At 44.7% G+C, this 139,293-nt stretch overlaps 3 protein-coding genes across 3 annotated transcripts; 2 read left to right on the top strand and 1 right to left on the bottom strand.

The window, feature by feature from the left end:
- Nucleotides 1-17,781: 17,781 nt before the first annotated feature.
- LOC146057712 (double-strand break repair protein MRE11-like) lies at nt 17,782-98,796 on the bottom strand. The gene is made up of 20 exons (XM_083169305.1): nt 98,593-98,796; nt 92,384-92,437; nt 85,954-86,086; nt 80,605-80,765; nt 76,055-76,142; nt 74,430-74,571; nt 71,328-71,442; nt 69,044-69,229; nt 67,523-67,694; nt 64,884-64,964; nt 60,500-60,626; nt 56,218-56,324; nt 54,210-54,383; nt 53,855-53,917; nt 51,294-51,510; nt 48,254-48,328; nt 43,680-43,756; nt 41,484-41,554; nt 23,057-23,147; nt 17,782-19,132 (listed from the first exon to the last, which is right to left on the bottom strand). The coding sequence occupies exons 2-20, from the start codon at nt 92,404-92,406 to the stop codon at nt 19,079-19,081; spliced, it is 2,157 nt and encodes a 718-aa protein (XP_083025431.1). The 5' UTR covers nt 92,407-92,437; nt 98,593-98,796; the 3' UTR covers nt 17,782-19,078.
- Nucleotides 98,797-99,026: 230 nt separating this feature from the next.
- On the top strand, nt 99,027-105,300 carry LOC146057713 (ankyrin repeat domain-containing protein 49-like). The gene is made up of 3 exons (XM_083169306.1): nt 99,027-99,173; nt 103,054-103,365; nt 104,698-105,300. Exons 2-3 carry the CDS (start codon nt 103,054-103,056, stop codon nt 105,139-105,141), a joined length of 756 nt encoding a protein of 251 aa, XP_083025432.1. The 5' UTR covers nt 99,027-99,173; the 3' UTR covers nt 105,142-105,300.
- A 29,416-nt stretch (nt 105,301-134,716) lies between these two features.
- On the top strand, nt 134,717-136,289 carry LOC146059102 (uncharacterized). The gene is made up of 2 exons (XM_083171224.1): nt 134,717-135,043; nt 135,868-136,289. Exons 1-2 carry the CDS (start codon nt 134,763-134,765, stop codon nt 135,935-135,937), a joined length of 351 nt encoding a protein of 116 aa, XP_083027350.1. The 5' UTR covers nt 134,717-134,762; the 3' UTR covers nt 135,938-136,289.
- Nucleotides 136,290-139,293: the final 3,004 nt, after the last annotated feature.

Genomic DNA, 139,293 nt, shown 5'->3' with positions numbered 1-139,293 from the left:
AAAATGTGTTATTTTATGGGGGCATATGTGTTATCTGGCACTGTGGGGGCATGTGTGTTATCTGGCACTGTGGGGGCATGTGTGTTATCTGGCACTGTGGGGGCATGTGTGTTATCTGGCACTGTGGGGGCATATGTGTTGTCTGGCACTGTGGGGGCATATGTGTTATCTGGCACTGTGGGGGCATGTGTGTTATCTGGCAATGTGGGGGCAAATGTGTTATCTTATGGGGGCATATGTGTTATCTGACACTGTGGGGGCATATGTGTTATGTGTGTTATCTGGCACTGTGGGGGCATATATGTTATCTGGCACTGTGGGGGCATATATGTTATCTGGCACTGTGGGGGCATATATGTTATCTGGCACTGTGGGGGCATGTGTGTTATCTGGCACTGTGGGGGCATGTGTGTTATCTGGCACTGTGGGGGCATATATGTTATCTGGCACTGTGGGGGCATGTGTGTTATCTGGCACTGTGGGGGCATATATGTTATCTGGCACTGTGGGGGCATGTGTGTTATCTGGCACTGTGGAGGCATATATGTTATCTGGCACTGTGGGGGCATATATGTTATCTGGCACTGTGGGGGCATATATGTTATCTGGCACTGTGGGGGCATGTGTGTTATCTGGCACTGTGGGGGCATATATGTTATCTGGCACTGTGGGGGCATGTGTGTTATCTGGCACTGTGGGGGCATATGTGTTGTCTGGCACTGTGGGGGCATATGTGTTATCTGGCACTGTGGGGGCATGTGTGTTATCTGGCAATGTGGGGGCAAATGTGTTATCTTATGGGGGCATATGTGTTATCTGACACTGTGGGGGCATATGTGTTATGTGTGTTATCTGGCACTGTGGGGGCATATATGTTATCTGGCACTGTGGGGGCATATATGTTATCTGGCACTGTGGGGGCATGTGTGTTATCTGGCACTGTGGGGGCATGTGTGTTATCTGGCACTGTGGGGGCATGTGTGTTATCTGGCACTGTGGGGGCATATATGTTATCTGGCACTGTGGGGGCATGTGTGTTATCTGGCACTGTGGGGGCATATATGTTATCTGGCACTGTGGGGGCATGTGTGTTATCTGGCACTGTGGGGGCATATATGTTATCTGGCACTGTGGGGGCATGTGTGTTATCTGGCACTGTGGGGGCATATATGTTATCTGGCACTGTGGGGGCATGTGTGTTATCTGGCACTGTGGGGGCATATATGTTATCTGGCACTGTGGGGGCATATATGTTATCTGGCACTGTGGGGGCATGTGTGTTATCTGGCACTGTGGGGGCATGTGTGTTATCTGGCACTGTGGGGGCATGTGTGTTATCTGGCACCGTGGGGGAAAATGTGTTATTTTATGGGGGCATATGTGTTATCTGGCACTGTGGGGGCATGTGGGTTATCTGGCACTTTTGGGGCATATATGTTATCTGGCAACTATCTATATTTCAATAATAGTTTTATATTGTATGTTCCAGCATTACTAGAATGTATTATGAACACTACATGATATATTTTTTTAATAACTCTGTTAAATACTGTTTTTATTGTAAACCCAATTGATCACTTTTTATTTAATTTAATTTATATATATATAATCATAACTATTGTCAATAATTAGCGCTCCACCTTTTTTGCTTTTTTTTTTATTTATCTATTGACCGGGAACTGACCTTCCCCTTGTGTGAGCTGCTGGCCTAGTGCCCCATTTGCAGGCAACCACCTTCCCCCATTTTGAGGGGAAGAAACATCTTTTTTCTAAGTCATGTCTTTATTTTGATTGTGTGGTTGGTTTTGTGTAGTTGTCTGTGTTACATATCATGAAAAAAAAGATGTGGCCTATAGCAACCAATCATAGTCTGTCTCTCATTTCTCTATTGCATCCTAGAAAATAATAGACAGAATCTGATTGGTCACTATGCACAACATCACCTCTTTTCATTTTTAGAAGCTTTAGTAAATGTACCCCATAATCTTGTTAAGTAGATTTTACTGTGATTTTAAAAAGCACATTTTAACTGATTTAAAGCAATACTGTCTTAATGCTGTGCAGAGTCACCTGGACCTGCCACAGACAAATCTACAGAAAATTGCCTACAGAGCAGATTATAATACATTTATAGATCTCGTTCACTGGATGTTTCATAATTACATCAAAACACAAATTTAATTCGTTAATTGATGGTAGAGGGAGTGAAATGGGTGGTCTAGGGCAGGGGTCCTCACACTATTTTGCTCTGGTACCCCATCAGACAATAAAAATAATGACAGGACCCCAGCAAGTGACTGCAGAAGGTCATCATGTTACATGTGTAGTCAGCAGACAGCACATACATGGCAGCATTGTGGAGGCACAGAGTGATGGGAGGAGCCTGAAGTAACCAACAATTCAACAGATTATTCAGACTCCTTGAATCACTGACTGAGGTTAGAGAAGTCATCAGCCTGATGGTCAGCAACATGGTGTCATGACACCATGCTGAGGAGGTCAAGACCCACAATTTGAAAACCGCTGGTCTAGGGGTACATTTTGAGATTTATTTTTAAGCTTCCGACCTAGACAGACTGCTCTTGTACTAATGAGACCCTTAAACATTCCCCAAAAATCCCAAATAACCTTCCCAACTGGCTTGTATTCCATATTAGTGTGGACATATGCTTCATATGAAGTAGTGCACTTGTCTTTCCCAGATACATTTCCTTTAAAATATTGTAACCTTATTTGTATGATTGTTTCTTTAGGAATTGCTTACAACTGAGTTGGAAAACTATATATTACCTAAATATTTGCTACAATCCTTACCTGGTGCAGGAGAGCTTTTTCCCGTAAGAGTGACACACATACAAACTCCAAACATTGTAAGTACATACCTCTTAGTATCTTCCATAATGTACCATCAGCTGAAGTTGTGATGAACTATTTTAGATGATATTTGCCCATTCACTTAACAATGTTTGGAATTCACTGTAAGTTTTCATATTACTTTATTGCTAAGCAGCTTGGAATATGCTTTTCTGCTATCTACCAAATAGCGGGAGTCGCTGTGGATAGACTCATACACGGTATATACTACTACTACACACTTGTCAGTTTTCCACAGTTCTTGGGTCCTTTTATGGCCTATCAACCACAGTGAGCCCAATATAACTGACTACCTGGTTGTTCATGGATGGGATGAAAAATGAATCAGACAGCTGTGGTGGAACACTAGTCCTAGCCTTAGGAGGCTGCAACTACCACTCTCTTCCACCAGGGTACTCCCATGCAGTGCACCCAAGATGATCAGATAAAAACCAGAAGAAGTTAGAAAATCAGGCGCAGACTTTAGTCCAGTTATTATATTGCTAAACCTGCACCTATGTCATCTTATGTAGCCACGGATGGTACCTAATCATACCTAATTGCACCTGATTAGTACAGCTTCTTGTATTGGCTATTGGTCCTTTAAATATTGACAGGGAGGTACTGAAAGGATTTATGCACCATTTTGTATGCTGTTCTCCATCTTGTCTCAAATGCCTTATAGTGAGTGGAAAATTACAAGTTTCTATTCTGCTTTGTGACAGTCTGCTGCTGCTCAAGGCTGCGTTGCTCAAGGTTATTTCCTGTAAGATGTATTTCACATGTTTTCTACAAAAACTGTCTGTTCTCCCATGTCCTTGTATAATAATAACATATATCCCCTAGACAGTAACTGGAACTCCTCCCTGCTACACCCCTGTATCATCCAATCATCTCTTGTCGAGCCCATGCATGCTATACTGTATAAATATGCTGTATGTGTAAACAATAAACCAGTGTTGTACCTTGCATACATGATGGTCTTCTTTTCTGATCAGCATATACAGGGTTAACACTCACGGAGCTCTAAGGGGGGCCACCAAATTGAGGAAGAAGGGATAAAGGAAGATTGGTTAAAGTCCAACTCCCTATCCAGAGGTAGGTTAGAGTCCACCTCAGGAGGTAGGTTAAAGTAACCACTCCTAACAGCTGGGGGCTCGTCCGGGATTTCGATCTTCGTTCCCGTTGAACTGTTGACACCCATACGTGGTCTGTTGCCTGTTCTCGGATCACGGACATATCGAATCCTGAATCCGTATAGACCTTTACTTCAAAAGTAGTAAAGTTTCAGCTGGTTGTTTTATAGTGTGCACACGCAGATCAGTGATCTGGTAATATATAAAGAGTGACCTAAGGGGTCCGCTCATTAGTCACCTCAATTTGATCACCCTTTTTTCTATATGGCCATTTCTTACTATCCCTTTTTTACAGTATAAGTTGTATTACGTGTAATATCCTTGTGTGGTTGGTAAGTGAACACACATGCGATATATGTATTTAACTTGTACATCTTGTGCCGTTGGTAAGTTGACGCACACTAACTCTTTCTCTCTCTTGTCTCATTGATTACTGTATGCCAATAGACTTGCGGACTATATGCTCCCCTCTCTTTGGGGTAACGCAACGTGAGGCTTCATATGCAGTTTTCAGGATAAAACCACTTGACTCTATCCACTGTCACGTAGACAGTCTGTGGTTATAACTAACCAATCATAAACATTAATTTTTATGAGATGTATAAAGTGAATACATAATTCACACAGTATTCAGATAAAGACCAACCCTTTCAGTCTGCTGCTGTAGGTACACTCCTGCCTTACTGAAACGGCGCCCCTGGTCTGGATACTAAGAATTTTTCACGCTCTCATATTTCATCCATTCTCATACTTCATCTACGTCTATGTCACACCCCAGACATCCATACATAGGTACTTGTTTAAATTGTAAATGTAGTATCGTCCTCTGGTACCATAACCCCGACAGAGACGATTATTGGCCCAAATTGACATCTGTCATTAGAGAACCCACAAGATTTAAACTCACAACAAAGACATCATCTAATGGCACCGTTTTAGAATCCGTTATTATATTGGGTTGTCATTTGGATACAGGACTTATTGAAAAATACATTGATCAGACATACCCATTTTTCTTAACAGATATACCAATTAACCTTTTCACATATCCTATTATCTGTCCTGAAACTTTAGACCAGATCCACAAGTTACCTGAAGGTAGTCAACTACTCTATTTCCTTGACTTTAGTCAAAACCCTGAACATCAGGAACAAATTAAAAGGTGGAGAAAGTTCTCACACAAACATAAAAGGACATAAACTAAACATGGGTTCAAAAAATTAGTAAAAATAAAATAATTTCCTATCCACCACCCTTACCCAATGAAACTTGTAAGGAATATGCAGCCCAGCCAACCCAGACCTAGAGACAACCCCAGATTTCAGATTGACTGGCAGGGACAGACCTTAAAGGGCCATGACATAGGAAAGGAAATCGATGTTTCATCACCCCACTTGCTCATGACTGATAGTTCTGACTCAAACACAGAATTAGAGGTACATGTGAGTTATCCGGACGCCCGATTTGAAAATCGGGTCGGATCGGGCACATCGCATCGCATCGCATGCGACCATCGGATGCGATGCGATGCGATGCGATGCGATGACCCGATTTTTCCATAGGAATCAATGTTAAAATGGACTGAGTCCATTTTAACATGGAATTCAATGGGAAAAAGGGGTCCTTTTCATACCCCTACTATCCAAGTGGGCATGGAGTTGGATATAAACCTGTGGCGAGCGTAGCGAGCCACCGAGCCCGAAGCGTGGCGAGCGTAGCGAGCCCCGCGAGGGGACACGGAATACCGTTCGCTCGCCACGCTTCGGGCTCGGTGGCTCGCTACGCTCGCCACAGGTTTATATCCAACTCCATGCCCACTTGGATAGTAGGGGTATGAAAAGGACCCCTTTTTCCCATTGAATTCCATGTTAAAATGGACTCAGTCCATTTTAACATTGATTCCTATGGAAAAATCGGGTCATCGCATCCGATATCGCATGCGATGCGATGCGATGCGATGCGATATCGCATCGCATCGCATCTGATTGTATGCCTTAACTTAAGGCATACAATCAAAAAATCGGGCGTCCAGATAACTCACAAGTACCGAATTAGACACTGTAAATCCTCAGACATGGTCAACAGGACCTCAGAGCAATAAACCAATTAATTGTTCCCATTGCACCCACTGTACCTGATATAAACTCACTCATCTCAGCCATCCCTGTAGATGCCGCCTACTTCTCAGTAACCGATTTGAAAAAATGTATTTTTTAGCATATCTGTGGACACCCAGACACAACTGTTATTTGCATTTTCTTTTGAGGCCAGCATTTAACATGATGCAGACTGCCACAGGAGTATATTGACTCCCCTGTTGTGTACAGCATCGTGCTCCAAGCCATATTAACCCCCTGGCACCCCCCCTATGGTTCAGTCCTGCTACAGTATGCAGATGATCTGCTTATCTGTAGTTCAACAAAGGAGGCATGCCGAGAGGATGGTATATCACTGTTAAACTGGCTCTGTGAATGTGGGCACAAAGTGTCAAAAAGCAAAAATGCAATGGTGCAAAAAGAATGTTGATTATTTAGGTTTTGTCTTGAAAAAGGGAGAGAGGAAAGTCAGCCCACAACGCATACAGTCTGTACTGGGTCTGGTCCGCCCAAACACTATTATTGCAGACAGTGGATTTCTGACTGTTCCTACTATGATAACATTTTGAGACAAGCCACACTCAATGACAAACCTAAACAGATACAATGGTCACAAGAAATGTTAAATGCATATATGAAAGCCTTAAATGTATGTTGATAAAAAAGTCCGGCATTGACCCTCCGAAACTATGTACAACCATTTCATTTATATGCAAGGGACAAAATGTAAAACCATGGCGGGTGTGCTGACACAAGAACATGGAGGTAAGCTGCGCCCAGTGGCATTCTTTTCCAAAGTGATGCCGGTGTCGGTCCAAGGTATGCCTGCCTGTCTTCAGGCACTGGCGGCCTGTGCAATGATAGCTGAGATGGCAACCACACTCACCCTAGGCTCACCCACTGTTCTCCATACCACACATAATGTTGTAGCATTACTTAAAGGGCTACACACACAACATGTCAGCCCAGCGTCTTAGTGGAGATGAGGACCTGTTGCTAGGAAGCCCCTCACTCACCATTAAGTATGCAAACGCATCCTCAGGCCCCGCGCCCATACTTAATGCCCTTTTAGGCTTAAAAGGACCTGATGACGAAGCACCTCCCCCACATGACTGTTCTCTGACAATCGACTCAGAAACTTCACCCAGAAGTGACATGTCGGCTGTACCCATACCCGACGCCGACATAATTTTTGTCGACGGCTCCTGCAGTCGACCAAATGACAAAACATACCAGACAGGCTACGCAGTAGTTAAACTTCCTCAAACTGTCCTTGAAGCAAAAGCTTGAAGCAATCAGCACAGGCTGCTGAGCTAATCGCTCTCACCAGAGCTTGTCACTTGTACACAGGAAAACCTGTCAACATTTACACAGACTCCAAATTTGCTTATGGCGTTGTTCACGACCACGGCATGATTTGGCAGCGCCGAGGTTTCACAGGCGCTGATGGAAAAGGCATCTCACATGCCCAACTTATTGCTGACTTATTGCACGCAATCACATTGCCCTCACACATGGCCATTCTCCATTGCAAAGCACATACTGGTGGAAAAGATGATATCTCACGGGGCAATGCCCTCGCTGACACTGCTGCAAAACAAGCTGCTGCCACATCCACATACAACCTCACACTTACCATAATGTCACCACCGTCACTAGAAGACACATACTTACTTACAGAATTACAGGCAACTGCCTCTAACTCTGATTTATCAGATTGGACATACCCAATTCTGCAGAAGAATCCACGGACTGGATTAATCTGCAAAGAGGGGAAACCCTGTATCCCCCAAACAAGTGCCTCACTGTTCATAGCACACTATCACGGAGTAGGTCACCACAGCAAAGTCACGACAACACTGCTCCTCACCAATGATTTTTACATCACAAATGCAAAAGAACTTGTCACCCAATATGTTAGTAGATGTATTGTGTGTCTTAGAAACAACCCTAACAATCCCAATAAAGCAAAACACCAACATCTTGAATACCCCACCACTCCGTTTACTCACCTGCAGATTGATTTTACCCATATACCATATACGCCCCTTCCCCACCCCCTGGGCAAGGAAACCACTAGTCACACAAGCAGGAGATTTAGAAGTAATCAGAGAAGAATATGTAAGGACTTTAATACACAGACTAGACGAAATTGAACATGAAGTTGTACTTAAAAATCCTTGTCATCCACAGAAACCTACACATCCATTCCAAGTCGGAGACAAAGTTGTGGTTAAAGTCCTTCCACGCAACAAGAATCCAGGTGATTTCTCCTACGGTCCTGAGACAGAGGTGGTCGCTGTGACAAGAACTGCTGTGCTCACCGATGACAACCCAACGTGGATCCACGCATCCAGAGTGAAGAAAATCCCTACTCCAACTACTTTCGACACAGAGGTCGACACCGATCCTGAGATTGACACAGACCGGACCAGTGAGGTACTAACGGGAGTTAATAACTCTGACCTCCTACGAGGAGAAGAATTGCCGGTAGGGGATCCAGACATCGAGGAAAACGGAATTCCTACTGAGGCCGAGAGGACCCTTGAAGGAAATGATTCCCCCTATCTTAGCTCTGCTGACTTTACTCGCTCTTGTTCTTTATAATTTCTGTACCGCAGAAGTGGATATTACCAGTCAGGATGATGTGCTTACCCTTTGGTACAATTCATCTACCACTCGCGTGGCCACTTACCGAATAAACTATGATACGGTCATACCTAGTAACATGTGGTCCATGCCATCCAAATCAGCTCTCAGCCAGACTAAAAATGTATATATTTGTGTCACAGATGATTATTATTGGGGAAATAACTGCAATTATTGGGGAGCAGTGGGGTGGAATTCAGGTATCGACTGGGCATACAAACCCACCTTGGCTATTGATCGAAAGGACAAGTATGGTAAGCCATTACTTTCTAGGATGACTATCACTAAGGATGACGGTAGATATGACTATTATTGCACTATAAATATTGAAAATCCCAGCCCCAGTGATGCTGGAATGTATGTTCTAGGGGTATGGTGGGGAGGTGGATATGCCAGTGATAGACAACAATTCTATCTCAAAGATATGTTTAACAATCAGGAATACCTTTCCCTCCGTAAGCCACCATCCCCCGCCAGGCCCCAGCCATTATCCCCATTCAAACCACACATAAGTACCTTTAAAGATATGGTTGCTATCAGTAATCCCACATATGAGGACACCATGTCCATAGAGACAGGTTTAGCTGATGTGAATTTTTGGTTAGAATGGATGAAATACAATGCACGACAGACTAACCGAACTGACTGTTATGTATGTGCTAAGTCCAGACCCCACCTTGGTACCGTCCCCCTTAACATACCAGAATCAGAGGATGAATGTTTTTTTACCTTATACACTGGCAATAAAACTAAAGATAATGAATGTGAGTTATGGAAGAAGAACTACCCCATCTTAGGAAAAAACACCAATCCAGGTAACACAATCACCATATATCCAGGCAACTATACTTGTTACTGTTCTAATGTCACTAAGGGGGTAGATCTGAAAACATTCCCGGATGGTTACTGTGCCATCCGCAGGTATGTAACCTTACCCATCATGAAGAAATCCCTTGGTGACATTTATTTCATTTGTGGGGACATGAAAATTAGAGCAAAGCTTGACAGTGTATGGAGAGGCGAATGTGCTCTCTCAAAAATCATTATGCCTATCCATATTTTGCCAACAGCCATTGAAACACCTTCACCCCTACCTGACCCACACCCTAGACAAAAGAGAAGTACCCCACTGGAAAGCTTTGACCCACACGTATACATTGATACTATTGGTGTACCCCGGGGTGTCCCAGACGAGTTCAAGGCCCGAGATGAAGTAGCTGCTGGCTTTGAATCTCTGCTGCCCCAGGTTACAATCAATAAGAATGTTGCATGGATAAACTATATGTATTATAATCAACAGAGATTTGTTAATGATACAAAGGATGCCTTGAAAGGTATTGCAGAACAACTGGAGGCCACATCACAGATGACATTCCAGAATCGCATGGCCCTGGATATGATCTTGGCCGAGAAAGGTGGTACATGTGTATACATAAACACAGTTGCAGGATGTTGCACCTTCATTCCTGACAATACAGGTCCCAATGGCAAAGTCACACTAGCCATTAAAAAATTAGAAGACTTATCCCGAGAGCTCAAGGAAAACTCAGGTGTCACTGACCCCTGGGCTGCTTGGTTCGGCTGGATGAGCAACTGGAAACATGCCTTAACTCAACTAGGTATCATTACACTTACTGTACTTCTGTTCATCATAATCGTTGCTTACTGTATTTTTCCACTAGGCAGGAGAATAGTTTCCAAATATCTAGGTACCACAACACCTGTAGCTATTATGTATATTGATCTTTCCTCTGAAACCCCTACACCCGATGACTATGCTACATATGTGAGGGAACAGCGTATTAAAAGGAAAAGCACACGTGAGAATCAAATAATTTAAATAAATTATGATTCTAAGAGGGGATTGAAAGGATTTATGCACCATTTTGTATGCTGTTCTCCATCTTGTCTCAAATGCCTTATAGTGAGTGGAAAATTACAAGTTTCTATTCTGCTTTGTGACAGTCTGCTGCTGCTCAAGGCTGCGTTGCTCAAGGTTATTTCCTGTAAGATGTATTTCACATGTTTTCTACAAAAACTGTCTGTTCTCCCATGTCCTTGTATAATAATAACATATATCCCCTAGACAGTAACTGGAACTCCTCCCTGCTACACCCCTGTATCATCCAATCATCTCTTGTCGAGCCCATGCATGCTATACTGTATAAATATGCTGTATGTGTAAACAATAAACCAGTGTTGTACCTTGCATACATGATGGTCTTCTTTTCTGATCAGCATATACAGGGTTAACACTCACGGAGCTCTAAGGGGGGCCACCAAATTGAGGAAGAAGGGATAAAGGAAGATTGGTTAAAGTCCAACTCCCTATCCAGAGGTAGGTTAGAGTCCACCTCAGGAGGTAGGTTAAAGTAACCACTCCTAACAGCGGTACTCACATGCTAACCTTCTAAAGAAACCACCTAATAAGATAGCGGAGAAACACATCAAGGGAATCCCTGCACCCGGTTAATCGCCCTGCCAGCTTGCTTCCACAATTCATATATTGCCGGCGCCCTCCTTACACACAGCGGCTATGGGATAGAGCTATTCAGCCACTTGCCACTGCTCAGATCGGCGGCTACAGCTGGTACATTTGACACGTGACCTTTGAAGCCAGCACAACACCTGTTATGTTGTATGTTACATCGTCGCTTCCGGGGCACCTCCAGAGTGTGAGCTGAGTATGCTCAGGTAAATACAGGCTTACCATTCTACTTGTCTTCAGCTGCATATGGATAAAATCGGCTTTGTCTGACCCATATGGGACTATTATCCACTACAGTTACCATTCGGTGTAAGGCTTTTCAGCACCCTAGGCAAAACTTCAACAACCTACTCCCCCCCCCGCCCCCCGAAATAAAGAATCAAGTCACCTGCTTTCCTCGGAGGCCCTCTGAACCCTCCCCTTTGCCACCCGCAACAGAGTACAAGGAGGAGGGGGCAACAATGTAGTGAAGTATTTCTCAACAGAAAGTATGGAGGTGAGGTCTTAGATTTTTTGATTTGCAGACTTGGCGGCACCCAGATCCCTGCGCCCTAGGCAGATGCCTAAAGCTGCCTAATGGTAGAGCCAGCCCTGGGGATACACACACTAGGTTTGTGGTCACCAACCGCTTCGCAAGTTAGCTTCCTCAGGGTCCTGAGTAGGGAGGCCAATCCCGGAATTTAGGCCTAAAATCGGCGGGCTTTCAATCCCGGGATTTCGGGATTAGTATCCCAGTGCTAAATGTACTTTTTTTTTTCAAAACCGGGCAGCGCTGAGCACTTTAGAATGGCTCAGATGCTGCCCGGCTGCGTACCCCCTGGTGGCTGATTGGTCCGCTCTCCGCTGTCAGTGTCACTGTGCGCAGGTGCTCTGTGATGACAGGCATGACGGCGCCCAGGCTGCGCAGTGTGACCCCTGACATCACGCCACGCTGCACAGCCCGTCCGCCGCCATGCCTGTCAGTGCACTTCAGCACAAGGCGCTCACACAGTCGCACAGCCGCCCGCCCCCGCCCCTCCGCTGGATGGATGGACGGACATCGCTCCTGCTGCTGCCTGTCACCACTACCTCTGTAAGTGACAGTGCAGGGCAGGGGGATGGAGAAGAGTGGCGGGCGGGCAGGCGGGGCGAAGTAAGAGGGCATTTATATTGATATTTGGGGGGCGGGTCATTTTTTTTTTTTATTAGGGAGGCCAATCCCGGGATTGAGCATTTTTCAATCCCGGGATTGAAAAAATGCCCCAGGATTGGCCTCCCTAGTCCTGAGGAAGCTAACTTGTGAAGCGGTCTCTGACCACACACCTAGTGTGTGTACCCCACTACCCTTTCCCAACATACTATTGTATTTAGATCGGTGTTCAATTGTGGCGTATATTCGGGAGCCGTTACAGACAGACTCCCGCATTTGAGTGACGTGGTCTCTGGCGCCAGACTCCACGTCCTCCCTGCCTCTACTAACCCGATTGAGCGAGGTGGCACATACCGGCACACCTCACGCTCTGTACTACGGGTATTACGCAGTGAGACCTGTATATGATCTCAGCAGATATCGGCAGTATTGAAGCGGGCTGTACGCTCGAGTGCTGTGCACGTTGTTACTACAAATGATGCCTCTGACAACCTGAGTTTGAAATATTTAAGTGCATTTCATAAAGCCCGATTAAGCGAGGTAGTGCTGATTGACAATATCTCAATTGCTGCTAATATGGACAGCACACAGCCTGGCGAACTAGTGGTCACAGCACACTACAGCAGCACTAAAACGGGAATTAAACCCGAGTGCAGCGCATGCTGTTTCTGCATATAAGACCCCCAGGGATTTATCTCACAGCAGAGAAAGTATCCAATATGTTGCTACTTTGATACAATAGGACTGTGAATACTGTGAAAGCGCACACATACAAACAATCTTATCTATTATCTTGTAATAAATAGTTTTTGCCACATCATACCAATTTAATACCAAGGGATACTAGGGAGTGGGGTCCCACAAGGTGACGATTTTAACTCACTAAATGTTGTCACTTGTCTGTCTTGTTTAGTTTTATTTCGCAAATATTTTATAAAAATTGATTAAAAGTCATGTTTTATTAGTCCTATTTCTTCTAAGGTGCACCAGCAAAAGACACTCTTTTCTGTCCGGTACGTCTATACTTTACAGAGTACAGTTGAACATTCACATCAGTCCCTGCCCCAGTGCTAGCTTACAATCTATATTCCCTGCCACATGTACACGCACACACAGACATTCTAGGGTTAATTTTTTGGGAGCCAATTAGCCTACCTGTATATTTTTGGATTGTGGGAGGAAACCGGAGTACCTGGAGGAAAGCCACGCAAACATGGGGAGAATATACAAACTCCGCACAGTTAGGACCATGGTGGGAATCGAACCCCTGACCTCAGCGCTGTGAGGCAGTAATGCTTACCATTACACCATCTGTTGGCAGCAAGTGAAACTACATCTACTAGCTTTCGAAGCATTTGCTTTGAGTGGGCTTACTAGTAGGCAAATAGGAATGTGTGTGGGGAGGGGGGTTTCAAGCTGCCTAGATACGCCAACAAGATCGATCGTATGCCTCACAAAAACCTTACAATTGTCTTAAAATTGGAGCTACATAGTGGACTGGCCTTACTAGGGGGTTTATAAATCAGGCGCCATTTTAGCTCTATGCACTTGTGTCTGCTCTGTGACTAGTGAGACTTGGTTTTTACCCTGCTGATTGTTCCACCATGCTAGTTATTGTGCACTGGTTTGGTTTGCCTTTATACTGCTTACTATCGGGAGTTGTATACTGTTATCTGTAGCGATGGAACCCTATCGATAGAGCTCTGATGTCCTATGCTGTGGTCAAGCTGAATGGGCAGAGGGAGATTGGCTGCTGGAGAGGGAGTCCATCCCTTGCTGATGGAGATTTTTGAGAACAATCCTCAAGACTACTGCAACTCATCAGGCACCATCAGTCAGGATACCAAGTTCCGGAGGACCATCGCGGATTGGTGGCTACACTGCGGTACACCAAGAGGGAGAATAGCCGCTGCCCGTGTGTTGGGATTCCGACACCGAGGTAATGGCTACACTGAGGTACGTAGATACAGGAAGGTCCATAGAAGACCTGAAGTTTGGGACCCGTATCTCGGCTCAAACTTTGGGGTGTATCATCCCTGAGACTTGCAAGGCTACCGTGAAGGTGCTGCAGTGGGTGCCGGAGGAGACCCCGGCAGTCGGGATTCCGACAATCATTACCCCGATGTCGAAATCTTGACTGCTAAAAGCTTGACACACAGGCAGTGGCTATTCTCCCTCGTGGTGGTCCATGACCCCCATAGAGGGAAAATAAAATAGGTGGTGAGCGTAGTGAGCCACTATGCCCACAGCGTGGCAGGCGTGAGCCCACAAGGGGCTTCTTTGCGCTCCCCCACTATCTGAGTCCCCGCAGTCGGGATTCCGACGTCGGGCTGTTGGCTGTCGGAATCCTGAATGTCAGAGTGTTATACCACACCCGCTGCAGTACCAGTATTGCAAGGTATAATAAGAAAATTACACCACACTTGTATCTGAATTAGGGCCAGATGCACTAAGCTTCAGAAGTGATAAAGTGAACCAATCAGCTCCTGCCTGACATTTTTCAAACACAGTCTGTGACATGGCTGGTAGAAGCTGATTGGCTGGTGGTTTATCACTCTCCATTTATCAATTTTGAAGGTTAGTACATCTGGCTTTTAAACAGGAAATTTTTATTAAACTTTTCTTTTTCTTTTTAAATGAGAAGCTTTGTGCAGCACAGGCCATGCTTTATTATGCAGTGCCTCACTATCAGACATGTACTGTATAAGGAACATATTCTGAAATGGGCACATTGGCGGTTACGTCCAGCATAGCCTTAAGTTGCCCTGATGCTCCCTCACTGAACCGGGCCTATGTATCTCATTACAACCAACAGTAGTTACAGCTCAGCCTCTTCAGGTATAAGTGTCTGTGTCAGAGTTTGGTTACGTGAAGTGTGACACACAAGTTTCACAAATAGCTGCACATTCAATGGCTGGCAATGGCACCCCAATGAAGCTGATCTCGCACCCTCCGCTGGGACGATTTTGCCTAAAATTGCTTGCAGCCCTATGGAGGTGCGAGTGCTTTCAGGCTAATTCTGTCAGCCATAAAGTGCGCCCGATGCCATGATGATCTGCACCTAATAGAATCGACCCCTAAAAGTATTGGCCCCATAGAGCTTCTGTAGAGATTCCATTCAGATGCAGGTTTAATTTTAATAAAATGCAATTACAATATGGCTGTACAACAGGGGCCAGCAAGTAGGCAGGGGGAACACACATGCGTGATATAGGGAAGCGTGCAGTCAGGCTGGATGCTGGGGAAACAGGAGGCAGGGGTAGCACATTGACAGGCAAATGCCGGGGAGAGCATGGAGATAGGCCACATGGGGAGCAGCAGGCAGGCCTTAGGGGGAGAATGCTGGCAGGCAAGACGCAGAGATGCATGCTGGCAAAGCAGCAGGTGGGGGACACAAGGGGAGCACGTTGGCAGGCAAAATGCAGGAGCAGGTAGGCATGCCGCAGGAGGAGGAGCAGCTGGCAGGGAGAGCAGGCTGGCACGCAGGATGCAGGGGAAGCAGCAGGCAGGCCACATGGGGAGCAGGCTAACAGACAGGATGCAGGGGGAGCATGCTGGTGTGCAGGAGGCTGGGGGAACAAATTGGCAGGCCAAAGACAGGGGGAGCAGACTTTTAGGCAGGATGCAGGGGGAGAAGGACAGCAGGTTGTACTTAGGCTCGCTGGCAGACAGGCTGCAGGTGGAGCAAGCTAGCAGGTAGCCACAGGCAGACAGGATGCAGGAGAAGTAACAGGCTGCAGGGGGAGCAGGCAGGACTTAGAAGGGAGGGCAGGCACGACTCAAGTTGAGCAAGCTGGCAGGCAGGTCGTATGGGGAACAGAATGGCAGGCAGGACAAAGCAGGCTGGCAGACAGGGTGCAGGACAAAGCAGGCTGGCAGACATGGTGCAGGCTGGCAGGCAGGATGCAGGGGAAGCAGGCTGGCAGGCAGGGTGCAGGGGAAGCAGGCTGGCAGGCAGGGTGCAGGGGAAGCAGGCTGGCAGGCAGGATGAAGGGGGAGCAGGCTGGCAGGATGTAGAGGGAGCAGGCTGGCAGGCAGGACTTAGAAGGAGGGCAGGCAGGGTGCAGAGGAAGCAGGCAGGGTGAGCAGGCTGGCAGACAGGAAGTAGGGGGAGCAGACAGGAAGCAGGGGGAGCAGGCTGGCAGACAGGAAGCAGGGGGAGCAGGCTGGCAGACAGGAAGCAGGGGGAGCAGGCAGGGTGCAGGGGAAGCAGGCTGGCAGGAAGGATGAAGGGGGAGCAGGCTGGCATGCAGGGTGCATGGGGAGCAGGCTGGCAGGCAGGGCTTAGAAGGGAGGGCAGGCAGGACTCAAGTTGAGCAAGCTGGCAGGGAGGACGTATGGGGAACAGAATGGCAGGCAAGACAAAGCAGGCTGGCAGACAGGGTGCAGGACAAAGCAGGCTGGCAGACATGGTGCAGGCTGGCAGGCAGGATGCAGGGGAAGCAGGCTGGCAGGCAGGATGCAGGGGAAGCAAGCTGGCAGGCAGGGAGCAGGCAGGATGTAGTGGGAGCAGGCTGGCAGTCAGGGTGCAGGGGGGAGCAGGCTGGCAGGCAGGATGTAGTGGGAGCAGGCAGGCAGTCAGGGCGCAGGGGAAAAAGGCTGGCAGGCAGGGGGAGCAGGCTGGCAGGCAGGGCGCAGGGGGAGCAGGCTGGCAGGCAGGGTGCAGGGGAAGCAGGCTGGCAGGCAGGACTTAGGCTAGCAGACAGGCTGCAGGTGGAGCAAGCTAGCAGGTAGCCGCAGGCAGACAGGATGCAGAAGAAGTAACAGGCTGCAGGGGGAGCAGGCTAGAAGGTAGGACAGGGAGGGCAGGCAGGACTCAAGTTGAGCAAGCTGGCAGGCAGGACGTATGGTGAACAGAATGGCAGGACAAAGCAGGCTGGCAGACAGGGTGCAGGGGGGAGTAAGCCGGCAAGCAGGATGCAGTGGGAGCAGGCTAGCAGGCTGGCAGGCATTATGAAGGGGGAGCAGGCTGGCAGAATGTAGAGGGAGCAGGCTGGCATGCAGGGTGCAGGGGAAGCAGGCTGGCAGGCAGGACTTAGAAGGGAGGCCAGGCAGGACTCAAGTTGAGCAAGCTGGCAGGCAGGACATATGGGGAACAGAATGGCAGGCAGGACAAAGCAGGCTGGCAGACAGGGTGCAGGCCGGCAGGGTGTAGAGGAAGCAGGCTGGCAGGCAGGGTGCAGGGGGAGCAGGCTGGCAGGCAGGGTGCAGGGGAAGCAAACTGGCAGGCAGGGTGCAGGGGAAGCAAGCTGGCAGGCAGGGTGCAGGGGAAGCAAGCTGGCAGGCAGGGTGCAGGGGGAGCAGGCAGAACAGGCTGGCAGGCAGGGCATGCATGCTGGCAGGCCTCCGGTTGAGCCCCAGGCCTGTAATATGAAACATCCACTACAATTTATATTTCATAAAGAAAGAAAATACAAATAATGCAAAATGTGTGATACAAACTTTTATTATGAAAAATGCATTAAACCAGCAACAATGTGGAAGAAAATCACCTCCTTTGATTCCTCATTATATAAATAAATCCTCTATTCCTCAGAATAAGTCCCGCTGGGTACAGAGCAGCAGTGGGTCAAAATAAAGACTGATTACAAGACAATGCAAGACCAATGAACAACACATAACTGCAGTTACATAACCCATTCATTGTACCAGAATGAGCCGCATACAATTATAAGGAACATTTCATAGAGTAGAGCTGTGGAGAAAATACACTGTATGCTTAGCAATTACTCTGGAAATAATTATATGTAACTTGCATAGTTTGTCTAGAAAAAGTAAACATGCTTGTGGCATACAGTGCAATGGATGGCGTATTCTCACAGGAATATTCTGTACCAGTATATGCTGCGAATAAACTCACACCTGTGTACAGAATGGCGGCCATTTTGAGAACCAGCGTCCAGTCGGCTCCTGTGCCTATGTTGCAGCCTCATGTATATCAGTTCAGCCCACAAAATGGCCGCTTCCATGTTTGCTTTCTATGTAAAACGTGGAAAATGTAATTCCTACCAAGCATTGCTTATTGTAAAAGCATCTATGATATAGTTTTCATTTGATATCATTTTAGCATTCTTAAGGCTCAATAAAATCTAAAAAATTAAACAGATAAAAGATTAAACCAGTATTACAAGTTTATATGTTATAATGGATACATGGGTGCGCCCAGACCAGTATGCATGCAGCAGGACCCCCCCCACACACACACACACACACCATCCCCCCAACTTTTGCAGGAGACACCACTGTTTGGAATGATGGTGCGGGTGGTAGTAAACAGCCTGGCATTGTGCCAGAGCCTTTTCTATCTTTTGCACTGCAGAAGAAATCACAGATGTTGCTTCCATTAAAAAGCAGGTGGGGTGGGTCCTACTGCGTGAGGGGGGTACTGCACTTGGGCTCCACAGGTGGAAATGATAAGACCTGTAGTTCTACAATAATGGAGAACAAGATGCTTAGCTCAGGGCACTGTCAGGCAAAATAACAAAACATTTGTACATTGCTACAGCTAGGAGTGGAGTTGCAAGAATAAGATGAATTCCTATGGAGCTGACATGTATTATTTCTATCCGCTGGTACAGTATATGCTCTCCTGGTAATAGTTCCTTCTGAAGTAAAGGCACAGACATTATCTAACTAGAAGACTACACGGAGAATAGCGCAGCGCTCTCAGGCCATCTTCTTGCCATAGCTGTGACAATGCGATGACAGTCTTGAGGGCTAATCAGATCTATCGGCGGCTTCTCCTGGATGGCGCATTGCTCTTAAAGGGGTCAAACTCATCCTGCAGTGAAAAAGATATTGTTTTATTACATTTACATTGCATTAGGCAGCTATACACTTAAACTCCACAGGCTTAGCCTTGACGGGCCGTTTCGGTGTCAAATCACCTTCCTCAAAGGCAATGCCCTTTGAGGAAGGTGATTTGACACCGAAACGGCCCGTCAGGGCTAAGCCTGTGGAGTTTAAGTGTATAGCTGCCTAATGCTACTGCCACGGATATGCTGAGTATAATGAATTCTTATACCTTGCTTCATTAAACCGTTTTTATTGCATGTTACATGCTATGGTGTGCTGGACCTGTCTGTCCCAGGATTGGATTTATCTGTCTGGGGACTGATATGCTATATATATATATATATATAAAATCAGATCGACGTGTCACAGCACCTCTGCAATGATCTTGGATGTTATGACAACTCTAAGAAAAAAAATTAGTGTAATGCTGCGATCCAGGCGTGTGTTGTGGGCTTAAATAGCATCTATTACATCGCATTGCATGCCTTGTGCATGCAATGCGATGCGTTGAAAAGCAAGTACAAAAAGTATGTGCAGCACAAACTTTTTGTACTGTGCAATGAGGTGCCGCGGGAGCGCGCACCTCAAAGCACACATCGCACCGCCGGGAATCGCAATGTGTATGGGCGGCAAAAGAAATATATTTACTTCTCATTCAAAAAAATAACTTTCTTATATTTGTAGGAACATTTCCAGTGTAAGAAATGTCCTGTACAACATGCATTCCCCTCCAGAATATGTGCAGCAGGTGCCTCTTTCCAGCAACTCCATATGGGATTGCTGCCACCTATTGGGTCTGTCTGGCGCCTATGTGTCCGTCATGACTGACACCAATATATTTAGTCCCACTTGGCGCCTACTGTATGTCTTCCATCACTTATGGATCCTATGTGTCCCGTCATGCTTGGTGCCTATATATCCTGTCACACCTGGCTCCTATATGCCCTGTCATATCTGTTGCCTACGTGTCCCATCATGCCTGCCCTTGATGTGTCCTGTCACACCTGGTGCCTATGTGTTCCATCATGTCTGATGCGTATGTGTTCTACCTCACCTGGCTCCTATGTGTCCTGTCATGCCAGGTGCTTATGTGTGCCATAATATTATTACATCTGTTGCCTATATATTTTGTTACACCTGGAGCCTACTGTATGTGTTCCATCGCACCTGGAGCCTATGCGTTCCATCGCACCTGGCGCCTATGTGTTCCATCGCACCTGGAGCCTATGCGTTCCATCGCACCTGGAGCCTATGCGTTCCATCGCACCTGGAGCCTATGCGTTCCATCGCACCTGGAGCCTATGCGTTCCATCGCACCTGGAGCCTATGCGTTCCATCGCACCTGGAGCCTATGCGTTCCATCGCACCTGGAGCCTATGCGTTCCATCGCACCTGGAGCCTATGCGTTCCATCGCACCTGGACCCTATGTTTACATTGCATCTGGAGCCTGTGTGTTCCATCGCACCTGGAGCCTATGTGTTCCGTCGCTCGTAACGCAATGCGTTCCATCGCACCTGGAGCCTATGCGTTCCATCGCACCTGGAGCCTATGCGTTCCATCGCACCTGGAGCCTATGCGTTCCATCGCACCTGGAGCCTATGCGTTCCATCGCACCTGGAGCCTATGCGTTCCATCGCACCTGGAGCCTATGCGTTCCATCGCACCTGGACCCTATGTTTACATTGCACCTGGAGCCTGTGTGTTCCGTCGCACCTGGAGCCTGTGTGTTCCGTCGCACCTGGAGCCTATGCGTTCCATCGCACCTGGAGCCTATGCGTTCCATCGCACCTGGAGCCTATGCGTTCCATCGCACCTGGAGCCTATGCGTTCCATCGCACCTGGAGCCTATGCGTTCCATCGCACCTGGAGCCTATGCGTTCCATCGCACCTGGAGCCTATGCGTTCCATCGCACCTGGAGCCTATGCATTCCATCGCACCTGGAGTGTATGCATTCCATCGCGCCTGGACCCTCTGTTTACATTGCATCTGGAGCCTATGTTTTCATTGCACCTGGAGCCTGTGTGTTCCATCGCACCTGGAGCCTATGTGTTCCGTCGCTCGTAACGCAATGTGTTCCATCCCGCCTGGAGCCTCCACAACTCTGCAATGTCCCCTATAAATGTTTCAGATTAATGGTCACAAAACATTGCTGAAATGGAATGGGTTTGTGAAATGGCTGCATCTGATTGGCTTTTCTGGGGCCCTCATTTGTCAATGTGTCATCCTGGTAGAGGACAAAGCATCTCCTACAACAGCGGTTACACGAAGGTTTGCTTCATAGTGGACATATCTGTAAAATCATTCTCTGTTCTATAAACCATATAAATACTGAATGCAAACAACGGCAGCCATTGCCTGTTATTTCACTATTGGATTTGTTTTGCCGTAGATAGATTGATTGCTAACCGTTATATCTTGTTTTGCAGCTTGATGTCCTGACCGACAAATACGAGAAAACAGAAACAAACACAAATAATGCATACAAACTCCAGAAGATAGGGTCCAAGCTGAAAATAAACCCGGGGCTCCAAAGCTGACCAATGTGTCACAATGTTCAAGGGAGAGATCCAAGGGTGTGCTTCTGCAAAAGCCGCTCAGCCATGGAACACTAAGTTTGGACTCCGGTGTATACCATACCTTTATACAGGGACGCTCATGCATTACACAGGTTCTGTGGCTTGAAGTCAGCCAGGCACAGCCGAAGTGATAAAGGGGCATTTTTTAAGCAATGTAGTGAGATCACTTAGAAAATGCCCCCACATCGCTACGTGTGTACGGCCCATTATTCACTGCCTCTGGTACAAAAATTATGATTGCCAAAGCAAAAACATTGCGTGATAATTTATGATGTTAGAATGCGCTTCTCTCTCGCCTTAGGCCTAATCCGCTATCGCTATAGATAAGATATATGGGTCGGCATTATCATGCTAGATGCACAGCACAAAAGGTTTCAGCTGTGGAGATGAATATAGAGAACAAGGCCTGAACAATGACCACTGATACTACAGCAATGTTTATTCAATAATTCTTAAGGCCCATAAACACTAGACGATGGGGGAAATTTACTAAGAATATGATTTTTCGTATTCGTTTTCTTAATACAAATGAATACAAATGCATACGGCTGCTTTAGCCGTATGCAAATTCGTGTTCCGGAGGGTAATTTACAAAGCAGTCAAATACGACTACTTTGTAAACCCCGATGGCGTATTCATTTGTATTAGCGGCCGTATATATGGCCACTAATACGAATTAGTATAGGCAGTCTGCACGGATCAGTCAGATCCGTGCAGGCTGCAGTGTGTAAAAAAAAAAATAGAAAAATAAATAAATTAATTTAAAAAACGGCGTCGGGTCCCCCCCACTGCCGTAACCAGCACCAGGCTCAAAGAGCCGGGGCTGGTGTTAAAAAATCAGGGACAAAAATGCATTAAAAAAAGGCACGCCCTTGCTTGAGTAGATGTAAATTGCACCAGGTGCCCTTAAGCTGTAATGCTGGGTACACAGCAGAACCATTTGAGCTCAATTCCCCCAATTTCGATGCAATTTCGACTGATTGTATGTAAAACAAGCAGAATTGGGCATGTTTTTCAATTCGATGCTCATCCCCGCTGGTCGTTTGGTCGCTTTGGAGATTTTACCTGCTGCACTACAGATTTGTCAAACTACACTATATTGGGTACAGATCGTGAGCAGATCACGTGCTCCAACAAATCGTATGATTTCAATCGCCCGATTATGATTTCATCGCCCGATTATGGTCACTCTGGTGTGTACCCTACATAAGTACACTGTGTGGCTAAGACTTGTACAACTGTCTGTATATATAAGCTGCCAATCAGGTGCCTGCAGTTGTCCTATGTCACCACTGATTGGTTCTGTGCATTATAGTTAGCAGAGTTTCTCACCTCATCCTCGTCATCGTCCATGAAGAAGGCCCCTCTGGATGACTGACTCTGGGAACTTTTCTTGCTGTAACTGGATGACGTACTGGAAGCTCTGTATACAGAATAACAAGGGGAGCCGGTGTTATATAATGTTACAGCATTTCTTCATTATTGGACTTTGTGGTGAACATAATTACATCACTGGTGTAAATCACTGTGAATGAGAAGTATGCCGGACTTCTAAATGGAAGAAAAAAAGAGATTTCTCCTTACATAATTGTTGTATGTAGGGGATACACACTGCGCTGTCATTCAGGACAATAGTTCATATAGATAAATGTGATATATAACATGCTGAGCTCAATGAGGAGGACACGCTGTGATTGGATATAAAAAGATTTTTATATAGACATAAATTATATATTAAAGATCAAGGTGGGTAATAAACTAAAATTGGGGTATAATTAGCACAAATACATACACATATACATAAAATATAACACTTAAATCTGGACCAGTATACACTTTAAGTTAAAAGGCAGACTTGATATATTTCTTGTGACGAGTGGTAATATGGTATCAATAAATGGTGGTAGTCCCCTCAGAGAAAAGCCGATAGTTATACACGAGGTTCAGGAGCCTTATAGCAGCAAGTAGATTAGTAAACCAAGGTGAACCTGGATTAGCTGACAGCTTGAAAAAGTCTCCAGTCGTTTGGGAGACGAAACGCGTTGCCCCACTTCCGCCAGTGCTAACCGCAGACTTGCTACAGACTTCCGCCCTTACCCCCAGAGACCCTTGCCGTCTGTAAATCCGGCTGGATTTAAGTGTTATATTTTATGTATATGTGTATGTATTTATGCTAATTATACCCCAATTTTAGTTTATTATAATTTATGTCTATATAAAAATCTTTTTATATCCAATCACAGCGTGTCCTCCTCATTGTGCTCAGCATGTTATATATCACATTTATCTATATGAACTACTGTCCTGAATGACAGCGCAGTGTGTATCCCCTACATACACAACTATATGAAATGAATAATACAGTACACACTGCTCCGGTGATAATCCTGGCTCCATGCAGTATATACTCTGCTGAACACAGGGGCCACAGTTGTTCTGCTATATAGGGGGGATTCATCAGAACACTAGAGAGATAAAGAACCAACCAATCAGCTTCTGTCATTTTTAAAACACAGCCTGTAAAATAAGGTTCTGGATTAAAAGGTCAACAGTGTCTAATGAGACAGTCAATAGGTCGACATGAAAAAGTTCGACATCATGCACAAGGTCGACAGTGACAAAAGTTAGACATGAATAAGGTTGACACTCACAAAAAGTCGACAAGCAAACGGTCGACATGGAAAAGGTTGACACGTGGAAAGATGGGATGCAGCTAAAATCCCGGCGGTCGGGATCCCGGCGTTCAGAATCCCGACGCCGGAATCCTGACCGCCGAAATCCCGACACTTTCTCCCTCCGTGGGTGTCCACGATACCCCTGGAGGGAGAATAAATTAGCGTAGCGAGGCATGGGGCCCGCTGCATGGCAAGCGCAGCGAGCCCGCAAGGGGGGGCGATCCACGTCCCCCCCTTGTCGGGATTTCGGCGTCGGGATTTTGAACGCCGGGATTTCATACTGAATCCGTAAAGATCGACATGTGTTTTTCAGGGTTTTTTGGTGCCAATGTCAACACCTGAGCATGTGTCCCCCAATTAGTATAGCGCTGTCCTCACCCTGCTCCACTACCCCTGCGCTTAGCACACTTTGCCGTATAAAGAATGAAAAAGTCCTAAAAAATGAAGAAAAAAAACCCATGAAAAATTCATGCCGGCTTTTTTCATGTGTCGACCATTGTCAATGTGGACCTATTGACTGTCTATATAGACACTCTCGACCTATCAATCGGGTGAAATGAGAATTAGTAGCTGACTTGCTAATACTTTAACTTTAAGTGTAGACAGAATGTGATAATATACACTGACCAATTAGGCTATTGCTGATCAGGATGATCTCATATCATATAGTTTGCGAGCACAATCCAGCCAGCGATTGATGGGGATCACTCCAATGTTAGTACAAGACTGTGCCGGCTTAAGTATAGAACAGGTAACTGTGGTCACATGATGTCAGTACAAGACTGTGCCGGTTTAAGTATAGAACAGGTAACTGTGGTCACATGATGTCAGTACAAGATTGTGCTGATGTAAGTATAGAACAGGTAACTGTGGTCACATGATGTCAGTACAAGATTGTGCTGATGTAAGTATAGAACAGGTAACCGTGGTCACATGATGTCAGTACAAGACTGTGCCGGTTTAAGTATAGAACAGGTAACTGTGGTCACATGATGTCAGAAAAAGATTGTGCTGATGTAAGTATAGAACAGGTAACCGTGGTCACATGATGTCAGTACAAGATTGTGCTGATGTAAGTATAGAACAGGTAACTGTGGTCACATGATGTCAATCTGTGACAGTATGTGTGATAAAGATTAAACAGTGCTTATGATGTCCTGACAATGTGGACTGAGCAACACACTGCAGAACTATTAAGAAAACTGCAGCTTAGAACGTACAGTAAATTACTTGAAATGTAACTACTATTACATTGTGACTGAATAAAAAATAATACAAAAATGAATATACAGTTGTTATTTTGTAGGCTTGTAGTACTGACGCAGTCTGTGTGTATGTGTCTGCAATTTTCCCTAAGTAATGCCAACTTACATTAACTATTTAATGGCCCAGACTTGCAGGTGTAAGGCACAAGAATGACAGGACGATACCAGATATCTGCCAGCTAAGAGTTGGTACAAGCGTCAAGTAGTGTTGCAGAGTGGGCACGGCTGTATGTTCTGCTACTCAGCAGGGTACACCAGTAATAGTGCCATCTCCTTCTTCGTTTATCCTACTCGCATCCCTTGTTACCTACAATGGATTCTATAGAAAAAATGGTTTTAGGTGATACTATCTGTGCACTATTTAAGATGAGAGATCACCTAGCTGCCCTCTGCTGGCCAAAGAGGAGAGTAACACCCACTCTTTAAATATTCACAGAAATAAGGCACTAGGTCTGCAGAGATGGCGCATGGGACTCTCAACTGATATGTGAAAAAATCTGGACCCGTTAGGGAATATATTAACCAGTTAGGAAGCTTTATTTGAAAATTTGCACCTGCACTTTTAAATATTGTTTGTCAATTATATATGTAACAAAGCTTCCTATCTGGTTAATATATTCCCTAACGGGTCAAGATTTTTTCACTTTTCAGCTGAGAGTCCCATGCGCCATCTCTGCAGACCTAGTGCCATATTTCTGTGAATACCTACAAGGGATGCCCGTCGCTCGGCCTAGCTGCACCCATGAGTAACTGCCGGTTGCTCTGCATAAGCTGTCGCCTCACACCACAGACTATTGACATGTATGAAAGCGATGTGCCCGGCACTAGCGAGGAGGATTCCACAATGCACTTTGGACATTTTGCTCTTCAGAAATAAGACCCTGCCTCCATTTTAAAATGCATAATAATAATAATAACAACAATATTATTATATATATTGATATTATCCATAGTTGGAGAGAAGCCATATAAGGACCTGCTGCATGTGTGGTAAGACTGACATGTATGAATAGTACCAGACGATGCAGCCATGTTGGGTGCACTACAAAGGTTACACTGCGGGAGAGAAGCCATATAAGGACCTATTGGGCAACTAAAATGGTGCATGGCCTACATCACAAAACTTACCAGGAAAGACTAAAAGATCTTAATATGTATAGTTTAGAGCAGAGAAGGGAAGAGGGAGACATGATATAAACTTTCAAATATATCAAAGGTTAAACAAGGTACAGGTGGGAGACATTCTTCACAGGAAGAGGAGCAGCAGAACACGAGGACATGCACTGACACTAGAGGGAGGAAGATTCAGGGGAAATCTGAGGTAAAATGACTTCACAGAAAGGGTAGTAGATAAGTGAAATAGCCTCCCATCAGAGGCGGAAGAGGCAAATACAGTAGAGCAATTTAAACATGCTTGGGATAGGCATATTGATATCCTTACACAAAAATAAGGATCAAATATGGTTTGAGGTAACAGGTTTAAAAAAGGTGCAGACTAGATGGGCCAAGTGGTTCTGATCTGCCATCACATTCTATATTTCTATTGCATATGTGGAAATACTGACACTGATAAATAGGGATTCAGTATTGAATCCCGGCGGTCGGGATTCCGGCGTTCAGAATCCCGACGCCGGAATCCCGACAGCCGAAATGCCGACAAGGGGGGGACGTGGATCGCCCCCCCTTGCGGGCTCGCTGCGCTCGCCACGCAGCGGGCCCGGTGCCTCGCTGCGCTCGGCACACTAATTTATTCTCCCTCCAGGGGTGTCGTGGACACCCCAGGAGGGAGAAAGTGTCGGCAATTCGGCGGTCAATGCCCTGTGTTGTAGACTTGAGAGTCAGTGACTGTTTATAGGCCTGAGCCCTACAGTGTGATTTAACTAACTAGGTGCTGCAGTGCTCACACGCAGGGGCTGCAGTGTCCACTGTCCAGGGGCTGTCCTGTGGCCCGTGCCCTGTTGTGATTTATTTAGCCCTAAGCCCTGTGTTGTGATTTATTTAGCCCTGAACCCTGTGTTTTTTGTGATTTAACTAACTAACTCAGTGCTGCAGTGCTCACACGCAGGGGCTTCAGTGCTACTGAGTAGTACACTGCGTACAGGGGCTGCAGTAATACAAGGGGCTGTGTCCAGTGTGACGGCCTATATCTTATCCATTGTCCAGTGTCACGAGTCACTCACGACATATATCCTGTGTCCTGTCCTGTGTGACGACTGACGACATATCCTGTGTCCAGTGTGACGACATATATCCTGTGTCCAGTGTGACGACATCTATCCAGTGTCCAGTGTGACGACAATATATCCAGTGTCCAGTGTCACAAGTCACAACATATATCCTGTGTCCAGTGTGACATGTAATGTGTGCCGGCATATATCCTGTGTCCAGCGTGACATATATCCAGTGTCCAGTGTGACGACATATATCCTGTGTCCAGTGTGACGACATATACAGTATCCTGTGTCCAGTGTGACGACATATATCCAGTGTCCAGTGTGACGACATATATCCAGTGTGACATATATCCATTGTCCAGTGTGACTACATATATCCAGTGTCCAGTGTGACAGGGGCTGTGTCCAGTGTACAGGGGCTGTGTCCAGGGGTTGTGTCCAGTGTACAGGGGTTGTGTCCAGTATACAGGAGCTGTGTACAGGAGCTGTGTCCTGTGTCCAGGGGCAGTGTCCAGTGTGACGGCTGTGTCCAGTGTACAGGAGCTGTGTCCCGGGTGGTGTCCAGAGGCTGTGTCCATTGTCCAGGGGCCGTGTCCAGGGGCTGTTGTCCAGGGTAACGGGCTGTGTCCATTGTCCAGGGGCTGTGTCCAGGGTAACGGGCTGTGTCCATTGTCCAGGGGCTGTGTCCAGGGTGACGGGCTGTGTCCAGTGTCCAGGGGCAGTGTCCAGTGTGAAGGCTATGTCCAGTGTACAGGAGCTGTGTCCAGAGGATGTGTCCAGTGTACAGGAGCTGTGTCCATTGTCCAGGGGCTGTGTCCAGTGTGATGGCTGTGTCCAGTGTACAAGAGCTGTGTCCAGAGGCTGTGTCCATTGTCCAGGGGCTGTGTCCAGGGTGACGGGCTGTGTCCAGTGTACAAGAGCTGTATCCAGAGGCTGTGTCCATTGTCCAGGGGCTGTGTCCAGGGTGATGGGCTGTGTCCAGTGTCCAGGAGCAGTGTCCAGGGGCTGTGTCCAGGGGCAGTGTCCAGTGTCCAAGGGGCCGTGTCCAGTGTGACAGGCTGTGTCCAGTGTAAAGTAAGAAAAATAAATAAAAGTAATAAATAAAATAAAAACACATTTTTGGAGGATGATGGAGGAGGAAATAGTGGGAGATCAGCAACCTGATAGAAGTGCTGAAGCTTCTACCACCAGTCATGACAAGGCCGATACCTCTTTGTATTTGCTCTTTGGAGCATTTCTCTTTTTTTGGGATAGTTAATTAAACTGCCACCCTGTCTGCCCCTGCAGTGCCACTCTGCCAGGTTGGAAGTGTAAGGTCCACATGTATGTGATGCCGACTGCTGTCGCTTAGCTTAGTCATCCAGCTACCTCGGTATACCCTTTTGGCCCAACTACAGCAAATGAAAACAATTTTGTAAGCTGTTAAGTGATCAAAATTGACTAGAAATAAGTGGAAACTAATGTTATTGAGGTTAATAATACTTTAGGGGCAGAAACAGGCCCAAATTCTGTTAATTTAGCCATTTTTAGCATTTTTTCATAAAAATCCAGATCCAAAACCAAAACCAAAACCCACAAGGGTGGTTTTGCCAAAACAAATCCAGATCCAAAACACGAAGGGAGATACAGATCCAAAACCAAAACCCGAAAAAGTGGCCGCCGCACATCTCTAATTATAACAGTCGCAAGAAAATGTATCCTGATTTTTTTGGATGAAAAAATCCGCTCCACAACTGCTGAATGTTAAACAAAAACTGCTACAGATCCTTTACCTCGAGAGAAAGTGTGCGAGACTAGACTTGCGGGACGGGTACCGTAAATTCTACCAGAAATGGACGTTGTTCATTAATACTCTCGATGTTGATATTAAAACACATATAATTACCACTTTTGAAAATTTGCTGGTTTAATGTAACTTGCTAAGAAATTTCAGAACCTATCTATATGATAATTGCTTCCCCCCACGATTCCTTACCCTGTCTGTCTTTGTAATTTCTATATTTTGTCTATATTTATGTTGCCTTCAGTTCTATTTAGAAATTTATTCTTTGCTAAATATATGCATATGTGTACTATCACCTGATTAACCAAATTTTATATCCAGTATATCACGTGATAGTAGAAGCCTGTTGTCTCTACTCGTGATGTGTAATATTGATCACATGTGCATAACAGACTCTTTCTATACTTGTTTGTATTAATAATATTTCAATAAAGATGATTGAAAAAAAAAGCATAGCGGCCATTTTGTAACTATGACACCATTATGACATCACAGAGGCTCTGTGATACAGGGATTCCATCACCTGAGTCTCTGCATTTGTCAGGAGAAGAAGCATATTTTATGCTCTCTAGCTATATCGCTTATATTTTAATTTTCCTGTACCTCTGGAGATATTATGGGCTGTCTGTGCAGCAAACTGTGCGTCCCTGCACCCAGCAGGAAGGTAAGTGCGCTGTTATATTTATGGGTTGTACATTACACTTAAAGAGGATTATCACAGGCTGCAATAGGGGGGAGCTCGCCCGATATTGGGTGTTTCTGTGCAGATTGGGAGGTGATTTGTCCAGTTTTGTAGGCCTAAATATGGGGGGTAGGTATCATTTTGATTGACCGGTAACTATAACTAGTAACTTGTAAAATATGAATGTTTCACCTTGTATGTAGTATTAGAGGTACATGGGTGGATGACACTCCCTGTATGTAGCATTAGGGGTACATGGGTAGGTGAGGTTCCCTGTATGTAACATTAGGGGTACATGGGTGGGTGATATGATGTACCTCTCCTGTAATTTCCCCTGCACAATTCCCAGGCAGCAGTGTCTTATAATGTGGACATGTTGTGTAGTAACACTCACGTTTTACCATTAGCCTCACAGGCTCTCACATTATCAGCACTGAAGCGTCATCTCCCCTCTTTGCTGGGCTTTGTAGTTCAGCAGCATTTCTGCTGCTGACATAAACGTAGGTTACTCTGCCAGTAGCTGCCTTCTGCCCATGCTCCTCCTGCCTGACTGTAACTGCCACTAACTGCCCATGCGCCTTAGTGGTGACCCTCCTAGCAGAGTCTACCATGAAGAGTAGGGGGATCCACCGACAGTCTGCTCTGTTAAAGCACCCCTGGGAGGTGGCGTGGAGAAGGCGGCCTGGGGCGTGAAAATGTGATGCATCGTTATAGCCCTGCCCCCTGCTATTACCAACATTGCAAAGTGTGGGCAGGGTTATGATTAGGTGGTTTAATGGGAATCGGGTCATTGCCCCACCCACTTTGCAGGGGTAAGGAGGGCTCAGCGGACTAAGTGGGGAAGTGCTGGCAGGAGGGGCAAAGCATTGCGGTTGACCTGGGGCCAATTTATGGGAGCCTCATGGCCTATCTGGAAGAGTAGACGAGTATGATTTTTGCCTCTTTGCCTTATTATCTCATGTCTATCCCATGTGTTCTGTGAGCTCAGATATGTCTGCATTGCATGTAATGTGAATTCCCCACTGTACAAGAGTTACTGCTCCCTCCCTGCAGTTCTGCAAATGTAACTATTCTCCTTTTGGCATGCTGCCAATTATCTGCCAATCACCTGAGAGCTCAGATTGCAGCAGCTGCTGTGACAGCAGCCCGGCCTGTGCTCTGCATAAAATATGTGTAGAACATTACATGGATGGCCATCGACCATCGATAATTCCAAATCATTGATGGTTTATGTCCGATGTTGAATACTTTTACTATAGATGAGGGAGAACCAGATGGTTTCTCTCCATCGATGGCACAGGAAAACCGATGTTTTGCTTTTGTTTATTTTTTCCAAAGATCCCAGGACATGGAGCATAGCTCTGCCCCTGACATCTGCAAAACACCGCCCCTGTGTTTTGATTGGGGAACAGGCCAACCAGTGAAACACAATGGATGACCATTGATAGGTAAAAATATCGATGGACATCCATTGCATAGTTTAACACTATTGATGGCCAGTTGCACTATTGACATCAATGGCAACCATCAATGGCAATCGCAACCATGGCCATCCCTAATACAGTACTGGTAATAACGTCATCACTTATAGCTTCTCTGATTTTATTATTTATACCTACCAACATATCCCATTCCTGGGCTTCCCTCTGATATTATTACTCGTGCATACATACCTACCAACATGTCCCATTCCTGGGCTTCCCTCTGATATTATTACTCGTGCATACATACCTACCAACATGTCCCATTCCTGGGCTTCCCTCTGATATTATTACTCGTGCATACATACCTACCAACATGTCCCATTCCTGGGCTTCCCTCTGATATTATTACTCGTGCATACATACCTACCAACATGTCCCATTCCCGGGCTTCCCTCTGATATTATTACTCGTGCATACATACCTACCAACATGTCCCATTTCTGGGCTTCCCTCTGATACTATGATTGCTATATATATATATACATACATAACTACCAACATGTCCCATTCCTGGGCTTCCCTCTGATATTATTAATCGTGCATACATACATACCTACCAACATGTCCCATTCCTGGTCTTCCCTCTGATATTATTACTCGTGCATTCATACCTACCAACATGTCCCATTCCTGGGCTTCCCTCTGATATTATTACTCGTGCGTACATACCTACCAACATTTCCCATTCCTGGGCTTCCCTCTGATATTATTACTCGTGCATACATACCTACCAACATGTCCCATTCCTGGGCTTCCCTCTGATATTATTACTCGTGCATACATACCTACCAACATGTCCCATTCCTGGGCTTCCCTCTGATACTATTACTTGTGCATGTATATCTACCAACATGTCCTATTCCTGGGCTTCCCTCTAATATTATTACTCGTACATACATACCTACCAACATGTCCTATTCCTGGGCTTATCTCTGATATTATTACTCATACATACATACCTACCAACATGTCCCATTCCTGGGCTTCCCTCTTATATTATTACTCGTGCGTACATACCTACCAACGTGTCCCATTCCTGGGCTTCCCTCTTATATTATTACTCGTGCATACATACCTACCAACATGTCCCATTCCTGGGCTTCCCTCTGATATTATTACTCATGCATACATACCTACCAACATGTTCCATTTCTGGGCTTCTTTCTGATAGCATTATTCGTGCATACATACCTACCAACATGTCCCATTCCTGGGCTTCCCTCTGATATTATTATTCATGCATACATACCTACCAACATGTCCCCTTCCTGGGCTTTCCTCTGATATTATTACTCGTGCATACATACCTACCAACATGTTCCATTTATGGGCTTCTTTCTGATAGCATTATTTGTGCATACATACCTACCAACATGTCCCCTTCCTGGGCTTCCCTCTGATATTATTACTCGTTCATACATACCTACCAACGTGTCCCATTCCTGGGCTCCTCTCTGATACTATGATTGCTATATATACATACATACAGGGCTGGCAACAGAAATCTTGGGGCCTGGAACACTAATATCTTGGGGGGGCCCCCCAACATCGAACGCGGATTCTTATTACATTGCATATTGAATGTATTTTTTTATTATTATTAGAAGTAAATAGATAATTAATATTTACAATGCAATATAATACGGGAGGGCAGAGATGGGAGGGCACAGCATTGTGCGTTGTGTGGTTTAGTGTGTTGCGTGATGTCACTAAGCTCATACGTACAGGTAGCCAGACAAGTGATTAGGCAGCCATGCTTTCAGACCCCGAGTCCCTCAAAGTCTTGGGGCCCCTCAACTGGTCGGGGCCCGGTACGAGTGTCCCCTTTGAACCCCCCTGTCGCCTGCCCTGCATACATAACTACCAACATGTCCTATTCCTGGGCTTCCCTCTGATATTATTACTCGTGCATACATACCTACCAACATGTCCCATTCCTGAGCTTCCCTCTGATATTAAGATTGCTGTCACCTGTGTTGAACTGGTTACTTGCTTAGAAAGGTGTTGTCAATCATAAAATAAGAGCAGGGATGGCGATCGATTAATAGTCATCGATGGTTTATGGATGATGTAGAATTTTTTGATGGGTTAGACCCGATGGTTTCCCTTTATCGATGGGGTAAACCCGATGGTTTCCCTTTATCGAGGGTGCATATATCAATGGTGTCTATTTATATAAATTTGCCAGTTACAGCTGGCTCCATTGACCTGATCTGTTTCTATTGCTTCCATGGTAGAAAGTGCTTGCACTGCGGAGAGTTATGTAGTCACAGCTCATGATGTCTCTTCCTCTGCTCCTTACAGCCAAGCAAGTCTGCGAGGCTTAAGAAGGGAGCGGCAAAGCACCCCACCAGTGTGCAGCCCCCCACCAGCGAGCAGACCCCCGTGTCTAAGGTGTCTGTGGAATGTCCCACTGAGCCGGATACTACTCTGGTCACAGAGGACGCGGCAGCAGTCGTGGCTGAGATCATGGAGTACCTGATCAGTGAAGGTAAGCTTACCCCAGGTGCAGAGGCATAACTAGTATATATGTGATAAGCTGGGAGTTCTGTGACAGACAGGTAACTAGTATATAGTGATAAGCTGGGAGTTCTGTGACAGACTGGTAACTAGTATATATGTGATAAGCTGGGAGTTCTGTGACAGGCAGGTAACTAGTATACAGTATATGTAATAGGCTGGGAGTTCTGTGACAGGCAGGTAACTAGTATATATGTAACAGGCTGGGAGTTCTGTGACAGGCTGGTAACTAGTATATGTGTAATAGGCTGGGAGTTCTGTGACAGGCTGGTAACTGGTATATATGTAATAGGCTGGGAGATCTGTGACAGGCCGGTAACTAGTATATATGTAATAAGCTGGTAATTCTGTGACAAGCAGGTGACTAGTATATTTGTAATAGGCTGGGAGATCTGTGACAGGCTGGTAACTAGTATATTTGTAATAAGCTGGGAGTTCTGTGACAGGCAGGTTACTAGTATATATGTGATAAGCTGGGAGTTCTGTGACAGGCAGGTAACTAGTTAACAGTATATGTAATAGGCTGGGAGTTCTGTGACAGGCTGGTAACTAGTATATATGTAATAGGCTGGGAGTTCTGTGACAGGCAGGTAACTAGTATATATGTAACAGGCTGGGAGTTCTGTGACAGGCTGGTAACTAGTATATATGTAATAGGCTGTGAGATCTGTGACAGGCAGGTAACTAGTATATATATATATATATATATATATATGTGTAATAAGCTGGGAGTTCTGTGACAGGCTGGTAACTAGTATATATGTAATAAGCTGCAAGATCTGTGACAGGCAGGTAACTAGTATATATATATGTAATAAGCTGGGAGTTCTGTGACAGGCTGGTAACTAGTATATATGTAATAGGCAGGGAGTTATGTGACAGGCTGGTAACTAGTATATTTGTAATAAGCTGGAAGTTCTGTGACAGGCAGGTAACTAGTATATATGTAATAGGCTGGGAGTTCTGTGACAGGCTGGTAACTAGTATATATGTAATAAGCTGGAAGTTCTGTGACAGGCTGGTAACTAGTATATATGTAATAGGCTGGGAGTTCTGTGACAGGCTGGTAACTAGTATATTTGTAATAAGCTGGGAGTTCTGTGACAGGCAGGTAACTAGTATATATGTAATAGGCTGGGAGTTCTGTGACAGGCAGGTAACTAGTATATATGTAATAGGCTGGGAGTTCTGTGACAGGCTGGTAACTAGTATATATGTAATAGGCTGGGAGTTCTGTGACAGGCAGGTAACTAGTATATATGTAATTGGCTGGGAGTTCTGTGACAGGCAAGTAACTAGTATATATGTAATAGGCTAGGAGTTCTGTGACAGGCTGGTAACTAGTAAATATGTAATAGGCTGGGAGTTCTGTGACAGGCAGGTAACTAGTATATATGTAATATGCTGGGAGTTCTGTGACAGGCTGGTAACTAGTATATATGTAATAGGCTGGGAGATCTGTGACAGGCAGGTAACTAGTATATATGCAATAGGCTGGGAGTTCTGTGACAGGCTGGTAACTAGTATATATGTAATAAGCTGGGAGTTCTGTGACAGGCTGGTAACTAGTATATATGTAATAGGCAGGGAGTTATGTGACAGGCTGATAACTAGTATATATGTAATAGGCTGGGAGTTCTGTGACAGGCAGGTAACTAGTATATATGTAATAGGCTGGGAGTTCTGTGACAGGCAGGTAACTAGTATATATGTAATAGGCTGGGAGTTCTGTGACAGGCAGGTAACTAGTATATATGTAATAGGCTGGGAGTTCTGTGACAGGCTGGTAACTAGTATATATGTAATAGGCTGGGAGTTCTGTGACAGGCAGGTAACTAGTATATATGTAATAGGCTGGGAGTTCTGTGACAGTCAGGTAACTAGTATATATGTAATAGGCTGGGAGTTCTATGACAGGCAGGTATCTAGTATATATGTAATAGGCTGGGAGTTCTGTGACAGGCTGGTAACTAGTATATATGTAATAGGCTGGGAGATCTGTGACAGGCAGGTAACTAGTATATATGTAATAGGCTGGGAGTTCTGTGACAGGCTGGTAACTAGTATATATGTAATAGGCTGGGAGTTCTGTGACAGGCTGGTAACTAGTATATATGTAATAGGCTGGGAGTTCTGTGACAGGCAGGTAACGAGTATATATGTAATAGGCTAGGAGTTATGTGACAGGCTGGTAACTAGTATATATGTAATAGGCTGGGAGTTCTGTGACAGGCAGGTAACTAGTATATATGTAATAGGTTGGGAGATCTGTGACAGGCTGGTAACTAATATATATGTAATAGGCTGGGAGATCTGTGACAGGCTGGTAACTAGTATATATGTAATAGGCTGGGAGTTATGTGACAGGCTGGTAACTAGTATATATGTAATAGGCTGGGAGTTCTGTGACAGACAGGTAACTAGTATATATGTAATAGGCAGGGAGTTATGTTACAGGCTGGTAACTAATATATATGTAATAGGCTGGGAGTTCTGTGACAGGCTGGTAACGAGTATATATGTAATAAGCTGGGAGTTATGTAACAGGCAGGTAACGAGTATAAATGTAATAGGCTGGGAGTTCTGTGACAGGCAGGTAACTAGTATATATGTAATAGGCAGGGAGTTATGTTACAGGCTGGTAACTAATATATATGTAATAGGCTGGGAGATCTGTGACAGGATGGTAACTAGTATATATGTAATAGGCTGGGAGTTATGTGACAGGCTGGTAACTAGTATATATGTAATAGGCAGGGAGTTATGTTACAGGCTGGTAACTAATATAATTGTAATAGGCTGGGAGTTCTGTGACAGGCTGGTAACGAGTATATATGTAATAAGCTGGGAGTTATGTGACAGGCAGGTAATGAGTATAAATGTAATAGGCTGGGAGTTCTGTGAGGGGACAGGAGCTTGTTATCTCACCAGCCTGATTCGGCCTTATACATTATTCTGCTTTATATCTACAGAGGAGATTGCGCCTCCGAACAGATCTCGCAACCGATTAGATATAGCCAATAAACAGCATGGGGTACATTTACTATAATAACGAGCTGATGTTGTCCATAGCAACTTCTGTCTATAATTTTATAGCCTGCAAGAGTGAGTTGAAGAGGTGTGAGGAGTCCCCAGTGTCCATGATGACGGAAGACACCGTGTCATCTTATGACATCTCCAATAGCAGCAGCAGTGGCTATTATAACCTGACGGACCGGTCATCAGCCTCATCAGACACCAGCAGCACCAGCTCTGAATCCTCTGATTCCTCCTCAGATACCTCAGATACCACCAGTGACTCCCCGCGCAGGTAGGTTGCCGGCACAATACTCGCGTCCTCCCAGCTCTGGTCTCTGGGGTGGATTTCAGGTCTCTTGTCTTACAAACATGCTGTGATGTAGAAACGTTATCTCCATATCTGCTGCAGCTGGGGCTGCTACACAAGTTCTACCACACAAAGCGCTGATGGGCTGGTATTCTACTTGTATGACATACACGTATATATCATGATACTAATGAGTGTAACAATATAAGAAGAGCAATGCTACAGGAGAAATTAAGTCATGTAAATTATGGGGCCTATATTGCTAATATACGTAGCGATATTATCAGTGATCTGAATGATGCTAGATCGCTCAGCACACAGCGCACGGCGCTTAGCACACAGCGCTCAGGACTGCACCAGCGCTCTGCTTTGAACGATCTGTCACTGCCCTCGTTCTCAAAAGAGAGAAAAAAGGTGATGACTAGATTATTACTGCATGTAGTATCTATATCTCCCAGCGAGAGCGACGCACGGGGCCACACATCACTATCACTATGTGCCCTACATACAGCGATGTGTGCTTCATTTCTAGGCAATCTAGTCAGATCACTTAGAAAATAGACCAAAATCTCTGGGTGTGTAGCCCCATTAGAGGGATCTCACATCACTGTACGCTGGGCTTCCTGTATGGGGCCATCCTTGTCATGTCACACCCACAGTATCAGCGCTCTTATTGGTCCAAAGAGGACTCACACAGAGAAATGTAGTCAGTAAGGGCCACTAACATGGTGCAGGCGCTAGATAGCAGCAGGCCAGGGATTAATAAGATGACTTGTACATAGCAAACGTTTGTGTCTTTACAATAACAGTCACTGATCAAAGTTTGTTTTTATAGGACGGTCATCTACAAGACACGTATTGATGTTGGCTTCCTATGGCAGGAGTGGCAGGAGGAGGAGGAATGAATGCCGAGGGTTGAAAAGTTTAATTGATTTGACTTGTGTCAGTTTATTGCATCAAACTTGATCATTATGAGTTTGTGCAACTGTTAAAGCCAGTCCCGTTGACGGCTATTCCCCCAAGCCAGTCCCGTTGACGGCTATTCCCCCTACCCAAGCCAGTCCCGTTGACAGCTAATCCCCCTACCCAAGCCTGTCCTGTTGACAGGTAATACCCCTACCCCCAATCTCTGTCTTCACAACTCCCTCTCTCCATATCCAGCAAGTTTGAAACATCATTTTGCTCTCACTTTCTATGGAGTAATTTGGTCGCTGAGCGGCCTCTATATGAATCTGTTGTAAACAATAAAAAGCAAGACGAGCCAATCAGTGTCTGATGTGTTATTACCCACTAATGTCAATGTTTCCCATTGTACTTCTGTACTGGTCTGAACCATGTTCATGTGTTAACCCTTTGAGTGCCAAGTGAATTTGTCAAAATAGGTGTAAAATTGCCAAACAAACATTTCTCTCCATCATAATGACCTGTAATGTTTGCCTTGTATAGGAAACAATCTTTTTTTACTCAACATTTTTATTTTAATCTATATAACAAATGTGAGTGACACTGGTATTTTTAAAGGATATTTTGCACATCTCTCTCAGAGATGTTGGCACTCAAATGATTAAATAGCTGTGATAAAGTATATGGTAGGTTGGTGCAGTACTGTGGGCTATAAGGATCTGTGCAGCTACACCATACTATTTTTTGAAAAACAGGGGGGGGAGCACCGGTGGGATGTAAAAGGGGTGTGATGGAGGTGGGGCATATGGTAATGTCCCGCACTGGGGGAGTGGCCTGCGCAAACACGTCTTCTTGGTTCCCTGCTGGGCCATGCCAGTATTACAATATGCATCATTTGGTCTCCACAGACCCAACACAAAGGGTGGGTGCGGAAGACTGGCAGCATTCCAGGGGTATATAAATATTTACTAAGAAGAGAGCGCTACAAAATATAAAGCCAATTTATTAAAAAAACATATTTAACCATTAAAAAATATTAGACACAACATATAATGAAGAAAATTACATATACATAATTATGTTTAAAAATAATAATAATAAAGAGGTGTATCTCTTTAAAAACACATATACATCAAAATTGGAACTCTGGTGTTTAAGCATAAAGGTCCGCACCTATTGGATACCTCAGGTCTGTAGTCTCCAATGTTCCACACAATCTCCCTTGTGGGATTATAATTGCATTGAAATTGGAAGCAACTGTATAGTCATCGGAGGAACAGTGTACTGAAATGTTTTCAAAATGTGGGTAACCTGTCAGGATGTTACAATGTTGTCGGGCATGAGACTAATCTCTTATAGAGGGATTGCTGTCTTTCGGGGCAATTTTCATATGAGGCAACTAGAGATTTGCGGGTTCGGTTTAACTTGGATTTATTGGCAAGCCAAAATATGTAACAGCCAATAAGACCAAGATTTGAGAATCAAGTAAAATCGAATCGGCACATCTCTAGAGACAACACACAGATCCCTGCAGACAGACGCCGTCCTGTGTGGACATTATTCTAGAGCCCCTCTCATTATTGTCTGGCTCTCTCCAGACCGTCCCCGCTGGCGAGAGCTGGCGGAGAGGGACTACATCAGACTGGGACACGTGTGCGTCTCAAGCTCGTCCCGGTCTCTCGGTGGCTGGGAAGCAGGACCCTGCCCATCTCCGCTTCAGGGAGAGGGCAGGGTTGGGGAGGGGGATCGGGGCAGCGAGGTGGACTGTCGGCAGTGGCGGGGTCTCTCCTGGTGGGAGCTGGCGGGGGCTGGCAATAGAATTGGCAGCCCCTGCAAAAATGACACGGGCTACATCTGTAACAGACCATTTATCAGATATGAGGGGGTTTATTTACTAAGATGAGAGTTCTATTTCAGATGGGATGTTGCTATGGGCAACAAATCACATTCTAATCTATTATCTTCTAGAGTAGGGGTGGGCAACAAGCGGCCCTCCAGATGTTGATGAACTATACATCCCAGCATGCCTTGCCTTATTTTTGGGATGTGTAGTTCATTAACTTCTGGAGGGCCGCTTGTTGCCCTTCCCTGTTCTAGAGGGTGCTAAATAAATAAGAATAAGATTCTAATTGGTTGGCAACATCCCATGGGAACAGAACTTCCATCTTAGTAAATAACCCGTGAGATGCCTTAGGACACAGCCTGTTCATATGACAGTATATAATAGTGGTTGGGAGGCTGGTAGTACACAGGAGATGTGGTCAAAATCCCGGCAATCGGAATCCCGATGGTGGAAATACAGACGCCCGAAACCCAACCGCCGCAATGCCGGCACTTTGTCCCTCTATGGGTGTCCACGAGGGAGAGAAAAATGGTGTGCCGAGCATAGCAAGGCACCGGGCCCGCTGTGTGGCGAGCACAGCGAGCCCACAGGGGGGGGGGGGGGGCGATCCACGGCCCCCCTTTGTCGGCATTGCGGCGGACGGGATTCCGGCATTGGTATTTTGACCGCCAGGATTTCATACTGATCCCATACACAGACACAGGCACCACCAGGGGGTTTATGGGGAAATGGAAAGTATGTTATGTAACCATCACATCACGCTAGGAAACCAGGACTATGTGGCGGGTCTCGGACATGGTGTTTAATAGGTCTGGAAAGGAAACCCACACACATGAAAGCATTGTCATAGACATTCCATGCATAAAGTACTGTGTAATCCCAGTGTTCCCAATACGTTATTATAGCATTTATTTATTTTTGGCCAAAGGTTGGACAATATATAAATTTGAGCTTTGTACAGTATAGTACTCATAGTAAATAATCCTACTTGGTCTATCTGTTATTACCTAGTGTTGGTTTAATACTGTTTTTCAGTTGTAAAGCACAATGTAATACGCTGGTGCTATACAAGAAACAGTCAATCAATCAATTGTCTATGGCCTACCTGCGGTTCACATTGGATGGTGCGGCAGAGAAGGAAACCTCTTCTATATCTGAGTCATTGTCTTCAATTTCCTGAAATCCAAAATGACAATATACAGAAAGGTTATTATTATACGGTGCAAAGACCTGTCAGTAGCACCTCTCATTACAGGGTGTGCAGTCTAGGGCCCCCCTCTTCCCACTTTGAAGTTCTGCAGGCTGGCAGAGAGATCATAAAACTGCTGCCTATGAAAATAACCATGACCTATACACAGTGAAGAACGCCATTTTTGGGTAGAATTAATATTAATTCTATATTAGATTCAGGTTAAAAAAAAGTTTAAACCCCCCCCCCACCCCATGAAACCTGAAAGGGGGGGATTTAGGGGTACTTGAGTCCTGAGCCCGGATAGAAATGGGGCCCGGATGGCAGCATTGTGGTTGGTACCGAGCTGCCAGAGATGCACACGCCCAGTCCTGGTGCTGCCCCCACAGCATCACGTTGCTGTCAGTGTGGGTGTACAGCAGTGTGTCATTCACAGATGATTCCTGCTGCTGCTCGTCCGCCCCGCCCCTTTGTGTCACATCGATTGGCTATTGGTCAGAAAAGCGGGTGCATGCAGCGTGGTGAAATGACATCACCTATGTCATCACTGCCGGGCTTCCCGTCCATATACTGTAGAGACGGCCAAAGTGACTCACTAAAAAGAGCCTGTACTGCATCTGATCACTCAGTTTTCTGAACTAGTTCACTAGCTCATTTTTAATAAAAAGAATAGTTATTTCCGTTTTGCGTGGTTTCGGAACATAAAGCGGATTTCATATATTAATCTCCAATGTATCTCTCTAAGGTCTGTTAGATTGGGGCAAAGGGACGTTTTTCTTCTAATTACTGTACTTTAAAGGCAGAAAAAAGTGACTTATACCCCTTTCAGACAGAAAACGAAATTACCTAGTGAAGCAGTTCTATCCGGTAATTTCGTGAACATGGGTCCTTTTTCTGTGTGAAAGGGCACAACCGTGTCGTAATTCCCATGTCTCCGACCCTGGAATTGACCAGGGTCGAGGACATGGGATTTATGACCCGTGTTGACCCTTTCACACAGAAGAAGTACCCGTGTTATTCAGCAAATTACCTGGTCGAAATTTTCAACCCGGTAATTTGTTCTTCTGTGTGAAGGGGGGGTCAGGCTGCTCCTGGCAAAATGACACGGCATTTGAAATGCTGTGTATTTGCCGGGATTTTCAGATTTTTCTGTCTGAAAGGCGTATTATTAATGTATTCTGAATTTAGGTATTTTACTGCATATTATGGAAATAAAAATGAGTAACAACAATGGGATTAACATTGCAGAGCTCAATATGTCACTATAAGGTTGCTGAATAAGTTACGGCTTTTCTAAAATATTAAATAATCTGATTTATTAAACATACCTGATCATTCTAAAAAGACAATGAGCTAGTATTAGAAATGTCTGTTCTGTGTAATAACCTAGACTAGTTCTTCTAGTTACTATTGTAAAGCGCAACGGAATCTGCTGCGCTATATAAGAAACTGCAAATAAATAAATAAATAATAGTTACATTCACTCCTCTTGGTCGCAGTAATTCACGGACTCATACACACAGCCTAATAAGTCAGTACAGTACCTCGAAGCTACCATGTGTGGAACTGCTGTGCTCAGGCAAATGTATTGTTTGAAAAACATATCACAAAAAGGACATAGCACAGTAGGCCTCCAAGAAGAACTACCATTCACCTTTTAGTGAGCTCACTCACTCTTTCAAAAGAACGGTTCAAAAGAACTAGTTCACTCACGCACAACACATCTCTAGTATACTGCGCTGAGGTGTAGGACCCTGGGGGAGACCAGACGCAGCTTTGAGTCCACAGCCCCACACACACAGACTGACTTCTTTGACAAGAAGGTACAGACTGGATCAGATGTTGGCAGTGTGTATTTTTAAAACCTAGACTCATTTTTGTCTCCTCTTCTCCCCTTCCCCCTCTTTTTTAACCTCTCTTCTTTATCCCCTTATCTCCTCTCTTTCCACTCTTTTTTTTTTTGGACTGTTGAGCTATATATAAATATATATTACAGCTCCACCTAGCTAAGCACCCCATTTTTACCTATGAGGGCCCTGCCCATTTGGTCGGTCACGGGCCCTACAATTTGTGATGGCAGTCCTGAGAGAGCAAAGCATACAGGTGACCTACCTCTGAGTAATTCTTGGCAGGTGCAGTTCTGGAGGAAGGTTGTCTTGACGACGATGATGACGACGACTGTTTAAATGCTAAGAATGAGAGAAAAATGGAGTGTTTATAATGTTGGTTTCTTTTTGGAAACCACTAGCTAAGACGGGATACGGTCATTGGGTCACCAGCATGTTGGTGGACAGGAAGGTGCAGGAAGGTCGACATGGGTTAGGTCGACAGGGTCATTAGGTCGACATGGATTAGGTTGACAGTCAAAAGGTCAACATGGAGTTTTCCACATTTTATTTGAGCTGACATATGTGGACAGGTGGCATTTCATGCCCTACCATCCACTAGGGCACCGGCGGGGAACCTCTGGCCTGCGGGCCGTATACGGCCCCCGCAGCCGGTCTGTGTGGCCCGCCCACCCGCCCGGCGGCTGTGCAGGGAGTCAAGTACAAGGGAAATCTCTATCTCTCTCTACCGAGAGATAAACAATTATTTAGCCGCCAGAAAAATAATTAATGATGGACGCTATTTCCAAAAGGGGAAATAGCGCTCGCCACCTATTCAATGCTGCCATTTTCGACAGCATTGAAGGCGGATTTCGACAAAACAGATCCAACTTTAAAACAAGTCGGATCTGTTTGGTCAGAAACGGACATGTATTGTCTCAGTACAGTGTAGCCCCTGTCTGCCGGCCCTCGCCCCGGTAAAGAATGGCAGGGGCTACATCTGTACTTCCAAAAGTCAGAATCCCGGATTGAATAACACCCTTAGTATTAAAATAAACTCCCTTTTTTCCCCATTTCCCAGACATAAATATCTGGGAGTCCGGCGGTACCATAAATGCCGCATACAATCATGAATCATAGGATTGACCCAATTTTCTTTTTTAGCCAGAGTTATTGGTCAGTATTTGCCGATGAAGCTCCCCCTCTGATCCTAACATAAATTATAAAGTTCTAGGCAGTGTTCTATTGGATTCTGGATTTCCTTACTTGCTTCCTTAACCTGCTTCACTGTGAATTTATGTAACATATGTTCTCTCTATAATCCAATGTACTGGTGTTCAGTACCTAAGGGGTAGCTGTTCATTTCGTTAACCAGTTGCTCTGTTTTGGCTGATAATGCTTCTGCCTAATTCAGCTACCCTCAATAAGCCATGCAATGCGAGAGACAATGATATATGATCCTATATCTGCGTGCGACAGTCTGTATATGAAGCAATACAGAAAAAAATCACGGCCACATTGTAGCAGTTTGTATACAGATTCGGAGACTCAGTCGCACACAGATATGCAATTGCCACATTTTAAATTAATCAACACAGTCTCCTTATGTGTCCTAGTCACATTGTGTTGTGTTTTGGCAATAAAAATGGCTAATGCAAGCAGAGTCTCACGCGACCTGGCAGTTTAGTGCAACTGCATCAATTATACATGAGAATACATCTAGTGTTCCCCAATAACAGTAATAACTGTTCTTCCACTATTGGTTACCCAGACTTCTTAGATTTCAAGCTTATCAGAGCAAAGCCATATTTACCTTTAATGTCATGATATGTAATGTAATTTTACCAGAACGGACGGCAATATATTTCAAACCATCATTTTTCTCATTCTACATAACCTAATCTTGTAACAATCATTTTGAGTTTACCATTCCGTTTACCTTTTATTTAGCTGATGTGTGATGGTTTAATAATATTAATGTCCTGGACACCTATGAACTTGTACAGTAAGAGGGCTGGAAACAATGGTACCAGGGGAGAAATATGTAAATGTATATTGTAGCTCGGAGTAAATATGTAGCCGTGGTTTAATATCCGTCTCATGATTTCACTTATCGGAGGTGTCGTAGCTGTGAGATGTGCGGATCAGAGACAAGCAGGAAAACCAGCCATTGTCTGAGACATAGGGGGTTATTCTGGTTCACTCCATCTGGCAAATTCCTTCTTAGATGGACAAAACCATGCGCACTGCAGGGGGGCAGATGTAAAATGTGCAGAGATAATTAAATTTGGGTGAGTTATTTTGTTTCTGTGCAGGGAAAATACTGGCTGCTTTATTTTAACACTGCAATATAGATCTCACTTTGAAATAAAACCCCACCCGAATCTAACTCTCTCTGCATAAGTAACATCTGCCCCACCTGCAGTGCACATGGTTTTGTCCATCTAAGAAGGAATTTTCCAGAAGGAGTGAACCAGAATAATCCCCATACTGTATTATCACCACAGCACATCATGAATCTGTTCTGTGTGGGGTATAGCTGTGTATTCTTCTACACTCATCTATGGCCATCACACACATTGCACATCAGGTTCTAGATGGTTAAAAGACTGCACTTCGTTTTATTGCTTTAAACCACAATGTAGTTATATGTGTATATATATGTAGAGGTAGGAATTTAGAAGTAGGGATGGGGAAAATGAGGGGTATTATAGAAAACAGAAAGGGTAGGTGTCTCAGTAACTTTATACGAATATTGCAGGTGATTCAATGGTGATCGGATGGGGATAAATTTGGCCCTGTGGCAATGGTGGGGGATCTACGCATGCGCATATTTGCACATGTGCAGTCCCCGTTTGCTCCGGAAGGGAGGGGGGGGGGATCATGTTAAAAATTGGAATTTTAAATTGCCATTGACAGGATCTCCCCATGTCGATCCTAAAATATCTCTACCACTGTGTTGGACTGACCAGTTCACATATTTGGGGATTAGGATCACAAATAACTCCTCAGATTTTATCCCTCTTAATCCTGACCCATTGCTGTAACATATTACCTGTGAAGCCAGATCCTGGTGTAATCTCCCGCTAACAGTATCAGGAAGGATCAGCCTCATAAAAATGATAACACAGCCTAAAATTCTTTACGTTCTCCTACAATGCCCCTCCTTTTTTAGGAAGGTTAATAGCATATTGTCTTCTCTAATATGGACTAACAAGAGGATTGGACTGGATACTCTTACTAGATCCAGAACTGGCGGGGGAACTAAGCTCCCTATGTGAACGCTGGGAATTCTCATGCTAATGAGGGCGTGACGTTGCGGACAGCTGACATCACCGGATGTCAGCTGCCCAGCCCACTTCCTTGCTTTAGCTCTTTCTTTCAACAGTTCTTTCATAGCCTATACAGGTTGAGTATCCCGTATCCGAGTATCCGTTATCCGAATTATTCCGAAAACCATACATTCCAGAAAGTGAATAAAAAATATTTTTTTTGCTAAAAACTCACTGGGGACATTTGTAACAGCATCACTGGGGACATGATATGTAACTGGCACTATATATGTGCAAGACAATGATTGCTTGGCATTCAAATTCAATATCTGAGAAAGATATTGAATTTTTGTTTCATGTTTTGAAACCTTGTTTTTTGAACAAATAAAATATATTTGAGTGTATTTTATGTGGTAATAAAATATATTTGTGTGTATTTTATGTGTTTATACAGCATACATGCAAGATACTTCAAAATACATAATTGAAATATTAAAATATTCCGAAATACGGAATAATCCGTTATCCAAAATTCTCCTGGTCCCGAGCATTTTGGATACGGGATACTCAACCTGTATTTCAAAACAAAAGCAGCAGTGGTATTTGAATATGTTAAGTAAACTACGCACAAATTGAAAAAAAAAAAATCGATCATTTATTCCCATAATTCTTTGCAATTTTAATTGATTGACCAAAAAGATATATTCCACTATTGCTTTAATTTGTTCCTATAACAATGAAACTTCCTCCTTGCGCGTCATATGATTTGGGACAATTGTGAGGCAGGAACAGGGGCTAATAAACTAAAGCGACTTTAAAAAATATGGTCTGACTGTAATCACTGGCGGTCTTCACTTCCAATTTACACCGACACGCTCCTTACTTGCCCAAAAATGATAACCTCTTCATGAATCAATGCGGAATTACAACGGATTACCTTTTTTTTAGCTTTGGGCCAACTGCTTTTCCATTGAGGTAAAAGAAATCAAACGGAAAAAAAAAAATAACTATAAAAAGTATCTTTATCTAATAAGTACACCAAATAAAAACCCTGTAAATCCATAAGGTTAATGTACGGAGCCAAACTCATTCATAAGTTAGTACAGGAGGAGACTTAATAAACACCAATAAGGGACTCTTATTAAAATAAATATAATGTTCACATTGTCAGATTATAAAAAGTAAAAAAAAAAATGTTAAGGAATTAGGGGGTAGATTTATTAAACTCGGTGAAGTGTTAAAAGTGTCTGTTTTTTATGACCGGCCAATCAGCTCCTAACTGTGAAGTTACAGGCTTGGTTTGAAAAATGACAGGTAGGAGCTGATTGGCCGGTGATAAAAACCATACACTTTATCACTTCACCGAGCTTAATAAATCTACCCCTAGATGTCTAGACAAGGCATTACAGGAAATATCCTAAATGAATAATAAATGTATATGTAAACAGTCTCTTTATTCCTCTGAGAAACACTTTATAAATGAATTACAGCTGTAAAATCCCTCTCCCTGAACCTTCTTTACAAATACAGATTATTTGTACCTTTATACGCAGTAGAGCAGACATACAGAAATTGGCTTAGAACTTACCGTCAAATATGGACATGTTTTTGGAGGCTGCTTTTGATGCTCGACCACTAGAGGGCGGATCGCTGCTTTTACTTCCTACAACACATAACCATACATAGAATATAAACCTTCTGATGTAACGACTGCAGTTGTGTCCAGTAGTTATGCTAGAGACCAGCCTTAGAGTGTTTAACATCATTACCATAAAATTAATGGATGCAAAAGGGGCTTAATGTCTGTGATGTGTGACTGACATAAATCAATGCATGCTATACAGATGCTGAGAGCAAATGGGCCGGTGCAACTATATCAATCGGAAATTACCCTGGTTTTGCATACGACACTATGGGGTCGATCCTATTAGATCCGAAGTGTGCAAAGTGCTGTTCCAATGCATTTAAATGCTGGCAATGGCACCCAAATTAAGCCAATTTAGCACTCTTTGCTGGGCCGAATTCGCTTAACATTGTTTGCAACCCTATGGAGGTGTGAGCGCTTTTAGGCAAATTCCATCTGCCGTAAAGTGTGCCCGGTGCCGTGATAATTCGCACTAGAGGATCATCCGCATCTAGAAGGATCGATCCCTATGTGGTTAATTCCTTATTGTCTCAGTGTGAAGATGTCATCCATAGCCCTGACTGCTGTGTCAACGTCCCTTATGAAATTTAGCAGATGGTGCCCAAGTCAAGTAGAGCACGAAGGGTTAACGCATCCAATGAGTGTAAGAGAACTACAGTCACATGCTGCTCTAATTTCTGCACTCAAAGTTCTAACGATAGTTACAGATGTAGCCACATTCATCGTTGCCACGACAAGTGCAACTCCCGCGGCGATTGGAGCGATTCCTTCTCTGAGCTCACAAAAATGCACTGAGCGACGATATCGTGGCATGGCGATTCCACGTCACTGGTGCAAATCTGGCACGCCCAACAAAAAGGAGTGTCCGGATCTCCGCAACGATGAGCGCGGCTACATCTGTATATAAACCTTTACGTTGCATGCATAAATGTATTTTATTGTGTATTTCATGCTAATACAACTTTATACAATGTATGAGCCATTTAGCAGCTGTAAAAACAAGTCCCCGATGTCTGTTCTAACTGCCACACAAACCATTTACATTCATAATCGTTAGAATAGATAAGGGGAAAAGCCATCATCATAGACCTGTGAATGACACATGAATGTCATACATATGAATGCATGTGGGGGAATGGATGTGACCTGTTTATGAATGCGGTTGCTGTGCCCCCCCCCCCCCGTGTCTTGTTCCATGAATAAGGTCTTGGATATTGTGCATTCTAAACAATGTATATGTGATTACAGGTGGCCCAGCTGGTGTGGAGGGGACAGTAATGTGTAATACATGCAATGCGATTACTGACAATAACCATCACTTTCTCAGTATTTCCACCACTCACCAGCCTGTGACCTGTCAGATGATGCAATCAAATCTATGGAAATGATGATCCATCATCCAGCTGACCCTGCCGTTCTCATTCTCATCACTTAGGGGTAGATGTATGAAGCAGTGATAAGGGAGGAGAAGTGATAATTTGCCTGGTACTTTATCTCTGGCCAATCAGCTCCTAACTATCCCTTTTTAAGCCCAGCCTGTAACTTAACAGTCAGGAGCTGATTGGCCGGTGACAAAGTACCAGGCACTGTATAATTTCTCCTCCCTTATCACTGCTTCATACATCTACCCCTTACTTACAGAACAGGGCTGATATAATGAGGAGAGGCAAAACCTGATGTGACGGGGTAACAGCAAGGGGCTCAAGTGGTGAAAGACATCTGTAGACCCCAAGATTGATCCTAAGATGCCAGTTAAAATAAAAGCCAGCAAAGTCTCCGTTACACAATTATGGAACTTAATGCTGGGATCGTAGCAATGGGGTGAATCTGTGACCATGCCTCAAGCCATGGCCAATAGACTCACCACACTACAGCACCCATTTTGCCATCTTATTGTATATGCATATTGGACAGCTGCCTAGGGCCTCCACAATTTGATGGTCATTTGAGCAGGACGGGGCCTCTGAAGCTTATATTGGGAGGCAGATAGAGAATACTGCCCAGCTGATGTGAGTGTAAATTACCCACAATCAGGGCGGCCTCCCAAACCTGCCTCCCAGCTGTAATTAGACAGTGAATGGCTGATAGCATGCTGATTGGTGGATGGCTAGAGCTATCTACCAATCACAAGTGCTGACAGCCATTCACTGTATGCAAGCATGTGGAGAGAAGATGTGGGGACTGCATGGGAGAGAAGTTATTTATTGCTGGGCAAGTCAGGACAATTGTGTGCAGCACAGTTTTGGGGTTGCATTAGAACATGGAAAGCTGCGATGGTATGGAACGTGTTGGCCAGTTCAGGGCTGGATTAAGCCTTGGGGGTGACTGAGGTAATTAAGGCAGGGGGGCTCCGGTGGAAGGTGGTGGTGGGGTATATTAGATTATATTTATCTCCCAACATAGCCCATTCCAGTTCCAGCTCATGAAACCTGACACTCTTGTGTCTCTGCCTGCACTCCATACTGTCCTGCTTGCATTGTGACTGCCTGGTTCTGCTGCTGCATAAGAGGGACAGCTAGTGATATCAGTGTATGCTCCAAGCCAGGGGCCCAGGGTACAGCATGTAATAAAGGCAGATTATAGTGACTGTAGAATATTCTACTGGATGCTATGGATTATAAATGTCCGAGGACCAGCTAAATGTTGCCAACACAATGTTGCTTTTGAACACAGAACTGTAACGTTACTAGGGGGACGCTGTATCATACCTTCTAAATAGTTGAGGTGTTTCATCATAACTACCAAGCAGATGCTAGCTATCATTAACCAAGGACATTATAGAAAATGATAGCTAAATGTTGATTGGTTGTTATGGGCATGACCTCTACTTGTCTTATTTCCCCCCCATGTCGAAAGACAACTTAAGATGTCATTAATTGTGCAGTTGGATAAATATTGTGCATAAGCCCCTGATGTCTGGCAGAACATGTTTCTGATCGATACTTTGCTCAAGCAAAAATGTTATTTTTAAAAGGCTACAGACCTCTTCCTCGCCTAGAAGTTCCTCTGGTGGATGTGCTCTGTCCCCTTCCACGGCCGCCTCGGCCTCTTCCTCTCCCTCTCCCTGATACCACAGGGTTGTCATCATCCGAATCATCGAAAGTTGGGTCGGAGGTCTTTCTTTGTATTCCAACTTCGTCGTCATCGCTCATATTGACATCTCCGGCCTGAGATCTGAGTGCTCTGGCCCGGCTTATAGCCTGATGAGCAACACAATTAGGTGACAATTATTTGTCACGGTAGGCATATATAAGTAACGAATCAAAATAGCGTAAATGCGCTAATCCTTTACAGGTCTCTATTGGTAAAATACCCACATATTGTTCTTGTTTGATCAGTCTGCCTTATTGTATCCTAATGGATGACATCAATAACTCTAAAACATTGAAGCAAAGTAACATTTAGAGCAGTGGTTCCCAAACTTTCTTGACCGGGGAGCCCTAGAATATCAGCATTTGTTCAAGGTGCCCCTAGTAAAAAAAATTCCTATGAATGTTTTTTTTTTAAATAAAGTAAATTGTGCCTAACTGTCACCCTCGGGTCCAGTTATATGGTGTGGAACATCGCTGTGGTTCTAATTGTCCATACATTTTATGATTGGCAGCCACCAGCACTGCATTTGCCAACCACTTTGAGCATAAATAATTTGTTTTGGTCGTGGACCTCCAACTCGAGGCACCCCAGGGGCCTAGGCACACAGTTTGGAAACCACTGGTTTAGATTATAAAGGCGGAGATTCAGACCCGATCGCTCAGGTCTGAATTCATTCCCCCCTGCCGATGGCGGGGGTTTGCGCATGTGCAAGCCTCGGGAGCGAACACCTTCAGCGAGTATCACTGATGGGCGGACAGGGGGCGGGCAGGGGGCAGTCCCACAAAAATGGTTGGCGCACCCATAGAAATGATGGGTGTTTCCTGCGAACTCAGGCAGGCCCATTCATCCTCGTGGCGGGCGGCTGATGTCACATGACATCAGTGCCTGCCCCCAATTCGGTGGAAAGCATCCATCTGTGGCCAAATGCCAGCGAGTGTGTAAGTGTATACATCCTCTTGCATGCTAGCGCGGGGATTCGTTAGGCGGGGGGGGGATCAGGCCCAAAGACAAAGCCCGGAAGCCACTAGTAATATAATAATCATAGCTGACTTAGGCTACATGGGGGACATGTATTAAACCTAGGAGAGCCCAAACAGTAGAAGCTAATTGGGTGGTAATTTATCTCTTTCCAAAAGTGGATACATCACCCCCATAGTGCTCATGGCGGGAAATCCTGCTCCAATCACAGGTTATACCTGAGCATGGACGGACACTGCCACCACCGCTTTACACATTAAAAGAGGCCCTCACACATGTGGCCCCACAAATACAGAACCCTGATGTTTGGGCCCCTGATAAAAGAAGAACGGGTGCCACTAATCTAAATTGTATTCATTCAACGTCTCTGAAATGCAGACACTAATACTAGGAAACCCCACTGCTCACATGTTGCTCTAACAGGAGCCTGTAGCCCTAGATGTTAGAGACCATAGACCTGGCCGAGCTGCCACTTATACCCCTTTCAGACAGAAAAATCCCAAAAACCCAGGTATTTCCCGGATACAAAAACCCGGGTACAACTAGGCAGCAAGGGGCTGACCCCCTTTCACACAGGTGCAAAAACCCGGGTATTTCCCGTGTCGACCCCTTTCACACAGAAGCAGGATTTTTCCTGCAAAACTCTGTGTGTCATAAGAAAATGACAGTTTTAAATGCACACAGAGATGAGATCATGAAAAGTGGAAGGTGTCTGCTCACTGCATTGCATTAAACATGGCTGACAAGTTGCAGAACCTGGAGGTCATGAGTGCTCTGTGTGTTTTGCTGATTTCTTCCTCCCCTCTGACATTGAGCAGCTCACAGATCTCCTCATCTTTCCAATGCGCCATGGCCATTTAGTGCTGCGCTGCACGCCACTGCCACGCCCGCTCAGCTAATCAGGGAAGCTGAAAAGATCAGCTAATCACGCAGCGCCATGCTGCACAGCCAATCAGCATGATTTTTCAATAGTCGGAGAAAAACACGGGTCAGACCCTTTCACACAGCCGCAAACACGTGTCTGACACGGGAAAAACCCAGGTAAATACCTGGGTCGAAGTCCCGGAACTTTAGACCCGTGTTGACCCTTTCAGACAGAAGAAAAACCCGGGTCGACACGGTAAGAGCAGGGAAATTCCCGGGTCTTTTTTTCTGTCTGAAAGGGGTATTAGTTACAGCTGGGTTGAAACTAGAGATGTGCAGGTTCGGAATTACGGATTTGCTCGGATTTATCCGGACCCGCACATCTCTAGAAACTAAGATAAATACGAACCTGCACATCTCTAGAAACTAAATGTAACTTATATTTATCTGACGCGCACAGTACTCCATTATGTACAAAACTATGTCTTCAGAATAATCAGAGGGTAAAATATGGCGCCTTATTATATTTACTACAACACCCGCGGCATCACTTCACTGGAAATGCGTTCGTGGAGACACGAACAAGAGACAGAGAATAAAAGTACGCACCTCTCGAACCTCTTCATCCTCCTCATTAGTGTTCTCCCTTCGTGTCTGCCTAAACACTCGAACCTTGAAGGAAGCAATTGCCAAACCATATTAAAAGATATTGATATTTACAAACATAAGTGTTCAATATCAATGCTACTATTCATATTCCTTTATATTTATTGTGAGGGGGCCCATCCTGCAGGGTTCCTCACAGCCAGACACATGGTGGCGATATATCTGTGTGATAAATGTAGAGGGAGGAGATGATTTATCTAGTACAAGGTAAAATGATAGCAAGGATCTGATTGGCTGATATGAGCAACTGGTAAATCCCCCCCCAGAATACAGTATAAAATATAACGTCAGTGCCCACCTCTTCGTCAATCTTCTCCTCTTCAGCATCAATGTTCCGTTCCTTCAAAAATCGCTGTGTCTTCTCCAGCTGGAACTTCACCAGTTCCTCTATGGCGTCTTTTTCTTCTTTGTCCACAAACTCTTGTACTGCCTCCCCCATCCCTCGCTCGGTAAGAAGGGACAGCTGGACATTCTGATAAGTAAAAATTTATCGTGGACTAAATTAATCTCATGGGGTTTTATTGTTTAACATGAATATGCAGTAAATATACAGAACCTCTACATTTTCTTTTAAATGTTCTTTAAAAACGGAAAGCAAAAACAGTGGCGGTGTGAAGACTAAAGATGGGTGCACACTTTGACGCATGAAGCAAAGTGGTCTGGCCACATAACTTGGGGCATGTTCCGCAATTCTCCAGCACTTGACCACCCCAAGCCACACTCCGGTCCGGATTAAAGGCCTCATGGGCCCCGGGCTGAAAATGTTCAAGGGCCTATACTGGGAAGGGTAGCGGCTGTGATCAACAGTGGTGGAACAAGTAAGTGGTGGGCATTGGACAACAATTTGAATTGGGTCCCCGGTCTCCAAGACCGAACCCCCTCATTAGTGACTCTCTAGGGGGGGGAATTAATTTGCCAGTGATTATTCTCCACTGCCGAATCAGCGCGGCGACCACTACACTTTACGGCAGAAAGATCTCACACAAAAGCGCTCCCTCTCCCAGACACCTGATACTTTTCTAACCAACAAAAGGCTGGGTTGCTTTTAATGTACTTGTGTTACTTGTTAATTTTATAATTGCAGATAATACTGTTACACATCATCCCGCTGGCAAAACTAACATATTAGACATTACACTCAGAGAAGTGTTTGATTGAGAGTTCAATCAAAGAAGATGGTTCCTATGTGGGTCACTAATGGGATTTGGGCACTTTTCCTCCCATTCCGAAAGATCGTGCTGACTAATCGGATGAAAAGTCTTAAATCATGTTTGTTTCAGCTCCGGTTCCGACTCCGAGATCACATGGACCATACTATAGATTTATCGGATCCCGCAGCACATGCTGGGATCACATATGATATATCACATTTGATCGTGCCACCCAGGAAGCTGCTGGGTGGATCAAGGGAAATCTTATGCAACTACCTCTGAGAAGTCGCAAAAGTGCATGTACTAAAGGTAGTTATAACATAACTTTTAATCCTCTTTCTTAAAATGTAGTTTTAAAATGTAAATACAATTTAAAACAAACAATTAGCATTTTGGGGGAAATTTACTAAAATCAAATGGTTACGCATACAGGTATTTGTACCCATTCTATGTGACATACGTACATATTTCACATTCCTACAAATTTAGGTACGTATTAATACATATTTTGTCATTCGTATTATTTTAGAATTTGTAAAAAATAATGAGCACACTATGGATTGAATATGGCCATATGGCTGCATTCATTTCAATGGTACTGACAAATGTACTAATGATTCATATTGGTGAATTCAATTCACTAGTAAATACGAATGGAAAAAAGACCATCTTTTCGCTTTGATCCGTGCAGGCTTCGCGTACCGCGTCCACTCACCACACTTCAGGCAGACGTGGATAGTGGAGGTGTTTCAGGAACACATTCACCTGTCATGTCAGGCAGGATAAAATGGTCAATGGCTCCCACACAATTTAATAAGCGCTGACTGACTACGCTAATTATGTAAGCTCCGGCTAGCCGCGAACGGGCGGGAACACTACACTGATACTGACAGGGACTACGCTGGCCGCGGGAAAACTACGCTGATTCTGACAGGGACGCCGTGAAACTACACAAGTACCCATTTGAGATTTTTGGCCTAAAATTGCAAATGTGAAATGTGGGAATTGGTGCGATTTATTTCGACAACTGAAATAAAATCGCACTTCTCCCATAATCTGTGTTTTAGAAATGACTCTGGTCTGTAACCATTTCTGTTACATTCAATAATTATCCTTTTTAAATCACAATTTATAAGATATCATTTTCCTGTTTACCTTTTCTGCCGTCTGGAAATACTGCTTCACCAGATCCTCCACTCTCAGCGTGGCCATCTCGGAGCTTGGCTTGCTGTCGAATTTTCCGAAATTAATAGCCACGTTGTCTAGAAACAAATTAGTGAGAGTTACCGTGTGCTCCGTGCTGAAGGCAAAGCAGTTATTACATGCTGAAATCACAGGAAGCTACAGTATAGGTGACCTTGGAAGTGACACTATGTACATGTGCAGCAGGTACCAAAGAGACAAACTGTGGGCTTGCTGAGCCAATGTCACACTGCTACATAACACACATCACACCCGGCCTCGTTACTGAATGGGGACTGTGCTTCCCTTCCAACTAAACCCCATCTATTACACTCTAAATCCAGGAACATGAAATATTACTGTAAATATAATGTAAGTGTTTCTACTAATGAGCAAGAAAACTGTATATATTGCATGGTATAATGACAGAAAACTAAGCAACATGATTTGACACATGACTGGTGTTACCCAATAGAAGTTTGCTGCCACTTTTTCACATTTCCTGGAATGAGCGCAGAGCATGACATCGCTGACAGCAGCGCATCCCAACCTCATGGACATCAGCACATCCCCAGCTGACAGCAGGACATCCCCACCTCCCTGACAGTTACACATATCTGCCTCACTGACAGCAGGACATCCCCACCTCCCTGACAATAACACATCCCTGCCTCACTAAAAGCAGTCCATTTCCACCTTCCTGACAGCAACACATCCCTGCCTCACTGACTGCAGGACATCCCCACCTCCCTGACAGTAACACATCCCTGCCTCACTGACAGCAGGACATCCCCACCTCCCTGACAGTAACACATCCCGGCCTCACTTAGGGGTCTTGGTGTCCCTGACAGAATCCGATGAAGGCAGTGAGCCGGGGTTGGGTGCCATGCAGTTTTCCATGGAAAGGGGCATAGCATGAAACAAAGCAAGGACTATAAAGACAGGGTTTGTTGTGGAAGAACTTGACTGACCTCAACCCCATCGAGAACCTTTGGGATGAACTGGAATGGAAATTGCAAGCCAGGCCTTCTCATCCAACAGTCAGTGCCTGACCCCATAAATACTCTACAGAATGAAGGGGACCAAACTCCCACAGAAACACCCCAAAATATTGTCGAAAGCCCTCCAGGAAGAGTGGAAGCTGTTATAGCTGCAAAAGGTGGACCAATTTCAGTATATGTATTTGACTACAGTGTAATTACAGTGCCTGTTGGTGTGATGGTCAGAGGAGAGGCCAGCCCACAATAAATAACCACACTGTAGGCCCACAAAGAAAATACAGACAGTTTTTCATGTGCTCCTTCAATATGACATGAAAAATGGTGGAAGGCATACGACTTCCAGTTTCCGGCATCCGCAGAAAGTTCCGGTGGAAGACGCCAAACTCCGGCGAGAATGTGATCAATTACCACTGATTGTATATGCGGCTTACATCAAATACCGGAGACTAAGTCCGGCGGTTTATAGGGGTTTACTGGAATATTGAAGTCTATGTCTGGAAATAGATTTTTCTTTTTATTGTGTGGTTAGGGCAGGGGTTCCCAATCTTTTTTGATTCACGGCACCCTAGAGTATCAGAATCTTTTTCACGGCACCCCTTGGCCAAATTTTTTTTTTATTAGATTGAGTTGATATGCGATACTTAGGGTCAGTTATGTGGTAAAGGGCAGGATTTGCTTCTGTATGTACATATTTTATGATTGGCAGCCACCAGCACTGGTTCTGCTCATAAATAATTAACCATTAATAATTTGAGTTGGTCCTGGACCACCAACCCAGAGCACCCCTGCATATGTCTCGAGGCACCCCAGGGAGCCACGGCACACAGTTTGGGAACCACTGGGTTAGGGTATAAATACCCGGATATGGGGGATAAGTCTCTATGCCTTGATAAAGGACAGCTAGTCTGAAACACGTCGGCAGAGGGGACTGATAAGCTCTGGACACATCATCAGGACTTAAACACCTACCAGCATCCAGGGACGCCTGAGGTCTTACCATCCATGCTGTGTTTGTCTGCTTTGCATAGTGGACATTGATTTCTGGTGAGAGTCCATTGTTTATACCCATTTGTGCAGTGTATTGCTTTTTAAAATTCATTAAAAACGGTATTTCACTATCTGGAGATATCTTCTTTAATATTTCTACATGCTGGATGAACGTGGAGAATCCAGGAGGATCCTTTGAGGACCTATTTTCCCTATTTTAATCACAAGGGAATATTGTCTACTCTTTTAAAAGTGGACAATTATATAGGGTACGATTCCCATCTTAAGGTGTTATGTTTATGATTATCATCTATCTGACGGTATTATACTATATTGCTGTTTTTCTCCTTTTTTTATGTCGCATGAGTAACCTCTAGTGATACATTTGAAGGAGTGATATTGAAGGAGCACAACTGTCTGTAACTGTCTGTATTTTCTTTGTGGGTTTACATGTGGTGTGTATGGTGACACACCTACCGTACAGGTCAGGCTGCTCTGAAGCGCACTAATTTATTCCCAAACCCCCATTTGAACCACACTGTAGGGGCTAAAGCTGGGTGCAGGATGGAGGAGGGACCTGGAGGTGGATGGAGAAGGGTTGTGTGGAGGGAGGAGGTGGAGGGCATCATCTCAATTCAGACACTGCGGTGAGCCTCGATGGTGGCCGCACTGTGCCCTGCAAACTAGTATATTCTCTGGTGCCTCTCAAATATTTGTTGGAGAGCTGACCTATCCCCTTCCCCCATGTAAATGCAATTACATGTTCTCCAGTATGTGAAGAGGAGGCTGACACCAGATGCTGAAACTGACCAAACAATATGGTGCCCTGACCGGTCACAGCCAGAATGAATACTGCCCCAGACATTGTGTCACATTGATTCAAACTTTAATGACCTTTATTATCAGATGCCAAGTTGACAAGGCAAGAAAAATGATTAGTCAGTCTGAGGAAATGATGAAAGCTTTATTGCAAAGAACATACTTATCTCTAAGTGTGTAAACAATCGTTAGACATGGAAATTGTGGCTGCTTCCATTGTCAGTATGGCTCTCAGCCAGACCTGTCCACAGTGACAACCCTCTAAAAGACCTGGGGCTTATGTATCAAAGGGGCAGACGCATTAAGCCTTAACAAGAGATAAATGCAAGGGTGATAAAGAGAGATAAACATAAAGCCAATCACATCCTAATTGCCATGTTACAGGTGTTTGAAAAAAAGTCAGTAAGGAGCTGATTGGCTGGACTTTTATCTCTCTTTATAACCCTTGCATTTACCTCGTTAAGGCTTAATACATCTGCCCCAAAGAGAGATAAAGTAAAGAAAGATACAAAACTAATCAATCAGATCCTTTCATTTTGTCTACACAGAGACCATGACTTAAAACCTAAGGTGGGAACTTGTCAAAACTTGGAGAGATGAAGGGGTTTATTTACTAAGCTTTGTAGAGAGAAAGTACAAACCAGTCAGCTCCAAACTGTCACTTACAGGCTCTGCATTCCAATCTGAGCCTGCTCTATAGAAACAATTCCTGTCTAGTCTTTTGGCCAGAAAGCACATGACATAATAGATGCAAATGACAGGCTGTAAGTGGGGTGGTTAATTATGGTACAGATCCCAAATTACCCTTGGCAAGATTGGCACACTTTACCTCATCAGTTCGGCATCAGGCAGGCATACTAACCAGATCTAGGGAGATCTGGTTAGGATGCCGGCTGTCAGGATATCGAAGCCGGAATCACAACCTTGGTCAGATGACCGGCTCCAGGATCCCAAGATCAATCCCAATGCCCTGCCGGAATTTCTGACTGTCGGCATCCCAATCGTAATTATGCCGGGGAGGATTAGGGATAAGCTGCATGGGAGGATGCTTAGATTTAGGTTTATACATCATAAATTAATTTTGTGTTCACAGATGGGTCCCGTCCACAAGATAACAGATTGCAATTGAAAAGTATTCTGGAATACTGAATAATCCGTTATCCACAATGCTTCTGGTTCAGGTGCATGTTGGAAAAGGGATCCTCAACCTGTATAGCTATTTCTTTATTATGTACAAGACTGGTATTGTTCCCTGGGAAGGTGCTGTTGGCTTATTAAGTGTGTGTATCATAATTGCTGATAATTGCATTTATGCAGTAAGGATTTTGGGAGTATCTGTAATAACTTACTGTTGGACTTGGCCCTTATAATACACATTATAAGTGAAGGCAAAACTCCCCATTTATACATATATTATGTACAGGACATTATACAGTAACTGTAACAACCTTTTTTGTCCTTCTGCTCCTTGTGTCTGAAGAAATGAATTATGTCTTTGGGATTAGCCGTCTTCTCCACAAACCTCTGACTGAATCGCAGTGTGTTAAAGGGTTCGAAACCACCCGTGTAATCCACCTGGAGAGGGGTAAGGAACAGAGGAGAGCGAAACATTAAAGATGCTGGCGGTTTGAGGAATTGAGGTGTATATGCAGCCTTACACAGTACCTTCACTCCTTTGCAATGGGAACACACTCTTATACCCCCTTTCACACAGAAAAACAAATTACCGGGTTAAACATTTCAACCTGGTTATTTGCTGTTCAACAAGGGTCGTTTTCTTGCGTGAAAGGGTCAACCCCGGTCTCAATTCCTGGGTCTTCAAACCCGGAGGAAAAAAGCAGGGTTGGAGACCGGGGAATTTCGAACCGTGTTGACCCTTTCACACAGCAGAAATACCAGTATTAATTAGCAAATTACAAGATAGAAATGTTTGACCCGGAAATTTGTGAAAGATGGGGCAGGCTGGGACCTGGAAAAACAACTTGTCACTCAAATGCCAGGTAAAAGCTGGGATTTAGGGACAGTTCTGTCTGAAAGTGGTATAATTCATTTGATAGCTCTAGACGCACCAATGTATTAAGAGGCAATTTAAACTCCCCCACAGTCTCTACCTTACACCTGACAAACTCCAGAAAATGTGATCATCATGCTCTAAATATTGTTGGCACCATGGCTCTAAGGAGGGTACGCTTCTGCATGCTTATTGGAATTGTTCCTCTCTTCGCCAACTCTGGGTTGTGGTTTTTGACTTACTGTCAAAAGTAATGAAGATGGCTGCAGAAGCGCATCTGGTTCTCGCTCTTCTATACTGCGAATTGTTCACGAAACTGAAGGCTATTTGACAGGCCATATTATCCTTGCAGATAGAACCCCATTAGCTCAACTGTGGAAATCTCCCGTCCCTCCCAACCTCCCTAAAGTGATTCTAAACTCCAGCACAACCATATGCTACAAAGCCCTCCGCTCCTATAATAACATGGTTTTCTTGGCATGTCTGTTGCTCTAGATCAGTGGTTCCCAACCCTGGTCCTCAAGTACCCCCAACAGTGCACGTTTTCCAGGTCACCCAGCCGGTGCACTCATTATTCAGGCACATTTGGAAAGATCCACAGGTGGAGCTAATTATAGCACTTGTGATTCTGTGTGGATACCTGCTAAACATGCACTGTTGGGGGTACTTGAGGACCAGGGTTGGGAACCACTGCTCTAGATGTCGGAGCAAGGGTTCTTATTTCTATTGTCGTCTCTGCAGCCTGAGCGTTAGGCTTCCCAATGTACAGTAATTGCAGCGAGATACCTGTTCTGGGTCTGTTAGGTTCCCTGTTCTGTCATATTGCTTCCTGGCTGCCTGCTGCTATGTTTGTGAGTGTATGTGCTGCCATTCTTATTTCCTTTGCGTTATTTTCTGTTTTCATGTTTCCAGCTGCTTATTCTTCAAAATATGATTTTCAATTGTTGTACATTCGCCCCTGACCCTTTTTCTTATCTGTATCCCTTCTCTTTGTTATATTGTTGTTCAAATGTTATTATTTTTTAAATCATGAATAAAACTTATTGAAGTAAAAAAAAAAAAAAAGTTCCCTGAAAATTAGCCAAACAGGTAGATTATGCCATTCCTGAACCAACCACGTACCGTCCGGAAGCCATTCTGCCCAATAACATCCACTCTACAGAGTCCACAACTAACATTAGGGCCAACACAGGGCTGCAAATTCACGGCCGCAGTGCACATGCACGAGCCCTCCCTGTGGCCACAGTCAGTGATGGCATGTGAACGCAGGCTGTACCCTGTCTGATTGACAGCAGCTCTGTCTGGACCAATATGCAATAGGTAGAATTAAATCTTTTATATACTCCTACTTCCCCATGATGTGTAATATATAATTAGGGCCCTCTTACCTCTCTTATTGTTATTACACAGTCTCTCCTATATAATGTTTTGTTCCCAATTGCTAAGCGCAAAGGAATATGTTCGCATGATGTTAACTGTTAACTCTTTGAGTGCTAATGTCAAAATATCCGCTAAAAACGCCAGCGTCGCTCACAGCGAATGTTCTTTTAGTGTAAATAAATACACATACAGCCAAGCCAATTCATTGAAGTTTAGTTAAATATTGCACCCAAAAAAAGAACAGTCTCTGGGAGCGGCGCTGGCATTTAAGCAGATGTTTTTAGGTTCTCTCACGATTAATAAAAAGGTTTGCTTTGTCAATTTTCACACCTATTTTCACAAATTCCAAAACTCAAAGGGTTAATACATAATTAAACATAAACGTTTGCTGGTTACACTTTACAGTAACTAAGTCCCAGGGTTATGGGCAGAACAAAGAGCAGATAAAGTGTAAATGGTTAGCGATTAGGTAGTAATGGGGCTTCAGACATTAGCACACAGTGGGGAATTCAGCACGGTAAAAATCTTGCACCCAATTTTGGATTTCGCAGATATGCTCACTCCCTAATAAAAAAAAAAAAGTTGAAACGGAATTTTCAACACTGAAAAACCCCTGGCGTAAGTTCAAAAAATGATACTCGCCCCTCCAGCAGAGAAGGAGCATACAGTATTTCTTACCGGTAGGTTGTTTATATAAACATATATTTCAGGATTAACATTTGCTTGCAAGCTTCATAAATGCACAGGTCTGTGTGCGAATTCCCAATATGCTAAGTGACCCTGCACATGCTTTGCAGATGATTAGATAAAACGCTATTTCTTGGTACTGAGCAAAAATCAGAGGAGGAGCTGGAATATGGACGTCACACATCGGCGGGTGGCGCCACTGAGTCTTCCAAGCGTTTAAAAAGGGCAATCATTTAAAAGGCAAAACCAAACTGATTTTTCCTTTTAAATGATTCCTATTTTAAAACATTGGAATCACTCGAACTGATCTAATGGATGCCTGCATGCTGCAGGCAACTTAATTATTCCTAGGTTTGTGATTGGTTATCTAGCCAATGTGAAGAAATTCCCTTTACTACCCAGTTAAATATCTGGTACTTCTTCCCTCCCTGATATAATACTGCTCCATCTTACTCTAACTTTTTTTAAATTGTAAGATATAATGTTGACCATTCGGATATATAATGGGAATAGATGACTGCTATGTGACAAAGGTATTGAGGTGAATGTAATAGGGTGTGAGAAGCTGGAGGTGTGGGTATTAGTCCGAGAACGGCTGTATTTTTTAAAGCGGTAATCATTTCCAAGGCAAAATCCCACTGCAAGCTATTTATTCTACTTATACCTGAAAGCACAGAATATTGTCATACATCGCACAAGAGACCCCCCTTCACTGTGCATCATCAATGTCTAGTATATCTGATTAATACTGTAGCTGCGTATTAACGAATGTAAATGCATTACTTTATACCTCTGATCTACCACACTGTATTGTATTAGTGCCATAATGTTAACTAAAACTGAATTTTAAGTATTTGAGTTATCATCTAGCCCGATCATCCACTAGGATACAACACATTGGGGTGAATTCAATTGTTATTGCCTCTTGATCTCTCATCTTAAGTGACGGAAGATCACAGGGAAATATTTAAATGATGGTGCATATCGTGCTCATAGTGCACATTATGTTCAAGTGAAGCCACGCATAGCACCTAGACCTGACCAAACCCCGGGGAATGCGATCTGAAATGCTGCTGCTGGGTGCCAATGGCTCCAGAACAGAGCTACAATTGAATGGCTTGGTTGGGCGCCATGCTGGTGCATTTCCCGTGTGCTGATGGTGTGCGTTGGAGTAGTATATCCATATACAGCATATTGGATATACTACTCCAACGGACACCATTGGCACATGGGGCATGGTGTGGGATTGACAACCTTATACCCGGGTCCCCTCCAGTTTGATGGGTGATATGCGATTTATCATTGTTTTTATGTGAGTGCAGTATTGTAATAAATTGTCTTTTTTAGCAAAACAATATTGCACTATATTTTTTCTCTTCGATGTCTAGGATCTACCAAGGAGGACGGCAGATCATTGGCCAGATTATCATCATAGAAGGATTGATATGCGAATAAATACTGCAAAATGTAAGTGCATTTGGAGAAAGAAAGAAAAAAGCTATTTCTTTATGGACAATATTGCCCTATGTATCTTTTTTCTTAAGTTTTCTTAGGAAAATTTGAAGTATAGACGGACTGATTATAAGGAACATTGTTTTTGGGAAGTATTCTCTATTTACCCTATACTGTAGTAGCACCAGTGTGGGACACAATTGTTTACATCTTGGAATTGTTCTGGGCTTTGGTGTCATCACAGGCTGCAATGTGGGCCGGGAGCATGGTTACAGACTATCCTATTGGTCACTGTGCCTTACCCGTAGTCTTATCAGCGGTTTCTCTGGCATGCGAGCATTTCCCAGACGCTCCCTTTCAGCAATTTCCAGCATAGACTCTATCTGCAAAATAAAATCCAATTGATTAACTGTAGGGAAAAAGCACACACTGTATATCATTACACAACAGCAGGTGTAACGCACACAATGTATATCATTACACAACAACAGGTGTAACGCACACAATGTATATCATTACACAACAGCAGGTGTAACGCACATAATGAATATCATTACACAACAGCAGGTGTAACGCACACACTGTATATCATTACACAACAGCAGGTGTAACGTACACACAGTATATCATTACACAACAGCAGGTGTAACACATACTGTATATCATTACACAACAGCAGGTGTAACGCACACACTGTATATCATTACACAACAGCAGGTGTAACACACACACTGTATATCATTACACAACTGCAGGTGTAACGCACACACTGTATATCATTACACAACAGCAGGTGTAACGCACACACTGTATATCATTACACAACAGCAGGTGTAACGCATCACACTATGTATCATTACACAACAGAAGGTGTAACGCACACAATGTATATCATTACACAACAGCAGGTGTAACGCACATAATGATTATCATTACACAACAGCAGGTGTAACGCACACACTGTATATCATTACACAACAGCAGGTGTAATGCACACAATGTATATCATTACACAACAACAGGTGTAACGCACACAATGTATATCATTACACAACAACAGGTGTAACGCACATACTGTATATCATTACACACCAGCAGGTGTAACGTACACACAATGTATATCATTACACAACAGCAGGTGTAACGTACATACTGTATATCATTACACAACTGCAGGTGTAACGCACACACTGTATATCATTACACAACAGCAGGTGTAACGCACACACTGTGTATCATTACACAACAGCAGGTGTAACACACACACTGTATATCATTACACAACAGCAGGTGTAACGCACACACTGTATATCATTACACAACAGCAGGTGTAACGCACACACTGTATATCATTACACAACAGCAGGTGTAACGCACACACTGTATATCATTACACAACAGCAGGTGTAACGCACACACTGTATATCATTACACACCAGCAGGTGTAACGTACACAATGTATATCATTACACAACAGCAGGTGTAACGCACACACTGTATATCATTACACACCAGCAGGTGTAACGTACACACAGTATATCATTACACAACAACAGGTGTAACGCACACACTGTATATCATTACACACCAGCAGGTGTAACGCACACAATGTATATCATTACACAACAGCAGGTGTAACGCACACAATGTATATCATTACACAACAACAGGTGTAACGCACATACTGTATATCATTACACACCAGCAGGTGTAACGTACACACAGTATATCATTACACAACAACAGGTGTAACGCACACACTGTATATCATTACACACCAGCAGGTGTAACGCACACACTGTATATCATTACACACCAGCAGGTGTAACGCACATATTGTATATCATTACACAGGAGCAGGTGTAGCGCACAATGGTTGCATGGGTGCTGACCACTGAAATAGGTCGATATGCCTAAGGTTGACATGGATGGAAGGTAGACACAAGCATTAGGTCGACAGGCAAAAGGTCAACATGATTTTTGTCATAATTTTTTTGAGCCGACATGTGCCGACAGGCGACATTTCATGCCCTGTCATCTACTAGGGTGTGGAGGGAGAAAAGAATAGTGTCCGAGGCACCTTGTTTTAAGCACTGGCAAGGGGACTGGTACACTTGGACTGTGTCCATTTCGGCATTCGGGACAAAAAGGTGAAAAATCCATGTCGACCTTTTACCTAGCTATTGTCAACCTAATGCTTCTGTCAACCTTCCTTCCATGTCGACCTTAGGCATTTCGAACCTATTTCAGGTGTCGACCTTCAATGGTCAACCCAATGTATGTCGACCCAATGCCCCATACCTCTAAGCACAACATGCAAGAACATCCAGCGTGTATGTCAAAATATAGGAGACCATTCTAAACTGTGTTTGTCTGTAAAATATGTGCTGTGATTGTCTCAATGACAACTCTCCATACAGTGATTTGTATCTGGTGATGGGAACGCAAAAAACTATTTAAAGTCAGAGTAATGGCCAATGCACGGTGCAATTAACGGGTGCGATGCGATCTCCTGCGCACAGCACAGAAAGTACAGTATGTGCTGTCCCTACTTTTTGAACTAGATTCCATCGCAGAGGTTTCAGGATGTTTATATAAAAAATAAAAAAACTACACACACAAAAAACAGAGAACAGTACAACACATGTATGTAGGAGACAGAATAAAGGGGGTGATTCAGGTTGGGTTGCAAAAGCAAACTCCTTCTTTAATGGACAAAACCATGTGCACTGCAGGTGGGGCAGATGTAACATGTGCAGAGAGAGTTAGATTTAGGTGAGGTATTTTGTTTCTGTGCAGGGTAAATACTGGCTGCTTTATTCTTACACTGCAATTTAGATTTCAGTTATAACACACCCCACCCAAATTTAACTCTCTCTGCACATGTTACATTCTGCTGAGTCCACAAAGAGCGAGAAACAACATAAGAATGAGCAACTACCTTCTCAATGCAAAAGTTTTCTATGTCCTGCGTCACTTTGGGGTTGTCGGGGTTGAATATCTCCGGGTAATCTGACAGCACCAAGTCTTCGATGAAGAACTGACGCACAGTCTGCAGCGGGATCTTCTGCATGTTCATCTTCTTGTTTTTGATTCGTAATAAGCCAATGTGTCTACAAATGAATATGAAAGGAGCGGGAATGGATATGTATAGTGCTGACTAACGTGTTTGGATGACAGAATGAGAACATATTACACAAAGGAACATACTTAAGTAAGGGAACACCTAGCTATCCGGACGGCTTACAGACAATGTCTAGGTCAATGGGCAATAAGTCACTACCAAAAGGGTCAACCTTGGCAAAAGATCAACGAACACAAGGTCAACATTGATAACAGCTTGAAACATGCGAAATGTCAAAATGGCAATAGTCACACATGAGAAGATCGAATTGAGTTTTTCACGATTTTTCCATTTTGGGGGGGGAAGGGACTTCTTCATCCCCGTGAACATCAATTGTGAATGGTAAAGTGACCTAAAGCATGGTGAGGGTATGGGTTACACTATTTACACTATTTGGGGATTCACCTGCTTAGGTGTCGACACTGATACCCAAATATGTACAAAACAATCCTCATGTCGACCATTTCCACCCTCGTAGAAGTGTGGTTGAATTCCATGTGTGATCTCTATTGGATATAACAAGATCTTATGAATTACTGGCATTTGTTCCTGGCACTGCCTGGACCCCTATGAAAATTGTATTCTGGAAACATATTTATCTTAAATTCCAATTTTAATAGATTATTATTCGTGTAATCAGCACCAGGAGAAGGAGAACGCCCTAGGACCTTATTCTTATAGATTTGTTTTTAGATTTGGGCGAGTTATTTTGTTTTTGTGCTGGCTGCTTTATTTTGACACCTATGTTGACACAGACAACAACAAAAAACCATGTCAACATTTTTATGTCGTCATTTTTCATGTTGACATATTACTTGTGTCAACATTTTCACCATGCTGACCTCATGCAGGTCGACTTTTTGCCTGCCGACACTATGACCCATACCTGATGCTTTCATTATCCCTACCTGATAAGAATTCCCTTGCAGATGAAAACATTGTAAAACCTATTATCACACAGAACGGATGACACCGGAACACTCAGGGACAGGTGCCGGCAGTGTTGTTGCCCATTTTGAGAACATATTTGTCCTGTAATCAGCACTAATTTAGGCCCAAAAGAAACAGCAGTGTAACATACAGATAGTTTATGATGGGCATTGATAAATCAAGCCTACGGGGCACTTTCCAACTACCCCAGTGTAACACTCCAGAAAAAAGCGTTAACAAACTATATAGAATACATTTCACAAACTAGTAATTTTTCACACAAGGAACATGATGTTTCGATACTAAAACAGGTGTTCCTTTCCTCTTAATAATAATAATAGAAAATGAATGAAGCAAAGCTTTTAGAGAACTCATTTTCTAGAACTATAATGTATTTGATGAACATACTTCTGTACGGCCTCTCCAGGGGACAGGGACGTAGCGACGGAACTCCCCGGCTGAGACACATAGAACAGCTGCTGCTCATTCCTGGTGGGAGCAATCTTGCACTCGTGTTCGTGGCCCCAGATCACCAAGTCTATGAATTCATCCAGAAACTGCTCAGGGATGTAATTTGTGGCCCCGTGTTTACTCCTGTAAGCAGACAGCACATAGACAGATCAACAGCAGTAACAACATGTCAGTGACTCACTCACAAGTGCGTGATCACAGGCTGGTCAAAGTGACTTGGAGCTGCTTTCACCCAGAGCCTGGTATGGGAGTAAAATTATTTGTATTTCTATGGGGCAATTTTAATATACTAGGCTCAGTCCATAAATCCACACATTTATATGCGCCATAAGGCGAGAGACACCTGGCGAGAGGTAGCCTTGACGATAGGTGTACCATGGCAGCTTTTTCTTTAAATCTGCATCTTATTTACACCACAGACTCAGCAAGACACTACTGAAGGTGCCATACATGGTGCGTTTTGTTGGTGCGATCTGATGTGCGCTCCTTCACACATCTCATCGCACATTTCTAAAAGTAGGTGCCGCACATACTTTTTGAACTAAGCCCCGATCGCATCGCACACAAACTGCATGTGATTTGCGCGCGATGCGATCTAGACCAAAACGCATGCAATGATTGCACGGTGTATGGGCACCTTTAGAGACAACAGACTCAAGGTGCAAATACACGTTGCGATGAACTCTGTGCTCTTAAGTACTAGATTGTATTGATTACATAAAGCATTCAATGTGCTACAGCAGCATGCTTTTTGTACTAGATACAATGCAATCTAGTACAAAAAGCACAGGCTGCACAGACTTTCTGTGCTGTGCCTGGGAAAACTTGTTGCGAAAAATGAGTCCCATTATTGTAGCACACTGAATACAGGAGACCCAGTCGCACACAGATTTACAAGTGTAGCTTATGAAATTAATTTAGTGCAGTCTTGTGAAAGTGTTTATTGACACGTCACTGTGACCAAGACGAATCGCAATCCAAGGTGCACAGTACCTGGCTCGCTGAGAGGGGCTGCTTAGCGCTACTGCAGGAGTAGTGTGAGGACACGAGTGCCTTTGCTATCACCGTCCCTTAACATCAGGTATGATTTCTGTTCTTTATAACTCCCTTCATCTCTTAAAACAACCTTCTGTACCCTCGTTGTGAGCCCCTCCCGAGGAGGATGCCTGGCCCAGCATCAGGGAGCAGACAGATTACTTTTTAGTCTCTACACTGGTAAAGGAGAACTAATATAAACTCTATTTATCACTGGTCTGTGGATTAGGAAGATGCAGGGTGCTAGAATGATCACTATGTCAATGATTCATCGTCGCTGTCCACAAATTCAGCATCGCTATAAACGGCTTTAAGACAGATGTCTGGGACACGGTCAAAAACTGCGTGTGTAACTGATTAGCCCCCTCCATTATCTTACGCTTAAGACATTTTCGGTACACCTCTGCCCCTGAGCATGCAAATCTGTATTGCCTCTCTATGCGAACAGTGGGCCCGATTCCTGTTCGATTGTAAAGCAAAAAAGTAAGCAACTGGGAAACACCATGCTGCGCTGCAGGTGGGGCAGATGTAACAAGTGCAAAGAGAGTTAGATTTGGCTGGGTTCAAACCAAAATCTAAATTGCAGTTTTAATATAATGAAGTCCAGCATTTGTTGACTGCATGCAAAGCACCCTGTATTTACTTTGCACAGAAACAATATAGCCCACCCAACTCTGAATCTCTCTGTATGTTACATCTGCCCCACCTGAAGCACAGCATGGCTTTGTCCAGTTGCTTTACTTACAAACAAACATAAATCATCAGGCCCAGAGTCCGGACGTGTGCAGGGTGCCGGTTGGATATGAGCATCATTCAACTGCCTCTGACATCATCGTAGTATTAGAATCAGGAGCTTATTCATAGGATTACTGCTTTATAACCTCCATTGTTATCCCAAGAGTAAAACATCTGGTGTTGGGAGTACTAAATACTGCAGTGCCGAGTATGAGGCTGACCAAGATCTTATCTCGCGCTGTTTCCCGGAGTATCCTCCTCAAGTCATCCTGGCACATTAGAAACCAGAATGGAAGATCCACTAGGGCATAAACTGATGGTTTCACACCTGTGTTTCCTCTGTATCTCTCCGTGAGCTGTGAGAACATTATGAAAATAGATGCTTCTAATAACTCGCCTGGCACAGACCAGATGTCCCAGCTCTTCAGGGGGATCTGCAGCAGGTTCTTACCTGTTCTGATGAATTACAAATAAGTTAAACCAGCTGGATTCCTCCTCCCGGGGCCGCAACATCGTAACTTGTTTATTAACAAACATTCGATACAGCCTTTCGTCTGGGATGGAACCTGAAGCCAAACAGAAGAACTCACTGTAAAGCAGCACTGACAAGTGTATAATTATACTGTATAGCGGCACGTACCAGGAGTCTGTTACTATGCTCATTTGGAACTACAAGTCACAGCATTCACTGCCCGCTCTAGAGCCACAAAAGTCTGACCTGTAGCCTAGGGTGTCTATACTATTCGGGGACTACTACCAACTTATCACCGGATTTCTAATTAAATAGAAAAAATTGTGTTCGATGGTTTTTAGCTGCATTGTCTGTTCCCCCTCATTTGAACAATGTCGGCATGCTATATCGGTCAGATCGTACAGTGTGTACCCGCGACTTACATGCAATATCTTCTGGTCACCCGGAAGATTTGTTTTCTTTTGCCTATAATTACATTTTCCTGGTGACCATCAGCCCAATTGCCCATCATTAAATTGTGGGCCCACCCTTAATTGCCGAAAGGGGTGAGGATCATATGGTCAACAGCATGTTGCTCGACATGGACTTGGTCGACAGTCAAAAGGTCAACATAGGGGTTTTCACTGTTTTTATACCCGAATGTCGACACCATCGACATGGACACTGAAACGTAGCATGAAATGCTCGCCATGCTTCGGGCACACTATTTTATTCTCCCAACACACCGTAGTGGATGGTAGGGTATGAAATACCGCCTGTCGGCACATGCCGGCTCAAAAAACAGTGAAAAACCCCATGTCGACCTTTTGACTGTTGACCTAGACAATGTCCACCTAATGCTTGTGTCGACCTTGTCCCATGTGGACCAGACCCACTTCGATCTTTCAGCCCGTCGACCAACTGACCGTATCCCGCTGCAAGCTGGCTGAAATGTTTTAATGCATGCCAAAAATCTACAAACTAAATCATATCCTTTCGGTATCTACAGTAAATAGCCGCAGGGTTTGACACGCTGGAAATACTCTGGGTTTCATACACATAGCTATTCAATACAACAGCCTAACCCTCAGAAGGTGCTTTTTGTCACAGACTTTTCCCCACAGCTCCTAAAGCTGAGAGAGGAAGTCCCGCTCTGTGGCTAAATGCGTGGAATGGTTAACTAGATTCCCCCGTCTTTTTTCCCCACTGCAGTCATCTGTCACAATGTTACATCTTTTTCTATTTATCATTACTTAACACATTGGAACTGTTTTCAGTGCTCTCTTAGGTGCCAAGCCTAAACACATGAACAGTAATTACATGCATTTTACTGGTGTCTTAACCAAGGTTAAACAAAACAAGCAAAGTACCATTGAGTAGGTACCTAACAGACTGATCAGTCGGTTATGTTCTATTATACTGGTAGCAATAGCCTCTAAGCGCTACAGCACTAATACCCTGCCCTAAGCTGAAACATTCATTGAATCGAGAGGATGTGTACAACCAAAACTTCAAACATTATTATTATTATTATTATTATTATAGAATGAATTCTGATAACAGGCAGTGCTCTATGTTTAAAAATGATTGATTATATATAAATAAAAAGCCTGATGGCCTCCCTTTAAGGGTTTACGTTAAACATAGCTTGAGTGGAGTGATACATTAGAGGCAAACCTCTTACTATAAATTGAAACTGAATACAGAAAAGGGAGGAATTCAGGTGAAATGGCTTAAAGGCTTCTGTATAGCGCGTACCGTACGTACGGTAGGATAATGCACCCATACTGGGATATAGAAGGATACAGAGGTATTCATTCTCCGTATAAAAGCAGAAGGCTTGAGCTGAAGTGCTGTTATACAAAAGTACATATATTCTGGTGCTAGGTCTCCTGTGATCAGTACAATCAGCAACTGAGGTAAACTCTCTGCCTCCATTTCCATATATTCTGGGGCACTTTAGTAAATAGAGCCTGTTTAAGGGTTTATGGTGCCCAACCAATTATTGGCAATGAGCCCAAGAAAATGTTATGGCAAGACAAAGAGCCCACATCATGCACACAATTGGGCATGGCCTAGCTCCTACAAGGCCATGCCTCCTTTCTAATTTAGTTTTGTCCTAGATGGCACAAGGCCATGCCCCGTTTTTGTGTTCTCACCTTTGGAATGACATTTGTAGGTGCATGACCTTGTGTTAAACCTCAGTTTTTAGTTAGGCTGGGGGTGAGACAAGTGCACTGAAAATGTGCAAATTACGTAATCTTCCCAATATAAAAAACTTTATTACCTTTTCATTTTACTGTCATTTGTTTTATTAGGTTTTTTTTTATTAGTATTATGTTATTTATATAGCGCACACATATTCTGCAGCGCTTTTCAGAGAATATTTATACTAATATACTGTACATCAGTCACTGCCCCCGTGGAGCTTTAAATCTATATTCCCTATCACATGTATACGAATACACATTCATTCTAGGGTTACATTTTGTTAGGAACCAACCAAATCCACACTAGCACATGGGGAATATACAAACTCCACACAGTTATGGCCATGGTGGGAATTGAAGCCATGACCTCATTACTGTCGGACAGTAATGCTAAGCATTACACCATCCGAGCTGCCCTAATCAATCAGTATGTTATGCTCACATCTGTATATACACAGTCACGCTGATAGATATAGTTGGTAGAATAAGTGCAGTGCATGAAGGCGCTGGCAGCACAGTGACACCAGGTGTAGGCACATGCCCGCATCAGCCCTGGTGTCAATGCAGGTAGTCCCGCCCCCACGCACGCAGACCGTGCACTTGGTAGGACGTGAGGCACTTCCAGCAGTGAGCTCTTTGGCTGGATGACATGGCTGAGTGGCCGCTGAGTAGGGATGCTCATTGTTGTGATCGCCATCAATGTCGATAGTACGAATGGTCATCAATGACCGCATAATAGGTAATGGATGACCATCGATGGTTTTAACTATTGATGGTCATCCATTTTCTTTGACCAGAACCTTGGGGCAGGGTGTCATGGGTGCTTAGGGGACATACTGTACAGCGGCATGCACTAAGGATGCAGCAAAAAAATTCAGCAATGGCGGTTTACCTAATCCGTACAATGCAATCTTCGATCTTCCTTTCTGTAGCAGCACCGGGCTGATGCCAATTTTCTCTACTGATGTTGAACGTCCAAAATGGTTTATCAGTCCGGCGCAGCTTAATAAGTCCAGGGCACAGAGACCATCTGCCTATGAAGGAACACAATGCAGAACTTACACACAAGTGACGGATGACTACTAGTCACATGACCTTCCTATCTAACAGAGCACTACGTTTTGTTTTTTTTATCTTTAACCTAGTCTACTGTACATACCTTACAGTAATCAAGATAGATTGCATTTGTTACTTTACTCCACTAACCCTCTCCAACAAGAAATACAATACAAACATTGAATAGGGGGTGTCCTCTTTGGACGTTTCTCTCCATATGTTTTATATGTATTTACAGGTGTGAACAGTGCACACACAGAACATCTGACAGTAGACTATCAAGAGAGTTCCCTATTCTGAGTATACAGACGGGATGGCTGTGTCAGGCGGGTCCCTGTCACCCAGCCTAATACAGGTGTTACGGCCAGCCTTGGTGACGTTGGCCGCACTGGCAAGGGAAAAGATGGGTCAGCGTGATGCGCATACATTAGGAAACACATACAGCAGCATTCCCATTGCAGACACATACTGGCCAGCCCCATGATCAGATCATTCTCCCTGCAGTGGAATGGAAAGCGATTCAGCCTGCGATCCAGTATGTGGAAGCTAAGCCTGCATTGTCGGGGTGTCTAAGACAAGCGGTGTAACATCATTGGTTCAAGTAAATACTGCGGCTGTTCTGCGGCTCCCCAGAGAAGATGAATATTTCCGCAGTGAAATCACAAACACATCCGGATCACTTTGGAAAGCGGTGTAAGCAAATGAGGAAGTGTGTTCATTTAATATAGCGCCATGTAAATAGTGCTGAAGGTATAACCAGGGGTGCGATATGTTGGGAAACCACTTTAATTGAGGCACAGCAGCACTTTGCTGGTCTAAAGAAGGGTACACATTTAGCGATTCCCGGGAGGACGATATTGTGCAAACACACTGACCGATATTGTTCACTGATATCCCCCTTCCTCCCACTCCGTACATGTAGCCGCTGATTATATTGTCAGAATAAGCTGCATGTACAGACTACAAGGCGGTGCCGTAAGAGTACAATATTGAGCATACACAGTGGCCGATGTTCGCAATACAATACCGGTATTGTGTATACTGTTAATGATATCTCGTCCAGTGTGTAACCAGCATAACAGTTCCCTTGTCCTGCTCTGGTGTTTCTAACACAGTCTGGTCTGTATCTCAGTGCTAGGCTTTGATAGAAGCACTAGAGCAGAGAGCGACACCCTAGGGAGGAAAGAGGAACTACATGGGTTGAGAAAGGGGGAGGGCTCTAGAATAAACACTATTAAAGTGACAAAATTCTTCAAGGACCACATTAAACAATGTCAGCCTTGTGATAACGGTCCTACGCTTGGCAAGGACAACAGAGGCGCACACTGCCAACGCTGGTCAGCCCCCCCCCCTCTCTATCACCTCTACTTTATTCTCTAACTACTTGGGTATTTTCCAATGCAGTCTTGTGAGAGCTGATGGCTAGCCCCAGTCTATGCATTACTGCTACAGGATAGTTACCCCAGTTGGGTCATCATGATTTCCATGAACGCTGAACACGGGTATAGAAATGTTCAAATTGTCATCCTGATAATTCACCCATGGAAATCTGCAAAATCACAAAAAACAACAGTTAGAAGAATAAAAAAAGTAATACCAGGCATGAAATAATACAACCCAAACATAGATAAAATACAATACTGCTGCTATTTGTATACAGACATGGTACAGCATATGTAGTATACATACATATATGATGTAATAGTAACACAATGGTGGGAAGTGTATGAAACCTGTGCGACAGTAACCAGAAAAGATGGTTGCGGTGCCATTGGGGCTTAGAAGCTTCTCTAATGCCGGCTTCTCAATAGATGATATATTAACCGATATATCGTTCCAACGTTGATCACTCCGTCACACCCCCTGCATTGGAAAGTGTGTATGCACTGTGAACGGCTCCTTTTTGTGTCTGTTATGCAACTCTTCTCATTGCAGGTAAAAATACCATTACATGCTACTGCCATAATTGAACTAGCATTGATCAGATTTGCATACTGCATTATCCTAGGTAATTGTACAAATATCTTTTTAAAATTAGAAAGTGATTTAGAATTGACTAGCGACTGGGATATGGTCTGTAACATCTCACCATTTGCTTATCTCAGTGTTATTGCTCACTTTCTCTAGTGGGAGGGGGCACTGGGTGGGGTCTCAATCAATGAACTTACAAACAGCTTTTAGAGATCTACTTATTTGAGTATAGGAAGCTGTCCACGCCTTGGCTGGCCATAGAAATCTGACTGTAGAAATTTAGTCAGAATCCAAAGTAGGAAGATTACAATTGCATACAGTCAGCCTGGACTTAGCCTGGACTTAAACTGGACAGAAACTGAAGGAAAATGACAACCAACTTGGTATCATAGTGAAACAGAAGGACAGAAAACAACAGCAACTCAGAAAACGAAAGGACTGCTACATACTCGCAGCATACTAATCCTGGCTGCTTAATCTGGCTGTTAATCTTTACATTTGTGGAATCTTTGACTATCACTATTAATGCTTGTATTTGCACTGTCAGTTTTGGAAATGCACAGCTGTACCTCTAATGACTTCACCTCGCCTGCTCTTCCATTGATCGTAGGTGTCCCCCAACATTTTTTCCTTGGCCCTCTTCTTCTCCATCTCTACATGTCCTCTCTGGGTGAGCTCATTTGCTCACTCGACTTCCACTATCACATCTATGCTGATAATAGTAAGATGTACCGGCCCCTTTCCTGATCTCTCTCCCTCTATCCTCACTCATATGTCCAACTGCCTCTCTGCTGTCTACTCTTGGATGACACAGCACTTTTTTAGACTTAAAATATCATTGACTAAGCTGACCTCTTCCCACCCTCCTGCATAAAACCTGACCATCTCTCATCCTGACCTTCTGTTTATGCTCACCTCTTTCCCTTCTGTGTCACCCGTCTGTCTAACCCTCCCCTTTAGAATGTAAGGTCTCACGAGCAGGGCCCTCTCTCCTCATGTGCCTTTCTTAGAATATATAAACCTCTGCCACCCTAATGATTGCTTCAGTGTCCTGTCCCATGATGCAACTATCCATATTTACCATGTACTTGTCCTAAATTGTACTGTAATTTGTTATCTGTTTTTGCTCATTTGTGTATTGCTAGGTGCTGCAGAACCTTTGTGGCGCCATATAAATAAATTATATTAATAAAAATAAATAACTAAGGTGCAGACCTGTAAGAAAATATTCCTCACGTATCATCGCAATCATGCCGGGCATAATGCGCGATTGGAGGCACAGACAACCAGTAAGTAACACGTCTGTAGCTGTTAGCTAGACCGTCACATTAGCAAACTCCAATAAAATAAATCCAATAGTAAATATTGGTGTTATCTGCACCGTTTCTCCTGAGCTGCATCATCTCTCCTTATCTAGAACACAGTAATGTGTCAGGGCAGAACTAAAAGACCACTCTTCTACTTGGGTTCCGGACTTTGGGTCAACATACATTAGGATGACCACTATTGGTCAGCATACATTAGGTCAACATGGACAATAGGCTGACACAAGCAAAAGCTCAACATGTCAAGATGAGTTTTTCACAATTTTTTTATTTTAGTTTTGGAAATGTTTACCATCAACACATACTATGAGGGGGTGTTGAGTTGGGAATTCTGACTGCCAGAACGTCCCAACATTCGGAATCCCGGGCCGTCTTCCCTAAGTCGTCAGCCGGAATTCAATGTTCCGGCTGTTGAGAGTCAGAAACTGGTTGGATCACGAAAACGGCCGCGGATTGTCAACAGAACAGATCCGACTTGTTTTAAAGTCATATATGTTTTGTAAGAATTTGCCTTCAATGCTGTTGGTAATGGCAGCATTGAATAGGCGACGGCGACTATTTCCACAGGCGGAAATATCAGTGGGGATTGAATACTGCCCTATGATTGGGAACGGCATAGTATACCGACAGCTTGCGTGTGTACACAGTACACTACGTGCTTAAATCTACAAATTAATTAATGTTTAATTAACATTAACACGATTAATGTGATATGACACTTGCCTATCTGTAAGCGACTGAGTCCCTGAATCTGAATTCAGCAGCTGCAGCATTTTCAAATACATGTTCGGTTCTGCTCGTCATACAGACTCAATATATGTGTCATATCACATTAGTCAGCGCAGTCTCCTCGTGCATCTTAGTCACAAAGATATATGGGTACTTGTTTGCCTAGTTAAATGCACCCCCATTGTCAACGACACCCCCACTATCAACACCAACCTGAAGCCTGGCGAGGGCAGCGAGCCCGCGAGGGGCGGCGGTACACGCCCTCCGACCTTTTCATACCCCCACTATCCACGTCGGCGTGGAGTTGATTTTAGATAGTGTGGCGAGCACAGCGAGCCACCCAGCCCAAAGCATGGCAAGCGGACGCGGAATACGAGCCTGAAGCGTGGCGAGCGGACGAGGAATACATGCAGCGAGCCCCGCGAGGGGACACGGAATACATGTAAAGTAATCCGTGTCCGCTCGCCACGCTTCGGGCTCGGTGGCTCGCTGCGCTCGCCACACTATCTAAAATCAACTGCACGCCGATGTGGATAGTGGGGGTATGAAAAGGTCGGCGGACGCGTACCGCCGCCGCTCGCCACGCTTCGGGTTGGCATTGATAGTGGGGGTGGCGTTGACAATGGAGGTGCATTTAACATTGTAAGCACCCATTAGGGTGCTTGTACAAATAAAAATCACATTGCATCGCATGCCGCTATATTACATGCGATGCGATTGCATAAGATGTACTGCGATCAAAATCGGGGGCGCCGTGCTAGGAAACAAGTACCGATATATGACTAAGATGAATTTTTACCAAAAAAAGACACATGAGGGTAGCAGAGTTGCACAGGACCTGGCGGCTCGCCAGCTATCTCAGGCTGCATGGAGTATGGAGACTGGATGCATCTGTATCTCACATTTGAGAGCAGACTACAATCAGGCCAGTGAATATTAACATTTTTCAGCCATTACAAAAAAATCTCTATTCTTCTATTGCAAGTGTAAATGTTGTAGAGAAGTAAAATATATTTTTAGCAATAAAATAACAATAATAAAACACGTGTAAAAGCTTGTGCCGCATATGCATTACGCAGAGAGTGCGCACAACGGTGATGGTTGTGACTGAGCCAGAGATGGGTTGCAAAGTGCCAGGGCGTTGACTTGGGGGTGGCTATACAGATGGACAGATATGGCCTCTCTTCTGGGTGTGTTATGGGACTGTCACAGCCATTATCGCGGTACATGACATGCGTGCCTGTGGATGTGCGCATGTAACTATGATCCACGAACAGGCCTCAACTGCGATGCAGGCATATATGGGACCCATTTGCATGATCGATTCGCAGATGGGACGGGATGCAAAGTTATCTTCCCAGTGACCCAGACCTAATAACGGTCATGGGTTCTGTTTCACAGCAGCAGTGCCCTAGCACCTACACAAATCAAGTTTCTGTTATGAGGATGCTACGTTCCGCCTACAACATTGGGGATACGAGAACCAACCACAAGTAGTTAACAAGAGACTATGGGGAAGATTTATTAAGCCTGGTGTAGTGATAAAGTGTCCGGTGATAACGCAGCACCGAACAGCCCCTAACAGTCATTTTTCAAACTCAGCTTGTAACTTGGCAGAAGCTAAGTGCGTTACCACTGGCCAATTTATCACTTTACAAGGCTTAATAAATCTGCCCCATGATTGGTTGTGAAGCTTACGCAGCCTTTTAAGCGGATAATGGAACTGATTTGCCAGTGCTGTAACGCAATCTCCAAGGAAACCCAACTGCATTGCTGCAGCCTTCAGCACCATACATTATTTCCCATTAGAACGATAATAACTGGGGGCTGCAGCTACCAGTGACAGCTCCCGGGGGTTAGCTGCACTCTCATTGTGTGTACCTGGTTTTCAGGTTTCTAGAAAACAAATACCAAGGCAGAGACATGTAGAATAAGTCGGGTATTATATGCAGAACTAATTATACTCGCCTCTACCAATATACTTACTTGCTGTAACTGAAATTAACAGACTGGTCACTGAGAACCTCAAATTGGACTGGCCGGTCCCCCATGCAGTACTTTCTCAGCAGCTCCATACACGTGTGCAGGGTTCTCCGGGACGGCTTGTTGTCATGGAAAAGGTCTCCACCAAGCAGCAAAAAGTCAACCTGAAAATTGGGGGTGAAAAGAAAAGAGAAACAGGAGTTTACAATAAAACTCTTAACATTTGGAATTTGCCCTCATCAAAAAAAAACCCTGGCACGTACAATAAGGTCTCACTAGAGATGAGCGGCCCGGATTCTCCGGAATCCAAACCGCTTCGAACATTTCTGGCCCGATGTCCACAGAGCAGCGCTCACGAGTTTCCGGCTTTGTTCAGAAAGCTGAGCACGGGAATCTGGCGTCGGATTTTCGCGAGACGCTGATTCTAAAAAAGCTTGGCGTCTCGAGAATTCGGCGCCATTTCACAGTCACGCTTCCAGCTGCGCACAGCTCTGCAGTGGGGTCTGGGCATTGTGCAGAGGGGTGTTGTCACTAAGGCCAGTATTTAATGCTCTGAATTCATCACTTTTTTCGGCGAATCGGGCTGTCTTCAGGCTCTGCGGTGAATCTTTTCACTGAAAATCTGAATCACCCTATTCAACGATCACTGTTCGCCGAAAGTTAATTCAGGACAGTTCTCTGTTTCATGCTCACTGCAATTTGCTGGCGTATTTCAATGAGGTTTTGACTCTAATTCGCCAAGAGTGTGTTCAATGTTAGGATGGAGAACTCCTTTCACCATGATTTACGCCGAGATTCACCGTTTTGCATTCGACATCTTTTTAAAGGTGAACTGGAATGTGTTATTTTAAAATAAAGGTTTTCTTTTTTTTTTGGTCTCAAAAAGTAATTAATTTTATTATGTGAAGGGTCATGCTATTTGGATTCTTGTACATAAATATATATTTAATTTGTAAGGTTTTTTTTACATGATTTCAGCAGGGGGGGGCGGGGAGGCGCTCATTAATATTCACTGCGCTAGGTACCGCTCATTACATATGCTGCACGAGCGAGACCAGCACAGCGCTTCCTGCACCTCCCCGCCAGGTGTCCTCGGGGCGGCAGCTTCTGCTGCCTGTGCCCCCGCCAGCCCTTCTTCTCCCCCCTGCTGCTGTGTGCAGCGCCCGGCGCAGGCAGGGAGGCTTCCATCTCCCTGCCTTCCACCGTCGCCCGGCTCCCTGCGGCATTTGCCAGGGGGGGTACAAATTCGCTGTCAGGGGCAGCAAGCCCCTGACGCGTTGAATAGAGGGAAAGGGAGGGCTGGCTGCGGAGGACGGAGAATGTGCAGCGAATCCTAAACAGGATTCGCTGCACATGGGGAAAAATAGGGGTGTTGTACAGAGGAGTGTTGTCAGTGCAGAGGGGTGCTGTGCAGTGCAGACAGACAGAGGGGCGTTGTGCTTGTGCAGTGCAGACAGACAGAGGGGTTTGTGCTGTGCAGAGGGGTGTTGTGCAGTGCAGAGGGGTGTTGCACAGAAAGTGCAGTGCAGAGAGCACTGCACTTTCTGTGTTTCCAGCTACACGCCCTGATGAAAAGACTTCGGTCTTGAAACGTAGGCAATGGCTATTTGAAAATAAAATTGCACCTTTGCAACTTTTTACCGTTGGAGTGCCGCCTGCTTATTGAAGCTGATTCGCCAGCCACAATAGGACCTTTGCATATTGAAAATTTCCTGGAAGGCACCACGGACCATCATAATCTTCAGCTGCAGTGCCGATCTATACGATGTTTATATATATATATATATATATATATATATATATATATATATATAAAACAAGGTTTATTTATATCAAAGTTTATTTGCAGAATGTTATATAATTAGAATTATTTTTTATATCTGTATTTATATTAAAAGGAATTTTATGTATTAAATGTAATATTTAAATTGGTGGGGTTGCCATAATACCTAATAAAGTGTTAGATATATACACCTGTTTAAATCATGATAATTAAGACACAGGTGTCATGTAAATAATGTCCAAACTGATTGCATGAGAGTGCTTTTTAAGACAATCAAGGAATGGATACTCTCACGTCTTCTGAGGAAACGCGTCAAGAGTGAGAGTTTTCTTGTGAGTAGTGTCCCGGATTACCCAGCGGTTATCTCCCTTTCTATCACCGCCAAAATTGACAGGTAGCCGATCGCTGATACTTGTCTGCGGCACCATCATCCTCCCTATCAACATAATGAGGGACCACGTCTACCTCCTGCTCCGGCTACCGCCAGACCGTCAAGAAGAAGGCAACTAGACAGAGGTGGACAAAGAGCAGACGGTGTCATCTCCCCTTCCAGCACCAGCCAGGCTGCTGGCGTGCGGTGAGATGAATGCCAACAGCAGGCGGCTAAAGGAGGCAACAGACTACATATCCTGAGGCAACTGGCTACATAACATATGCGGCTGAGTTCGGTAAGCCCCCATACAAACTGTTAATAATCGCTGTGTGAATTTGGGTCCCGAACAGAGGGAGGTGGTCACCCTAAAGACCGTGGAACTACAAGTACATTACTGCCCTATACAACAAATTGACGGGCGCAAGTGTATTGGATCAGACAATTTATTCAAACAATTTATTCAGGCCATCTTTGCAGGCGGAGGTCGGGGGGGGGCGCCGGGCTGGCACATTAGCAGATGGGAACGCCCTGCATTTCATTTAGGTTTCCCATAAGAACGCTGGGTGTTCTCATGCTAATGCGGCCGTGACGGACATGCGGGGTGGCGGACAGCTGACATCACCGGATTGCCTGCCCACTTCCCCCGAGCATACACGCATATGTAAGGTTGCTAAGGGAAACCTTACATATGCGTGCACCTTGCACATCTTTTGATCCATTGGAAAATGTGGGAGGGTCCCAGTGGAATGCGAATGGATGTTTATGTAAAACATCCATTCGCAGCCAGTGCGAACGTACGCGCCTTGCAAATGGTGGGCCGGCGTACCATCATTCACAAGGCCGGATCTGATTCACTCGCAAGGATGCGAATTCCCCCATAGTGAGATGTGCGCTTTGTACTAGATTGCATTGCATTAGCTCAAAACGCGAAAGATGTGGAAGGTGCACACATATGTCAGGTAGCTCTGAGCAACCTGACATATGCGTGCATGCTGGGGAGGAAATGGGCGGGCAGCTAACATAGTTACATAGTAGGTAAGGCTGAAAAAAGACTTGCGTCCATCTAGTTCAACCTGGTATAGATATCCATTGCTGATTTGGTAGGTTCTGATATTTTACAGACAAATTATATTTCTTATTTGTACCCATGGATGTTTTTCTCCAGTAAATGTTTGTCCAACTTTGCCTTGAACGCATTTAATGAGCCAGCCGTTACCACCTCTCTGGGAAGAGAGTTCCAGAGTTTGACTGTTCTGACCGTAAAGAAATTCTTTCTACTAGCTGAATGAAATCTTTTTTCTTCTAATCTATACTCATGCCCTCGCGTCCTAGATTCCTTTCTAGTAGAAAAGAGGGTGCGTGACAGTTCCTTATATTGGCCCTTGATATACTTGTACATGTTGAGCATGTCCCCCCTTAAACGTCTCTTTTCTAATGTAAATAGTCCCAAATTGCTTAATCTCTCCCCGTAGCTTAAATTCTCCATTCCCCTAATAAGCTTTGTTGCTCGCCTTTGGATTTTTTCTAATTCTATGATGTCCTTTTTATAGTGTGGGGCCCAGAACTGTACTCCGTACTCTAGGTGAGGTCTCACCAATGCTTTATATAGTGGCATAATTACCCTTGAGTCCCTAGTTTCCATTCCCCTCTTAATACATGCCAGAATTTTGTTGGCCTTTTTTGTAGCTACATTACAATGGGCACTACATCCTAGTTTGCTGTCTATTTGGACTCCTAGATCCTTTTCAAGTATGGAATTACCCAGTTCCTCTCCGCTAAGATTGTAACTTGCACACTGGTTGTGTCTCCCAAGGTTCTGTGATGTCAGCTGCTTGCCCCTCCACCTAAGTCATGGCATTATTAGCATAAGAACGCCCAGCGTTCTCATGGGACGCCCATGAAACGCTGGGCATTCCCATATGCTAATAGGGCTTCCTGGGCACCACGCCCCTCTCCGTCCCCCGCCCGATGTGTCGGTTGCGTGCACCCAGTGAAGAGAATGTTCGCCGTGGGTACAGGCACCCTGAGTATGCAGATGCAGACTAAAAAATACATCGGTCCGAACGGACCTGAATAAGGGCTTGGTGCAGAGATGTACTATATAGTCAAAGTCAAATGTGTGTTTTGCTTGCCGCGCGATTCGATCACGATTGAACGAATCCGGATCTAATCGAAAGGCAAATCGCACCGTGTGTAAGAAACCGCAATTTTTCTCTTTGGCTTAACCATGATGACCTGTAGGGTGCAGGTGAATGTAAAATGAGCGGGTAGATTCAGAGTTGAGGGGGTGGGCAAACACAACATTGCAGCCTCCTCGGGTCCCACTGCTGTTGCTGACATTTCTACGGTTCTGCGATGCAACTCTCCCCGGTCAGGGGTAATTAATGTCACCCTTTAATCTCTAACAGTAATGAGAAACCTGTGAATGATCTAAACCAGGGTTGCTCAAACTATTTTGCTCTGGGACCCCGTCAGACAATAAAAATGATTACAGGACTCCAGCAAGTTGCTACTGAATGGCCGCCACATGTGTGGTCGGTGAAGTAAAGTGACTGCTTTTGTGACAGGGAGACAGTGGGTAATGGGGGGATAGAAAAAGGTGACAGGGGTATGGAAGAGGAAGCAGTGGGTGTTTACTTAATGAGTTATACCATGTACCCCTGTACAGACTCATTAGCCTGATATTCAGCAACATAAAGTCGTGACCCCATGCTGAGGTGGTCGGGACCCACTTTGGGGTCAGGACCCACAGTTTGAAAACCGCTGATGTAAACTAATACACTGAGACACTAGAAGGAGAAGGAACAGACAGAACTTGTCAGCATAAATGAGCAGTATCACAGCACATGGACTGTGGTTCTATAATGCCATACATAACCAGCAAATATTTCCTATCCCGGCTTTTACAATGCCATTTTCTTGTTGTCTCGTACGTTTACAGATCCCAATTACCAGTGACGGCAGACTATTATATAAGGGTGCAAATGATTTATACATCATGCTACTGTGCATTAACCCTCATTATATAGATAATGGCGCTCACCTATTTAATAGCAGCTTGCGACCTATGAGCAGTCACACTCCGTGTTCCCTATGTTCCTAGTGTCCCCAGCAGGATAATGACAGCGGCACAGTAATACCTGACACTGGTCTAGTACACGTGATAGGCTATTACAGGGAATTACGCCGCACTTACTTCCTGCTCCTTGGCCAGGCTCAGGATCTCATTGAAAGTAACAAAACTATCATTTCCCCGAACCGCGTCCTTCTCCATGTAGCCCAGGTGGATGTCTGTCGCCACGAGGATTTTGAACGTGTCCTCATCATCGCTGTTTTGTAGAAGACAAGTGAGAGGGAAGATGGATTAACTGACGTCAGAACGGAGTGCACAAATGACCAGGGTGTTTGTATCAAGCAGTGAAAAGGACCAGTGGAGAAGGTACCCATAGCAGCAAATCAGTGCTCTGGTAACATTTATTAAGTACATTCTATAAAATGGTAGGTAGAGTCTGATTGGACAACTTTACCACTGCTTGAAACATCAACCCCAAAGCTCTTACAGTGTCCCATACACGCTATAGACAGTGAGGATGTGATCCAGGGATGTACTCGCAACCAATGCCAATCCTGCATCCTGTCTCCCCATCCAATCACTGCCTGCAGACTACCTGGCCCCCTTCCTCTCTGGTACGCAGCTCAGTAATTTGCATGCGGCTCTCCAGGCCCTGAATCCTCCTCCCCAGGGTCTTAGCTCTGCATCAAGCTCCTTCCTTCTCCAGGCTTTGCCTCCTTCTAAAAGGCTCTGCACACCTTCCCTGCTGACCGGCCTACAATCCTGGCTTAATGAACAAGTCAGTGGTGCTGGCAGCTACCAGCAGCCTTGGGCAATGTACACATGCCATTATGCTCTGCATCCATAGGTGTGCGCACATTGGGCGGTATTCAATGTGGATTTTTTGGCGATGTGCAACGAATCCTGTTTAGCCAATCCTGTTGGCGATGTGCAGCGAATCCACTGGTCGCCGCGTTCCGGAGCCTCGCCGGCTCCGGTATTCAACAAGTCAGGGGCTCGCTGCCCCTGACCGGCGAATTTGAGCTCCTGCGGCGAACGCCGCAGGGAGCCTGAGGACGGTGGCAGGCAGGGAGATGGAAGTCTCCCTGCCTGCCCCAGAACGTTTGTGGGGGGGAGGAGAGCTCCCCGGGTGCCAGGCAGCACAGGCTGCCCCCCGGGGGTGCCAGCAGGGGACCGCGTATATTCACTACACCCGATCATGAATATGTTATGATCGGGTGAAGTGAATATATGAATATCTAATGAGCGGCTCGGCTCCGGCCCCCTGCTGGCTGGTCTGTGTAAAAAAAAAATGGTACTTATGTAGTATCTGGGCGTCCGATTTAGAAATCGGATCGCATCGCATGTGACCAAATCGTATGCGATGCGATGGTCAAGATTTTTCCATAGGATTCAATGTTAAAATGGTCTGAGTCCATTTTAACATAGAATTCAATGGGAAAAAGGGGTCCTTTTCCTTTCCCCACTATCCAAGTGGGCATGGAGTTGGATATAAACCTGTGGCGAGCGTAGCGAGCCACCGAGCCCGAAGCGTGGCGAGCGTAGCGAGCCCCGCGAGGGGACACAGAATACTTTTTAAGAAATATGCGTTCGCTCGCCACGCTTCGGGCTCGGTGGCTCGCTGCGCTCGCCACGCTATATAAAATCAACTCTATGCCCACTTGGATAGTGGGGAAATGAACAGGACCTTCTTAACATTGAATCCTATGCAAAATCGCATCGAATCGCATCGCATCTGATTGTATGCCTTAAGGTAAGGCATACAATCACAAAATCGGCAGCCCAGATACTACATAAGTACCAAAAAAAAAAAAATATATATATACTGTATATATATATATATATATATATATATTTTTTTTTTTTTTAATTAAATATATATTCATGTGCTTACAGCACATGAATAAAAATAGCATGCCCCTCCTCAGAATAAAATTCCTGATGACACCAATTGTAAAAAACAAAACACTTTATTTTAAAAGTTCACATTCCACTTCACCATAAAAAGAAATGTATTCGCCATCTGGTCATTGAATAGGGTGATTCACCGTTTTAGTCAGAAATTCGCCTTACAGCACAAAATCGCCATAAAAACCTGGCGAATCAGCCTCATTGAATACCGCCCATTGAGTGCTAAGGGTGCACAGGCACCCCCTAATGCTGTGCCCACCCTTATGAACACCTATGAATACCAGCAATACCTTTTACCAAATACTTTTGCTTTTTAGCACTGTATTCCATTAAAAGAAGCACCCATCAATCTATTATGTGTGTTTTGCATTGTTAATTGTACTAGACATTGTCATATCACTACATACCTGCGTCATCCATATATATTTTTGACTTTATGGGCATGTACCGTTACACAGAGTAATTAGAAGATTAAAACTGAAAGAGGCAGCAGATTATGGTGCGTCTGAGAGACGTCTTATTTGTAGTGAGTGCCCATATATGATGGTAGACATGCCCAATAGGTGGCGCTAGGCACACCCCTTTGATGGTGCACCCCCTAATAAAATGATCTGCGCACGCCTATGTCTGCATCCCCGATTCCAACAATGCCCAAACTGCTGCCTTCCCTAATTACTGCCTGCCCTTACTCGCCACCCCCTACTCCCTATCTGCCCTTATCCCCTCCCTATTCCCAACACTGCCCCACCGAACGGCCTGCCCATTACCCTAGCGCTGCACCAACTGCCATGTGCCCTTAAGGTGCATATACATTATGCAGTAATCATCAACAATATTATTGTGCATATCTGCTAATGTGTATGCACTGTATCGTTTGTCCAGGAATACAGGCAATTCAAGGACAAATCCATATTGCATAATGTGTATGCACCTTTTGTAATACTTTGGTATAATAATTCCAATAACGCACCACTTGAATAGATTCTTTGATGAAGTGTAATATATTTATATGAAGAGTAAGAGAGAACATATTTGAACACAGTTATAATGCAAAGTAATTGTACTGCAAAACAACACAGGATTTATTATACTGGAACAAACATACCTTCTCATCGGTTACCTCTGACACCTGTATAGGGTTAGCACACTACGCGCTGTAACGCACCATACACACGAGGTGGCGGGAGCCCTGTGCTGAGGGATGTGCTTCAGCACAGATCGCTCTGCACACATCTCACACACGTGTGTGTGTGTGTGTGTGTGTGTGTGTGAGATGTGTGCTGAGCGATCTGTGCTGACCAGTGTTCTTGGTTTTAACTGCATGCAGTCAAGTCAAGATTTAGTCAGGCGATCGCCATCGCCCAGGGGTATAACACAGAGCGATCCACCCTTAATTTGTAAGTGATCTATTCAGATCACTTAGAAATAGCCCTGAAATCGCCCCAAGGAGACTATGGGTGGGATGCACTGACGCAAAGATGCGTTAAAAAACCCAGTCAACAGGGGGTTACAGTTATCAGGGTTTTTATTGCATTTTGGAATGCACTAAAATCTGACCGCTGGGGTACCACGACGGGGGGTGACCCAGGTCCCATTCACACTATGGAGAAGGCAGCTCCAAGCACTTCTTCCTCCACCACCACCACCACGATGATGCACCGCTGCACCGAGCCGCCCCCATGTGACATCAGTGAGCAGTAAGCCGGGTTGCACAGGGAGCTTACAGACCGCAAATGCCGGGTCGCTCACGGGACTAACCTCTGTCCAAATCCCAGTAGCGACCCGGCACTTACAGTGTGTAAGGGGTATAAAGGTTACTCACACTGAGGCACTGACTGTGCTATTCCTACAGAAGCAACTCTGGCATAAGAACACTATAGATATTTGTTCAGATAAAGCTCAGTTCTGTATTTATGTAGCTATCTGACACTGTGTAATAACCTAAGGCTTTCCTGACACCACAGACTGCAGCTATGCCGCCTTCTCTCTTTATAAGGAGCTCCGGGTGTTACCTCAGAACCTGCCTCCTGTCACTGTCGGCTGCCGGAAGCCTAAGTGCTGGTGCTGTCCATATATCTCTTCCCACCGCTGTCAGGTGGATGCAGAGGTTGTAGACTGCCTCACTCTCACATCATGTCTCTCAGCACTGGGGGTCCCATGTCTCCATGGAATGTGGCCCCACACAGCCACCATCACCAGTAACACAGCAGCCCCCGCTCCCACCTCTCTGGTCATTACCTAAGGCTGCACCCCCCAATTGCTGCCCACAGTCCAACTGTCCTCTCCTGACACTGGTCATGTGACCAGCTCCTGAACTCTAGAGCAGTTGCAGAGGCTGCTGGGAATTGTGTGACTGTGAAATGACAGACATACAGTAATACACTGCACTATATACAGCACTGCCTGCCCTTACCCCTCAAATGGGGAGCTCATATTGGTGAAAATGCCGGCCATGTGAATACCCCCATACCATGTTACACCAAACTCTGCAGGCAGTACCAGAGCCCACCCTACACTTTACTCAGTTCAGCTCGATCACACATGTGAGGCTATACAAGCTCACTGATCCGGTTCTCCGCCAGCCATGCCAAGCAGCCAGACTGTAGTAGGGGAGGGGGGGTTATAGCAAGGCATGTGTCGCATGAGTGCAGATATTCTCCTCCATTATAAACCATAATGCAATACAGTATAATGCCAATAAGCATCGCAGTGCCTGGACTCGTGCCCGGAGTACACAGTGGGTGACGGGGTGACTCACAGGACAAGCATGTAAATGTCACGCTCAGCAGCCCCAGGCTTAGTAATAGTTTATTTTACATTATACCCGTACAGTTATTTCACTCTACATTCTAATCTAAAAGTACTGCAGCATATAGCAAAGTGTACAGGCGGCATTTATACTACTCTGTACACCATAGGCTGTGTATTACTGAGCTGAGGTATATACATTACACTCTCCTTGTTACCCCTAGGAAGCAGTTGGATGGTAAGAGGAAGACACATGTGTATGGGCAGAGAGTGAATGACAGGCCTGCAGACTGGTGCTACAGACCTGCACTATGGTTTAGTGGTAGATGGTATCTGTAGATATGACAGCAGCTTAATGGAATGTGGCCTTACCTAACACTTATATGAGATCCCATTATAACACTGTCCCGAAAAGCACAGGCGTCAGCCGTCGATAAAGTTATGTTGCAGCACTTACATGTGTAATTATATCGAGACTAGGTGATTCATTGCACCCTGCGGGCGCTCTACACACCGTCGTAGGGGGCTACGCCACCTTAACCTGTGAGGACTGTTATTGTGTGAAATATGGCTTAGTATTTCGGCCAGGCTATTGGGCAGGGAAGTGACTGGGTGGGCATGTGTGGCGAGTGAGCACCTGGACACCGATCACTTGTAGCCTGTGGGGAGGGGAATGGGTGGGGTTAGGCTGCAGGTGGGTGGTGAATGGTTGGGCTGTGGGGAGTGTATAGATAGGGTTAGTCTATGGGGGCTTTATTTGTAAAGTTAGGCTACAGGGTGTGTATAATGAAGGTTGGGCTATGGGGGGGGGGGTGTATAAATGTAAGTTTAGCCTAATGGGGATGGTGTATAGTTAAGATTAGGCCATGGGGGGGGGGGGGGGTATGTGCTTAGGGTTAGGCTAAGGGGGTCTATAGTTACAGTTAGGCTGTGGGGGAATGGGTGTATAGATAGGCTGTGGAGGGGAGGGGGTGTATAACTGTCTGTGGGGGAGGGGAGTGTATTGCTAGGGTTAGGCTGGGGGATGGAAGGGGAGGGTTCATCTGGGGGAGGGGAGGATTGAGTTAATCCAGGAGAGGGGAGGATAGGGTTTGTCCGGGGTAGGGGAGGATAGGGTTAGGCCAGGGGGATGGGGTTAGGCTGGGAAGGGGCAGGATAGGGTTAGGCTGGGGAGGGGAAGATAAGGTTATGCTGGGGAAGAGGGATTAGGTTGTGAGAGGGGAGGGTAGAGTTAGGCTGTGGGAGGTGGGTTAGGGTGTGGTGGGAATATGGATAGGCTGTGGGAGGGGGTTTAGACTATAGGAGGGGGGCTAGGCTGTGGGAGGGGGGTTAGGCTGTGGGGGGGTTAGGCTGTGGGAGGGGGGGGGGTAAAGAATCTACTTTCTTACTGTTAACGTTGTACATTGTGATATTTTTGCTCAGGAGGTATGTTTCAATTAATTCTATTTAATATCGTGTGAGTGTCATAGACATCTCGTACTTATATAAAGTACCTCTAAAAAGGATTCTAGGGAGAAAAAGCACTAATAATAGCAAACGCTTTGTATTGCCTAAGCAATACTTATATAATAACGAAATATAATAAACCACACTGGAAGCATGAACATTATTTCACAAACAGTTCCTCCATGCCACAATCTTTCTGCCACAGGTGCACAGACTCATTGATGCGCTGCCAGAGGACCTTGCTACTCTCAGCCTTGGGAATGCTCTCACACTCAGCCCTTTCCTCACTCACTGAAACAAATATACGAGACATTGCCGCACCAAGAGCATCACTTTTATCTCCGAAAATCATCTGTGCTGCTGTGAACAATCATTTATTTGATTTACTTTTTCGCTGACTACTAGAAATGTTATCGATGATCAGCAGCCAACAGCTCTGGTTACTTACAGAGCATTTCCAGAAGAGCTCATGGCTGTGCACGATGCAGCGCTGACACAAAGCCTAGAACAAAAATAATAATAATCAGTATGTATCAGTCAGTTATTTTAATTTCACACATAAATTGACACCTCATGCAGCGATGCAGGAATGTATAATTGCGGTTATAAAGTAGAACAAAGCATTGGCAATAAAGCGATCTAGAAAAGCGTCACCGTATAATTACAAATCCCAAACATGTCATAGTTCCCAAAACTGTACCTACCACCAACAGAAGTGTTCTCTTCTTAACCAGTATGGTTATGAGTACGTAGTGTATAGGTGCCCACACACTGCATGATTCCCGGATGCCTTTTTAGTGCAAAACTCATCACCTGTAGTTCAAATCGCACCGTTTCTTTTGGCTTGTGATGCGCGCTCCCGTGTAGTTCATATCGCAAGCAGGAGTGTAACTAGAAATTTGTAGGCCTCATAGCAAAAGTTTGTAAAGGTCCCCATTTAGCAACTGATGGTGATAAATGTATGTAAAACATATTACTTAGACAGTAAAGATTGGCCCCCTTCAGCTCTGGGCCCTATAGCAGCTGCACCCCTTGCAACGATGGTAGTTACGCCTTTGATCGTAAGCCAAAAAATTATGTGCAGGTAGTACTATTTGTACTAGATCACAATGCACGCTGTTGTAGCGTATTACATGTGATGTGAACTAGGGCCCTTATTCAGATCTGACCGCAGTACAAATTTGTTATCAAAATGGGCAAAACCATGTGCACTGCAGGTGGGGCAAATGTAAATGTTTAGAGAGTTATTTTGTTTTTGTGCAGGGTAAATACTGGCTGAATTATTTTTACACTGCAATTTAGATTTCAGTTTCAACACACCTCACCCAAAATGTAACTCTCTCTGCACATGTTACATCTGCCCCACCTGCTGTGCACATGGTTTTGCCCATTTTGAGAACAAATTTGTACTGTGATCAGATCTGAATAAGGGCCTAGATGCGATGTGATCTAGTGTACAAATTGCGGTACTCTTTACTTAGCACGGCGCCCATCGTGGTCATCGCGGGCATTGAATGCACTAAAAAATCGGGTGCGACGCGACCGACGCGATTTCCCATAGGGAACAATGTTAAATTTCTCAATTGACCCGATTTTACTGTTCAATGCCTCAATTGACACGATTTTTCCATAGGAAAATGTTAAATGGCCCACAGAGGCCAAATAGCCACCCTGAAGTGTGAAATGGCCCCCACAATTGTTAACGCCACCCCACGATCAACGTGAACCCGAAGCGTGGCGAGCGCAGCGAGCCCGGGAGGGGCGGCGGTACGCGTCCTACGACCTTTTCATACCCCCACTATCCACGTCGGTGTGGAGTTGAGAATAGAATAGTGTGGCGAGCCCGAAGCGTGGCGAGTGCAGCGAGCCCCGCGAGGGGACGCGGATACCTGTGAAGCCCGCAAAGGGACGCGTTTACCTGTGAAGGTATCCGCGTCCGCTCGCCACGCTTCGGGCTCGGTGGCTCGCTACACTATTCTATTCTCAACTCCACGCCGACGTGGATAGTGGGGGTATGAAAAGGTCGTAGGACGCGTACCGCCGCCGCTCGCCACGCTTCGGGTTGACGTTGATCGTGGGGTGGCGTTACCAATTGTGGGGGCCATTTCACACTTCAGGGTGCCTATTTGGCCTCTGTGGGCCATTTAACATTGTTTCCTATGGAAAAATCGTGTCAATTGAGGCATTGAACAGTAAAATCGGGTCAATTGAGAAATTTAACATTGTTCCCTATGGGAAATCGCGGGCATCGCGTCGCACCCGATTTTAAGTGCATTCAATGGCCGCGATGCCCGCGATTTTTTTACCTGCGATGCCCACGATCAAAATCGTGGGCGCCGTGCTAGGTAAAGAGTACCCAAAACGCACCTAGAACAAATAACACAGCATGTGGGCACATTATGAACTAGTAACATCAATGAGGTTTGAGGTGCAGTACCTCACTCATGGCACCTACATGTGTGTGCATGTACATGTGGTAGGGAATATAGATTGTAAGCTCCACTGGGGCAGGGACTGATGTGAATGCTCAAATATTCTCTGTAAAGCGCTGCAGAATGTGTGTGCTATATAAGTAACTGGTAATAAATAGAGACAGGATTATATACATTTGCATATTTTGCCCATTCTCACTGGTTATTGCATATTTTACCTAAAATCTAGTGATGGTGCATATTTTAGGCCCTGCCCTCTTCCCACCCGCGAGTCAGAGCACTGCTTTGCCCTGCTGCTGCTGGCCAGGTAGTGGTGGAGTATGCAGGCTGGGGCAATATGTGCGCAGTGTGGGGAACCTTGGATGTACGCTATGTCTGACACTGCTCTAGGCTGCCAATCCATGTTGATAAAAGTCAGTCGAGCGGATGCCATTACAAAGCTCCTGAACCTTTGCCTGCCCCTGGCCTGGGACTTTACACCAAGAGACAGACTTCTGCAGCAGAGGAGGCCGGCGGAAGGGTTGTGACATCACGCAGTGCAGAGGAAATGCTGTGTCACAGTGAGAATGCGGCGCAGGGAGGAAGCCTTCCACTGCGCCGGCGTCACACGCTATGCTGACATTTGATCCATCGGCGCTGGAGATGAGGGTCCATGTAGTTGATGCAAGAGCAGCTTTGGATGCTGCAGTCTGCTGTAGCAGCCAGGAAGAAAAAAAAAAACGGTACTTGTTTCCTAGCACGGCGCCATATATGGCATGCGATGCAATTAAAAATTGTATAAGCCCCTATACTATTTTAAATTGTATAAGCACCCTATTGGGTGATTTTTATGTGGCGTGGCGAGCGGACGCGGAATACATGTGAAGTAATACGCGTCCACTCGCCTCGCTGCGCTCGCCACACTATATAAAATCAACTCCACGCCGACGTGGATAGTGGGGGTATGAAAAGGTCGGAGGACGCGTACCGCCGCCGCTCACCACACTTCGGGTTGGCGTTGATAGTGAGGGTGTCGTGGGGGTTCTTTTAACATTTTAAGCAAACAATATGGTGCTTATACAATTATTAATCTTATAGGGGGGCCATTTAACATTGAAAGCACCCATTAGGGTGCTTATACAATTTAAAATCGTATACCATCGCATTGTATGCCATATACAATTTTAACATTGTATGACATCGGGGGCCATCGCATCGCATACCATTGTATGCCTTATGGTATGCGAGGAGATGGGCGCCGTGCTAGGAAACAAGTACCAAAAATCCTGTGTACAGCACTAGACATCTGCAGATGCTGTGGGCCTATTTTTGAGGTTTATTAGAAACTAATTGTATAATGATTTTTAAATAAATAAGTTAAAAATTACTTTTTTTATTATTGAATGTTGCATATTTTAACACTTTTCATGCATATTTTAAGTATTTTTCATGCATATTTGCATGCATATTTCAAGCTTTTTATGTTGCATATAATCCTGTCTCTAGTAATAAATAATAATAACAATGTCACTAATGTGCTGTGAAATTATAGGCTGTAGTCTCATGACTACAGCGCCCCCTTCTGCATGCTGGCGATAGTTATACTGTAGATTAGAGACCTTGTTTATACCCCTTTCAGACATACTACCCAGGATTTTAGTCCCGGTTCAAACCCGGGTTTTTTAAAATCCCTGGTCCATTGCAGGTGCGCAGGACCCGGGATTTTAGAGGACTAAAATCCCGGGTAGACCCTTTCAGACATACCCTAGTCCCGGCATTGTGCGCGTGCACGTGAAAAATCCCGTGATTTTGCCGTATGTCTCAAAGGGGTATTAGTTGAGGTTTTTTTTATACTTATAATGTGTCTTAGACGAGGCATTTAGTAATCCTAGCTTATGCATTAGATACTTGGGGTATAACAAATACCCAAACTTTGCATCTAAGTGTTGGAGTTTGGGCATGCCTAACATCTTTATACCCCTTCCAAGCAGCACACATTACTGGCAGGTGCTATGCCAAGCAGTGTATATGGTGGTTCAGAGCCCACAAATTGCAGCTGTAACACTGTGCCTCATTTATCATCTCCAACATAGGGGAAAACACAGAGACATCCCGTTTCTTGCAGACTCTCAGGGCAGGAAGTAGGAGTGACCATGCAGTGACATACCTCTTTCACACAGCATCTATAACATGGTATATTGCCTATTCAGAGGGGTGTCAACCTGGTTCTAGCTGCAGTGTCAAAGCGCCTCAGTCAATTTACCGGGTCAAAAAACCTGGTATGTCAAACCGCTTTAAAAGAAGGAACTACACAGCTCATAGCCAATTGATTTGGCAGTGTGAAAGCCTCGGACCCGGTATTTTCAACCAATGACTCTGCAAAAGGAGGTGATAGGCTGTCTCCCTGCATGATGTCACATCCAGAATCAGGAAGCACATTGGAAGGAGTGGAAAAGCGGTTTTTATATGGGATTGGTTCAAAATCCCGGCGGTCGGAATCCCGACAAGGGGGGACGTGGATCTATGCTCGGCACACTCATTTATTCTCCCTCTATGGGTGTCGTGGACTTTCACAGAGGGACAAAGTGCCGGGATTTTGGCGGTCGGGATACCGACCGCCGCGATTTCAACTGCATCCCTTTTATACAGCGTACTTTACAGTGTATTAACATTATGTCTGGAGTGATGAGGAGGTGAGGCTGAAATTGACAGACAAATAACTGGGACTGTCAAGGATGCAATAATCTGTAATAACATTGCTGCACTGCTCAGAGCCCCAGCCCATCCTTTATAGTGTATAATGTCATATGTGAGTCAGAAAAGTCCATAAAAAATTACATCATAAATTACATTTACACCGAGTTCAGTGTGAAATGCACCAACCAGGTAGTAACCCAGTAATAAACCGGCTCCAACATGCAATGTGAGAGGGGATTAGCTTGCTCAGACCCGGTTTGGAAACGTCTTGAAATACCAGGTCAGAGCAGGCTTTGTGATATGAAAGCGGTAACAGTAAGATGTGTCTGCTCATAACATGCATGTATGGCTATGCACAACCTGGCAGGCCCGATCCCCAGTGATCCTATAGAGGAGATTTCGGCAGCACTCACAGGACATGTAGAAAGAATTCACTCCCCACTCTGGGTATCTCGTTCAACGTTTCAGTCTAACTCTATTGACTTTTTTCAGTGGCATCATCAGTGACGTATCTACTTATTAACCCTAGAATGTCTTTGTGTGCACAGGGCTGCCACTAAGAATTTTGGGGCCCGGGACTGATCCCCCCCCCTTCCCATGAATTAAAGTTTCAGTACCATAAGGCTGGGGTGGCTGGCAGCTCCTCTACTCTCACAGGTGCAGTGCAGTGCAGTTTCAAAGTTCCCAAATCTGCAGCATGCAGCAAGGCTCGTCTCATAAGTCACGCTGCGCAGTGGGGGCTTCCTTGTCCGAGTCCCAGGCCGACGGCAGGCTTGTTCCTGGAGGAAGATGTGACTGCGAAGTGCGCAGTCACGATGTGCTGCCGTGGCCCGCAATGAAGTCGGAGCCGGGCAGGCTCACTACCGGGCCCGGCTGCATAGTGACCGCACGCTGGACGGCGGAAGAATGAGGGGGCGTGAGGCGGTATACAAGGAATGTGAAAGGGTGGGGGTGCTGCTGGGGATAGAGCTGTCCAGGCCCTTCCCTCTATCAGAGCGTCGGGGCCCGGGACTCAAGTACCCCCCCCCCCGTGTTGGTGGCCCTGTGTGTGTACATGTGGTAGGGAATATAGATTGTAAGCTCCACTGGGGCAGGGACTGATGTGAATGTTCATATATTCTCTGCACATTGGATCAGAATTAAATGACATACAATCGTGTAGACATGGTGGTCCAAATTGCACTAGTGCATGGGGCATTAAGTTAGTATGCAATACAGATAGACAGGCAGATAAAGGAAAAGTTACTAGTCATGTGGGCTTACAGTCTGACTCTACCACATGTCTTCAACCTGTGGCCCTCAAGATGTCGTAGAACTACATGTCCCAGCATGCCCTGACAGTTTTGGCATGCTCTCATAGGAAAAAATATGGCAATGCATGTTGGAACATGTAGTTTCACAACATCTGGAGGGCCACAGGTTGAAGACCCATGCAACCTATACCTGTAATTATATATGAGGCACCAGGCAGCCTACATGGCTACAATGCTAGAGGCAGAAACATGCATGGCAATCCCAGTGCCAAAGGGTAACTTGCTGCAATACCCACCTCACTCGCTCTCACAGTCAGCTAGATCCCGGGAAAATGTTGCAAGCAATGCATGCTGGGAGCTGCAGGAGGGAACTACAACTCCCAGCATGCTCTGCTCTGGTTAGAAGATTCAGTTCTGCAGAGAGTTACGACACCAAGCTGTCCACGATGATTTAGCTATAACAACACATGGATCACCGGTATCAGTCACAGCTGCTTATTTATTACCGGTAGTTTCAGCAAAAATTCATTTTCTTCACGTTTCTGTCAAAAGACCTGGAAAAAAAATGTCTTCAACCAGGAGGCTCCAGTTCAGGTGCGGGCGCCATTATCTAGCAGACTTGGAAAAGTCAAGTTTCTGCGAAGGGCAACAGCAAAATGGCTCCTGTGCCATACACAAAATAGGTAACGCCCAGTTTAGCCTCTATGGGGGGGAAACAGGATGTGAAATATCATGGCAGCAATGCATCATGGGAATGGTAGTTTTCCCATTCATCAGACAAGACAAGAAGATCTAGAATAGAAAGTGAAACAACAGCAGCATCGTTTCCAGGCTCCAGCAACACTCACTGGACTGGAGCAGACTGGACTGGAGAGAGGTGAGGATTGAGGGGGAGGATCTGTGCATGGACCTTTATATCTATATGTTACATTCTTGTAGCTGACTGGTTACCTTCAAAGATTCTGCAGTGTGTTATCATTATCATTGTTATTTCTCTTCCTTTTGCAATACTAAGAGCCTGGGTGGCTAAATGCATATTTTTATCACAATGATTCAGTTGCAGGCTATGAAGATGCCTAGCTCCTAGACTGCTGGGGAACTACAAGTCTCACAATGTCCACTGTAGGCAGTACTCCAGAAATAGGTTATTTTTAGTTGGATTGCAGCAGTACTTGTGCAGGGGTTCTATTATTTGACAGTGGCATAGACATAGAGGGGCCTGCAGAGGGAGCAGGCGCTCAGACAGCTGTAAATCGGAGCAGTACTGGTTCTGGACACCTTGATAGGAGCCCACTGGTTGCCATCCCTATCAAAACCTGGAGTCAGGACTGGACATGGAGGCTAGGGAGGAGGAGAGGGAACAATATAGAACATACAGATGGTATTGTGGAGGAATAGTGCATAAACATAAAAATGGGGAATGTGCACTACAGGGCCTGTAGATTACAGAAGAGGAAAGGAACAATACAGTTGGTACTTGTGTATTTGCAGCGTGCCCAATTTACATGGGTACGGCACCGTAGGAAGATCGCATCGCATGGCATGCCATTTGCAATACAATGCAATTTTTCATTGTATAAGCACCCCTGCGATGAGATGTGATGATACTTCATTTTCAAAGCACCCATGCGATTTTATCGCGTGCTATTTTGCACACTCCCACTATCCACATCACCCTGAAGCGTGGCGAGCGGGCGCGGTTACGTGTCCTCCCGACCTTTTCATACCCCCACTATCCACGTCGGCATGGAGTTGATTTTATAAAGCGTGGTGAGCGGACGCGGATTACTTTACATGTGTTCCGTGTTCCCTCGCGGGGCTCACTGCGCTCGCCATGCTTCGGGCTCGGTGGCTAGCTGTGCTCGCCACACTTTATAAAATCAACTCCACGCTGACGTGGATAGTGGGGGTATGAAAACGTCAGGAGGACGCGTTCCACGTCCCCTCGCGGGGCTCGCCATGCTTCGGAGTGACGTGGTTAGTGGGGGTGTGCTAAATCCTACTGCATCGCATAGACCTGTACACTGGGGGTGTTGTGCTAAATGCGATGCGATACGTGGCCAGGGTGCAGTGAATAAATTAACTAGTGAGATCACAACGCACGGCACGAAAAAGTGCCATGCGATGCGATTTCACTACGCAGAATAGCCCACTAAGCAAATAGCTTAGTGGGCGCCCTGTAAATACACAAGTACTATACAGTTTTTTTAGGAAGCCATAGACCAGATACACATCTCAGCATGCCCTGCAAAAGTTTTGCTATTTGACCATGCTAAAACTGTTGCTGGGCATGCTGGGGTGTTTAGTTCAACAACAGCTGCAGTGCAAAGGTTCTGCTTCACTGCTATAGACAATAATTCATATGAAACGGGTGAGGGTGGGCACAGCACAGATCAGGGGGCATAATATTGGGCATATAGGGAGAGGTATTTTTGGTACTTGTTTCCTAGCACGGCGCCCATCGGGTCCCATCGCATACCTTTAGTTGAGGTATGCGATGGGACCTGACCGACGCGATTTCTGGCTTTTTTTCTCCTTTCCCGACAATTGTAAAATCAGGTCCATCGCGTGCCATTATAATGGCATGCGATGCGACCGACCCGATTTTACATTGTATGCATTGTACTCAATGTTAAATTCCTATGTAAAATCCGGTCCATTGTATGCCATTTACAATGTGACCAATGCGATGGACCCGATTTTACATAGGAAACAATGTTAAATAACCCACCATACCCGATTTTTGATTGTATACCCACCCTGATGGGTAATTTGTATATGAAATGCCCCCCCATTACTAACGCCACCCCACGATGAACGCCAACCCGAAGCTTGGCGGTACGCGTCCTCCGACCTTTTCATACCCCCACTATCCACGTCGGCGTGGAGTTGATTTTATATAGTGTGGCAAGTGCAGCGAGCCACCGAGCCCGAAGCGTGGTGAGCGCAGCGTGCCCCTGTTGATAAAATCAACTCCACGCCGACGTGGATAGTGGGGGTATGGAAAGGTCGGAGGACGCGTACCGCCGCCCCTTGCGGGCTCGCTGCGCTCGCCATGCTTCGGGTTGGCGTTCATTGTGGGGTGGCGTTAACAATGGGGGGACATTTGACCCATCAGGGTGGGTATACAATGAAAATTGGGGTCTGGGGGGCATTTAACATTGGGTCCAATGTAAAATCAGGTCTCAGGGACCATTTTACATTGGTTCCAATGTCAAAATCGGGTCCATCGCATGCGATGCGATCGACCCGATGGATACAATTAAAATCGCTGGCGCCGTGCTAGGAAACAAGTACCGTATTTTGTTTTGTTATTTCGTATGTTGGGCCTTATATGAGTAACAACTGGCCCAGAGAATCTATTTTTCCATGTTTGATCCCCATCGTGTCAAAAGCTGGTTATGTCTCCGTTATTGGGTATAGGGTAGTACTAAGGTTGGGCAAGAAGTCCTTGGGTGTAAAGGGACTTGATGCTGTCGTGTAGGCCCAGTGCAATGTGCTACAACAAGCTAAGCACAGCCTCTGGGTAAAAGCAATGCTCCTTGTTCGTCTACACCAGGGGTGGCCAAACTTTTTGCGACGAGGGCCAGATTTGTTGAAGTGTAAATGTGTGGGGGCCGACCATTCATCCTGACATTCTTTGAATCATTTATCACATCAGAATGGTCCCCCACTCTGCCCCATTCACTCTATGTCCCCCAGCCTGCCCCTTCACTGTATTTCCCCCAGCCTGCCCCTCCTTCACTGTATGTACCCCATTCACTGTATGTTCCCCACTCTGCACCCATTCACTCTGTCCCCCAGCCTGCCCCCCTTCTCTTAATGTCCATCAGTGCCTCCATTCATTGTATGTCCCCCAAGCCTGACTCTCCTTCACTGTATGACTCCCATTCACTGTATGACCCCCATTCACTATGTACCCCACTCTGCCCCCATTCACTGTATGTCCCCTAGCCTGCCCCTGCTCCCCCTTCTCTGAATGGCCATCACTGCCTCCATTCACTGTATGTCCCCCAGCCTGACCCTCCTTCACTGTATGTCCCCCACTCTGCCCCCTCCCTTCTCTGTATGTTTCCCAGCCCCTTGTGTGAGCCAGAGGAAGGAGAGGCAAAGCAGGCACTGCAAGGACAGGAGATGCTTGGGCTCCTACTACCGCCTTCCTCCGCTCTGCATGTTACGGGAGCAAGCTTCCCCCTTGCTTCCCCCCTCCCCAAACACTGCTGTCACTGTGATTGTGGAGTAGGGTGATATACGATTGCAGCAGCAGGGGTAGGATGCCAAACACATCTGACTGTGGCGGCCGGCACCTCCTCACTGCTCGCCGGGGCCCCACCTTTAGTGTCCTGTGCTCACATCTGATGCTCTGCCCGCTTCCAGCTGGCTGCGGGCCGCTTGAAATGTGTAGTTCAACAACAGCTGAGCCGAAAGTTCCCCATTCCTGCCCTAGTGGATGGTAGGGTATGAAAATACTTGTGACGACCTTTTGCGTGTCGACCTTCCCATTGTCTACCTAAGCCCTGTCGCCTTCAGTGGTTGACCTAATGTGTGTCATCCTGTGACAGGTGCAGGGTGCTAGAATGAACACTATATAATGTAATAATACTATAGAGGTCATGCTATCTTTATACGTGGGTATAGAAATGGATGGGAGACGTTTAATCCTTGCTGTGTGTGCAACAATGCAGGTGAGCAATGTTACTCAGCCACAATCACCACACTCAGTCTCTCCTTCTGTACCTGTTCCCTGCCTCTTCCAGATGACAAGCCTGCAGGAACAGGACTCTCCCAGCCTGGCCTCTGTCACCTCTGCCCAGGGCCAAGGCACAGCCAACATGTCAGAGGAAGAATGTGAATTGCAGGAGAAACTCGATTACTTTCCCGATGACTTTAACCAGCTGGATCTACTGGAAACTCACAGACATCTCATTCCAACCGGGACCCAGAGCCTGTGGCTGGGGGATTCTGATGATGAAGATGAGGAGAAGGATGAAGGCTGGTACCAGACACAGGAGGAGAATCTGAAGGATAACCCCAAAGAGTTGCTGCTATTTGCTGCTGAAAACAACAGAGTAAGCGAATAAAACCTTTGCCTTATTTAATAAATGTGCACAGATCCCAATTGTGTTGTAACCCATAGCAACCAAACAGACCTTTTAGTTGCTATGGGTTATAGTGCAGGACATAGGGTGCCACTGTGCACTGTGATTGCTATTTCCGCAGTATGGGCACTGTCCTGCCATTCTCCCTTCATTGATCAGTAATGTTCAGTTGTCATATGGGAGTATCGGGATGATGATGATGATAAAGGCTGTCTCTGTCTCATTGATTATACCTGGACTTGTGCCCCTCATTCGTTCATTGTGACCCCTACTGACAATGTAAATGCCACAGCAATGAGCAAGGATTATAAAGCAGCTGTGGTTACCAGAACATTTATAATAAATCGGCCATGGTGCTCCATACTGGTTATATTCCTGCCAATCTGCCTCATAAACATACTAACCTCTGTGTCAGCTCCTTGGTCACCAGTTCTGTCAACCAGTCTGAGTAAGCTTCGATTTACACCAGTGATGGCTAACCTTGACAGTCCAGCTGTTGTTGAACTACACATCCCAGCATGCCCTGCTACAGTTTTACTATTTGGCCATGCTAAAACTGATGCAGGGCATGCTGGGATGTGTAGTTCAAAAACAGCCGGAGTGTCAAGGTTAGCCATCACTGGCTTTCACAGACTGGCCGAGGCCTGCGACCATGAAGCTTCAGCTTACGTGGACTTACTGTGGCCTGTGACCATCAAGTTTCGGCTTACGTAGACTGGCCATGGACTGCTGTGGTGATCTGATGCCTCCTCTTCGGATGCAGCACTCTGATCGCATTTGCTGGCAGGAGTCCATCACTTACAGGAGCCTGCTGTTGCATTAGTATTTCAGTTGTATGGTATTAGACAGCTGCTTCTCTTTACTGTACAAATTGGAATCAGACCTAATGGTTGGATTGGGGGTACATGAATAAAAGCATAGGATATTTCAGTTCATTGGTCTTCCAATACTTTGTCACAGAAAGCTCTGAGGATAGCACCACACACACACATGGGAGAACTTTTGTTTATTTGGCAAAAGTACTAATAAAGAGCAGCCATTTCTAACTCCCAGCTGAAGCAGCCATTTTGTTAGCCAGAGCATTACCCAGCCTATTGGTTATCTAGACACTAATATCATCAATTGTGAGGTGTCATTAGTTCCTAGTGAGATGCCAGGCAATGGCCCGGCCAGTCTAGGAATTGGGAAGACTTTATCAAATAAATTATGGTAATTTTTTTTTTTTCACTTTGTCCTTGCAAACATCCTGCAGTCACATTGTGTAACTATCATATCTTTTATCTGTTCATTTTCTCCCTGCAGCTCGGAACCGTTCAGCAAGTCCTGTCAGTCCACCCAGATCTTGTGAACACAACCGATGAAGACCATTACACCCCGCTGCACCGTGCCTCGTACAACGGTCACCTGTGTGTGGTGCGTGAACTCATTGAACAGGGAGCAAATGTGCACGCGGTCACTATAGACGGGTGGTGCCCACTGCACAGCGCCTGCAAGTGGAACAACACTTCTGTTGCTTCCTTCCTGCTGCAGCACGGTGCTGACATCAACATGCAGACTAAGGGATTACTCACCCCGCTCCACCTGGCCGCCGCCAACAGGGGCAGCCGGCAAATCTTGGAGCTGCTCCTCATGAACCGCTATATCAAACCTCATCTGACAAATACGTTGGGAGAGACGGCTCATGAAATTGCCCAGCGGACCGACGTATATCACTACCTCTTTGAAATTGCAGATTACTGGACATAACCATCATAAAGCTGTAATATTAGACCACCGCAAAAACGCCGCCTTTGTATGTCTGGCGCTTGTGACTTTTTGTATTTAAAATGACAATGTACTCGTGTATAGACCGGTGTCATACAGCGTAATATGTAAATACATTAAACTTACAGATATGTGATACTTTGTGATGCGGTTACCATGACGTCAATTGGTATGCCGGACGGTCGAAATAGGAATCTCAACATCAAGGGAGATGACATCCGGCATCCCGTCTACCGGTCACGTATACTGAATCAGTATACGTGACCGGTAGACGCAAAGCTAGAAAAATATGCAAGGAGCAATGCCCAGAATAAATCAGTAGCTGGGCAGTCCCGGCAGTCCCTATCCCCCCCAAAAAACAGGGCTATCTAGCTCTAGTACGTCTGAACCAGCAACAGAGACCGCACTTCAACAATTGGAAGCAATAAATGGATGTGAACAGAGGCTTGGGGGAAAAAACAGAAAAAGCCCAAAATGAAATAGGTCTGCTGAGACAGGACGTACAAAATGTTAAAACAAGAATTGAGGAAATGGAGACGAGAGTATCAGAGCTGGAAGACACACAAAAATCAGAAAGTGCCCAAATTAAACAGCTAAAAGGGGTAATGGAGGGGATACAATCCCATATGAAATGGAAGGACGTCTTTGTCGCAACAATATAAGACTGGTTGGAAAGTTGGTTAGTGGCACAATTTGGGAGGGAGGTGTTATCCCCACAATTCTGCATTGAGAGAGCCCACAGGGTACCAGGGAGACCACAACCACCTGGTGCACCAGCAAGAATGTTTATTGCACGTGTAATGAACTATAGAGATGGGGATGCCATTATACGGATGGCTCAAACCAAGACCCAATTAGAAATCAATGGTGCTAAGATAATGATCTTTCCTGATTATGCCAGAGGTCCAAAATGAACGGTTGAAATATGTAAACATAAAAAAGAGACATTGGGGGCGATTCTCTAAACTAAAAATTCGGTAAAAACCCCGTTATCGGGGGGGGGGGTTACCGTATTTTGGGATGCTCTAAGCATCCCCACGCCGGGTTATCGTGATGCCCCATAGAAGCCTATGGGCTTCTAACGTGACCCACCGCCGCCCCGCACCGACCCCCCTCACCTGTATCCAGCAGCACAGAGCTGTGCTGCCCGGACCTGTGACCTCCTCCCTGCACTATGATCCTCTTCCGGGTGCAGGGAGGAGGAGAGCCCAGCGCAGCAGCAGCAGCGCCGGGTAAGGGAGGGAGGGAGCCGCCGGGACCCGATGGGACCCGCTGTCTACCACCACAAAGGACAGCTCTTAATGCAAGAGCTGTCCTTTGCCATAATTATCGCATATGCAATAATTATGAATGCGATGGGCGGCGAAGGGGGGCGGAGCTGGGGGGCGGATGTTAGAACATCCCCCCCATAGAGAGCTAGGCATCCAGTACTCTATGATGTTTCCAGCTAAACTCAAAATAATAGCAGATAGGGAGACAAAATTATTTTCCTCAGCAGAAGAAGCTTCTTTGTGGACTGATAGTTGTAAAAAGAAATAATAGGAAAAAGCAAGTACTCGCTGTAAAAGTCAGGAGAAGATGAAATGATAAAAGCTTGTATTGGCTCAGCAGAGGGAGGGGAAGGGAGGTGGGTGTTGGGAAAAGGGGGGGGTTAGTGTTTTTAAATATATGTAATAAATTATTGCATGCACCTAAGAAACCATAAAAAAAAATACACGCTAGAGAGCTCAATGCGAGGGTGGTTATAGGAAACAAATTTCGATATCACTCCAGCTGTAAGTGAGGGTAATTGTGAAGGTGGATGCCCTATGGGCAATTGTATGTAGATGCACTAGGGGTTAAAAAAGTGGATGTATGAATAGGGATATGGGATTAAGGTATCCTTTGTTGGGAAAGGTATATTGGGAGGGGGGAGGGGGGATTAGTAAAATTACAATTCATTGTTCTTCTGATAAATGTAAAGGCCCCCATACACTATGGCGACTTGTCCTGAGGACAAGTCGCCCCCGATTTACCCCTGAGCTTCCCCGGCAGCTCCCCGGGGGAGCTTGATAAGATTGGCACTTGATGTGCCATTTTTTATATGTGATAAATCGTCTCGATTTATCACATGTAAACCCGGGGAGCAGGGGGGGGCTGCAGAACAGGGCTGCTGGTGGGGACGCTGCGGGGGACAGTGACAGAGCCGGGCAGGGGGAGGCGGGAGCTGTCAGTGCTGGAAAAAAAAGCCCATACAATGAATGGGCAGCCTGTGATTGGTTGAGCACTCTCTCAGCCAATTGCTGACTGGCTGAGAGAGCGCTCAGCCAATCACAGGCTGCCCATTCATTGTATGGGCTTTTTTTTTCCAGCGCTGACAGCTCCTGCCTCCCCCTGCCCGGCTCTGTCACTGTCCCCCGCAGCGTCCCTCTTGTACTGCCAACTCTGTGTCCCCCGCAGCGCCCCCGTCTTACTAGCAGCGCCCCCCGCGCATTGACGGCTCCCGGCTCCCTGCGGAGGTAGTGCAGGCGGGGACCGCAGGCGTCGCAGAGCAGAGACTGTCGGCGCGGCGGGAGAATAGAAAGAAATCTTATTCAAAAGACTGGGCGCCGCTGAGCTCAGCCAATCAGCGGCCGCCCGGTCTTTTGAATAGGATTTCTTCCTATTCTTCCGCCGCGCCGACGATCTCTGCTCTGCGATGATACTAAATCCCCACTAGATGGCGCTGCCACACTTTCACAATAAAACTCTGTTTAGAGATATATGCTGTTTTTTTGAACAATTTTAGTTTAATAAAAAACCATGGTATAAAAAATCAATAAATGCGCATTTTTACATATGATAGATTACACTCAAATAAGACGTACTAGACATACAACATAAAACATATATAATAGCTTAAACACGAGCTGGCTATGAGGCTTAGGCTGCATGTATATTTCCTTATGAGACAATAAAACTATTGAGCAAATAATTACCAGTCCACATGGATGTTTTCACTAGGCATGGATACCAGTGTCCTATATCCGAGCAAGGACCAGTCCATTGCCAGCCACCACTGCTATTTCGGATTACAAATATCCCAATTGGGATTTGGACACTCACGCTAAACGGAACCAGTACCTGGAGCTTTACCCCTATTACCAAGGGAGTGGACATCCATTGTGGGAGTACAAATTGGTCCTTGCTCGGATATAGGACACTGGTATCCATGCCTAGTGAAAACATCCATGTGGACTGGTAATTATTTGCTCAATAGTTTTATTGTCTCATAAGGAAATATACATGCAGCCTAAGCCTCATAGCCAGCTCGTGTTTAAGCTATTATATATGTTTTATGTTGTATGTCTAGTACGTCTTATTTGAGTGTAATCTATCATATGTAAAAATGCGCATTTATTGATTTTTTATACCATGGTTTTTTATTAAACTAAAATTGTTCAAAAAAACAGCATATATCTCTAAACAGAGTTTTATTGTGAAAGTGTGGCAGCGCCATCTAGTGGGGATTTAGTATCTTCACACATATTTTGTTTGTTTGGCTACACAGAGAAACACAATCTCTCTGATAAGGTGGCAGCAGCCACACTTGAAATATAATATATTACTAGGATATGGTCACAGATCCCTCCGGTATAACTAGCCAGCGCTACTGAGTGATTTATTTCACTACCCCCCCTTTTATTCTGCTCTGCGACGCCTGCGGTCCCCACCTGCACTACCTCCGCCGGGAGCCGTCAATGCGGGAGGGGGGGGTGCTGCTAGTAAGACAGGGGGGCTGTATATAAAGATATATCGGATCTGAACATCGTGGGTGCTAAAAAGCACCCATGATGGCTCAGATTCCGATATATCTTATGTTCTGCAGGTCCGACGCCGTGATCCGATCCGATGCGCGCGGGACCGCTCATCAGATCAGATGTTAAACACATGCGATTTGGGCCGATTTCACCCGATTTATCGGCCCAAAGGGCCGAAATCGGATGAAATCGGCCGAAAATCGCATAGTGTATGGGGGCCTTAAGAATCACAAGTATAAAAAAAGGAGTTATATGTGGAAAACAAAAGGAACCTACCTGAAATGTGGAGAATCACCTTGTCTTCTCTGAACATAAGTAACAAAAGTGTGCTTGGAGTTAGGTGTAGTTATAGGGGTACCAGTGGTCGAAGTGGGGCGGTATACGGGGGTATGGCATACCCCCACTTTAATCTGAAGATAAAAAAAATAAAGTTTTTTTCCCCCCTCAGGATGCTCTCTGATCACTCAGCAGCACATATTGTGCTTTTGTAATACCCCTGTACAACGGGGCAGTCTGGCAGGGGACGTTGATGGACAGGGGGGTGTCCAAAGGTGCGCACTATATTCACTCTTTACTTTTCCATACCCCCACTTCAAAATTTCCACTTCGACCACTGAGGGGTACATGTGTTAAAATTAAATCAAGATGGGGGAAGTCACAAATTAAGAATAGAGCATATATTATGGTAAAATGTTTATACTGGAATGTTCGCGGGCTTAATGGTAAAATAAACTACAGTAATGAATCAAGTTAAGAAATATGGAGCACAAGTGGTAAGTTTGAGGGAGACACATTTAAATAAGGATAAGGTGATGGCATTAAAAAAGGCATGGGTTGGATCAATGTTCCACTCTAGTTTTACAAATGCCTCAAGGGGGATTTAAATTTTAATACCTAAGAACATACCATTCCAATGTACTGTAAGAGAAAAAAAAATAGATAAGAATGAAAGATATGTATTTTAGAGTGTCAGATATATAAGATGGATGTGTGGCTCTTGGGTGTGTACATTCCTCCTCCATTCTAATATGAGGTATTAGAACCAGCAACTGAATTTATAGCATAGATCTAATGGGCAGGGCCGGATTAATAATGGACCTGATGGAGCTACAGCTCCAGGCCCACTCTCCAAATAGGCCCATTTTGTAGCTGAGGGTCAGGGCTTTCCAGCGAGCCCAGCCCCACGTCGCTAGCCCCCCAGGAACCGGAGATACCGCCAGGCAAACATGGAATGTTTTCCCCATAGGATAACATGGGACCCACTAATTCTGACCTCCACCCGGTTCCAACGGCTGCCAGTTCCCCCTCCGGCATCACAGAAGCTCGAGGTTGATCTCAGTCGAACCCAAATAGCTGGGCCTTCATTCTGATACCTGGTCCATATGGGTTCATTGGTTCTAGAGATTTTGCGGGTAAAGCAATTTTTTTTTTTTCATTTCTGAAATGTAATTTCATGGCTGTTCATGTTGTTTGAGGACAGATTTCTCTGGAACCAAACAGCCCAGTTTCACAGGACCAAAATCATTCGAAGCCTACATGTAAATGGGTCAGTTGGTTCCGAAGATATAGCTGGTTGTTTAAAGGGGACGGGGGTGGTTTTCTCTCCCCTTCACACCAGAAAATGCAGGGACTAGGTTGGTGTAAAAGGGGCCAGTCCAGGAATGTCCCTGCATGATCCTGGGACCATATTCCTGTGTAAGTCCCTGCATTTTCTGCTGTTAAAGGGGTATTATTTCAAATAGCCGGGACATGCAGTGCTCTAAATACAGCCAGGCAACCCCCTGCTCTCTACCCGGCTGTCATTTTTGCCTGGTGGCGGCTGTCCCCCAGTTCCCACGAGCATGTAATACCACATGGCAACGAGCATGGAACCCCTGGCAATGAAGATGTAGGTAAGCAGCACTTATGTAGCATAATTTTTAATAGGCATTATGGTGTTTGGCATAATACGTAATGGAGATTGTGGTGTGTGACTTAACATGTAATTGGCATTATGGTGTAAATTTTTAATGCGCGCCTTTGGCGCGCAATGCCCCTGTTTATGAAGCATATTTTGCATTATTGCTCAATCTGTTTGGTATAGTGCAGGCATGTCCAAACTATGGCCCTCCAGCTGTTGTGAAACTATAAGTCCCATCATGCATTGCCACAGTTTTATTATTAGGGAATGCTAAAACTATGTCAAGGGCATGCTGGGACGTGTATTTTCACAACAGCTGGACATACCTGGTATAGTGTGTATTTTGGCCCAATCCATGTGGCAAAATGTGAATTTTGCCTTAATCTGTGTGGCATAACGTGAATTTTGACTCAATCTGTGTGCCATAGTGTGAATTTTTGCTCATTCCATGTGGCATAATGTGTAAGAGGCAAGTACAGTATGAGGGAGTTACTATTGTGTTGCATGATTTGTATAAGGGGTATATGATGTGGTAAATTTAGGTGACCACATAAAAGGTGCTGAAATGTTGTCTACCAAGTTTCTGGAGTGCGGCCTCACCTCACAAGTATCTTAGGACATCGGCATCCTGCGGGTGCGCCTTTTGGAGTTCACCCACCAATATATCTCCCTGCATTTTTCTTATGCCAGCCCCCTGCCCTTTCCAGGCAAATAGAATTAGTTGAAAGTATTTACACAAATAGAGACACACCCATGAGCAGACCACCCAACCAGAACTCTGGTCTCGCCCCCACATTATTAGGTGCTGGCCACAACCCCTATTATTGTGCATAATAGGCCCTTGATCATTTTCAGCTCCAGGCCCATTTAGACCTTAATCTGGCTCTGATGGGGCAGAAGTAATGTGTCTAGGAGACGTCAATAACGTGATGGACCCCTGCATGGATCAGTGGAGTCAAGTAGGGGGTGTAGTAAGAGCGTGTAATAAGGGATCCGATAAGTTTATTCGAGATATCGGATGGAGAGAAGTGTGGCGGGAGAAACACCTTGAGGCAGGCATACTCGTGTTATGCAAGGTCCCTGGAGGCGCTGTCATGTATAGATATGGTATTTGTGGATGATAGAATGTTTTCCAAAATAGAAAAAATTGAATACTTACCTCATGGTATATCAGATCACGCCCCTATACTGGTACAAATAAAACAACTGGATGGGAAGGGCTGTAGAATGTGGAAGTGTCATCCAGCATGGCTAGAACAAATGGGTGTGGGAATTGAATTAGTACAGGAATGGGAGGAATACTTTAACCCCTTCCTGACACAGCATGTTTTTGCCTTCCTGACAGAGCCCTTTTTTTCAAATCTGACATGTATCACTTAAGTGGGGATAACTTTTTTTTGCTTTTACTTATCCCAGTGATTTTGAGATTGTTTTTTCGTGACACATTGTACTTCAAGTTAGTGGTAAATTTTCGTCGATACAGTCTGTGTGTTTTTTTGTGAAAAATACCAAAATGTCGGAAAAAAATGGAAAATTTAGCAATTTGCAAAATGTTAAATTTTCTGCTTGTGAGACAAATAATCATGCCACTCAAAATAGTTAATAACTAACATAGACCATATGTCTACTTTATGTTTCCATCATTATTTCAACTTCCTTTTAATTTTTTTGGACACTAGGAGGCTTACAATATGAATAGCAAATTTTCAAATTTTCAAGAAAATTTCAAACACTGATTTTTTTAGGGACCAGTTCAGTTCTGATGTGACTTTGAGGGACTTGTATGTGAGACACCCCCATAAATGATGCCATTTCAAAAACTGCACCCCTCACAGTATTCAAAACAGCATTTTGGAAGTTTGTTAACCCTTTAGGTGTTTCACAGGAATTAAAACAAAGTGTAGGTGAAATTTCAAAATTTCATTTTTTTTGCAGATTTGCAATTTTAATACATTTTTCTAAGGAACACAGTACATTTTACTAGAGAAATGTGACTAAAAATTGATTCCCCCAATTCTTTTGTTTTCATAAATATTCTATATGTGGCCCTAGTGTGCACGTTGACCAAACCACAGGCTTCATAATAGAAGAAGCACCTACTTGATTTTGGAGCCTCCTTTTTATGAGATTATTTTTTAGGCACCATGTAGGTTTCTAGGCACCATAAGATGCTAAAAGTTAGGAACCCCCCCACAAGTGACCCCATTTTGCAAACTACACCCCTTAGGGAATTCATCTAGGGGTATAGTGTACATTTCAAACCCCCAGGGGTTTCACCAATTGTGGTACAACTGGGCAGTGAAAATGAAAAATTAATTTTTTTACACAAAAATGCAGTTCTGGCTCCAAATTTGTCATTTTCACAAGGAATGAAGGAGACAAAGCACCCCAAAATCTGTGCCCCAATTTCTCCCGAGTATGGCAATGCCTCATATGTGACCAAAAAATACCAGTTGGGTGCATGGCAGGACTCAGAAGGGAAGGAGTGATTTTTGGATTTTGCAGCTCAGATTCTGGTGGAATGTTGGTGGGTGCTATGTCGCATTAGCAAGACCCCCGAAGCACCAATACAGTGGAACCCCCCCACAAGTGACCCCATTTTGCAAACTACACCCCTCAGGGAATTCATCTAGGGGTATAGTGTACATTTCAAACCCCCAGGGGTTTCACCAATTTTGATACAACTGGGCTGTGCAAATGAAAAATTACATTTTTTACACAAAAATGCAGTTCTGGCTCAAAATTTTTCATTTTCACAAGGAATGAAGGTGACATAGCACCCCAAAATCTGTGCCCCAATTTCTCCCGAGTATGGCAATGCCTCACATGTGACCAAAAAATACCAGTTGGGTGCATGGCAGGACTCAGAAGGGAAGGAGTGATATTTGGATTTTGCAGCACAGATTCTGGTGGAATGTTGGTGGGTGCTATGTCGCATTAGCAAGACCCCCAAAGCACCAATACAGTGGAACCCCCCCACAAGTGACCCCATTTTGCAAACTACACCCCTCAGGGAATTCATCTAGGGGTATAGTGTACATTTCAAACCCCCAGGGGTTTCACCAATTGTGGTACAACTGGGCAGTGAAAATGAAAAATTATTTTTTTTACACAAAAATGCAGTTCTGGCTCCAAATTTGTCATTTTCACAAGGAATGAAGGAGACAAAGCACCCCAAAATCTGTGCCCCAATTTCTCCCGAGTATGGCAATGCCTCATATGTGACCAAAAAATACCAGTTGGGTGCATGGCAGGACTCAGAAGGGAAGGAGTGATTTTTGGATTTTGCAGCTCAGATTCTGGTGGAATGTTGGTGGGTGCTATGTCGCATTAGCAAGACCCCCGAAGCACCAATACAGTGGAACCCCCCCACAAGTGACCCCATTTTGCAAACTACACCCCTCAGGGAATTCATCTAGGGGTATAGTGTACATTTCAAACCCCCAGGGGTTTCACCAATTTTGATACAACTGGGCTGTGCAAATGAAAAATTACATTTTTTACACAAAAATGCAGTTCTGGCTCAAAATTTTTCATTTTCACAAGGAATGAAGGTGACATAGCACCCCAAAATCTGTGCCCCAATTTCTCCCGAGTATGGCAATGCCTCACATGTGACCAAAAAATACCAGTTGGGTGCATGGCAGGACTCAGAAGGGAAGGAGTGATATTTGGATTTTGCAGCACAGATTCTGGTGGAATGTTGGTGGGTGCTATGTCGCATTAGCAAGACCCCCAAAGCACCAATACAGTGGAACCCCCCCACAAGTGACCCCATTTTGCAAACTACACCCCTCAGGGAATTCATCTAGGGGTATAGTGTACATTTCAAACCCCCAGGGGTTTCACCAATTTTGATACAACTGGGCAGTGAAAATGAAAAATTACATTTTTTTACACAAAAATGCAGTTCTGGCTCAAAATTTTTCATTTTCATAAGGTATGAAGGAGAAAAAGCACCCCAAAATCTGTGACCCAATTTCTCCCGAGTATGGCAATGCCTCATATGTGACCAAAAAATACCAGTTGGGTGCATGGCAGGACTCAGAAGGGAAGGAGTGATTTTTGGTGGTGGAATGTTGGTGGGTGCTATGTCGCATTAGCAAGACCCCCAAAGCACCAATACAGTGGAACCCCCCACAAGTGACCCCATTTTGCAAACTACACCCCTCAGGGAATTCATCTAGGGGTATAGTGTACATTTCAAACCCCCAGGGGTTTCACCAATTTTGATACAACTGGGCAGTGAAAATGAAAAATTACATTTTTTTACACAAAAATGCAGTTCTGGCTCCAAATTTGTCATTTTAACAAGGAATGAAGGAGAAAAAGCACCCCAAAATCTGTGCCCCAATTTCTCCCGAGTACGGCAATGCCTCACATGTGACCAAAAAATACCAGTTGGGTGCATGGCAGGACTCAGAAGGGAAGGAGTGATTTTTGGATTTTGCAGCTCAGATTCTGGTGGAATGTTGGTGGGTGCTATGTCGCATTAGCAAGACCCCCGAAGCACCAATACAGTGGAACCCCCCCCACAAGTGACCCCATTTTGCAAACTACACCCCTCAGGGAATTCATCTAGGGGTATAGTGTACATTTCAAACCCCCAGGGGTTTCACCAATTTTGATACAACTGGGCTGTGCAACTGAAAAATTACATTTTTTACACAAAAATGCAGTTCTGGCTCAAAATTTTTCATTTTCACAAGGAATGAAGGAGACAAAGCACCCCAAAATCTGTGCCCCAATTTCTCCCGAGTATGGCAATGCCTCACATGTGACCAAAAAATACCAGTTGGGTGCATGGCAGGACTCAGAAGGGAAGGAGTGATTTTTGGATTTTGCAGCTCAGATTCTGGTGGAATGTTGGTGGGTGCTATGTCGCATTAGCAAGACCCCCGAAGCACCAATACAGTGGAACCCCCCCACAAGTGACCCCATTTTGCAAACTACACCCCTCAGGGAATTCATCTAGGGGTATAGTGTACATTTCAAACCCCCAGGGGTTTCACCAATTTTGATACAACTGGGCTGTGCAACTGAAAAATTACATTTTTTACACAAAAATGCAGTTCTGGCTCAAAATTTTTCATTTTCACAAGGAATGAAGGAGACAAAGCACCCCAAAATCTGTGCCCCAATTTCTCCCGAGTATGGCAATGCTTCATGTGTGACCAAAAAATACCAGTTGGGTGCATGGCAGGACTCAGAAGGGAAGGAGTGATTTTTGGATTTTGCAGCTCAGATTCTGGTGGAATGTTGGTGGGTGCTATGTCGCATTAGCAAGACCCCCGAAGCACCAATACAGTGGAACCCCCCCACAAGTGACCCCATTTTGCAAACTACACCCCTCAGGGAATTCATCTAGGGGTATAGTGTACATTTCAAACCCCCAGGGGTTTCACCAATTTTGATACAACTGGGCTGTGCAAATGAAAAATTACATTTTTTACACAAAAATGCAGTTCTGGCTCAAAATTTTTCATTTTCACAAGGAATGAAGGTGACATAGCACCCCAAAATCTGTGCCCCAATTTCTCCCGAGTATGGCAATGCCTCACATGTGACCAAAAAATACCAGTTGGGTGCATGGCAGGACTCAGAAGGGAAGGAGTGATATTTGGATTTTGCAGCACAGATTCTGGTGGAATGTTGGTGGGTGCTATGTCGCATTAGCAAGACCCCCAAAGCACCAATACAGTGGAACCCCCCCCACAAGTGACCCCATTTTGCAAACTACACCCCTCAGGGAATTCATCTAGGGGTATAGTGTACATTTCAAACCCCCAGGGGTTTCACCAATTTTGATACAACTGGGCAGTGAAAATGAAAAATTACATTTTTTTACACAAAAATGCAGTTCTGGCTCAAAATTTTTTATTTTCATAAGGTATGAAGGAGAAAAAGCACCCCAAAATCTGTGCCCCAATTTCTCCCGAGTATGGCAATGCCTCATATGTGACCAAAAAATACCAGTTGGGTGCATGGCAGGACTCAGAAGGGAAGGAGTGATTTTTGGTGGTGGAATGTTGGTGGGTGCTATGTCGCATTAGCAAGACCCCCAAAGCACCAATACAGTGGAACCCCCCCACAAGTGACCCCATTTTGCAAACTGCACCCCTCAGGGAATTCATCTAGGGGTATAGTGTACATTTCAAACCCCCAGGGGTTTCACCAATTTTGATACAACTGGGCAGTGAAAATGAAAAATTACATTTTTTTACACAAAAATGCAGTTCTGGCTCAAAATTTTTCATTTTCAGAAGGTATGAAGGAGAAAAAGCACCCCAAAATCTGTGCCCCAATTTCTCCCGAGTACGGCAATGCTTCATGTGTGACCAAAAAATGGCAGGACTCAGAAGGGAAGGAGTGATATTTGGATTTTGCAGCTCAGATTCTGGTGGAATTTTGGTGGGTGCTATGTCGCATTAGCAAGACCCCCAAAGCACCAATACAGTGGAACCCCCCCACAAGTGACCCCATTTTGCAAACTACACCCCTCAGGGAATTCATCTAGGGGTATAGTGTACATTTCAAACCCCCAGGGGTTTCACCAATTTTGATACAACTGGGCAGTGAAAATGAAAAATTACATTTTTTTACACAAAAATGCAGTTCTGGCTCAAAATTTTTCATTTTCATAAGGTATGAAGGAGAAAAAGCACCCCAAAATCTGTGACCCAATTTCTCCCGAGTACGGCAATGCTTCATGTGTGACCAAAAAATGGCAGGACTCAGAAGGGAAGGAGTGATATTTGGATTTTGCAGCTCAGATTCTGGTGGAATTTTGGTGGGTGCTATGTCGCATTAGCAAGACCCCCGAAGCACCAATACAGTGGAACCCCCCCCCACAAGTGACCCCATTTTGCAAACTACACCCCTCAGGGAATTCATCTAGGGGTATAGTGTACATTCCAAACCCCCAGGGGTTTTACCAATTTTGATACAACTGGGCAGTGAAAATGAAAAATTACATTTTTTTACACAAAAATGCAGTTCTGGCTCAAAATTTTTCATTTTCAGAAGGTATGAAGGAGAAAAAGCACCCCAAAATCTGTGCCCCAATTTCTCCCGAGTACGGCAATGCCTCACATGTGACCAAAAAATACCAGTTGGGTGCATGGCAGGACTCAGAAGGGAAGGAGTGATTTTTGGATTTTGCGGCTCAGATTCTGGTGAAATGAATGGTGGGTGCTATGTGGCATTAGCAAGACTCCCGAAGCACGGTGAAATGATGAACCTAAAAATCCATAGATGTGTGGTATATTTTAAAACACTCCTTTATACATAGGCCGGGTTTGTCGGGGCAAGTGTCACACTGGAAAATAGTTTGCTTTCTTATTCCCTTTTTATAGCAAACTTTGCACCTTTTTTGTGTCCTGCCCTTTTTTCCAGTGGAGGGGATTTCATCAGGAAAATGCTGCCCCGGTACAATACGGGGGCCAGTACTAGAAGTACTGGGGCCCTCTGCCTGCTGGTTCCCAAATATTAGGCCCTTTATGACTTCCTCTTGAAAGTGCATAAATGTCCCCCTCTGGCTGGTAGAACGGAATAGCACGTAAGCGTTATACAGTGCCATCTGGATGATATACACGGCCAGCTTCTTGTACCAGATTTTTGTTTTCCGCAGGGCACTGTACGGCTTCAGTACCTGATCTGAAAGATCCACTCCGCCCATGTACCTATTGTAATCCAGGATACAATTAGGTTTTGAGGTGTGGGTACTGGTACCTCGTACAGGGACGGAGGTGGTACTGTCTCCGTGAATTGTTGTCAGTATAAGGACATCCCTCTTGTCCTTATATTTGACCAACAACATATTTTCGGTGCATATTCCCCTGCTTTCACCCCTTCTCATTACTTGGGCAATGTGCGTTTTTGGGAGGCCTCTTTGGTTCTTGCGCACAGTACCGCAAGCTGCTGTACCTCTTGAACCAAGGGCCTTAAACAGGGGGATGCTGGTGTAAAAGTTATCCACATAGAGGTGATAACCTTTATCCAGGAAGGGGTGCACTAAATCCCAGACAATTTTTCCACTAACACCTACGAGGGAGGGGGGGCATTCTGGCGGTTTAATTCTTGAATCCTTCCCTTCATATACCCTAAACCTGTGGGTGTACCCTGAGGTGCTTTCACACAGCTTATACATTTTTATGCCATACCTTGCCCTCTTACTGGGAAGGTACTGGCGGAATTTAACCCTTCCTTTAAAATGTATAAGGGACTCGTCTATGCAAATGAATTTATCTGGGATGTACATCTCTTCAAATTTGGCACTGAAGTGATCAATGACCGGCCTGACTTTGAATAGCCGGTCAAAGGTGGGATCATCTCTGGGTGGGCACTGTGCATTATCGTTGTAATGCAAAAATTTAAGGATTAACTCAAAACGATTCCGGGTCATGGCCATACGGTAAAGTGGGGTGCTGTACAGAACATCTGTACTCCAATATTGCCTAATTTCTGGCTTTTTTACTATGCCCATATGAAACACCAGACCCCAAAACGTCATCATCTCTACTGCATCTACAGGGGTCCACCTAGCAAATGATGACGTGGGGTTTTGAGCAATAAACTGCTGGGCATATAAATTAGTTTGGTCCACCATTAAATTTATAAAATCATCAGAGAAAAATAATTTGAAAAAGTCAATTTCTCTGAGACCTGTGGAATCAAATTGGATTCCTGGGATGGCCAAAAACTCAGGAACCTGGGGCTCAAAATTGTCTGGTGGTGGGGTCCATATGAGATCAATTATTGGGGGGGGGTCTCAGCTGCTCTACGGGGGCGTCTTTGAGGGGGTCCCTCATCACTAGAGGAGGAAGAGGAGCTTAAGATGAATCCTTCAAATTCCCTGCTTGCCTCACTGGCTGTGTCAGAGTCAGAGGCAAGCATGGCATATGCCTCCTCCGCTGAATACATTCTTCTGGATGACTGGGATGACATTTGGGATGACATTTGGGATGACATTTGGGATGCCATTTGGGATGCCATTTTTATTTTTGTGTTTCTGGTAGTGAAATGTTTCAACACGTGTATAGTGTAGGGGGGGTACAAACTTTATTTCAATGTAGTATGTAGTGTGTAGTGTGTATGTAGTGCAGAAAAAAAAATAAAAAAAAAAAAGGTCCTGCGCCAAAAATTGAGCACAGATGTTGGTCAGTAACGTCCGTCACTGAACAGCGCTCAAAGGCAACAGGAATTTGATCAAAAAAATTTGATCAAAAAAAATTAAAAAAAGACCCCACAGCACCCTCAAAAAAAAAAAAAAAGGTGATCAGTGATGCGACACTGATTACCAGTGAGGGGCAGCAGGTGCACAACCTTTGGTGCAACTGACAGTGCAACTGGCAGGTATATATAAAAAAAAAAACCCTGCACCCCCAAAAAGTTGCTGATCAGCACAGATACACTGATCAGCAAAAAAGGGGGGGTAGCAGACACAAAATATAGCACTCTCTATCACTCTCTGTCACTATCTCTCTCTATCTATCTCTCTCTATCTATCTCTCTCTATCTATCTCTCTATCTCTCACTATCTATCACTCTATGACACTGCAGCAGCAGCACTGACAGTTATATATATAAAAAAAAAACCTGCAGCCCCAAAAAGGGGGGGTAGCAGACACAAAATATAGCACTCTCTATCACTATCTCTCTATCTATCACTATCTATCACTCTATGACACTGCAGCAGCAGCACTGACAGTTATATATATAAAAAAAAACCCTGCAGCCCCAAAAAGGGGGGGTAGCAGACACAAAATATAGCACTCTCTATCACTATCTCTCTATCTCTCTATCTCTCACTATCTATCACTATCTATCTCTCTATCACACTGCAGCAGCAGCAGGAAGTCACAAGAAGTCAGATCCAGGAAGCATCCAGCACGCTACAAGCAGTGATCAGGTGATCAGGTAAGGTATTTGCAAGGATCAGGTAAGTATTTGCAAGGATCAGGTCAGTATCACGGCAGATAGGCACGGTGACCGCTCTGCACGCAATTCCAGACCGGAATGGCGTCTGCAGCGCAGTCACCGTTAGTTTAAATGTCGCGCCTTGGCTGTGATTGGTCCGTGGATCCCACGGACCAATCACAGCCTTGGGGGCAGGTGGGGTGAGGTGTCGTCGTCACCGATGACCCCCTCATGCCCCCTGACGCCCGGCGGTGATTGACACCTGTGTTACCGAGCGTTTGATTCGCTGGTAACACAGGAAAACGCTGTGAATGGCTGTTCACACTGAACAGCCAATCACAGCGATCGCCGACGGGGGGGCGGCATCGCAGCCCCCCCTGGGCATGCAGGGACATGTCTGCTGTCAGGGACAGCAGACATCGTCCCTCTGTCACTGCGTCTCTAGACGCAGTGACAGTTTAAAGTCATGACGTACATTTATGCCATGTGTCGGTAAGTACATCCCGGCCATGACGTAAATGTACGTCAAATGTCGGGAAGGGGTTAATAAAAATATGGAATCAGCACCTCAGATCATAGTGTGGGATGCTGGTAAAGCAGTCATAAGGGGTTCATTGATTTAAAGGATAGCGCAAATAAAAAAGTACTAGGGAAAGAAAACAGAAAGCAGAAGATAAGAATAAGATACTGGAGAATAAATTTTGGCTAGAAAGAACAGAACAAGCTAAAGAGGCCTGGGTACAAGCAAATAAAGTATGGACAAATATGTTAAGGGAAGAAGCAGTGAGACAACAGGGGTTCTTAGCACACTGCAAATATTTAAATGATGATAGACCTGGGAGTTATATGGCCCAGTTGGTAAAAAAAACTTGTTACCCAATAATCACATTGTACAGATGGAGTCAGTACAGGGGGTGAGGGATGATACTACTCCAGTAATTACACAGATATTTGCTAAGTATTATAAAAAATTATATACATCCAAACTAGAATATGGGGCAGAGGAAATCAAACAATACCTAGACAGGATACAGCTGCCAATGATAAATAAGGAGCAGTATGAAATAATGGAAAAATCTATATCTGAGGAAGAAGTAATAAGTGTGATCAATCAATTACCAGCAAATAAAGCACCAGGATGTGTCGGTATACCGGCAGAATTATTTAAAAAGTATAAGGAAAAAATAGCACCTTGATTAACTAAGCTGTTTAATAACAGCTTGATAGAGGCTAGATTACCTGAGTCTATGGATGAAGCACTAATAGTCGTAATACCTAAAGAGGATAAAGATCCAGGCAAACCAGAATCATATAGACCGATTTCACTAATTAATGTAGATTCCAAAATATTGGCAAAAGTATTGGCCCAGAGAACCGAGAAGGCAACTAATAGTATCATCCACCCGGACCAAACGGGGTTCCACAAGGGTAAGAGCACGGGGGAAAATATTAGAAGACTGTATACAAATATGCAAATAAAATATGAACAAGACAATGTAAAGGCAGTAGCATCATTAGATGCAGCAAAAGCATATGGTTGTATAGAGTGGACATACTTGTGGGTGGCCCTGGAAAGGTTCAGATTTGGTCCTAAGTATATCAGCTGGATCAAATTGTTGTACAGGGCACCTAGGGCAAGAGTCCAAATAAATGGGTATGTTACAGAATATTTTGAATTGACAAGAGGGACAAGACAGGACTATGCATTGTCCCCTGCCTTGTTCAACTTGGCTATTGAACCCTTAACTTGTGTCTGGAGAACGACCCAATGTATGCAGACGATATGCTGATATATTTGGATGACCATGTAGTCGAACTGCCAGTGGTATTAAAAATAGTTTAAATCTTTGGAAATTATTCCGGATTAAGAATAAACTGGGAGAAGTCTAATGTAATTCCCTTAAGGGGAAATAGCATGGAACAGGGAAATAACAGGGCCCCGCTGAGATGGGTGGATGATACAAGATACCTGGTAACAGAGTAACCAATAAAGTGGAGGAATTTGTAAAACTAAATATGGAACCACTCATAAAATTCTATCAAGATAAGGTCCGTACTTGGTCTAGGTTACCACTTACGGTAACAGGAAGAATACATCTGATAAAAATGGTGATACTACCAACATTCCTGTATGCACCATTACATATAACATCAAGTATATTTAAGAGATTAGATAGTATTACAACATCGCTGGTATGGGGAGGAAAAAGGGCAAGGATAAAAAGGGATACATTAATAAGATCAAAAAAATAAGAACGTCTGGGACTACCAAACTTTCGTCTATATTATATGGCTGCACAGTTAACCCACATCCAAAAATGGATAGTGGGGATAGGTGAGGTCCAGGTGATCAAACTAGTGACACAAGAGTATGGTAATATGACTCCCAGACAAGCTATTATAGTAGGTAACCCAAAAAGAACAGACAATCCTTTAATTAAACAAGCAAAAATGATATGGGTAAGTGCGAATAAATTAATGGAAAATAATTGCTTAGACCCTGAAATACCTATATGGTGGGATGGTGGTAAAGGAGGGAAGAAAATTAAAAATAAACAAATAGAGGAAGAAACCAGAATAGTATGGGGGAAGTTAGGAATAGAAAGCATTGGTCAAGTATATCAATCAGGGATATTGAAAACATAGAAACAACTAGAAGAAGAATATAAGTTGCCAAGAGGGTTTTTCTTTCGGTATCTGCAATTAAGAAACAGGCTGAATAAAAGATATGGTGGAAATGTGGAAATTGCAGATTCCCCAGTCAAGAAACTGTTAGATAAAGGGAAAAATATTAAAGTGGCAGAAAGATATAAAATATTAGTAAGTGAAATTAAGAATCCACAAATAGAAAAACCTAAACAAGAGTGGGAGCTGGACCTGGGGGAGCTAAATGACCAAGAGTGGAAAGCCGCGTTAGCATCTTCAACGAGGGCTACGGAATCTATCAGGTTCAAACAGATCCTGTTAAATTATGTAAATTTGACCAAGATAAAGGTGATTTATGTCCTAAATGTCGGAGAACTCAGGGAACATTCTTCCACCTAATCTGGCAATGTGATAGAGTTTAGAGGTTTTGGGTTAAGATAGGCAACATACTAAAGAGAATTGAGATGGTAGAGTGGAATTTTAATGAAAAATCATGTTTATTAGGTATCAAATATGATGTTAGGGAAGGGGATTTAAACAATCAACTGTTTAAAAAATGAATAACACTGGCTAAAGTGGTGATTGGCAGGAAATGGATGGCACATGACGGACCAGAAGTGGAGCGGTGGGTCAAATTAGTTAACTGCACGATAGAACACGAAAAATATATATATACATTACAAAAGAAATAACACTTGCAAATTTGTGTTAGGTGACTGCCTCATCTTTAATAGCCATAATGCACTTGGCAGGTGAGCTTTAAACCAGGAAAAAAAACATGTCCACTTTAGCTATGATGTGTCAGCAGTTGGCAGGCTCTTGAGAGATTATTGTTAGTGTAGGACTTGCAGTGAAATGAGGTCCCTTGGCGATGGGCTGCAAGCTTAAATGCATTGATCAATTCATGAACAAAACCCCCATTATTTATTTGATTAATTGTATACTAAGGTGAGTTAGTTCATTATGGAGAGTGTTGAGTCCCTGTATTTGTATTTATTAGAGCATGTGGTCACAGGCCACTTCACCCCAACCTGGGATTGGCGAGTGCTGCTTGCACCCCATTCGCAGGGATAGCGAGTGTTGTGGTACTCTGTATGTGTATATATATATATATGCAAAATAAGGAGAAGCGCACCATGAGCAAAGTAAAATACAGTTCCTTTACTGAAAATATATGCTCACATACATATTATGTTATGGTATAACAGCTTACCAAGCTTGGAGTGAAACTGGAATGGCCGGGTTCACAAGACACGGTTTGGAGAGATCCTCTGTCTCAACAGCCTCTCACGCTGTATATTCGCCGGTCTACACTTTCGGTCTCCGATCACTCACTCAGGGTGACGTCACTGCGTCCACCGTATAGACCACGCCCAACGTGTTTTGTACAGGGACTTCGTCAGGGGGTGTGTCCAGTCCCATATCTAGCAGTCTTATAAAGCCGGCTAATTACAAGTCACAGCTGATTCAATAGCTGGCTTTATAAGACTGCTAGATATGGGACTGGACACACCCCCTGACGAAGTCCCTGTACGAAACACGTTGGTGGCCTATACAGTGGACGCAGCGACGTCACCCTCATTCACCCACGTGTGTGAGGCCACATATAGGTGTGACAGTGCATCCTGCAGCTTCTGTGTGTGTGTGTGTCCTGTGTACACAAAAGTTTTGAGATTTTGGGCCACAGGCTTCTCGCCTCTTTAACAATCTCTTGGCTACAGGGATTAAAGCTTTGAACAAATGGGATTTTTGCTTTCATATCCTCCTCTCTTTTTGTTTTGGGCTCTAATGTTTGTGACCTTGGGATTGCTAATGCCTTTTGTTTGGCTACCTCTAGATCTCTTTTGTTGTAACCTCTAGCAACATAGTTAACAATCATCACATCAATTTCTTTAATGGTTTCTGCTCTGTCTTCGCACATATGGCAAACTCTCAAAAATTTAGAAAAAGGCAACCCCTTCTTTGTCGACACTGGGTGTCGGCTGCTATACTGTAGCGCAGTGTTTCTATAAGTAGGCTTATATATATATATATATATATATATATATATATATATATATATATATACACGGTATATATTAGAACTGGGTAATGGTATAAGGAGAAGTAAGGGAGGAAGAATCTAAATAAATGTCTGGGTAGAAGTAAGACCAGGAACATCTGTAGAGGAAACAATGAATGTAACTAGGACACGGGGGGAGGGGGGGATGTGTATGTACGATGAGTGATGTGATACAATCTTTTTTTTAGGACATCTCCAGAAACAAACAACAAATATGTGTATAGATAAAAATGAATAGGAGAATATATGATATTATTAAAGGAAGGTACGATAATAATGTGATAACATGTATATGTAACTTTATGAATGTTGTTCTTCTTTTTAAACATTTTAAAAAGAAATAAAGAAATCCAGAATAAAAACATACCATCCACTGGTTCTGTGCGCCATCTCTGCTGAAGGTCCAGAGAATCTCCAAAGGAGTGGGTGTTGCTCCTCCTATCTGGCCAGCTGAGTGCTGCCTATGACCCTTTGGAAAACAGTGAGCACCTACACCCCCTAAATCTCCAATACAAGCATGGCTGCAAATGAACAAAATGTGTAATAGGAACCCCTTTATCTCTCAATATATTCCTTTATGGGGTAATCTCTCCTTTCCTCCATCATTGATTAACCATACCTCCCAACATATGTGAAGGTGAAAAGGGGACACTAGCGCGGCGGAGCCATGCGATCACCCGAAAAGGGGCATGGCCTATAAAAGGGCATGGCCTCATGGGATGCCAGGCCCGCCCATCTGCGATAATGAATAGATGCTGTACAGATGCACACAGCGTCTATACCCTTCAGGCTGGGGGGACTTCCAATTGCCCCCCCCCCCCCCCCCTCCTGCAGTGGGACATTGGCGGCCCTGGGCAGGGGGCAGGACCTCCCCAAAATACTGGGGCGGTCCTGCGAAAAACAGGACATGGAGAGACAAAGGCCTACATTTGGCCAGTATGGTTTTTGACCCAGGGTAATATGAACTACCCCATTCTCATATGTTCAGGTACAGTAGCTTCAAGCAAGGTCCTTTATAAACACCATTAAACCTAACTTAGGGGGTTATTCTAGTTCACTTGCAAAGGCACAATCACTCTCTAATGGACAAAATCATGTGCACTGCAGGTGGGGCTGATGTGCAGAGAGAGTTAGATTTTGGTGTTTTATTGTTTCTGTGCAGGGTAAATACTGTCTGCTTAATTTTTACACTGCAATATAGATATCAGTTTGAAGTACACCCCCCCCCCTCCACAAATCTACTTCTCTCTGCAAATGGTACATCTGTCCCACCTGCAGTGCATATGGTTTAGTCCATTAGAGAGTGATTGTGCCTTTGCAAGTGAACCAGAATAACCCCCTTAGTGCACATAAAATCCATAGACTCACTTTTTATGTTTAGTTTGGATAAGCCATATAAGCTGAAACACCTATATCAGATGATCCTAGAAAATTGTTGCGATGGTCATCCACAATGGACAGTGCTACTAAATAAATGGAAAGCGGATATACCATCTATTGAAGTCGTTAAATTCTGTTTATATCCAATAGATGTACCTGACAACCATGCATAGAGCTTACATTACACCCTATCAATGGAGACACATAGCATTGGAAAAAATGGGATACTGCAACAAATGTGGAACTCCCAGGGCAGATCTCTCACACTGTATGTGGGACTGTTACAAATTAAGGAGAATTTGGAGCAAAATCATTATTTATATTAACGATATGTTCTCTATGAATTTATATTTTCATCCCTCGGCATTGATGGGACTCAACATTTAAAAATGGGCAATGGATAAGATCCATAGAACCGCAATTCCTCTACTATTAATTATAACAGTCGCAAGAAAATGTATCCTGATTTTTTTGGATGAAAAAATCCGCTCCACAACTGCTGAATGTTAAACAAAAACTGCTACAGATCCTTTACCTCGAGAGAAAGTGTGCGAGACTAGACTTGCGGGACGGGTACCGTAAATCAGGGTTGCCGACTTTCAAAAAATCCTCTCCGGGAGAAGCCCGGAGAGGAATCTTGCATTACGCGTTTTGGGGGCGGGGCTTAACTGTGACGCCATTAAGCCCTGCCCCCATTACAACAAATAGTCAAAATAACAGTTATCCATGGAGGTGGCGGGGCTAAAATGTCACGATTGTGCCGTTTTAGCTCCGCCCCCTCCCCTGAGACCCGCTGATTGCGGCATATAAATGCCGCGATTGGGGGGCTCAGTGGGGGTCCCCCTGATTCCGGGAGGGTTGCCCACCCTTCCGGGGGCCGGGAGGAAGGACCCGATTTTCGGGAGACTCCCGCAAATTCCGGGAGGGTCGGCAACCCTGCCGTAAATTCTACCAGAAATGGACGTTGTTTATTAATACTCTCGATGTTTATATTAAAACACATATAATTACCACTTTTGAAAATTTGCTGGTTTAATGTAACTTGCTAAGAAATTTCAGAACCTATCTATATGATAATTGCTCCCCCCCCACGATTCCTTACCCTGTCTGTCTTTGTAATTTCTATATTTTGTCTATATTTATGTTGCCTTCAGTTCTATTTAGAAATTTGTTCTTTGCTAAATATATATGCATATGTGTACTATCACCTGATTAACCAAATTTTATATCCAGTATATCACGTGATAGTAGAAGCCTGTTGTCTCTACTTGTGATGTGTAATATTGATCACATGTACATAACAGACTCTTTCTATACTTGTTTGTATTAATAATATTTCAATAAAGATGATTGAAAAAAAAAAAGCATAGCGGCCATTTTGTAACTATGTCACCATTATGACATCACAGAGGCTCTGTGCTACAGGGATTCCATCACCTGAGTCTCTGCATTTGTCAGGAGAAGAAGCATATTTTATGCTCTCTTGCTATATCGCTTATATTTTAATTTTCCTGTACCTCTGGAGATATTATGGGCTGTCTGTGCAGCAAACTGTGCGTCCCTGCACCCAGCAGGAAGGTAAGTGCGCTGTTATATTTATGGGTTGTACATTACACTTAAAGAGGATTATCACAGGCTGCAATAGGGGGGAGCTTGCCCGATATTGGGTGTTTCTGTGCAGATTGGGAGGTGATTTGTCCAGTTTTGTAGGCCTAAATATGGGGGGTAGGTATCATTTTGATTGACCGGTAACTATAACTAGTAACTTGTAAAATATGAATGTTTCACCTTGTATGAAACATTAGAGGTACATGGGTAGGTGACGCTCCCTGTATGTAGCATTAGGGGTACATGGGTGGGTGATGCTCCCTGTATGTAGCATTAGGGGTACATGGGTGGGTGATATTATGTACCTCTCCTGTACCCTCCCCTGCACAATTCCCAGGCAGCAGTGTATTATAATGTGGACATGTTGTGTAGTAACACTCACGTTTTACCATTAGCCTCACAGGCTCTCACATTATCAGCACTGAAGCGTCATCTCCCCTTCTCGCTGGGCTTTGTAGTTCGACAGCACTTCTGCTGCTGACATAAACGTAGGTTACTCTGCCAGTAGCTGCCTTCTGCCCATGCTCCTCCTGCCTGACTGTAACTGCCACTAACTGCCCATGCGCCTTAGTGGTGACACTCCTAGCAGAGTCTACCACACCGTGAAGAGAAGGGGGATCCACCGACAGTCTGCTCTGTTAAATCACCCCTGGGAGGTGGCGTGGAGAAGGCGGCCTGGGGGCGTGAAAATGCGATGCATCATTATAGCCCTGCCCCCTGCTATTACCAACATTGCAAAGTGTGGGCGGGGTTATGATTAGGTGGTTTAATGGGAATCGTGTCATTGCCCCACCCACTTTGCAGGGGTAAGGAGGGCTCAGCGGACTAAGTGGGAAGTGCTGGTAGGAGGGGCAAGGCATTGCGGGTGACCTGGGGCCAATTTATGGGAGCCTCATGGCCTATCTGGAAGAGTAGACGAGTATGATTTTTGCCTCTTTGCCTTATTATCTCATGTCTATCCCATGTGTTCTGTGAGCTCAGATAGGTCTGCATTGCATGTAATGTGGATTCCCCACTGTACAAGAGTTACTGCTCCCTCCCTGCAGTTCTGCAAATGTAACTATTCTCATTTTGGCATGCTGCCAATTATCTGCCAATCACCTGAGAGCTCAGATTGCAGCAGCTGCTGTGACAGCAGCCCGGCCTGTGCTCTGCATAAAATATGTGTAGAACATTACAGGGATGGCTATCGACTATCGATGATTCCAAATCGATGGTTTATGTCCGATGTTGAATACTTTTACTATAGATGAGGGAGAACCAGATGGTTTCTCTCCTTCGATGGCACAGGAAAACCGATGTTTTGCTTTTGTTTATTTTTTCCAAAGATCCCAGGACATGGAGCATAGCTCTGCCCCTGACATCTGCAAAACACTGCCCCTGTGTTTTGATTGGGGCACAGGCCAACCAGTGAAACACAATGGATGACCATTGATAGGTAAAAATATCGATGGACATCCATTGCATAGTTTAACACTATTGATGGCCAGTTGCACTATTGACATCAATGGCCACCATCAATGGCAATCGCAACCATGGCCATCCCTAGTACAGTACTGGTAATAACGTCATCACTTATAGCTTCTCTGATTTTATTATTTATACCTACCAACATATCCCATTCCTGGGCTTCCCTCTGATATTATTACTCGTGCATACATACCTACCAACATGTCCCATTCCTGGGCTTCTCTCTGATATTATTACTTGTGCATACATACCTACCAACATGTCCCATTCCTGTGCTTCCCTCTGATATTATTACTCGTGCATACATACCTACCAACATGTCCCATTCCTGTGCTTCCCTCTGATATTATTACTCGTGCATACATACCTACCAACATGTCCCATTCCTGGGCTTATCTCTGATATTATTACTCGTGCATACATACCTACCAACATATCCCATTCCTGGGCTTCCCTCTGATATTATTACTCGTGCATACATACCTACCAACATATCCCATTCCTGGGCTTCCCTCTGATATTATTACTCGTGCATACATACCTACCAACATGTCCCATTCCTGGGCTTCCCTCTGATATTATTACTCGTGCATACATACCTACCAACATGTCCCATTCCTGTGCTTCCCTCTGATATTATTACTCGTGCATACATACCTACCAACATGTCCCATTCCTGGGCTTATCTCTGATATTATTACTCGTGCATACATACCTACCAACATATCCCATTCCTGGGCTTCCCTCTGATATTATTACTCGTGCATACATACCTACCAACATATCCCATTCCTGGGCTTCCCTCTGATATTATTACTCGTGCATACATACCTACCAACATGTCCCATTCCTGGGCTTCCCTCTGATATTATTACTCGTGCATACATACCTACCAACATGTCCCATTCCTGGGCTTCCCTCTGATACTACAGGTCGAGTATCCCGTATCCGAATATCCGTTATCCGAATTATTCCGAAATACGGACATTCCAGAAAGTGAAAAAAAATTTTTTTTTTGCTAAAAACTCACTGGGGACATATGTAACAGCATCACTGGGGACATGATATGTAACTGGCACTATATATGTGCAAGACAAAGATTGCTTGGCATTCAAATTCAGTGCTGAGATAGTACACACATTTTGTTTCACGTTTTGAAACCTTGTTTTTTGCACAATTAAAATATGTTTGTGTGTATTTTATGTGGTAATAAAATATATTTGTGTGTATATTATGTGTTTATACAGCATAAATGCAAGATACTTCAAAATACATCATTGAAATATTAAAATATTCCAAAATACGGAATAATCCGTTATCCAAAATTCTCCTGGTCCCGAGCATTTTGGATACGGGATACTCAACCTGTATTACTTGTGCATACATACCTACCAACATGTCCTATTCCTGGGCTTCCCTCTAATATTATTACTCGTACATACATACCTACCAACATGTCCTATTCCTGGGCTTATCTCTGATATTATTACTCATGCATACATACCTACCAACATGTCCCATTCCTGGGCTTCCCTCTTATATTATTACTCGTGCGTACATACCTACAAATGTGTCCCATTCCTGGGCTTCCCTCTGATATTATTACTCGTGCATACATACCTACCAACATGTCCCATTCCTGGGCTTCCCTCTAATATTATTACTCGTACGTACATACCTACCAACATGTCCTATTCCTGGGCTTCCCTCTAATACTATTACTCGTACATACATACCTACCAACATGTCCTATTCCTGGGCTTATCTCTGATATTATTACTCATGCATACATACCTACCAACATGTTCCATTCCTGGGCTTCTCTCTTATATTATTACTCGTGCGTACATACCTACCAACGTGTCCCATTCCTGGGCTTCCCTCTTATATTATTACTCGTGCATACATACCTACCAACATATCCCATTCCTGGGCTTCCCTCTGATATTATTACTCGTGCATACATACCTACCAACATGTCCCATTCCTGGGCTTCCCTCTGATATTATTACTCGTGCATACATACCTACCAACATGTCCCATTCCTGGGCTTCCCTCTGATATTATTATTCATGCATACATACCTACCAACATGTCCCATTCCTGGGCTTCCCTCTGATATTAGGATTGCTGTCACCTGTGTTGAACTGGTTACTTGCTAAGAAAGGTGTTGTCAATCATAAAATAAGAGCAGGGATGGCAATCGATTAATAGTCATCGATGGTTTATGGATGATGTAGAATTTTTTGATGGGTTAGACCCGATGGTTTCCCTTTATCAATGGGGTAAACCCGATGGTTTCCCTTTATCGAGGGTGCATATATCAATGGTGTCTATTTATAAAAATATGCCAGTTACAGCTGGTTCCATTGACCTGATCTGTTCTATTGCTTCCATGGTAGAAAGTGCTTGCACTGCGGAGAGTTATGTATTCACAGCTCATGATGTCTCTTCCTCTGCTCCTTACAGCCAAGCAAGTCTGCGAGGCTTAAGAAGGGAGCGGCAAAGCACCCCACCAGTGTGCAGCCCCCCACCAGCGAGCAGACCCCCGTGTCTAAGGTGTCTGTGGAATGCCCCACTGAGCCGGATACTACTCTGGTCACAGAGGACGCGGCAGCAGTCGTGGCTGAGATCATGGAGTACCTGATCAGTGAAGGTAAGCTTACCACAGGTGCAGAGGCATAACTAGTATATATGTGATAAGCTGGGAGTTCTGTGACAGGCAGGTAACTAGTATATATGTGATAAGCTGGGAGTTCTGTGACAGACAGGTAACTAGTATATAGTGATAAGCTGGGAGTTCTGTGCCAGACTGGTAACTAGTATATATGTGATAAGCTGGGAGTTCTGTGACAGGCAGGTAACTAGTATACAGTATATGTAATAGCCTTGGAGTTCTGTGACAGGCTGGTAACTAGTATATATGTAATATGCTGAGAGTTCTGTGACAGGCAGGTAACTAGTATATATGTAACAGGCTGGGAGTTCTGTGACAGGCTGGTAACTAGTATATGTGTAATAGGCTGGGAGATCTGTGACAGGCTGGTAACTAGTATATTTGTAATAAGCTGGGAGTTCTGTGACAGGCAGGTAACTAGTATATATGTGATAAGCTGGGAGTTATGTGACAGGCAGGTAACTAGTATACAGTATATGTAATAGGCTGGGAGTTCTGTGACAGGCAGATAACTAGTATATATGTAACAGGCTGGGAGTTCTGTGACAGGCTGGTAACTAGTATATATGTAATAGGCTGTGAGATCTGTGACAGGCAGGTAACTAGTATATATATATATATATATATATATATATATATATATATATATATATATATATATATATGTAATAAGCTGGGAGTTCTGTGACAGGCTGGTAACTAGTATATATGTAATAAGCAGGGAGTTATGTGACAGGCTGATAACTAGTATATATGTAATAGGCTGGGAGTTCTGTGACAGGCAGGTAACTAGTATATATGTAATAGGCTGGGAGTTCTGTGACAGGCAGTTAACTAGTATATATGTAATAGGCTGGGAGTTCTGTGACAGGCTGGTAACTAGTATATATAAAATAGGCTGGGAGTTCTGTGACAGGCTGGTAACTAGTATATTTGTAATAAGCTGGGAGTTCTGTGACAGGCAGGTAACTAGTATATATGTAATAGGCTGGGAGTTCTGTGACAGGCAGGTAACTAGTATATATGAAATAGGCTGGGAGTTCTGTGACAGGCTGGTAACTAGTATATATGTAATAGGCTGGGAGTTCTGTGACAGGCAGGTAACTAGTATATATGTAATAGGCTGGGAGTTCTGTGACAGGCAGGTAACTAGTATATATGTAATAGGCTGGGAGTTCTGTGACAGGCAGGTAACAAGTATATATGTAATAGGCTGGGAGTTCTGTGACAGGCTGGTAACTAGTATATATGTAATAGGCTGGGAGTTCTGTGACAGGCTGGTAACTAGTATATATGTAATAGGCTAGGAGTTCTGTGAAAGGCAGGTAACGAGTATATATGTAATAGGCTAGGAGTTATGTGACAGGCTGGTAACTAGTATATATGTAATAGGCTGGGAGTTATGTGACAGGCTGGTAACTAGTATATATGTAATAGGCTGGGAGTTCTGTGACAGGCAGGTAACTAGTATATATGTAATAGGCAGGGAGTTATGTGACAGGCTGGTAACTAGTATATATGTAATATGCTGGGAGTTCTGTGACAGGCTGGTAACTAGTATATATGTAATAGGCTAGGAGTTATGTGACAGGCTGGTAACTAGTATATATGTATTAGGCTGGGAGTTCTGTGACAGGCTGGTAACTAGTATATATGTAATAGGCAGGGAGTTCTGTGACAGGCTGGTAACTAGTATATATGTAATAGGCTAGGAGTTCTGTGACAGGCAGGTAACGAGTATATATGTAATAGGCTAGGAGTTATGTGACAGGCTGGTAACTAGTATATATGTAATAGGCTGGGACTTCTGTGACAGGCAGGTAACTAGTATATATGTAATAGGCAGGGAGTTATGTTACAGGCTGGTAACTAGTATATGTGTAATAGGCTGGGAGTTCTGTGACAGGCAGGTAACTAGTATATATGTAATAGGCAGGGAGTTATGTTACAGGCTGGTAACTAGTATATATGTAATAGGCTGGGAGTTATGTGACAGGCTGGTAACTAGTATGTATGTAATAGGCTGGGAGATCTGTGAGGGGACAGGAGCTTGTTATCTCACCAGCCTGATTCTGCCTTATACATTATTCTGCTTTATATCTACAGAGGAGATTGCGCCTCCGAACAGATCTCGCAGCCTGTTAGATATAGCCAATAAACAGCATGGGGTACATTTACTATAATAACGAGCTGATGTTGTCCATAGCAACTTCTGTCTATCATTTTATAGCCTGCAAGAGTGAGGTGAAGAGGTGTGAGGAGTCCCCAGTGTCCATGATGACGAATGACACCGTATCATCTTATGACATCTCCAATAGCAGCAGCAGTGGCTATTATAACCTGACGGACCGGTCATCATCCTCATCAGACACCAGCAGCACCAGCTCTGAATCCTCTGATTCCTCCTCAGAAACCTCAGATACCACCAGTGACTCCTCGCGCAGGTAGGTTGCCGGCACAATACTCGTGTCCTCCCTGCTCTGGTCTCTGGGGTGGATTTCAGGCTTCTTGTCTTACACACATGCTGTGATGTAGAAACGTTATCTCCATATCTGCTGCAGCTGGGGCTGCTACACAAGTTCTACCACACTGAGCGCTGATGGGCTGGTATTCTACTTGTATGACATACACGCATATATCATGATACTAATGAGTGTAACAATATAAAAAGAGCAATGCTACAGGAGAAATGAAGTCATGTAAATTATATACGTAGCGATATTATCAGTGATCTGAATGATGCTAGATCGCTCAGCGCACAGCGCTCAGCACACAGCGTTCAGGACTGCACCAGCACTCTGCGTTGAACGATCTGTCACTGCCCACGTTCTCAAAAGAGAGAACACAGGTGATGACTAGATTATTACTGCATGTAGTATCTATATCTCCCAGCGAGAGCGACGCACGGGGCCACACATCACTATCGCTATGGGCCCTACATACAGTGATGTGTGCTTAATTTCTAGGCAATCTAGTCAGATCACTTAGAAAATAGGCCCAAATCTCTGGGTGTGTAGCCCCATTAGAGGGATCTCACATCACTGTACGCTGGGCTTTCTCTATGGGGCCGTCCTTGTCATGTCACACCCACAGTATCAGCGCTCTTATTGGTCCAAAGAGGAATCACACAGAGAAATGTAGTCAGTAAGGGCCACTAACATGTGCAGGCGCTAGATAGCAGCAGGCCCGGGAATAATGAGAGGACTTGTACATGGCAAACGTTTGTGTCTTTACAATAACAGTCACTGATCAAAGTTTGTTTTTATAGGACGGTCATCTACAAGACACGTATTGATGTTGGCTTCCTATGGCAGGAGTGGCAGGAGGAGGAGGAATGAATGCCGAGGGTTGAAAAGTTTAATTGATTTGACTTGTGTCAGTTTATTGCATCAAACTTGATCATTATGAGTTTGTGCAACTGTTAAAGCCAGTCCCGTTGACGGCTATTCCCCCAAGCCAGTCCCGTTGACGGCTATTCCCCCTACCCAAGCCTGTCCCGTTGACAGCTAATCCCCCTACCCAAGCCAGTCCTGTTGACAGGTAATACCCCTACCCCCAATCTCTGTCTTCACAACTCCCTCTCTCCATATCCAGCAAGTTTGAAACATCATTTTGCTCTCACTTTATATGGAGTAATTTGGTCGCTGAGCGGCCTCTATATGAATCTGTTGTGAACAATAAAAAGCAAGACAAGCCAATCAGTGTCTGATGTGTTATTTCCCACTAATGTCAATGTTTCCCATTGTACTACTGTACTGGTCTGACCCATATTCATGTGTTAACCCTTTGAGTGCCAAGTGAATTTGTCAAAATAGGTGTAAAATTGCCAAACAAACATTTCTATCCATCATAATGACCTGTAATGTTTGCCTTGTATAGGAAACAAGGGGTGAAATGTAATAGGGTGCGATTTTTTCCGTAAGAAAAAAATCGCACCAAATCGCACCTTTAAAAATCACGTTTTTTGCCGCGAATTCGCATATGTAATGAGATGCGAATTTGCGGCAAAAAAGTGCGATATGGTGCGATTTCGGGTGCTTTTTAAGTACTGAAAATGTGCAATTTTCAGTCATGAAAATCGGCACATTTTTAGTACAGTGCGCTGTGTTGAAAAAAAAAAAGAAAAAAAACGGCGTGCGGTCCCCCTCCTAAGCATAACCAGCCCCGGGCTCAAAAAGCCGGTGCTGGTATCATAAAATCAGAGGGACAAACAAATAGGGGTTCCCTTGATTTAATGAAACCAGCACCAGGCTCAAGGTCCAGCGCTGGTTCCCAAAATACGGGGGAGAAAATGACTAGGGGTCCCCCGTATTTTAAGAACCAGCACCAGACCCAACCAGCCAGCAGGGTAATGCCACAGCCGGGGGACACTTATTATATAAGGTCCCGCGGCCAAAGCATTATCCCCGTGGCTGGTCAGCATGGGCAGGGGTCCTGGGGAAGTGGGGACCCCCCAATGAAGGGGTCCCCCCTCCAGGACTTACCAGCCCATGCTGAAAGTCCGGGGCTGTCCCCGATGCCCCTGGGCGGTGGGCATCGGGCTGATGCAAAGTGTATAAAAAAGAATAAAAACTATTGTTTTCTACTGTAGAACTATGAGTCCCAGCAAGCCTACCCCGCATGCTGGGACTTGGAGAACCACAAGTCCCAGCATGCGGGGCATTAAAGGGCCCGCTGGCACTTGTAGTTATACAGTACAAAAAATAGTTAAATAAAACACACTGACACCCTGAAAAATAAAAGTTTAATACATACATAACACACACATACTGATACTTACCTACCTTGAGCCCGTAGGTCGGTTCCTGGATCCTGGGTCCGGGGTCCTGGGTTCCAGGGCAGAAGAGTCCGGTTCCGGGGCCTTGGTCCTGGTTCCGGGGCTGGTCCGGGGCTCCAGGGCAGAAGAGTCCGCTTCCGGGGCCTTGGTCCTGGTTCCGGGGCTGGTCCGGGGTCCTGGGCTCCAGGGCTGATGTCTCCGAGGTACAGGATCTGAAGTAGTCCAAAAGGGGTATCTAAGGAAGGAAATCCTACTCACCTGGTCCCCGGCGACGACCTCGGCATCTTCTCCGGCAGATGCGCTGCTCCCGGCTGGTACCCGCTCACGGACTGAAGAGGCGCAGAGATGTTTCATCTTCCGCGCCTCTTCTCAGAATGATTCTATTGGCCGCCTAGCGGCCAATCAGGAGCCGACTTTCTCTCCAAGTCCCAGCATGCGGGGTAGGCTTGCTGGGACTCATAGTTCTACAGTAGAAAACAATAGTTTTTATTCTTTTTTTAACACTTTGCATCAGCCCGATGCCCACCGCCCAGGGGCATCGGGGACAGCCCCGGACTTTCAGCATGGGCTGGTAAGTCCTGGAGGGGGGGACCCCTTCATTGGGGGGTCCCCACTTCCCCAGGACCCCTACCCATGCTGACCAGCCACGGGGATAATGCTTTGGCCGCGGGACCTTATATAATAAGTGTCCCCCGGCTGTGGCATTACCCTGCTGGCTGGTTGGGTCTGATGCTGGTTCTTAAAATACGGTTGACCCCTAGTCATTTTGTCCCCCGTATTTTGGGAACCAGCGCTGGACCTTGAGCCTGGTGCTGGTTTCATTAAATCAAGGGAACCCCTATTTGTTTGTCCCTCTGATTTTATGATACCAGCACCGGCTTTTTGAGCCCGGGGCTGGTTATGCTTAGGAGGGGGGACCGCGCGCCGTTTTTTTTTTAACTTTAACTTTTAGCCTTGTTTTGGACAGAACCATGCACAGATCACAAAGATTTGTGCATGGTTCTGTAAAAATCGCCAGCAAGAAGCTGGTCTATTTTTTTTGCGGGTTTTGGTAAGGTCCCATATGCGACTTTAGAACTCGCATCCTATTACATATGCAAGTTCTATAGTTTACAATGGGAAAACATCTGGATGCGATTTTCAGTGTGACTGAAAATCGCATCTTTAAAATGTGCGCATTCACGGGAAAAAATGCGATTTTTCCCGCGACTCGCACCCTATTACATGTGCGATTTTAAGAAAAAATGCGATTTTGGCCGATTATGACCAAAAATCGCAAAAGTCGAAAAATCGCACCCTATTATATTTCGCCCAATCTTTTTTTACTCAACATTTTTATTTTAATCTATATAACAAATGTAAGTGACACTGGTATTTTTAAAGGATATTTTGCACATCTCTCTCAGAGATGTTGGCACTCAAATGATTAAATAGCTGTGATAAAGTATATGGTAGGTTGGTGCAGTACTGTGGGCTATAAGGATCTGTGCAGCTACACCATACTATTTTTTGGAAAAGGGGGGGGGGGGGGGGGGTGAGCACCGGTGGGATGTAAAAGGGGTGTGATGGAGGTGGGGCATATGGTAATGTCCCGCACTGGGGGAGTGGCCTGCGCAAACACGTCTTCTTGGTTCCCTGCTGGGCCATGCCAGTATTACAATATGCATCATTTGGTCCCCACAGACCCGCCAGAAAGGGTGGGTGCGGAAGACTGTCAGCATTGCAGGGGTATATAAATATTTACTAAGAAGAGAGCGCTACAAAATCTAAAGCCAATTTATTAAAAAAACATATTTAACCATTAAAAAATATTAGACACAACATATAATGAAGAAAATTACATATACATAATTATATTTAAAAATAATAATAATAAAGAGGTGTATCTGTGACAAAGCCCCTGGAGGGGTGACGTGC

The sequence above is a fragment of the Crinia signifera genome, chromosome 2, assembly GCF_055691185.1.
Source record: "Crinia signifera chromosome 2, ASM5569118v1, whole genome shotgun sequence".
Taxonomy (NCBI): domain Eukaryota; kingdom Metazoa; phylum Chordata; class Amphibia; order Anura; family Myobatrachidae; genus Crinia; species Crinia signifera.
The sequence above is the reverse complement of the archived record's forward strand: the minus strand, read 5'-3'. Positions and strand labels throughout refer to the sequence as shown.

Excerpts from the sequence above, each read along its gene's own strand:
- LOC146057712 (XM_083169305.1), bottom strand. The coding sequence starts at position 92,406 with ATGAGCTCTTCTGGAAATGCTCT. Across the intron at positions 86,087-92,383 it reads AGCTCTTCTGGAAATGCTCT|CGATGATGAGGACACGTTCA; the intron begins GTAAGTAACCAG and ends TCTACAAAACAG. Across the intron at positions 56,325-60,499 it reads GGAGCAGAAGGACAAAAAAG|ACAACGTGGCTATTAATTTC; the intron begins GTTGTTACAGTT and ends ATTTGTTTCTAG.
- LOC146057713 (XM_083169306.1), top strand. The coding sequence starts at position 103,054 with ATGACAAGCCTGCAGGAACAGGACTCTCCCAGCCTGGCCTCTGTCACC. Across the intron at positions 103,366-104,697 it reads TTGCTGCTGAAAACAACAGA|CTCGGAACCGTTCAGCAAGT; the intron begins GTAAGCGAATAA and ends TTCTCCCTGCAG.
- LOC146059102 (XM_083171224.1), top strand. The coding sequence starts at position 134,763 with ATGGGGTACATTTACTATAATAACGAGCTGATGTTGTCCATAGCAACT. Across the intron at positions 135,044-135,867 it reads ACCAGTGACTCCTCGCGCAG|GACGGTCATCTACAAGACAC; the intron begins GTAGGTTGCCGG and ends TTGTTTTTATAG.